Below are 119,510 nucleotides of genomic sequence, written 5' to 3'. Positions count from 1 at the left end.
TCAAAAGCTGACAAAATGTTGTTTTGATACACCCGCATTAGTAGCTGAGACTCGTGACACATACGGCTTGTACATACAGATAATCTCAGAGGTGCTTACACTGTCAGCACTGGTGGTAACAGGAAGTGCTTTCTCTAGAGATTTCCTGTGTACCGTGATGGCAGAAAGCAGCACAGAACGCTGAAGCAGCTGTTTTACGAGTCAAAGGACAGGCACTTTATTCAATTACTCCTCTTCAAAGACACCATCGTATTTGTGTCAAAGAGTTGTTTAAATTATTCTGCACTGTAAAAGACACAATGTGAATTTCAGGCATAAGTAAAAATCTATTTATCTTTGTGGAATAATATAAGTGAGTGTAACGGTTGTGCAGTAAGTAAATATACTGTATATTTATAGAGGGGCTCAAACTTGCAAAACGATAGATAAGCATTTTTTTAAACCAAGTGGATAATTTTGAGCTGATAATATAGAATTTGAGATTGTCTCACTTTTATGTGTCTGTAGTTTAATGTAAACAACATATCGATGATGTCCTTCCGAAACCTTGTATCTCCATATTTTGTGTTTTTTTGTTTTTGCCATAAATCATTATTACTCACCCTTTATGTTTGTCGCTGTTTTTTTAAGTACACAACACAGTATTTAATATTTTTTTAAAGTACAGCTTATTTAGACATACAGGGTTTCAGAAGGACAGCAACAATATTCAGGTTTATAACAGAGACGCACCAATACTAAAGTTCTCCACCAACACCGATTGTTCAGAGTGCTATCTGCCAATACGTATAGTATATTTATTAACAGGCATAAAATAGATTCTGAAGATTAAATTAATATTTCTTAACTTTCGGAATGTTATGTATATACTGTTTATGTTTCCTAACATTTTTTTGTACACAGAGCACAAATTCATTGCATTTTCCTGTCCTATTTTGATTAACAGGATATTAATGCCATAATCATAGGTTGTTTTTAAACTAATCAGCAGATAGTTTTATCTGCTGAAATACAGATAATTGGCTGATATATCGGTGCATCTCTAGTTTAAAATTTAAGGGATAGTTCACCCCAAAATAGTCACCCTCAGGTTGTTTCAAATCTGTGTAAATTTCTTTGTTTTGTTGAACACAAAAGATAATTGGAAGAACATTTGCAATTTTCAGTTGGGGGACACCATTCACTACTATAGTAAAAAATATATATTGTTTATGTTTTTGTTCTGTCAAACATTTTCAACATATTGTCAAGACTTTGGGAAAACAACCCATTCTGGGGCACCTTTGACATCCATTTTATTTTTCCTACTATGGTAGTCAATGATGTCCCAGAAGTGAAAATTGCTAACATTCCAAATTTCCTTCTCTGTGTTCATCACAACAAAGTCATTTATACAGGTATGAAATGACATCAGGGTGAGTAAATGATGACAGAACTATCCCTTTAATAGACTGAGTAAGGTATATACCCAAAGTCACTATAAAACAAAAATGTTTTTGGGTTAGGTTTATAACCAACAAGACAAAAACTAAAAACAGTGTGAATAAAATAAATAAAACATGGCGATGGGTTAGACATATCGCTCCAGCTCAATCTCTTTGATAAAGCACATCTCACCAGTTTAATTTCCAATGAGACATATTTTTAGCCTGACTCAAAATGGAACAAATGTCCTGAAAATAAAACAAAACGGGCGCCACGTCAGGGGGATTCTAAAGTGATCTCACATCAATAGCTCAGGAGCTGTCACGGAGGGACATTTGTTCCGGAACCAGGAGGATAAAACGATGACATTTTCAGGGGCCCGTTTCATGAGATGATGTCTGGAGCCACCCGCCCGACACCTCCATAAATCAGAATGACTTTGCGGAGTCACACTAATGGAGACAAAACAGAAGATTAATACGTCTCAAGGTTTTGATAAAGGTTAATTTGGCAAAAGTATGCATCCGTTTGAAGCAATTACCAGCCGCGAATGGTCGGTACCTGCAGAATTAGGGTTGCCATGGATACCTGGGGAGCAAGTAATAGGAATGTTTCCCTGCATGACAACATCTTGAATTTATTCATCCTTCTTTTATTTACCAGTTGAAAAAAATAACAAAAACGGAGGTCTTTAAAATGAGATGGCGGACCTAGAAAGTGTGTTATGAATGCAGCATCAGTTACCGCTTTAATATTTGACTACTGGGGGCCATGCAATCTTTGATATTTCTGCTATACATCTAAAGTCACAAAGGCTGTCTTGCTATCAGGATGCGAGTGTTTAGTATTGGAATTGATATAGAAACAGTTTTATTTCGGTAAAGGAAACAGTAATGCAAACAATTACCGATAAAACATGCCTTCAAATACAATAAAGCAATAAGAAATCCATATCACGTTGGTCGGGTCGAGGCAATTATTATACCACTAACTACGTTTTAGGAATAATTTTGTCTTAGATCAATCAAAATCATCATCTAAAATCCTACAACAATGCTTATACTGGAAACCATGAATAACTTGGTTTTTAACTGGTCATTTACTATTGTCACCACCATCTCAGCTATAAATAACCATACTGAAGCCATAGATAAAAAGATAAACAAATAATACAATTTATCACATGATGAGATATTCCTCTAGATGTATGTGTAAATTTGATTTGCTGTTAGTTACAAACACCCATCTCTGCTAATGTCAGAGTTGTTAGGTTTACAACCCTGTCCTGAATATAAAGTGTTAATGAATGCCGTTTGAATATTTCCTAATACGCTGCTTGAACATCTTAGCACGTAAAAGGAAAAAATCGTGTGCCAAAGAGACCTGCCAGATGTACTGCAGCATGACAATAAATAATCTAGAGACCAATTACTTGTCTGTAAAGCCATGGGTCAGACAAAACAAATGTATCCCCACAGGACAAGAACACGAGACATGTCTACATCAACATGGTCTGACTCATCTCAGCCTCCTGGGTAAAACATGCCAAAACTACACTATAAGAGGACTGAAAATAAGAAGTTTATTTGTTTCAAAAATAGCTTTTTAAGTTTGGGGATGTTATATTAGTAATACAAATTCTACTGTACGATATTTGATATTTCAGTTTGTAAGAGATGAAAGGTTTATTTGAACAATCTCAAAGCAATTCCAAACTTTTTTACGAGGTGGCTAATTCATATGATTTCGTACAATCTCATTTGTACATTTTAGCACGATTTGCTGTCGTGTTTTCATGCCAGTGGCGTTAGGTTTAGGGGTTAGGGGAGGGGCTTCTGTATAGCTTTTTAAAAAAAATCGAACGTTTTTGTACAATTCACATTGGATGAATTTCTACATGTTAGCCACCTTATAAAATAGTTATGAATTCCCATGAGATCAGGCTGTTTTATTTACTATGTTAAAATTTCACACGTATGTAACCAACTTTTTTCGTATTTCAGACTTTAAATAGGTATGATAACAAAATTTCCAAACACCCCTAAACTCATAATCGATCACATTTCTAGACAGAGCTGAAAATTCCCTTTACGACGACACCTGAATTGTGAAAATCAGTTGAGGATTGCGAAAGTTATGATATTTATAATAACGGGGAATATATTAAAATAGTAAACATTAACTACAATAGAAGTCATGTGATCGAAAAGGCTTATTATTAAATACAGAGGATGTTTTTTTTTTTTAGAACGACGCCTGCAGTACAATCGCTAATCTACCCGCCACAAATGTGACTACCCAATTTCTGCGATTTAGTAAAATACTTTCTCCTCTATGGATTTCGATGAAATTTCGTCAGTACCAAGATAAAAGCAATGTATTTATGTCCACATATCTTTCAGCAGTGTCCAAAGCTTAGATGAATCCCGCCGATCGGTTCAGGTGTCGTCGTAAAGGGAATTTTCAGCTCTGTCTAGAAATGTGATCCATTATGAGTTTAGAGGTGTTTGGAAATTGTGTTATCATACCTACAATACAGTCTACCAACTGTATACCAACTAACAATTAAAATAGCTTTCACATTCTACGCTGGGTTTCATTTATTGCCTAACCTGCAATTCAATATTGTAGATTTTAAGATGGTGACAAGCAACAAATAATCAAACGTCACTGAGCAAAAATTGAGCAGCGTGTACTCGTCTTTGGCTCCGCCCATTGAAACGCCCCCGGGAGGTCACTTTCTTCAGAAATAATCGTACAGATGTACCTGTCTTCTGTAAATGTGAGAAAACTAAACACTTTTCAGCGATATGAAGAACGCAATAATACTCTACAAGTAGGCCTACTCAAGATTAACATAAGACTGGCAGAACCGGCTTCTTTAACCCATTGTTTAATAAGAGCATTCGCCTGTAGTTCGTTCTTGCTGTCTTTAGTTTTAAACGTCTTATATATCAAATCGTTCTTCCTGGGGCTCAAGAATTCCAGAACAGCAAACATCGACTCATAATGCTCTCAAGTTGTGCTTCTCAATGACAAACTGAATTGCGCGTGTCCGCGGCAGCGGGAAACAGTGATTGCCGGTTCGTAAACAAATATTTATTTTGAACCGGTTCTCTACCAAATTCGACTGAATCGATGTTTTCAATTATGATTATACTGACTTTCTTTGAATGTGTGCTGCTTGTATTTAGTTTCCCCTCGACAAAAGTCGTACGTAACAAATGACGTCATTACGTTTGTGCATAAATGAACCGATGAACCGTTTGTTGAACCGGTTCATTGAAACGAACTGTCCGAAAGAACCGATTCACTGAAAAGAACCGGACTTCCCATCTCTAGTGGGAAATATCAATGTCACATGGGTGACCCGTGCACTGGCGCGCAGTTGACTAACACTCAGCCTGCACTGGTTGTGAGCTTGTGTTCTACTCGTCTTTCCACATCAAATAGCTAGAAGAAATTCCAAATTTGCAGGTCGCACATAAGCGAGTAGGCCTACTTGTAATAGATGCTTGCGCTGGCTCGAAAACCATGTATGCGCAGTCTAGAGCCCAGCCTCACTGGTATGGACTTTGCTTTAAAATGGAAAAAAATACTATTCATACTGTAAAACCCTATTAGTCTAGACAGCAAGTAAAAGTGATGTAGAGGGCTGATTTAAGGGCACTAAATCCCTTTCTCGCTCATTCTCCTTCACAACTCCTTCCTGGTGGAACATTCTTCCTAATGCGGTCCGGTCAACCGCATCTCTCACAACCTTCAAAAAACTACTTAAAACACACCTCTTCGGCGAATACTTGACAGACAAATGAAAAAAAAATGAAAAAAAAACACTAACCCTCTTCTCTCAACAGGTAGTGGTCTAGCTCTTGTTGAAACTGTATTAGCACCTAATGTACTATTGCTCTTTTATGACATATTGCTAATTGCTCCCCGAACTCTGTGTATGTCGCTTTGGATAAAAGCGTCTGCTAAATGACTAAATGTAAATGATTAACATCTTTAATGTTAATTAAATTAATTAATTAAGACTTTGCCTACTTTCTGTTAGTCAAACTTCGTGGAACATGTCTATACTAATGTGAGGAACTACACCAGTGTGGGGACCCTGCTACCACAACTGACTTCATACATCCTCTTAAGAAATACATTATTATTTCTTTGCATTTGTCATTTTGTTTGACATTTTGCTATCGCAGTAAAAGTAAAACAAATGCATTCAAGAAAATGTACAGCAGAAAACAAGTTATATGTTCTCATGAAAGCTAAAAAAGCAGATTTCAACATGTCAAGTATTACTAGTATGTATTCAACAAGGAACATAGGCCTACTTGTTCATACAAGCGCTATAGCTTATACAAATTTGCTTATACAAATTAAATCTGTATAAGTATCAACACATTCTCAAGGGAATTCGTGACATTGTCACAAACTGTAATCTATTTAACCTTTTTCTGTGTCAGTCAGCACAAATCTTTTTCGTGTCAGTGAGCACGACTTTCAATTTAAAGTATTTTAATATGCAATACCTTTCATATGTATAAATATATATCAACACAATCTTGTGGGAATTCATACTTATTTTACAAGGTGGATCATTCGTGTGAATTCCTATTTCCTACGATCTCATTTGTATGTTTTGTTATGATTTGATTTTGCCCTTGTGACGTTAGGTTTAGGGGCGAGGTTAGGGTAGCCATTAATCATTGCTTTGCCACCTCGTGAAACATGTGTTTTTAGCAACATTTGCCTTATGTAGTTGTGATTTTAGGGTTTGGGGTGAGGTAAGGTGTTGGTAAGCCAACTCTTAAAATATTTACGACTTCTTTCGTTATCAGGTTATAAATATAGACTGTTTCATCAGACACGCACGCCTGACCCCCAGTTAACTTCTGTGTTTGGCGAGTGTCTAATAATATAAAATGTATATATTATTTAATTTTTATTATTATTTTACCATACAATAGTTGCTACAATCAAATAATTTGTTGAATGGGTTCTGTAGTTTGGTCCCATTTAAAAAATAAGTATGGTACATTGACATCTAGCGGTTGAGCTTGGTATCAGAGTCTAAATTCAAAATATTGGAGAGGCAAGTTTAGCCGATTCACGGTTCTTCTCAGTTTCTTTTGATTGTTATCAGAAGTAATTTACAGGCACTTTGTTGTTTGTGAATGTGTACCGGGAGTTAAGTTGGGGTCACAAAACTGCGCATGAACGTTTATACGTACATAAAAAAAATTCCCAATAACATTTGTTTTTGTTGTTAAGAGGAAACCGTCTATAAATGTTCATGCAAACATGCTCTGTGTATTGAAAGTCGTGCTGGTGACATTGTGTCGTTTACACAAATTAAAAGATTCTAAATGTCTTGCCTAAGCCCCAAACTACATTGGGAGTGGGTCGGAAGTAGCCATTGGTATTTATGTTCTTTAACTGACACAAAACCATTCTAGAATAACTGCATTACAGCCCACCCAGCAGGACTTTGGAGTTAAGTGCCTTGTTCAAAGATGAAGTCATGATGGGTGATCTCTGTACTCTTTTAGTTAATGGGTCACTGCACCACTAGACATGTTGGAACTGATGAACTTAGACTTCAGGTATTTCAACACTACAGTAACACCTGATTTGATTTAAACATTTAAAATTTCAACGCATTACTAGCAAACGCTTCAATCACTGACTTGCATATCACCACCTGTTCTATAAGCATAAAATGTCCTCATGTACTGCTCGTATGGTTCTGTATATCATAACTTGTCAAGGTCAAATTTAATTTGCTGTATAATTATTAGTAATTTGTCATCTAAACAGCAGGTCGTGCTACAGGTACTAAAACTGCTCATCACTGAAAATAAAACGTTTTTTGCAGTATAATTATAAACAAAGGGCATATTCACACAGATTCAAAAGTTTTGCATTTCTTATCAGTTTTTCTACATAAACAAGCACCAGATGGATGTTGTCTTTGCCAAATTGTTAAATACACGCCACGTGCGTAAGGCACGGGTGCAATGTCAGTTTCAAAATACAGGCCCATTTAAAAGATGAGGGCGGGGCACATGTACATTATGCAATATACTGTATCTTAAAAGCCCTACATTCTGTCCATTTTAGATTAGATTAGATTAGATTCAACTTTATTGTCATTATACATATACAAGTACAGTGTAACGAAATGTAGTTTAGGTCTAACCAAAAGTGCAGTTAGCAAGTGCAGGATATACAGTTAGAATAAATACAGAATACAATATGGGAGAATATAATACAGTGGGCATGGACTATAAAAATATTTTGCAGTAAGAATGTTCTATGAAAATATGACAGTAGGTATATACTATGAACAATATATACAGATGGCTATATACTATGAACATTAATGTACAGGTGGATATGAACAGATAATAATTTAGACTAAAATAGTGCAAGTGACTTAGGTATGCATAAATTATTGACATTGTCTATTAAAGTTGCAGTGCAATAGGTGAGTTAATGCAGTAGTTGAAGTTAATGCAGTTATTAAAGTTACGGTGCAGTATACGATTTAATGCAGTTAATAGTTTGCAGTCCAGAAGATGAGTTAACTGCATCTACTCATCTATTGCTCTGTAACCTATAAACTGCATTAATAGAATTACAGTGCAGTAGATTAGTTAATGCAGTTATTGAAGTTACAGTGCAATAGATGAGTAGATGCAGTTAATCGTTACCGTGCAGTAGATTAGTTAATGCAGTTATTGAAGTTACCGTGCAATAGATGAGTAGATGCAGTTAATAGAATTACAGTGCAGTAGATGGGTTAGTGCAGTTATGGAAGTGGTCCATTAGTGAAAATGAGCATTCAGTTAAATATTCCTGGTGTGCAAGTGAGCAGTATAGAGTGCAAATGATGCTGTGTGTGTAAACAGTCCAGTAGAGCAGATAACATGAAGTGCTGGTGTGTACAGTTCAGTCATGCATGCAGCCCTGTAGTGCAATGTAAACAATGTTATAGCAGCATTGGAGTTAAAGGTATGAGAGGTAGTGGAATCAGTGGGGGGCAGAGTTCAATAATGAAACAGCTCTGAGAAAAAAGCTGTTTCTTAGTCTGCTGGTTCTTGTCCGGAGGCACCGGAAGCGCCTACCGGAAGGCAGGAGAGTAAACAGTTTATGAGCAGGGTGAGAGAAGTCTTTGAGAATGCTGCGAGCTCGACGCAAACAGCGTTTCTTCTGGATGTCCTCAATGGCAGAAAGTGTAGTCCCTGTGATGCGCTGGGCTGTTTTCACCACCCGCTGCAGTGCCTTGCGCTCAGCAACAGAACAGTTCCCGTACCAGACTGTGACACAGTTGGTCAGGATGCTCTCTATCGTGCAGCGATAGAAGTTCACCAGGATAGTTGAAGACAGTTGGTTCTTCTTCAGTGTCCTCAGAAAGAAGAGACGCTGGTAAGCAGAGCCGGACAGTAACGGAGTACATTTACTCGAGTACAGCACTTAAGTACAATTTTGAGGGATCTGTACTTTACTTGAGTATAATTTTTGGGGAGTACTCATGACTTTACTCAAGTACATTTGAGAGGCAAATATTGTACTCTTTACTCCGCTACATTTCTATCCATAACCGTAAGTACACGTTACTTCTAAAAAGGAAAAAGAAAAATCTCGGAAACCACCAATTTGTTTTTTCCCTCTCAAACGTGATTGGATTGTGCAGGCGCCACTTATTGGGCGAGCCTATCAGCAACAATCACTCAGACCTCAGAGCTCTATCATTTGCTGTACACAGCTGTCAATCATCTCACGTCTGCATGACACGTCCTGTGTACACTTCCTCATTCAGGACATCCGCGATGAAGCTAAAGTAACATTTCTTCACCAAAACAAGAAGCTAATAAATGCACGATTGAAGAATATGTGTTTTGTGTGTATTTTCATGCGATTTGGGGGTATTTTTATATGAATAAAGAATAAAGGTAAGGGAAGAGTAGCCAATAGCGTCATATAAAATGCTAAATATAACATGAAATGAACTTGAAAACATCGCGACCGGTCAGCTGATTTTCTTTAATCATTATTATTTTCTCTTCTTTGCTCTATGCTGCGTGTATAACACGGTCAGGTTCAGAGGTGTGTCAGAACATTGCTATATCGCCTTCTTTGCTGTTTTAGGTTTATTGATTTCAGGGGCGGCGTTTGTGTATGGCCCTAGCGTTCAGAAAACATTGTTGAAACAAAGTACGTGTGCATAATGAGACTCATTACAGATAATTAAACTACTTTACACTGATGTGTACATGTAGCATAGGCGTCGGAAGCATGTGTATTTGAGAATGTATAAACACCGTTAATTCACATAGCGTCATTGACGTATAGTCGGTAAGACCGAAGATATGTAGTTTTGACGTGACATCATCGTAATGTTGGTTCGAAGCTCTTTTTGGCTAAACTCGTTTGTCTGCATTTTCCACATTTAAGATCATATACAGGCATTTATTTTCAATAAAACAAAGAAACTGTCTACAAAATGCCTAACAGTGGTTTTGGAATCAAGTGTGAGGTTATGGGTAGTGGGGATGGTCTTTATTTTCCCATTTCATAATTTTAATAAATCGAATAATTTACACTATTGTTATTGTATTTCATTCATAATGTACAACGCTATCTGTGAAAAATTAAAAAAATATATTGTACGGAAAGACTTTGTAGTGCAGTCGCAGTTTAGGCTATTATGTATTTTGCGATTTGCCACTATGCCAGGATTAGCTTAAAAATGAAAAGAATCAAGGCTTAACAACCCTGCGACAAGGTAAGACATGTTTTATATTTAATCTTGTTTGCTGAATCTGATCAATGGTTGGTTTATATTTTAGTCTCATAGTCGATTAACGTAGTCGTTGGTGGTGGTTATGACAACATCTGGCTGGGTTATTTTTTTCTACTTTAAGTTTTGTGGTTACATATATGTGGTATCATTTGGTTTTATTGTGGTTCGTTTTTGTATGGTCTGAGGAAATTTCGCCATACCCTAGGTTTTGATGAAACGCCACTACTGATTGATGAAAAACAGAGAAACTAACATGTACACACAATTGTTAGCTGAATTGTATTTTCTAATATTACTCATTAATGTAAGCAGAGTATTTGCTTTGATGTTCTTGAGTATGCGGTGTGTTGTTTAAAACTGTTCGGTTCAAATGTGGGTGCAAAAAATCCATTAAAACTCTAGCAGAGGTGAAAAGAATAAAGCATGGTAAAAAGATTAAAATTACTTTATTTTACTTTAAATTCCTTTAACATTCTCCGAGGTATTAACATTAACATTTTTCATAACTCCATGTAGGACGTTTCTGTACATAAATGTAAGCACTGTGGCAGTAGTAATGCAATATTTAGAAAATGTACTCTTGTACTCTTGATACTCAAGTACTTTTAAAAACATGTACTTCAGTACTTTTACTTAAGTACACATCTGACTGTAGTACTTTTACTTGTACTTGAGTAAAATTTAGCAAGGGGTATCTGTACTTTTACTCAAGTAATGAACCTGTGTACTCTGTCCGCCTCTGCTGGTAAGCCTTCTTGACCAGGCATGAGGTGTTGGTGGTCCAGGACAGGTCCTCCGAAATGTGAGTCCCCAGGAACTTAAAACTGGAAACACGTTCAACAGCCATCCCATTAATGTGGATGGGGTCGTGTGTGCCTCCTTTCGCCTTCCTGAAGTCCACGATGATCTCCTTTGTCTTGGAGGTGTTAAGGACCAGGTTGTTGTCGGTGCACCATGTGGCCAGGTGCCGGACCTCCTCCCTGTATGCAGTCTCATCGTTGTTGCTGATGAGACCAATCACTGTTGTATCATCTGCAAACTTGATGAAGGAGTTAGATCCGTTCACAGGCCTGCAGTCGAGTGTGAAAAGGGAGTAGAGAAAGGGGATCAGTACGCAGCCCTGTGGTACACCAGTGTTGAGGGTGGTGGTGGTGGAGCAGATGGGGCCTAACCTAACAAGCTGAGGCCTGTTCGTCAGGAAGTCCATAATCCAGTTGCAGGTAGGGTTGTTGATGCCTAGGTTTCCAAGTTTGACTATTAGCTTGGAAGGGATGACGGTATTGAAAGCAGAACTGAAGTCTACGAACAGCATACGTGCAGAAGTGTCCTTATTCTCCAGATGTGTGAGCACGGAGTGCAGCGCCATGGACACTGCATCATCTGTGCTCCTATTGTTGCGATAGGCAAATTGGTATGGGTCCAGTGTGGGTGGTAGAGAGTCCTTTAGGTGTGCCAGGACCAGCCGCTCAAAGCAGTTCATGACAATGGGTGTGAGTGCTACAGGGCGGTAGTCGTTCAGGCACGTCGGGTTAGAATTTTTTGGAATGGGCACAATGTAGGGGGATTTAAAACATGCTGGAACCAGTGCTTGGGCGAGGGACAGGTCGAAGATGTCCGTGAACACCCCAGCGAGCTGCTTTGAACATGCCCGGAGTACGCGACCAGGGATGCCATCTGGGCCAGCAGCCTTGCGCGTGTTGATCCGACTTAGTGCATTGTGAACATCAGTGGCGTTAAGTGTGATGATTGGGTGGTCAGCAGAGGGTGTGAGCTTGGTAGCTGTTTCCTTGTTGTCTCTCTCAAAGCGAGCATAAAAGTCATTAAGCTCGTTCAGGAAGACAGCATCTGTGGCTATGGGGCTGGAGTGGTTGGGTTTGTAATCACTGATGGCCTGGATGCCCTGCCACATGCGTCGAGGGTCAGAATTGGAAAAATTCTCCTCTAGCTTCAGCTTGTAGCAGTGCTTGGCCTTTTTGGTGCCCCTCTTCAGATTTGCCCTAGAAGTATCATCCGATCGGAAGGCAGTGTTACGTGCTTTCAACAGGAGGCGCACTTCCTTGTTCATCCATGGCTTCTGATTAGGGTACGTGGTGATCTGCTTCTGGGTTGTGACACTATCAATGGTGGAATTTATGTAGTCCACTACAGAGGAGGTGTAACTGTCGATGTCCGTGTGAGAGCCACTGGTGGCCTGAGAAGCAAACAGACTCCAGTCTGTGTGTAAAAACCTTTCCTGGAGTGAAAGGTCTGCCCCCGCAGGCCACACCTTGATGGTCTTCACTGATGGCTTCACACGATTAATGAGATTAATGTACTTGGGGGTGAGGAACAAAGAAAGGTGACCCAGGTGGGGGAGGGGGGTCGCGGTGTAAACTTTAGCCATGTTTGTGTAGACATGATCCAAAGTTTTGTTTCCTCTTGTGTGGCAGGAAACATGCTGAGGAAATTTAGGGAGCACTGTCTTTAAGTTTGAGTGATTTAACATTCCATTAATGCTTTTTTGCTTCAGTGTCTTATCGCCAGATAAGTCCTTATCCTGACCTTCTCATGGAAAGATGTTTGTGACAATCCTGATGATTTCCTGTGACAATCCTTATGATTTCCTGTGACAATCCTGATGTTTGTGATATTTTAATAACAAGACTATTTATAACATGTGTTTGCATGGATTGCTCCCAATACTTATTTTGTCACAAACCCACATGACTTTCTTCCCCCCAAGCAATATCTAATACAGAAAATGTGGTATTGCTTTGTTTTGAAACGACAGGGTACACTGTAAAAAATTATTCTGGGGGGTGTTAAAAACAACCCATTAAAATCAGTTAGATCTGACTTAACTATAGCAGTTAGCAGGTTTAATATGAGTGCAAAAACGACGCTACTTTACCAGCAGCTTCTCCGCCATTCTCTCTATATTGAAAGAGCAGAAGTGAGTGCTCTAATGACATATGATGTCTGCATGAACTTGGTGCACAGTGATGCAAATTACGTTGTATGAATATGTAAACAGGACCAGTCTCAACCAATGGCTATCGTCAAAACGTTCGGCCAGTATGCTTTTATTGGTCGAACGTTTTTTTGTCTTACGCCCTTCACAGACGACATAGAAATACAAACAAATTTGACCACTATACTTGATTGCTATCAGGATGTGAAAACATTTCCAACCAGCATGACAAAAAATGTTTCTGAACAGAATCATGCATTCTGCCTTTAAATAATAAATGTGGATTTTAATAATTTGTCATTTGACAATCTGGTATCAAAGTTTAATTGACCCCGGAAACATTTTTTTAAATATCTACAGCATAGAAGTTTAATTTTTTCGAAATTTAAAGAATTCTGTGCAACTCTTCATTGTCTGTACTGGAAACCCTTTTCACACAAAATTTTTCAGTAAAGGGCTAATTATCCAATTATATAATAACCTGGTACAGAATTATAAAGAAAATTCTGAAAATAAAAGACGAGAATGGATGCAAGATTTAAATAAAGACATTTCATTAGATGAGTGGGGTACAATATGTTTAAAAGCACAAACTCAAACTTAAAATACTCGTTTAATACTATTACAATATAACTGGAAAATGAGAACTTATATCACCTGTAAGATTAAATAAATTTAACCCTAGTATCCCTGACTTGTGTTTGAAAAACAATATTTACCAAGGCACATTTTTTCATTGTGTATGGGAATGCGTTGAGGTGCAAAAGTTTTGGAGGAAAGTTACTCATTATATATCTCAATTTAAGACTACCCTATATCTTTAAGCCTGGTAATATGTATATTGGGTATTTATGTAGACAATTATTCCCTGCCCAACAAAGAAAAAAAACTGGTGGATTTGAGCCTACTACAAGCCAGGCGTTCAATTGCCCCTGCTGGAAGGATACAAGTTGTCCTTCCCTTGGACTTTGGCTAAAAAACCTGGTATCCAGTTTGGTCCTTTAGAAGCTATCATACGTTATTAAGGGAAAGTCTTCTGAATTCTACGAAATTTGGGATATGTTCTTGAGATTTGTCGAAGAATGTGATATTGAAGAGGCTATAGATGTGTGAAGTTGTAGTAAATGCTTAATTAGTAACAGAAGTGTATAATTTAAACCACCATATAGGGAATACATTTTTTTATTATTTATCTATTTATTTTTTAACTATAAAATAACCACAATGCATCAGTTGCGTACAGAAACATACTGTAAAACTGTTCTACAGTCAAATACAGTTCATATTACAGTTAAATACTGTGTAATTTACAAATCGCTAACAGTGTAACTACCAGGGTTATTGGGGAGGGGAGCGCTGTGAGTAAGTTAAGTTTGTATTTAAGAGGACTATTTTTATTCAATAAAAATATGTTTGCAAATAATAGATGTGGGAGGAATCGACAAAAAAGGTCCACTTTTTGAGAAAAAGAACCACCCCTTTCGACAAGGCTCGCTACGGCCCTGGTTCGACTTCATACTGCGCTACAGAAACTTACCGGTGCATGACATAATTACAGCAAGAGCGCTTTGAAAGCATATTTTTCTGTGCTGTGTTGCATATATTTATCAAGCGGTTAAAATGCTAGTTCGTGTGGAAAACAAGGCTTCTGTGGATGAGCACCTGAAACAAGGACTGGAGGGGAAACTTTGTGCAGCACCACTTCATATACAATGAGAGAAATAAGAATGACAGGACCACAGATACGGACCCAATAGTAATTTCCTTCAACAGCACTTACTGTGTGTCATTACGTGCTTATGTCATTTCGACGTCATTGCACATGCGCAGAACTCCTGGTTTCAGGTTTAAAACCGATCAAGTGTTAACATGTCCTGTCAAGCGGATTAGAAAAGGTATAAATCGATTACAATGCTCCATGTAAACGCACCTACTGTAAGTGTGTGAAAGTTTGTGTAGCTTATTTCTCAGTCAGAGTCAGAGTGGTGACAAATGAATGTTATTAATCCTGGAGTGCAGGCTTTGCGGGCCCAGAGACTGCATATAGCACATTTACCCACACTGTCTTTGAGCTGGAAAAGGGCTCAATACAGACAATGCAGAAGTTTTCATCATCTGAGCTCTCTGAATTCTCAACCTTGGTTCCTCAACCAATTTCTTGGTAGGCTTTGTTACGTCCAACTGGACGTGTGTGTATATATGTGTGTTTATGTTATATAAAAAAAGTGTGGAGGTGTTTAAAAAGGTTCTCTTTTGTGATGCATGTGGGTAATGGTTTGTTTCCCAGTTGTGCTTGCACAGTCTCCGTAACAGGTTCAGCAGTGCCACCTGACATTGATAACAGCTCGTTAAGGAGGTTACTTAACCTGTGGTTACCAGCCTGCTGAGAGAGAGAGAGAGAGACAAAGACGGCAGGTTTTCTACCTGTTGCCCAAAAGCTGTTGGTTTCCAGGTATCAACGACTACCACAAAAGTGGGTTGTATGTAAATGATCTCTACTAGTGTGTAGGGGCTCATTCTTTAAAGTTGTGCCTAGCAGAGGTAATTGTACCCAGTTGTATTTCTGTTTTTTTTTTTTCTCTTCCCTTTCATTGTTAATAATTAATTTACCGAAGGGCTAAGTTGTGTTCTATTTGTTGCCCACCTTATATTTTCAACCTGTTATGGAATGCAATACGGGAATGCCATAGTTTTGTTGTTTTGCTACGGATTTGTTTGTTTTTTTTGTTCTTTTGTTTTTCTCCTGTGTTTTGGAGGTTTTATTGTTATTCTATGGACAGGTCCCTTCACAAGTCAATGCATATGGCTTGACAAAATAATAAACTTGTGTTACATTTAAAACGTTTTATGTGTGTTGTGATTGGAACCTTGGAACCTGGAGACCTCAGTCAGCCATTCTCTCTCTCCACACGAATTTGTTACCTTTCTTAACCCTAGACTAAGAAAATCGTAACAATTGGGGGCTCGTCCATTACACGCTGAAACGTTTATTTGAGGCGGTGAGTAAAAAATTTTTTTCCCCCTCCGTCTTAAATGTCTGCTAAATGCTTTCACACTTGTGCATAGGAGGTGGAGTGTGAGAACTTGTTGGCGTTAGAGATGGAGTTTGACTTGGTAAAGTTCTCTATATCCCCAAATGTTGAAGCTCTACATAAGTGTAGGACGAAGGACTTGCTATTAATTGCAGATTTCTATAATCTAAAGGTACCTAGGGAAGCGAAAAAGCAAGTCATTAAGGATTCACTTTGTGAACAGTTAATCCAAGCTGGGATTGTATTAGGGGAAACTGTTGGAGAGCAAACCGCAGAGGCAGCTGAAGCTGTCTCTGAAGAGAGCGGTGGCTCTTCAGTTGAAAGTGAAAATGGGGATGCTCAATCTGGCACCATGCTAGTTATCCGTTTGAGGGAGTTGGAGCTCCAGCTCAAACAGAAGGAGAATGAGAATCTGCATTTGCAACTTAGAGTTATTCAGGCGGAGGTGGATCGGGATGTAGGGCTACGAACTCCTGTCCCAGCCCCGCGAATAAAACCTTCACCGATTTTTCCTATGTCTCCTTCTGTACCTTTAACCCCAACAGAGGGTCATAATATTGCATTTGATGTAGGTAGGCATATCAAACTTGTGCCACCCTTCCGTGAGTCGGAGGTGGATGCGTATTTTGTGACATTTGAGCGTATTGCTAACAAACTTAATTGGCCAGTGGATATGTGGGCGTTATTGTTACAATGCAGTTTTTCGGGTAAAGCTCAAGAGATTTGTGCAGCATTGCCAATAGAGCAGAGTCTTGACTACGAGGTAGTAAAGATTGCGGTTCTCCGAGCTTATGAACTAGTCCCTGAGGCATATCGCCAAAAGTTTCGGAAGCATGTGAAAACATTGAAGCAGACATACGTAGAATTTGCCAGGGAGAAGAGGGTGTTATTTGAAAAGTGGTGTTTATCAAGTAAAGCTACTACCTTTGAGCAACTTCAGGAGTTAATCTTGTTAGAGGACTTCAAAAGTTGTTTGGCAGACGCAGTAGTCACCTATTTAAACGAACAGAAGGTAACTTCTCTTCTTGATGCTGCAGTTTTGGCAGACGAGTTTGTCTTGACACATCGGGGTGTATTTCCCGCTGTGCGTTCTTTAAATGACACCCATAAACATCCAGTAACACGGAATGTAGCACGTGTATTTTCCCGTACGAACGTTCATAGGGACGGAACAAACATTACGTCCGGTGGAAAAGAGAGACGTGTATGTTTCTATTGTTTAAGCCCTGAACATTTGATTGTTGACTGCCCGGCGTGGAAAAGTAAAAATGCAGTGACTAAGATCAAGAAGGTTGCTCTTGTACAGTCCTTGTCAGGGGTGAAAGATGAATCCCTGTTACCTTTCCTTTTTTGTGGCACCGTTTCTTTAACAGATACTGATCATCATCCGGTGGTAATCTTGCGAGATACTGGGTCAGCTCAGTCCTTTGTTCTTCAGAAGGTGTTACCGTTCTCACCTGAAACGTATGTCGGTGCAGATGTTCTAATACGCGGCATTGAAATGGGATGTGAGAGTGTTCCCCTTCATAAAGTTCGGATAAAATCTGATCTTGTTAATGGGAGTGTCAGCCTTGGGGTGCGTGCAGAACTGCCTATTGAAGGGGTAGATGTTATATTAGGAAATGACTTAGCAGGGGGCAAAGTTTTCCCACGACCTATCGTAACCGCTGACGGTAACGTTTGTGATGCTACTGACCAATCACAGCAGTTTTCGTCTGTGTTTCCTGCTTGTGCTGTGACGCGCGCGCAGGCGAGAAATTATGACGATGTAGTTAATCTCACGGATTCGTTTATGGAGAGTTCTATTGAACCCCTCACATACGAACTTATGATTAACCCTGAGAGTTGTAAGCCTGCTGATAGTAGAGAGAAACCTGACAAAGAGTGTTATGTTGGAAGAAGCAGGCTAAGTGAGGCACAAAGAGAGGACCCTACTCTTGTTCCCTGTTTCGAGGCTGCGGTCGATTGTAAGCAAATAGGTGGCAAGAGAATTGCGTATTTTTCTGAGGAGAGCGTGTTAAAACGAAAGTGGAAACCTACCGGTGATGACATTGGTTGTCACGAGGTATATCAGATTGTCTTGCCCACGAAGTATCGTAAACAGGTATTGCAGCTTGCACATGAAAACCTGCTTGCTGGTCATTTGGGTGTTAACAAAACCTTTCATCGGATAACTAAATACTTCTTTTGGCCAGGGTGTAAGTCTTCTGTTGCTGAATACTGCAAAATCTGTGTTGTATGTCAAAAAGCTGGGAAGCCAAATCAGAAGGTACCGGTTGCTCCCTTACATCCTGTACCTGTAATGGATGAGCCTTTTGAGAAGCTGATTTTGGATTGTGTGGGGCCGCTCCCTAAAACGAAAACCGGGTTTCAGTATGTGCTAACAATTATGTGTACCGCTACAAGATTTCCCGAGGCAGTTCCCCTCCGTACAATCCAGTCTTCCCATGTCATTAAAGCTCTCTTAAAGTTCTGTACTATGTTTGGGTTGCCAAAGCAGGTCCAGACAGATCAAGGAAGTAATTTTACGTCTAAGAAGTTTGCGCATACTTTGTTAGCTCTGGGGGTGTCACATCGTATGTCAAGCGCATATCACCCAGAGTCGCAGGGTGCCCTCGAACGGTATCACCAGACTTTGAAAAGCATGATTCGTGCATACTGTGTTGATACGGGGAACGAGTGGGATGAAGGTCTCCCCTTTCTTATGTTTGCAGCAAGGGAGGCGGTGCAAGAGTCGACTGGATTTAGCCCAGCTGACTTAGTATTTGGACATACGGTGCGTGGTCCCTTAAAACTTTTGAGTGAACAGTTACTGTCCACGCCCTCTACACCTATGTTGGTAACGGAATATGTAAGTTCTTTTCGAGAACGACTTCATCATGCCTGGGAAGTGGCGAGGAAGCACTTAGATATTGCCCAGGAGAAGATGAAGTCACGTTTTGACAAAAAGAGTGTTGTTCGCATTTTTAACCCTGGAGATCGTGTTCTCATTTTGTTGCCAGTTCCGAAATCTGTGTTTGATGCCAAGTTTTCGGGACCTTACACGGTTGAGCGGAAGTTAAGTGACACTGATTACGTGGTGGCTACGCCAGACCGTCAGAAACGTAAACGTGTGTGTCACATAAATATGATGAAACGATACTTAAGCCGTGAAACAAACGATACTGCTCTGGTTAAACCTACTTTATCGACGGCATCTCCTGTCCTTTTAACAACTTACTCTCCTGTCGAGGATGGCTTGAAGGATAAAGGTCCAGCCAGTGCAGTAGGAAAGTTTAGTAACTCTGCTATTTTGCGCGAGTTGCCTAAAACACTCTTGCATTTATCAAACCGCCAGCGAGAAGAGTTGATGCAGTGTATAAGTGAACACTCTTCAAATTTCTCTGATCTTCCGGGTAGAACTTCTGTGTTAGCCCATGATATTGATGTAGGTGATTGCACACCAATTAAGCAGCATGCATACAGGGTTAACCCCCAAAAACGTCAAATTATGCAGGGAGAGGTTGAGTATATGGTACGTCATGACCTTGCCATGCCTAGTCATAGTCCATGGAGCTCCCCTTGTCTCCTTGTTCCTAAACCAGATTCCACTTTCAGATTCTGTACTGACTATCGAAAAGTGAACAAAGTCACTAAAGCTGATTCTTTTCCACTACCCCGTATGGAAGACTGTGTGGATCGGGTGGGTTCCGCCAACTTCGTGACTAAATTAGATCTGCTAAAGGGGTATTGGCAGGTGCCTCTCACCCCTCGTGCCTCTGAAATTTCTGCATTTGTGACCCCTGATCATTTCATGCAATACCAAGTTTTGGCATTTGGGATGCGTAACGCACCCGCTACATTTCAACGGCTAATGCAACATGTCCTGGTCGGTGTTGCAAACTGCGAAATATATATAGACGATGTTGTTGTCCATTCAGACACTTGGGAAGAACACGTACAAGCGCTTGGCACAGTATTCAGTCGATTGGTTGCCGCTTCCCTAACCTTAAACGTTGCAAAGTGTGAGTTCGGTAAGGCAGTGGTTACATATTTGGGAAAGCAAGTGGGGCAGGGTTCTATTAAACCTGTTGCTGCAAAGGTGGAAGCAATCTTAAAATTTCCACTGCCCACTTCTAAACGTGAGTTACGCCGATTCCTCGGTATGGCGGGTTACTATCGTGCTTTTTGCAAAAACTTCTCTGTGATAGTGTCTCCCCTCACTGACCTCTTAAGCACAAGTAGGAAATTCAAGTGGAGCGATGAATGTTCATTAGCTTTTGAAGCTACGAAAGACCTTCTGAGTAATGCTCCCGTTCTTTCAGCTCCTAACTTTGAAAAAGCTTTCAAATTACAAGTTGATGCCAGCGCTACGGGAGTAGGCGCAGTGTTGTTGCAAGAGAATGAATATCGAATTGATCATCCGGTTGCATATTTCTCTAAAAAGTTTACAAGTTGTCAAAGACGGTATAGCACGATCGAAAAAGAGGCTCTCGCGCTCTTGCTGGCTTTACAGCATTTCGAAGTTTATGTGGGAGGAGGAATGGTTCCACTCCTCGTATATACCGATCACAATCCTTTGACTTTCTTGACACAGATGTCCAATTCAAACCAGCGCTTAATGCGTTGGGCGTTGTTTATTCAAGAGTACAACCTTGATATTCGCCACATAAAGGGCTCAGAAAATGTAATCGCTGATGCGCTATCCCGAGTCGAAAGTGTTGATATATAGATGAAAAAAATCGTGGTGCTGAATTTTTTTTTTTAGGAAAAAATAAAAAACCTTAGTGGTGGGGGTGTTACGTCCAACTGGACGTGTGTGTATATATGTGTGTTTATGTTATATAAAAAAAGTGTGGAGGTGTTTAAAAAGGTTCTCTTTTGTGATGCATGTGGGTAATGGTTTGTTTCCCAGTTGTGCTTGCACAGTCTCCGTAACAGGTTCAGCAGTGCCACCTGACATTGATAACAGCTCGTTAAGGAGGTTACTTAACCTGTGGTTACCAGCCTGCTGAGAGAGAGAGAGAGAGACAAAGACGGCAGGTTTTCTACCTGTTGCCCAAAAGCTGTTGGTTTCCAGGTATCAACGACTACCACAAAAGTGGGTTGTATGTAAATGATCTCTACTAGTGTGTAGGGGCTCATTCTTTAAAGTTGTGCCTAGCAGAGGTAATTGTACCCAGTTGTATTTCTGTTTTTTTTTTTCTCTTCCCTTTCATTGTTAATAATTAATTTACCGAAGGGCTAAGTTGTGTTCTATTTGTTGCCCACCTTATATTTTCAACCTGTTATGGAATGCAATACGGGAATGCCATAGTTTTGTTGTTTTGCTACGGATTTGTTTGTTTTTTTTGTTCTTTTGTTTTTCTCCTGTGTTTTGGAGGTTTTATTGTTATTCTATGGACAGGTCCCTTCACAAGTCAATGCATATGGCTTGACAAAATAATAAACTTGTGTTACATTTAAAACGTTTTATGTGTGTTGTGATTGGAACCTTGGAACCTGGAGACCTCAGTCAGCCATTCTCTCTCTCCACACGAATTTGTTACCTTTCTTAACCCTAGACTAAGAAAATCGTAACAGCTTTCTCTGCTTTTTTTGCCTTGCCTTTACTCTTTCTTAAGATGCTATTTATTACATTGTAACACTTTTTAAAGATGTGTTACAACCCACCCCACCCCTGTCATCCATGGTTAAGCTAGCTCTATTAGCATAATGGTTTGAAAATAGCAAGTGAAAAATATATTACATTTTGTTGGCAGGATCTGTTACTAAAGCGTAATGGGATCACCCATATATGGCTATGAAAAACACAAGAGGAAGAGTACCCCTGGAGTCTGGTGAAGCAGGGGCCTCGTTTGTTGTTCTGTTATTCTCTGTGTGACGTTGTGTCGTGTCAGTATTTAGTTTGTTTTGCCCCCACGTAGGAAGTGTTTATTTTCCAGTTTACATTCTTAGTCCTGTCTGTGTTTTTTCCACATCATGGGTGTTTGTTTGGTCTGTTATTTTATTAAAGTCTTGTTAACCTTCATCTCTGCCTGCAATTGGGTTCATCCTACCACAACCACGACAATAAGCTCCGGGGGATCATTAGTTGGGCACAAATGGATGTCAAAACCCAGCAGCATTTCTATTGTCAAGAGTCGGCTTACCAGCGACAGGTTCTGTATAAAGGGTGAGCCTAGCCCATACCGACGGTCACAGAAAAGCTTATCAAAAGCCTTAGACGGTGGCACACTGCAGACCTTAAAGACCCGAACAGGTGAAACAACTTAGGCAAGAGACAGCCAGTGGATTCAAGAAAATCAATAATACAGCTCTTCCTGGGAAGCTGAAACCTGATGTGCCAAATTTTAATGTATGAGCTCCCGTTGTCTCACGCTAAGAACCTGGAGAGATTGGTGAGTCCACAAGTGAAGAAATGGCTTGGGCTACCAAGATGCCTAAGCTAAAAAGGGCTGTACCAATTTCAAGCATTGTGGATGATTATAAATGCACCAAATCAAGGTTAGAAATTATGCTCAAAGAATCCTGTGATCCCTGTGCAAGAGATGCTTCTCCGATAGTAGCAACAGGGAGGAAATGTAACCCAACAACAGCAGTAGGAGATGCAAAGGCAGCTCTCAGACATATGGACATCGTGGGACAAGTTCAACATGGTAGATGGGGACTTGGTTTGGTATCAACCAGACCAACATGGCAAAAAGCGACACCAAAGGAAGCAAGTAGATGTGTCTCTCAAGCCCAGCAAGGCCACTGGATGAGGTGGGAAGGCATTGAACGGAGGAAAAGCACTCGGAGTGAGCTGTGGAGTATGGAAACAAACAGGCTAAATTGTTTCATAAGAGCATAAGAACAAATGATGTGCTGCCCTCACCAACAAATCTCCAGACTGACACTTATGTGCAGCTCCAGCAAACGTTCAACATATTATTTTAGGTTGTAAGAAGAGCTTCACACAGGGGAGATACACAAGGTGCCACAGTCAACTAAAGTGCCTGGCTGCAGCAGTGGCGACACAGAGAGTGGCAGCAAATGTCATCCCCCAAAATGCCCAGGTTAACTCACTAAAAAGGCAACCCTTTATTCGGGAGGGGCAGAAAAGGAGGGCTAAGCCCTTATCCCCAGATTCAAGTCTGCTGAGTATGGCCAGGGATTTTGAAATGCGAGTTGATTAAACCACAGACTTACTCTCCCCTTGAAAATCTCAGTGAGCAATCTGCCGCCGGACATGATTCTGTGGTCCAGCTCCAGAAGGACAGCCCTCATTGTTGAGTTGACTGTACCATGGGAAGAGGCCATTGATGAAGCATTTGAAAGAAAGAATCTCAGGTATGCCAACTTGGCAGCAGAGGCTGAAGATCGGGGATGGACAGCGAAAGTGTTCGGTGGAACTGGGCTGCAGGGGCGTTGTTACCAATTGCACTACAAGGCTACTAAAGGAAGTGGGGATCCCAACAGACGGTGGTCAAATAATTGCTACTGTTGCTGAAAGAAGCAGCCACCGGCTGTGGTTGAAACAGAAGGACAAAATATGGGCTGCCAAATTACCAAATAATAAAATGGTGTGTTGGAATGTTACACCATACGGAACCGTGGGCACTGAGCATGAATTAACAGCGCCAGTGGGGCTAGAACAGCCTTAGCCAAAGGGGTGGCGCTCATGATTGCGACAAGGTTATGGTAATGTGTTGGAATGTTATGCCATATGGGACCGCGGGCGCAGAGCATGAATTAACGGTGCCAATGGGGCTATAACAGCCTTAGCAAGCGGGTTGGCATGTATGGTTGTGTTGATTTTGGTATTGTGTTGAAATGTTATCCCATATGGGACAGGGGGCACTGAGCATGCATTAACTGTGCCAGTAGGGCTATAACAGCTGTAGCCGTGGTTGCATTGCACTGTAACCTCAATAACTGCATTAACTAATCTACTGGACTGTAACCTAATTGTGATGAGGAAGGCGGGACGAGAGCCCTGACGCGGGGCCGGTGGCGTGAGTGATAAATTCAAGCAGCTGTGCGCGCACCGGTCCCGCATCTTATCACGGAGGAGATTGGGAGCTTAAAAGGATGTTCGGCAGGACTGTTGACGAGAGAGGACCGGGCCCGGACATATGTTTAGTTTGTGTATGTTTTATGGCCGGCAGTCTACCGTGAGGTGGCTGCCGGTCCGTTACTTCCGTGTTTATTGTTTATTTAATTAAAGTTTTATTGTTGGAATGTTCGCCGGTTCCGGCCTCCTTCCTTCCCTTCTAACGAACTTTATTACACTATTATTATTAACTGCATTAACTCATCTTCTGGACTGCAACCTATTATTAACTCTTATACAGCACCGTAACTTTAATAACCGCATTAACTCATCCACTGCACTGTTACTTCAACAACTGCATTAACTCACCTATTGCCTTGCAACTTTAACAGCTAATGTCAATAATCTATGCACACTTAAATCACTTGCACTATTGTTTAGTCTAAATTATTATCTGCTCATATCCACCTTTACATTAATGTTCATAGTATATAGTCATCTGTATATATTGTTCATAGTACATACCTACTGTCATATTTTCATAGAACATACCTACTGTAAAATATTTTCATAACTGTATAATATTTTATCAATATTGTATTCTGTATTTATTCTAACTGTATATCCTGCACTTGCTAATTGCACTTCTGGTTAGACCTAAACTACATTTCGTTACACTGTACTTGTATATGTGTAATGACAATAAAGTTGAATCTAATCTAAAAAAATCTAAATTGATTTTGATAATGAGAGCAGTGCGTGAGTTCACTACTCACTGGACAGGTTAAAAGCAGAGGTCACCATAGCTGACAAATAGGTCACTCTCAGAGGACAAGTCCAGTGGAGGATAATCAAGAACTGGAAAGAAGAAGCCAATAGCTGTGGTTTGGGCGGATGGACACAGCATGGGCTGCCAGATGACCATGTAACAATGCGAGACACACCCAGATCTGATCAACCTACGGTGGGCCTTCCTTGGCTGTGGGTGTCTTGTGATAAAAGGCAGAAACACCAGATGTCGCATTGATAGTATTTACAGCCTTGACAATTATAATGTGGATCTGGGAGCAGATGGGTACACACTGAAATTATCACAGGACTCCTATCTTATCTCCGAGTGGTGAAACTGGTGGGGTAACAACTCTCCCAATGTTACAACCATACCCGGTCTCCCCTACATAGTTGACAACAATAAGGGCGATTTCACACTAGCACCCAGGTTCCTTAAACGTCAGAGTTCCGTTCTTTTAGGTGATGTGAACGCTGTCTTCCAAACACAGGTGCGCACCCGTAAACTGTACCGAGTCCCCTTAAAAAGGGATGGGGTGTGGCTCATGTGAACTCCAGAACGCTTCGCTGCTGATATGAACGCAATCATACCAAATCGTGGAAGTGAACCAGTATTTTTGATGTATTCTTTGGTAAAAATGTGTGCTTGAGTTAATGTCTCATCGTGAATTTGTGTGACCATTATTAATAATGTTTATGTAGATGAACTTATGTCAATGGGTAAAATTTACTACATTTTATTAAATAATTAGTCGTTTAATGTATCAGGTAGACTTTACCCAATTTATTTTTGTGTGTTATAGCTCAAAAAATTATATACTCTTTACTCAAAAATATAGGATAGAATGTACTGTAACAAAGTGAGTGGAAATTGTCGCCTCAATTTTATTGAGTAGATTCTTCAGGTTGTTTTTTACAGTGTAGTAAGTGACAATGTTCGAGCGAGATTTCGTTTTTCTCACAGATCTCATTACTGTGCTGTAAATTAGATATTAAAGATCTCTGTGATGAATATACTCATCACTCCCAAAATGTATATTAACTGTAGAATTGAACTTCTTTCATCTAAAGTATTAATCACGGTTCTCTCTGTAAAATACATTGACCTTTAAAGCAAACAACAGAGCATAATGAACTCCATCAAACAGACCACTCAGATGTCAATTACTGAACTCATCTTTATGATGTGCTGTTGTGTCTCTGTTATAGTTTCACAATTATGAAATATAAAACAAATCTTGTGATACATTTTCAAATCTTGCTTTCACAAACAAAATGTTCATATAAGTATCTGTGTTAACTTTACCAATAAAACCAGGTGTACTAGTTTACTGCACATTCCTGAAAATGGATTTAAACAAATGAAAATTAGTATAATCTTCACAGATCTACCATTTCATGTCTAGATTGTGAAATTCTGTCTTTAATTGGACAGGTTGGTCTAAACCAGACAGGTGGTCTAAAACCTTTCGAAAGCGACTTCAAACAGAATCTGGTTCATGAATTGAAGCCTAGTTAGTTTCCTCATGGTTAAAGGAAGACGGAAAAAAGACAATGTGTTCACGAAGTGGTTTTATTCTAATTTCACTGTACTTGTGCAAAGGCCTCAGAAGATGTACTGTAAAATGAACCATCTACAAGAAAAAACTAATCTTATGTCGTTCACATCATAACCTATTTTTGTAAGTTTGATTCTTTAGTTGAGTGAATTTTATATGCATATAAGGAGGTTCCTAGACACCTCTTGCAGACAACACTGGCCTGCGGCAAGAGGGTGCTGAATGGATTATAGTTCAAAGTCAAGAACCAGGGATTACTCACAGATTCAAAGTCTTTGGCTGTGCAGTCCTGTCTCTGAAAATGACAAGATTTCACTGTGTCCCAGAGGCAGCGAGCATCTTGATTATACTGTCCTCCTGGCACACAAACCTGTTAAGGTTGTGCTTCAACTTGTGGTTGGTTTGCCGCAGGGGTGGTGCTAGGGGTGAGCTAAGGGGGCTATAGCCCCGGAGGTTTTCAGTAAAGCCCCAAATGTTTTATTACCGTGCCTTGTACGAATCACTTAGGGACCTTTTACATTTTGCATCTTTTGCGCTTCTACCATTGGCAAATGTGAGTGGGTCCTTCTCCGTAAAAAAATGCAGAGTGTAAGAACAGCCCCATTTTTCTAGCAGCTTCTGTGGCGTAGTGAGGAAGATGCGTATACTGACGCTACATATATGCGCACAATCGAATCCACCTTTTGCCAAACTACATTCACATCACATATGAGATCATTCTGGCATTTCTTTTCAACAAAATGAAGAAAATCTTTGAAAATGTCTAACAGGTGTTAAATAAAAAAGTGTATGGGGATGTTAAGGGTAGTAGAGAGGTCCCAATTAATTGAACTATTTCAATACATATAATCATTTACACTCATTATTATTTTATAATGTACTGTACAACATTACTTGTCCACCTTGCTGTGTCGGAAGGAAATTAATGGTATTGTTCACTTTCAACATACATTTTCATGATAATTTACCCAACCCTGTTGTCATCCAAAATGTTTTTGAATTTTTTTTTTGTCGAAAAGAAATTAAGGTTTTTTGATGAAAACATTCCAGGATTATTCTCCATATAGTGGACTTCAATGACTCCAAACGGTTGAAGGTCAAAATTACAGTTTCAGAGCAGCTTCAAAGGGCTTTAAACTATACCAGACAATGAATGAGGGTCTAGCGAAACGATCTGTCATTTTTCTAAAAGAAAAAACATTGATATGCTTTATAAACACAAATGCTTGCCTTGCACTGTTCTGCAAAGCGTGTTCACGACTTCACGTTACACGTAATTACGTTGAAAAGGTCACACTTGGCGTAGGCGGAAGTACAGAGTCAGTGTTTACAAGTTGAACGTGCAAATACTAAGTCAAACGCCATTTGTAGTGCCCTACCAACGTCAAGCAAGTTATGCAAGTAAAAACAAAAAAGGTGTAAACACAGAAGACACACACACGTTGGTTCAAACACACTCACATACAAAACACGGACTCACACCCACACACACACAAAATACTCACGTACTAACACACACACGGACGCGAATACACACACATGCACAGACACACGCACAGTGGTTATCACAGAGAAACACACATTTTACACACATTTAAGATAAAAGAGAGAAACATACCTCAAATATTAAACAGACTATAGATTCCTATATGTAATCTTAAATATGTTAAGTAAAACTTAAAAATACTAGTTCTAAAGCAGCCCCCCCGGCCAGGCAACCAGTGCAAAACAGTATGCAAATGTATGTTGTTTTCAAACAGTATTCCGTCAATTAACACGTTTCTAAAATGCTTCAATTATCTTTTCATACAAGTAACACCAAAATCACAGATATTTCTTATCTTTTTTACAAATGCTTAAACACAGCATGACAAAAATGAACCCTAGTATAAAGCCTTGTCTTCTGCAACAACAGCAGCTTACAGTAAAAGAGCTGATAAGACATGTATAATTAGTGATAGATGAAAAAGAACTGATTCCAATCTCAATCTGAGACATAGCCAGATGTTTCGAGATTAAGTTTTACCATCATCCAAACGCTGAAGATCATATAGATTTGAAATGTACTTTTTTCTGTGCATTTTGTTTCATTTTTGCTATCTTTGAACCAAAGGGAATGCATTTTTATTACTGACATCTATTACAAATAGCTAATACTGTAAACCCTTTACAGTAATGCAGCAGTGGTGTAAATCACCAAAAACGAACATTACATAATCTTAAACATAGCACCATATTGAAATACGGCATAACTGATATTACAATATCAGCAAGAGTAATACAATCCTCTCAATAATTACTTTTTTTGTCATAATTGTTCAGCATTTTCTCATACATCTATTCAAATGCATAGATCTATACTATTAGGGTGGTTAGATGAGGGAAGGCTGCATGACATTTCTATCGATTTTAGACAAATGTACAAACAATATCCACCTCTGGTTTATATACAGAAAATTAAGTTTGAACACAGATAACTCAATATTATTCTGTTACAATGAACCCCATCCATGAGTAAAGTTGTAACGTTAGCACTTCTGTTACTATTGTAATGGTATGTTCTAGAAAAAACTTAATATAACTTAATATAATTAATCGAACTCAAATATTTTTTAAACAAAAAAGCGTTACATTGTGCCCCGCTCTCCCCTATCTAAAATGACTCCACACGGAGGAATTATGATACAGGAAAAAAAACAAGACTATTTCACTGCACAATTGAAAAAATATGTGTTTATAGCTGACTGAATTACAGTATTTAAAAAAATGTCTTTCGTAATATATAATCTATACGCATCGAACTGAAACATGACAAGTAATGCAGTTTTAGTAATGTCATTATTTGTTAGCATTTTGACAGTTTATGCACTGTGATTGACTATGTGTCACTGTTGGATAAAAAAATAGTGCTAATATTTTGACAGAATGACTCGATTTTGAAACGGGTCTGCTGTGATTTGATAGAGTAAGTATATGTAGAAAAATGCCTTCAGCATTTTGCAATGTAGAGTTTGTATTTATTTGACAAAATGTGGTTTTTGGCAAAGAAATTGCTATTTTGCAAATTGTACGATGTAGGTGTGTTACCGTGTTTAGAAAAATTACTTTAAGAATTGGTAAACGCCTGTTAGAAATTGAAAAAAAACTGTAAAGTAGCAAAAGTAAATTAGGAGACACACTAAATGGTTCTCTGCCATGTGCTTCAGACCATGCCCTTACATCATTAAAATAGGGCCCCATGAACTAATTTAGCTAAATCATCAACAACTTTCTCATTTTCAACTAGCAGAATGAGTGAAGCTTTCCCAAAGGTTCACTATGAATCTACAGGGTCTCTTCACAAACACTCAGAACTCCAAAGTTTCCCATCTCCAGTAATAAACCGCACACAGTCTGGTCTAATGGGTCTTCACTCGCACAGATGTAGAAAACTGGCACGCAGGCCTGCCGATTGATGGTGTGATTGACAGGCTTCTTGGAAACACACTAAGCACTTTTAAGGATAAAAATACATCGTTTGCTTGCGAGGCGTGTAGGAACGACACCAGTGCCACAATCAAGAATGCGTAGGCAAGATGATGAGCGCGGGCATATGAATCATTTTGTTTCATACCCGTAGATGCAGCAATAAACGTCTTGAGACCATTTCCCCCTGGCAGCATCCAGCTTAGGCGACAATAATTCTTCTTGATGTCTAAAACCGGCTGCCCTCCGGCCGACTCTCACACAGAAAGATGATGGCTGTGATGTTGTCACACCCAATGGCAAAGAGTTCAGGACAGGAACAACTGAACGTCTTCGTCTACCTGACGGTTCTTCAATGGATTCAATGGACGGTTCTTCTTTTTTCAATGGATTCAAATCTGTCATTTAAAACAGTGAGCCAGAGGCGCTTGCTCAGACTCCCTTTACCTTCCATCAGTTTGAAATCCAGTATAAACACAAAAAGTGTCTTTCAAATGTGACTCCAGAGATTTTATTTACATTTGCATGTTCTTGATAGCCATTTTCTTGATAGCAGTTTGCAGAAAAATGAGAATTTGATATGCCTGATGTCCAGATGAATTTGAATTTAACCAAAAATGTTGAATTAGACTGTTATCTTCATGTTCACAATGTTTCTGGTCAAAGTTACATCAAGCAGTATAAGCGAGGAATGTCTTCCGAGTCTGTGGTAGATCTGTGTCTGTGGTAGTGTCATCTTTTAAACTCTTTACAAAATTGAACTTTTGTTTTACACTCATCCAAGAAAGTCAACCTGTCCGCAGCAGGCCCAATCTGCTTCCACTCTTACTGCTGTGATTGTTTCAGAATGCCGCAGCTTTCCTACTCTCGGCTGCTAAATCCTTTGACAGTTGTGGGCGCACTTCCCTCTACTATGATTTGAGGTGAAGTAAACATCTAATGGGAGGCGTGCTGAAGTTGGAATAGCACACATACTGGAATTGATCTCAATCTTCTCCAGAAGATTGACAACACTGACTCGACCCAGTGGACAAGCAGAGGCGGCAATATTTTCCCTGTCTGTCTTTTTGGAACATTTTGCTTCTGTCGAATGTGGCAAACGGACAAGGGGATTAATCAAATTTGATTTGTTTTGCCTTGTTATTTGTCATAATCAGTCAATGAAATTGAAAGCACTACAGCAAATTGTTTAAAAGCAAACCTTCCGCGCCATAAAAAAAACATGATATTAAACCTAAAATCTATTTTCAATATTACATGACAGTACTCAGCAATAAGTTTAAAGATACAAAAAAAAGAAATATTTAGAAGCTAAGACTGTCTTTCACTTCACTTCGCATAACATTCTAAATGCGTTTCAGGGTCAAAGTGACACAAAATAAGGCAAGTCACGTCTACCAATAATAATACTCCCAGCAGGAGGAACAGGGAGATAAGACTAAACATAAAAAGCTGTTATATGAAAACATAATGTTTACTGTAAAACTGCATCCGTGACATCAACAGCAGGTCGCCGGCTCTGTGCATTAGTGAAGCGTTCATTAAAAATGGCTTTGAGATATGATTGTGTAAAAATACCAGCTTTCATCATGCGGCACAGAGGAAAAATCAAAGCAGATTCTAATTGCCGCTCAGCCCAAACCGCTTTCATTCTTCGACAAACTCCAGTTTCATTGCGGTGTGGCCAATCTGCAGAGATGAATTTTCCCGTACGATCACATCCAAAAATATACATATAATGGAAAGGAGGAGTCCAGCCTGCTAGTTGTACTTCAAAGATCAGCGCATAAACCATGAATAACTGGAAAGAAAGGAATGAATAATGTAGTACACATGTTTGAATCAGTGGAGGAATTCAATGACGTTACATTACCCGCCATGGTAACGAACCAGGGAGTCGTTTATACCTGTGTCAGATTTATAAGATGCTCTTGTCATGGTGGTGACAGCCCGTGACATTATGTCAGTTATGAATACAAACTGACGTGACGGAATGCATCTTAATTGCTAGCTATAATCTACTTTCTCGGTTTACGGCAAATTGCTACATTGTTTTTGTAATAAACTCGAAGAGCGGCCTGCGCGTTCGTTGGAGAATGATAATGATTTTTTAATCTGAGACAATTTGCCAATGTTCCATTTACACTATGCTGTAGTAATTACAATTACCCATAGCAGGGATGAGCAGAACTTTCATCATATTTAACTCCTTATCTCTCCAGATAAGCTTGCAAATCGTGCTCCTAGGGTAATTAACTGGCTGGATTAATGAAACTCCAGTAATTAATAAAGCTTCGTCAGTCCACCGTGTCAAAATGACGCTTTACCTTTGACAGCAGCGCTACATTACAGCAGTGGCCAACCTTTAGGTCAAAATCCAAAAAGACTGTGTAGTTTTCTAAATATAAGATGTTCTAATGCATGCTGCGCAGTTTGTAGGGCGGTTTCACACTACAGCTTTCTATGCAGATTTAATTCTCTTTGATGTTAGTTACACTTTGGCTAGTGTAAAAAGTGTTTTTCAAACTTGAGATACTGTACATGTAACACAAATACATTCCAAATATAGTCATCATTCCTATGCCCCACTCCTTCGAAGGGCCGAGCTCTTTGAGTTTAGACTTTGGAGTGAACAGAGCATTTGCGTGCCATTATGTTGACGTTTGGAATACACTTGGCAAAGGCAGAGACGTGATTTCCTCATTATCTTCAGCTGGCAAGTTCCAGTGATAATGGCATAGTTTAAGCATAAAACTGTTTGCAAATAAACAATACATTTTATATTTTTTAAAGTTTTATATTTAGAAGTGTTTATATATTATATAGCATATTTTAAAAGTATTTTAAAATGCTTTTTTATTTGCAGACTGCTTTTGCTTAAAGGCAGAGTAGATCATTTTGAATTTTTGCTACCAGTGCAATCATACCGTTCACCGTCTAAAGCCACGCCTCCTCCAAAAATCACCAGAAGCTGTTGGATCGGTTCCAGTGAAGTCATGTCACATTCACGGTGAGAAAACATTACAGTAGTGAATTACATTACTACAATAACGAACATCTTCAGGTACCTGCTCTTTGTCCGCCATTGTGCTGATGACGTATGATGTCTGCATGAACAGGATGCGCAGTGGGATGCAAAATATGCTGACTGAAAATTTACACATGAAGTATGATTGCCTTCGGACAGACAGCAGTATTGGTCCAACATTTTTTGACCCTACGCCTTTCGCAGATGATATATAATTATAAAAATACCAATGTTTCACTTTACTTATTGATTGCTATCAGGATGTTAAGACCAGCATGACAAAAGACTTTTCCGGACAGGATTGCCTACTCTGCCTTTAGGACATCTGCTGACGGACACAATGCTATATTGCCACAGGAACATGCTTGCTGAAGATAATGAGGAAATGATGTTGCTTCCTTTGCCAAGTGCACTCCAAACGTCTACATTATGGCACGTAAATTCCCTGTTCACTCCAAAATCTAAACTCCAAGGGCTCTGCCATTCGAAGGGAGTAGGGCATAGGAATGATGATGGTTCGGTGCAAATACGACTACCGTAACACCCCTACTAGCTACACATAAAAGTATCCAGTTCCAGCACTCACAAACATCAGCTTTAATAGTTAAAGTACTAAATAAATAACTATTTTAGACTTTACTACTGTAGATATAAGTCAAGGGGCAAAATGTCTTCATTCACTATAGGAGAATAACAGATGTTCTGGCATCCCATCATCACCCTGACTTCTTCCTTTATCTATATTATTTTATTTCATCCTATTCAGTAACACAGGGGGTTTTCTCAGAGCCGGGCCAAGTTTCAGGACCAAGGTTCGCCTTCCAAAGCAGCAAGCCATATTCATATATTATCATTACTACCATTTATATTTTACGATATTATACAGAAATAAATGTATTTATGATCTTTTGACCCATTTTTATATTACGATAAAGGTCCAGTGTGTAATTTTTTGGAGGATGTATTGACAACAATACTTATAACTTATAATCTTCTTTAGAGGTGTATAAAGACCTTAAATAATGAACAATCCTATCGGGAGACTAAACGAATTGCTGATAATTCAAATTTGTAAATCTAATATGCAAAAAACACTTTGTTGTATATGTCTGACATCTTTGTGTAGGTTCACTGCAAACCATCTCAGCTGAAAACAAATTCTTGGCAGAACAACGAATCAAGCATGTCTGAAAAATGTCTTAAAGGTCACATGAACACACTGTAAACTCTGTATGAACTCTTAAACAAAATTGTACGTGTGATAAGGGAAGCAGACATCATCTTCAGTCACATAATATCTATTGACATTGAGAGATCTGTCCTCTACTCAGCCAAGATTTACATTCAGCTGACGTCTACAGAAGTGTCTCTAGCTATTCACACTGTACTTTGACTGCCCGTGTTTTCATCGAATTGTTTCAAGACGGTTCCTCTCTGGAGAACCATGTCAGAGAATCAACAGGATGATACAAAAAACCTCTAATAAAATCTCAAGCGAAATATACCAGATTCATTTCAAGCTTGAACGTTATTTGACAGTCTTACTAAGCGAACAGCAGAAAAGGGCTGCTTCGAGTGGCAAATAGGAAACGTGCATTGTCAAATAACTCAAAACAGTGCTCAGCCAAAAATGCCTCCACACAACCTGGTGGCATCAAAAACAGAGTAATCTATTATATCTAAGCTTAGAGCTGTATGTCACCAATGGAGTGTCCTTCATAAATTAAGAAAATAGGGCCCCAGCTGACTTCCAAAGGGGCCTCAGGATGACTAAGAATAAAAAATTTGACAAAATGAGCATTGAAATATATTTCAAAACAACTAAAAACCAAGATATTTCTTATTATTAGTCCATTTTTATATTCTATAAAAACGTTTCCAGTAAATATCAAGCTCTGTTAAATAGTATTGGGTAGAACTTTTGAGTTTTTGTGAGTGAGAGAGTTTTTAATATTCTTGAATAAAGTAGGTGGGCCTTGGAGTCAGAAAGGTTGGAAACCCCTGCTTTAGTGATTTGGAACCTTTTATAGTAATCTACAGTCTTTACAAGGGTTTATAATTTAAAATGTACTAAAAGGGTAATACAATTTAATTTCCTTTAGTAAATACTACAGTCTTTTTTCATCTGAGTGTTCAAGTAAACAGGACTCTCATTTTTACAGGTCATCGGGAAGACAATAGATTCACTCAAACGGTAAAAAGCTGGTAAAATAAACTCTCAGAGCTACTCTGGATATGAAGTTCATATGTTTTATATCCTCATACAGTGCAGACACAGACAAATCCACGACCATCTCTCGTGCAATATGTTAAACTGTGCACCTGTACAGCCAGATTAAGTATTTGCCGGCAAATAATAGGATTCCGCATCTAGTTTTGGACTCAATGCAGTGTGCCATTGATTATTGTTACACACAAATGCATTTCATAAAAATACACAGCTCTGTCTAAAGCACCTCTTCTTAGCACAAACCAATTTTTTCGTAGCACTGTTATTTTTTTTTAAAGTTACTTTTCCGGTCGGGCACGTAAAATTCTCTCTCACTTGCCCATACAAAACGTTAGGTGCACTCCAAATCATGCATTTTTGTACTATAAATGTCATGATTCTGCCTGCTCTTGGCTTGATTTTCTGGTCTAGGGGCAGAATCATGACAGACCCACGTGTTTTATGTGGAGAGAAACATATTATTGTCAATCAGGACATAATATGCGTTCTCTCCAGTCTCGTCATTTGGCCCTGCCCCTCTCGTTCCTAGTATAGCTTTCCTCCTGTGTCTCATTACCCACACCTGCCCATCGTTATCTCATTTGTTATCTCCCTATTTAATGCCCTCTTGTCTATTGTCTTGTGCTCGTTCATTGTACATGTTTCCTGCCCTGTATGTAGAAGTGCCTTGTTCATGTGCCGGTCTGCTGTATGTATTGTTAAGATTACCCAGTGTTTAGTTATTTTTGCCCCCCCATGTGGGAAGTGGTTGTTCTCTGTTTTGGATATTTAGTTTGATTAGTGTTTTTCCCCATCGTGGGTGTTTGTTTTGTATTGATGAGGGCAATGAGGCCGTTGGACTTCGACGCCGTGTGGCTAACTTCCGCAGCTCGTTCTGAGTCCGCGACCTCATTGAACACCTTTGACTCATCTCCGCTGGTTGCGATACCCGAGAGTGGTCCTCTGCAGCTCGGTGTTGTGGGCATCGCCAGACACCACTCTCCAGCCTCTGCAGCCTCTCCACAACCGCCCAGTCTCACTGGCAAGCGGGGGAGACTGGAACCCTGGGGTCCTCTTCAGAGGCCTCCAATCCAGAGTCGGACCTGCCCTTCGTCTCCTTCCTTCTGCCGGCTACCGGACGGGTGGCGAGACTGAGAAGGAAGAGGCAAAAGGCGGTCCCAAGTCCGGCGGTCCCGTCCTGCCCTGCCGGCCTTCCAGCCGGCGCTCGCGCGCCTCCCCCCAGGGTACCCCTGCTAAGTCCCCCAGGACCCCACGCTCTCGAGCGTGTCCAGGGACTAAGACTGCCCCTCCCTGTCCCAGCCCCTTTGGACTTCCCCCCGGACTCTTGGGTTCCCCCATGAACTCTTGTATTCCCCCACCCCCCCCCATCCCCTGTTTGTTGTTTTTATTATGTCACCCCAACCCATTAATTATTCTTGCCTGTCTGCCCTTATTTTTTACTGTTTTGTTGGATGTTGTCTGTTTCCCAGTCTGTCTTGTCTCGTTAGTCTGCTCCCTTGGTGAACGCCAGGGGGCGTTCATTAAGGGGGGGTCCTGTCATGATTCTGCCCGCTCTTGTCTTGATTTTCTGGTCTGGGGCAGAATCATGACAGACCCACGTGTTTTATGTGGAGAGAAACATATTATTGTCAATCAGGACATAATATGCGTTCTCTCCAGTCTCGTCATTTGGCCCTGCCCCTCTCGTTCCTAGTTTAGCTGTCCTCCTGTGTCTCACTAGCCACACCTGCCCATCGTTATTTCCTTTGTTAGTCTCCCTATATAATGCCCTCTTGTCTATTGTCTTGTTCTCGTTCGTTGTACATGTTTCCTGCCCTGTATGTAGAAGTTCCTTGTTCATGTGCCGGTCTGCTGTATGTATTGTTAAGATTACCCAGTGTTTAGTTATTTTTGCCCCCCATGTGGGAAGTGGTTGTTTTCTGTTTTGGATATTTAGTTTAATTAGTGTTTTTCCCCATCGTGGGTGTTTGTTTTGTATTTATTAAAGTCTGTTTGTTAACCCCTTCACCCCGCTGCCTTGCAATTGTGTTCTCCCTTTAGCCAAACCCTGACGATAAATAGTGTGAGTAGTGCGTTCACATTGAAAATTCTCAAAGATGTGCAGAGTGATATCGCTTCAATCTTTATGATGACTAAAGTTATGCTGGGCAAAACAAATGAAAACTACCACATTGTAATATAATGTACAAATAGATTTTTATTCACACGTATTGTGCTGTGTGATTGATTGTCATTTCCGCTAATCTCAGAAACCGATATACTTCCCGTTTAGTATTCCATTTGGGGGTATTCCGATGTTTAGACTACTGCTTTTCACTCATTAACAAAACAGTTTGGATTAAGTAGTTATTAGAGTTTTTAACTTCACCAGCTCTGTAGCCTTTATTTGTTACTGCCACAACAATTTTTCCTGAATATTTTTAACAGGCTTCTTAGAGATATAAAATCTATAAACACGGGTCTTTATTCATAATTATGCAGGGTTTTTTAACTACTTTGACTAGTTAGAAGATGATTAAACAAAGATTTGAATACGTATAGTGTTTCAATACAGCGCACATACCACACGGCCATTTGTGCAGACTACAGAAGAAGTAAGAATCTGTATCTTCCATTTCAACCTTTCCACCACCATGGTCAAGACCAAATAGGTTTCAAAGGATGTCAGTGACAAGATTGTAGACCTGCACAAACCTTGAATAGGCTACAGTCAGAAGCTTGGTGAGGATGAGACAACTGTTAGTGCGATTATTTGGAAATACAAAATAACTATCAATTGCCCTTGGTCTGGAGCTCCCTGCAAGATTTCCCCAATGGGGTAAAGATGATCAAGAGAAATGTTAAAGATCTACACAGTTCGAACCACATTTAGCAAGCAAACCCTTGGTAAGACGCTATGCCACGATAGATTGAAATCCTGAAGCACCCGCAAGGTCCTCCAGCCCAAGAAGACCCGACTGGCTTGTCTGAACATCAAAATGATTCAGTAAAGGCTTAGGAAAGTGAGGGAGAGAAATGCTGACTATGACCCCAAGAACACCAGCCCTACAGAGAAGCACAGTGTTGGAAACATTATGCATTACGGCTTTTACAGGATGAGTTCACAGCATCGAGGGGCTGAGTGACGGGCCCATGTAATATAAAACCTGGTGACCAGCTATCAGAAATGTCTTACCTCTGTGCTTGCCAACAAGGGTTTCTCCACCAAGTACAAAGTTATGGTTTGCGCAGGGATCAAATACAATATTAAATAGTATTTCACTGACTGAAAAACAAAAACGTTTATATAAAATATTTCCCCCTGATTTTCTTATATTCTGTCTCTATCAGTTAAAATAAACCTATGATAGACCCTTTATTTCTTTGTAAGCAGGTAAACTGATTAAACAAAATCAGCAGGGGATAAAATCATTATTTCCCTCACATGTGCGACAATCAAACCTGGCTCAGAACAACATGGGCGTGGCTTGCGGTGCATAACATGAGAAAAACTCAAACACATGACAAAAAAACAGAGGAAACGACACAATCCGCTGTTGATACCAACATTTTAAAATAATGTGATGCGTCATGTTTAATCACCGCTCCTTGGAAAATCCCAATTGCGAATCTGTCACTGTGTAACATTTGTTATAGGAAATCAGGTAGAATCAAATTCGTCCAAGTTAACTTGATCCAGCTTATCCATAACACCTGACAAGCGCACAAACGTTAATGTCGAGCCCAGTATGGTGTACAAAACTTTAACAAATAGTTATAGAAATGACAGGATGACATAAGAATATGGCATCTTTAATAAATTAGTGAAAAGCTTACTAGTTATATATATGTTTTACTACAGAGGTGTTTAATACTTTTAAACATTGATTCAGACTGGAAAGCACCATGCACTGCTTATTATTGTCTTTATAAAGCGAATTCAACACAAAGCTGAAGCACCATCTGAGACCATGAGGAAACGTATGATTTCTTCACTCTTATATCATGTCAAGTCTAGTCTTGCATTGTATGTGTGTCACAGCGTATAGAGTTGTCACTGTCATCTATCCCTCCAAACCAAGTGTTTCCATCTCATTGAAGGCAACTAGCTGCTTTGGTATTATCCTATGCCGTGATGTCACTTGAAAGGTCATCCACTGACTCTTGTCATTTTTTAAACAACCAAACAAATACACAAATCTAAATGTGCAAAACAAAATTAAGTCTGCAGTGTTAAACACTGTCGCACTCCAGGAATAGCTCTTTTCTCTGAACTCTGCATAAACTAATGAGTCAGAGAGACATTAGTCATCATGTGATCACAAACGGTCAAAGTGCACTGTGAAATCCAATATTTACTTTACATGCAAGATCACACATCCGCCAACTTTCAAATCCAGACATCTGGAGATAAACAACTGTATAATTTACTCTATTGAATTAAGCACACACTGAACCCAAGTCACTGTCGACCACATGACCTTTTCTACTGTGTGAGTAGGATCCTATAACCTGCTCCCTCATCATCACCATTCCCACAAACATAGACGATGAGAGCTTTCCATTGCAAACAGGTTTAATCTAATTCCAAAGCCTAGATATCAGCTTCCGGCCAATTTCAGATGTAAACCGAATTAAGCCTTTAAACTTGCACTTGTAAAAACACAGGTTCTTCTTCCCCCTAGAGAGAAGCTACCTTGTTTGTTGCACATTTAAACGCATCTGATTAATTATTCAAGGATATTATTTTCAGCATTCAATCTATTTCCTGCATCAGCGGTGCTGATAATGGGTCCCGGTGGAGTTGGGGGGAATCATGCATGCCTATTCCTTGTTTATTCCATGCTCTCTTCATAAGAACTTCACAGACGCACTGATCCAGCCGCAGAAATCGATGCTCACGCAGTATTAGAATGCGTTCAGAGAGCTATTCCACAAACAGATGATTATAAGAATTCAGCCGGATAGCTCGGCTACGTATATTAATTTGAGGCTTTCTTTGTTTTGACAGTTTCAGTAACAGCTTTGGATGTTACGACTATGAGATTTATTTTATTTATTTATTTATTTGACTCCCCAGAGATATTTTTCTTTTCTCCCAGGTGCATAATTTCAGGCTTTGTCAGCAGCTAAGTGCATATAGCCACTATGAAAGAACATTTATTTTTAGAAATCGACTGCTTACCAGGACATAAGTGCATTCTTTGATTTCATTAATCATTTTTATTAGTTTCATATTATCACTATGCGCAGTGTGAACTTATTACCTTGTACAATATAAAGGTAAATAAATACTTCTTAAGAACACAGTGTAATGCTTTATTTATAGTGAAACAGAAGGTTTTATATAAGTTCACAGTTCACAGTCTCTCAAATAGTTATGATTCAACTGGTTGATTTAGTAATACAAATAATAAAAAATCCGGACCAAGAAGAAATCATGGATGTTGTATTGTTATGTTCTGCTCTAGTAAAGCAGAGGGCAAGAGAGTCCCACATCTATTTTCATGTTTATAATAACAGTACTTGTGATTTGACTTTACACTAGTTTACATTTACAATTAGTCATTTAGCTGGCGCTTTTATACAAAGCGACTTACAAATGAGCAGAACAGTTTAAATGACTTACAAATGAGCAGAAGAGTCATGAGTGCTCTGGTAAGATATGAGATGGTAGCAGACTTAAAATTCAGGTTTTGTGAGCTGAAGTCCACAGGTTGAAAACTCATTACTGAGAACACTTCAGCATATGTATCACTGCAACCTGACCTTCAGCACAACGTGTCAGTGCTCAAGGCATGATCTGAATACATTTAGATTGTTTCCTTTGGCTTGTGTCGTGTTTTTGAATGAAGCACGGGTCATGTTCTGTGCATTTTGCATTAAGGAAGATTATCGGGTTCAGAAAGCGGGCCAGACTCGAACCTGCGTCGTCATTGGAAGACTAGGCTAGAAAGCCTCAGAAGCACATGCGCTACAACCATACTGTGTGCATACTGACATGAATGTCTTCGTGCATTTGTTTGCTTCATTCTTTATACGCAGCTCCACACATTATGCATTCATGAAACACATTTTCATCTTTTACATTACAAAACATCAGTCTTGTTAGATTAAGGATACCAGATTAGAAAAAAGGATGAACAAATCAGGACCCATTTCCACAGTTTAGAGCAAAAACTGTTTGTTCGGAATAAACCCCTCTGTGGGTGGTTGAGTAAATAATTAATGAGAGAAATGGCTCATTTAGTAAAACCGCGTTGATTAAATAAGGACAAGCACCGTGCGCATTCATCTCAGCATCTCAGATTAGCGTCTCCGATGCTGTGCTGTGTATACACACTCAGCCAAAGGCAATAAGTCTCATAATGAGCCAATGCAGAGCAAAGAAAACATTAATATTAGCCAAGAGACAATAAATAGCTTTTGTAATGCTTGTGGACAGAACTCTAGAAACATGTTTGTTCTTGCTGTCTAAACAATATGAACATAACTTACAGCTTTCAATAAGAGAAAATGGGTTAAATATGGGTTAAAAATATATAGAAGAGCCAGGAACGTGCTTAAAACATCAGTTTGCGAGTTAGACGAATGAATCTGCAAGAAAATATCCCCACTAAACAAAGAAAACCAAATGAGTGTAACTACATGCTTGACATGCACAACGTAATGACTCCTGATAAACATATTAAATAGAAAATAATGTCTTGACAGCTATGAAACAAATTTGGTTCTTAAAAATATACGTTTGCACAGACTGAAACAAAATTAATTTGAGACCAGATATGTATTTACCATAAAAAAACGGATTGTTTAAGAGGTTTGTAAACAATGCAAATACCCCAGTGTCTCTAGACAATAACTGATTTAGCATTCTACGCGGCACACTATCAGAATGACATTTTTATCAATGTTGCCGTACGAAGGGGCTTTAAATTAGAACTCCATTTCGTAAAGCCACAACAAAAGGGAACGGGTTAGAAAGACAAAAGAGAAAAAGACTGTCAATCCTGATTGTAAAGAGAAAACATGAGGGAGGGTATAAAGCAATTATGATTTAAGAACTACTTTCAGTAGAACATTATTTGTTGTTGACGGGTATGATTAGAACCGAACATTGATCATATTTTTTACGTATTTCTAAACATATAAATTAGCTAAAGGAGAAATTAGTCATAAGAAGCAAAAAAAACAGAGCCCAGTATGGTAGTGTCACATTTCTAAAGCTGACTTTGAGGGGTGTGTGTACGCCTGTAATTCAGTTCTATTGAAAAAAGAACTTCCTGTTTCAGTTCTCGAACACGAACGTTTGAACAAAATAAAACCAGCAGAATATTTATAAATAATTTAAAATATTTAATATATTTTAAGATTTTATATTTTATATGTAAGATTTAAAATGATAATAATAGATGAATCTGAATAGGATAGGATAGGATAGGATATATAGAATAAAAGAAATGCTTACAATAACTGCAATTCAACAACAACACTAAATCTATTGCTATGCAAAGGGAAATGTCTGATACCCAACACTTTTAGAAAAATTCAATTGCAACATTCCATGAACGGTGATCAAGGCCCCACAAGCCAGTTAAACTTTCAACAATGAGAAAGACCTGGTATTGCGAGTCTTTTATTTCCTCCAAAATTGAATTTATTCAAACCAAACACCACTGCTCTTGATCTCCTATGCTCAAAGCGTTCATGTTAAAAATGACTGTAATAAGATTTTTTGGGATGCTAAATTAAAGTGACTTCAGTAGACTTCAGTAGCCCCAGAACCCATTATTTGTGTAATAGAGCATGCAGTGTAGACTCGGACCGTGATATCACAGAGAAGCTTATTTTTCTGTGAACAGCGTTGAGTCAAGCAAACACAAAAAAGCTTTTCTCAAACATCAGTCTAATCACTGGCAAACTCAGGCAGACCCGTATGGTGTTAGAGTACAGCGGGCTGAATGTCCACCACAAAATGCCTTGACTGCCCTCTAATGGTCGAAGTGGATCAAGGATGTAAGAAATACTTTTGAACTGGAGATTCTGGTTTGCTTTATATGAGTCGGGGTTGGCATTCCAGTTATGTATTCCAAATTGGACTCGGCTGCTTTCTGTTAGAATGATTTTTACCCAAATGTCCTTGGATGATTGGAGAAAACAATTATAAAATGACCTATCAAAACAAATCAGTTTTATCAATGAAATAAGTAATCTGCAGCTCGTAAAAGGCTTGTGAGTTGTGAGAGAGTAGACTCGATCCTGTCAGAAAATCCTGTCAAAATACACGCACTTGCAGTCTTCATGCCCATTAACCCACTTGGGCCAAATCAGGGACGATTCTAGGTTTTCAATATTAGGGGGGGCTCAGCCTCCAATGAGGAGATATACATACATATATATATATATATATACACACAACCACTCTCTAAGCACCACATACTGTAAACGTTACTAAAATAAATCATTAACAGAGAATATGCATATAGACAATAAAATGAATATAACATTTATCGATCAATCTGCAACATTAATAATTCAAAGTGACAACAACAGCCACAAATCCATATTATAAATGTCACTATCAACTGCTGAGTCATTATTTAGTAGAAGGAATAACTTGATATGATGTTTCCCTGCCATTCATTTTGATTAGCACCAGCGCTGTCTGTCATGTGCATGACTGCCTGTTCATCTATCACATCCACAATATGTTTTAAATGAAAAATAAAAATACTGAAGCATCTGAAAAACGACAAAGAGCTTCTAGGTACACTTTTGTTTACTCGGAAATCAGAACAATGACTAACACAGCCGCACCAGTCTGAATTAAGTCTTATCTGCCCGTCGTCAGGGCTCTCAAAATACCGTCAGCTCTCTATAACTATAGGGGCAGAAAAATAAAACAGCACACCATCATGGATGACACATTTCTGTGTGCTACAATATCATCGAGATTGTTTTCCAAGTATGACACCGTCATTGGTGTGAAGTGCTTTCATTTTGTGGGAGGTAAACAACTAACTTAGTAAACAGTGTGACGAGGGGTGAACGCAGAGTGTGCAGATAGCACTAGGGACAGGAGGACATGGCCCCCTCAGATCCCGATCCGTCCCCCTCACTTTCCCTACGAAAGGCAACAAACCTTGTTAAACCTGAGGATATATCATGATTTCCGCTATGTACATTAGCCTAAGTAGTGACGTACAGGCCCGCCACTCCTTAAGTATTTTGGCGTCACTGCTTCAGAATCGGGTCGGCCGACGTTACGTTTTCTGTGCTCTCAATGTGCCGCTGCTGGTCTGCTACGACACCTGATTCGCCCCCGGGGTCCTATGAGGAGCTGTTAGCTGCCCGAATTGTGCCTGTAGTAACCATCGTGATCAAATGCCATCGTTGTTGAATGAGCTAGTGATTTTTCTGGTTGAAATTTTTTTACTGCATAACTGCCACATAAAGGCAACGAAGAAACAAAAAACAATCACCTTGTTTTTTCCAAATATCCAAACAATGTAAATATCCTCTGCCTGTTGACTTTTCCCAGATGTGGCGGATTAGTTTTGATATTTATTTGTATAGCTAATCTTTTGCACATAGCAAACACAGTAAAACGTGGAGAGCATGACTATGCAATTAGGTGAGTGGACGGAGGCAAATAGCGAATTAATACAGAAAGAATGCTTGGATGAATCAAACAATTTATCGTCAGGAAATAATGTTTTATCTGGACATGCAAGACTAAATTAGGGTCCTGGCATAACATTGCTGTCTTGGTCTCAGGCGAGTTCAGTGACTCTAAAACCATTAATCCATAAGTCTTTTAATTGTCCAATACTGAAAAAAAAAAATTTGTTAAGTTGGGAAAAAATGATCAAGTATGCAAATGTATACAATTATTTATGGTTTATCTTCTCCCCCTCTTATTCAGTTAATTCGTATTAGAACAACTAATTATCGATCTCTACAAGAGGATACCGTGTCATACCACTTAGACAAAGTCAATTTAGTCCGTCTGCTTTTCTGTCAAAGCAGCACGGTAATGGATATACTATATAGGAGATTTAGATACATATGCTTTATGTAGGGTCAAATTGAAGAATTGGTTCATTAGTATTCAGATTTGTCAACACTAGAATCTTATATCTGCTAGCTTATATTCCTATTATTGTTTGTATTTTGTTTGCATTGTTTTAAATTGATCCTATATTGTTTTCAATAGACTTTTTATTATGTAATTATTACATTTTCTGTATTTTTAATAATATTTTCTTTAGGGTGACTTGTAACATCTTGTCCAGGGACTAGAGATGAAAAATAGCCTTTGGATAATTCTGGTACATTTACACAAATGTTTTATGAATGTACAATGTCCCTGTCAATTAAATAAATTAATAAAACATTATCTTGCCCAATTACTGTACAGGTTGACTGGGGTAAATTGTTTTATTTGTGTTGAAATGTTTAAATAAAACATATCAAAACATATTTTGCAGAATAAGTTTTGGTGGGTGATTGGCATACTAGACAAATAAAAGTATCATGCATTGCTAGTGTTGATGGGTAGACCTTTGTTCGTTGTTGTTTATCAACAATTTACGCAAATAACTACTTGAGCACTTCCAAATTACGCAAAATAACTAACTGAGTTGAAATTATTTGCTGACAGCTGGTCCCCCCAGTTTAAAAATCCCATCTGCGCCCCTGACAAAACTTTTATGGTGGATGGGAAAGATGCTTCCTCTGCTTGTGACGTTCACTCCACTCTGTGCCGCTGTGAACTAACGAATGTGCAAGTTAATGAGGTATCATTCAAATTAATACATAGAATATGTCCTGTTAAACATTACTTTATAAAGTTTAAAAGTGATATCGATGTCAATTGCACCTTTTGTGACAGTTGCCCTGAAACTGTGGTTCACTTATTCTGGCACTGCCCATTTATAAGACCATTTTGGCAAAATGTATGTGATCTTATCACAAGAAACATTGATGACCAATTTATGTTGTTTTGGAAACATATTTTATTTGGTCTTTGGGAGAATAGTAAAATCAAGCATAATCAGGTTTATATAATTAATTTTATTCTTTTAATGGCAAAATTTTATGTTCATAAATGTAAATTTTTCTGTAAAAACCCTGTTTTACCTCATTCAAGAAAAAAACTGAGATTTATATTGATTCACTCCGATTTTCTAAGAAGCAAACAGCAATTAAAACATTGAAAATTTGTAAATGCTTTTATATTTTCATGTAAATTAACAATAGCCCCCTACTGTGCAAATTTTTGTTATATTTATGTTGTATTTCATTGTATACACTAATATTTGTAAAGAACTTTCTTTGTTGTTAATAAAATAAAAAATAAAAAACCTCACAGACAAAAAAAGAACGAATGCGCAAAATAACGCAGCCTGCTTCAGGTTTCATAATAATAGTTTCAAAGAGTACTTTAAAGCGATCTCGAATTCCTGTACAAATTGCAAAATTGTTTAGGGGGGCTGAGCTATAACTTTAGGGTGGACAAAGCCCACCTAAAAAGGGCCTAGCATCGCCACAAACGTTAGTGGCAAATACACATTGAAACTTAAATAACCCCGCCCTGATATTAAATAAAGTAAACAATACATTTAGATGCTGTTGAAACCGTGATTAAACATTTTATATATGTTTATATATGTATGACATATCGCTTATTGCTCCCCGAACTCTTTGTAAATCGCTTTGGATAAAAGCGTCTGCTGACTAAATGTAAATGGCTTTCATACCATAACGATGCGGTCCCTCAGTTTAATACAATCTCACCTTTGCTCAGATGACACATGAAAATAAGGCCTTGAGGTCATGTAAAGTTGTGTTTTTATATTTTTAGAGTTGCTGTCCACAAAGACGAATGAGTCGGTGAAGCGAAGGGCTGATGATTTGAGCTGTCAGTGTGCGATATACAACGTAAAGCGTTCGATCCGCAGACTTTATCCACAGACGCGCAGACTAATCGGCGGATGACATCACAGCACCGCGAGGTCATTTTGAATATTTTCTTTCTAATCACTCTCGCGGTACCTGATGTCATATTTTGTTTGGTCTGCGCAGCGTCGCATAAATATGAACACACCTGTAGTTTATTACTGTGACGCGAACATCAGGCCGCGTGTATAACCTGTGGTAAATGCTCTGATATTCAATAATATTATTCATAAACTACTTTCGTGACTGTTGTAGTTCATTTACTAGAAGTTGCAAGGTTTACATGATTTACACTAGTCTATTTTGCAGAGGCGTAACAGAGTTGAACGCGACTCAAACCCTGTTGGGTCTGTTTTTATAACTGTACATACACGATCCATGTGACCCGTGACGCATTAAAAGCGGTTTGTTTGGGTTTGATGCGGGATTGTCAGCTGGCATGGTCATGGGGGATCAGTTTGTTAGAGAAGTCTTCAGTCTGTGTTTGCAAAGGCTTGCCATAGAAGAAGCTACAAGCTGTGAACTCGGTAAGATCATATCACTTTTGTGTACGTGTTGTCGTTTATGCAGCTCAAATGATAGTGTTCACTTGAACGCATTCTGTCTGCTTCTTTAACAATCAGTTGTTTGTTTGTGGTTAATCTAAATATGTCGCTAGTTCACAAACAAGCCTTTTGAAAGCTGCAGAAGTTTACAAATATTCCAATTGACGATGGCAACCTTCAGACATGGGTATAACCGCACTAAAATGGGCTTAAAAGCAATATTTACGTTTTAAATAAGTCGGTTTTGAATAGGTCACCCTAAAAACGTACATAAAATATTTTAGTGTCGGGTAATAAGCAGTACTCAAAAGCATTTGTATTAGGCTACCATATTGATCCACTTTTTATCTTTAGGCCTTTTAACAGCTTTGTTCTAAACTGTGAAAGTTCCACAGTTTGCTAGAAATTTTTGTCTTATTCAAATAACACTGCATAGTCTGTCAGATATTTGACCTGTGTTTTGACTTGCATAACCTTATATGTTTAAAATATATGTATAAATAAAGCTGACTTGACTTGAATAATTCCAGAATTATTAAAAACTACCCAAAAAGCAGCATTTGCCTTTTGATGCTCTATATTTTGATCTGTGTTTCATGGCTCTGTTATAAGTCATTCTATAAAGGCTTTGACATGCTGCCTCATTTAAATCTACAAGAGTTCATTGAAGTGGTGAAGAACTTTGAGGCCGTCCGGAAAAAATGGCTGCATGCAGAGCTGGAACTGAAGAAACACAAAGAGCTCCTGGTGAAGTCAGATGTGGCTCGATCCGCTCTGGAGGTCAAACTCAAACACGCTCGAAACCAGTTGGACGTGGAGATCAAGAAACGTTACAAAGCAGAAGCGGACTACCAGTGCCTGGTCAGTAAATTACCCTGTTTTGACACTAACCTATGTTAGCAAACGACAGTCCAACAAACTTTGACTTCAACAGTAGCGTGGACTTCCTAGGTGTGGACTCAAAGGAGAACTTCAAGCTAAGAGTTAAAGTTGCCGGTGTGGACAGGTCCACTGTATTTCACGTAAATGCGTTCGGTCGTGCACATGGACTTCATAAAACAGATTTGCTCCGTGGTTTATTGACCATCCAAGTGACAGCTGGGTTAATGAAGGCACTTAGCATGTCTTTTCTCTCATTAATTTATGTGACAGGAGCGGCAGATGCAGTTGATATGTGACGTGCTTGTGCATGACAGCAAATCAAGTGCCTGTCTCAATGATGAACAGAGGTCAATGCTGACCAGCTTCAGTCACAAAGGAACCAGCGTCCCACAGCCCAGAGGAAAACGGTAACCCGACGTGCTACATCCTCTTTCTGTACCACACAACCACTGATTTGTGTCTTTTTTTCCCATGATGCAATGCTTCTTCCAATAATGTTTTTATCAGGTTATCTGTGATTGACGAATCCTCTTTCCTGTCTCACTCTGACATCAGTTATGACAGAACCGATGATGATTTGGTGAAGTATCACATTCATATAATTTTTATTCATGAAATAGGATTAATGAAGGACGTTAAAGTGCACATGCATGAAAATCATTGAAGTACGTTCAGAATTTTCTTTTCTAAAAAATCAACTTTTTATTGTGATTTCAAGGATTTGGACAGCACGACATTTGTTAAGCCTCTCAAGTCAAGAGCCCGTGAGAGAAGAGTATGTAGTACTTATACCATTTTTTTTTTGCATACTTTCTAAAAGCGTTTTATGCTAAATGAAAAGATGGAGCAACACTTATTTAGCATGTGGTTTTGCTTTGTGGTTGCACCTCCTCTATTTGATTGTCGAGCATCTTTTCTTTAAAAAAAATGTGTTCTATGTTAAATACATTGTATGACCATTTCTCTTACAGATTTGTTCTAAAATATTATTATATTATATTAGGTGTTATGTTTTGGCTATTTACCATTAGCCTCGCTTTATCTCTGCCTTTAGCGATCATCATTGGGCCCATGTGTTGGTCCCCCGATGCAGAAACGGGGAAGAGTCAGCAGCCGTTCAGGCGATCTTTTGGGTTCAAGACCATTGGAGAAGGTTGGCAGAAATGTATTATTGCAGCTATTTATTAGAGCAATGTGATTTAAAGCATTTTGTTGTCAAAACCAAATAATCATAAATAGACCACTTCCGACTCTTATCCAGAATAACTTCCTGTTTTAACATTACACAAATGTTTGAACAGAATACAACCAACATATAATTTATAACCGGATCAAAATGTTACTATCGACTTACTTTAGGACTTACATATAAGATATAAAAATTAAAAAATGAACTGTAAATACAACTGTAGGAAAATGTACCATTCCAAATGTTCATTTAATCATCATTTCTAGATGTATTGTGCCCATTCCAGTCCAGTGTCCGTTGAATTTCAACAAAATCAAACCTCAGAAGGGACAAAGTCTTCAAACAGCAATGTGAAAGAGCATGACAAGACAAATGAAAACTGATAAAAATCAAGGTTATCACATCAAAATAATTTTTGAACTTTTCCAAAAATACATGTACAGATATTACTGTTGTATTGGATAAAGGTCAAATTGAACTAGTTGTCTTTGCAGTATTTCAGTTCTGACCAAATACAGAGCATATTTTCTGTTATTTTGACCTGTTTCTCCAGTTTTCATTTTCTGCAAATAAAACAATATTTTTATAAGAAATGTGGCAGATAAATTGTTAGTAGTTCACAGAATGAAACAGAAATTATCATTATACCTAAACACATACCTATAAATGGTAAATTCAGAAAACTAAAAATAATTTTATTTGCGGCTGTATATATTTATATATATATATATATATATATATATATATATATATATATATATATATATATATATATATATATATATATATATATATATATATATATATATATATATATATATATATATATATATAATATGTATATATATATATATATATATATATATATATATATATATATTGGTCAAAGATGAAAATGGGTTGAAGCATAAAAACAATAAGTGTAAGACTGATTTAAATTGTTGTTCAAGATAAAAGTTAAATTTAATTGGATTTTGTTTTTCTGTGCAAAATAAAATCATACATTTTCCCCTGATTTACAGAAGATGCCCACTAAAATGTCATTCAGTGTAACAATTTTGTCCGGCATATTTACAAAAAAAAATCTATTTATGACATATTAATAGACTAATTACTTTCACCCCATGTGCTAATTCATTTTAATATATATATTTTTTTTGCCACTTTCCTAGGTTTTCCCCATTTGTCAATAATAACTTTTTTACTCATTTAAGACACTATAAAATGTCATAAGCTCCCTCATTCTATTATATATTTTCATATTTACAGTCAGAATAAGAATGTTTGTAAATAAATATTTTGTTAAACTGAATGACAATGTAACATTATTTCAACCAAATTTTGACATTTTATTCTCCAAAAATTTATTTAAAGCCATAAAGTAGACATTTTACTTACATATAATACAATGTGCTTTCTATGGACATTAAATAAATTTTTCTTTTGATCTTTTTTTACATCTTAACTTCTTTGACCCATGCTGTATACAGTATATATATATATATATATATATATATATATATATATATATATATATATATACACACACACACACACACACACACGTATACATACAATGTTTGTTGTAAATATTCAATTTTTTTCTTTATGAATTCATTTGTATTGGGATTGTAGATTAATGTAGTGTGTTTTCCTATGTTTTTTTTTGTCCTGTCCAGACTACAAGCAAATAAATAGGTTTGAATTGAAATATTTTTCTACATTTTCCTGCCTATCTGAGCAAGCCTTTCGAGTCGTTGTTCATTTCGCAGTCTAGGTTAGGTGTTTAAAATCGTTTGCACTCTTGAAAAAAAGCAGCTTTTGTCATTTACCACTGAATAAAACATCTCCTGGTTGGTTTATATTTTAGAATTGCTCAGAATATGAACAGATTATTGATGGGAATATAGTCAACAGTAAGCGAAATTTAAGGGAATTGCTTTGTAATGTTAAACTTCTCCTTCAATGTTTGTCTTTCTGTTGTTTGGGGATCTTATTCTATCTGTTAGAGGGTGTCATTTCTCATCAATTTGTCCGTTCATCAGTCCCTAAACCGGCTGCTTGCCATCGTATTGGCCCGCCCACCATGCTGCTTAGATGAGAACAGCAGTAGACCATGTCTTGACTGTCTCCCTCCATAAGACTTGTATCACTCCCACACAGCTGGCTCTGTTTTCTAAGAGAGAAACAAATTTATTTGGCACTTTAAGAAACTACATTTGTGGACACAAGCAAGATCGTCATGCTTCTTGTGGGTCTTGCAGGATGATCGGATTCAAATGAATTTTATGTGTATTTATCTGTGCCTCTCTGTGTATGGTTAGGAAATTGAGACCACCGTCGTGAAGGCGTCTGTCACCACTCCAGAGAGCGGCGGTCAGATTCACATGGTAATAGACATAACCCAGGAGACTTTAGAACATCCGTCCAGAGCTCTCAGAAATGAACATTTTCCATCTGTTGATGGTAAAAAAATAACCTTAGAGGCCACATTTTTAAATGAGTTCTTCCCTTCCCAAACTAACCAGAATTTCCATTCAGAGCAAACGTCCGTGTGGGCACCTAGTGAAGCCACAGAAGCTGAGACGATTGTTGAAATCGAGGTGACCACCCCAGACCCAGGACTCATTCAGGAGTTCACACCCACTGTGGATAAGACTCACCAGCATGTGTTTCAACAAAAAACAGTAGGACATCATCCAAAAGTGCTTCACAATATGTTTTGAATGAAGCTGTAGATTAAAATGATGAAATTACGTGATCATTAGTGAAATGTGGATTATTCACATCCAACGATCTTTTGTATCCTGCAGATGAAAGAAACTCATACAGGTGAATGTGAGAAATTAAATCATTTCAGGGGACGGAATCTTTAAGGGGAACCCAGTGTATAGATAGATGTATGGCTTAATGTGTGTAATAGCCTTAGACTACTAGTATTTGTCGTTAGAAACACATATTTTTAATTCTTAAAAAAACCTAAATGTAATACTCATTTTAACCTAAGGAGGTCGCCATGTACTTTTCGATGATGTAAAATGGTTGCACGCACAGCTAGGCAGCCAAACTAAACACAGACATACTAATCAGTTCTTCAGTAAACATAAGATTCTGTAGGATAATATTTTCCACATTTTGTCATGTTACAGCCTTGTTCCAAAATGGATTAAATTCATTATTTTCCTCAAAATTCTACAAACAACACCCCATAATGACAACGAGAAAGAAGTTTGTTTGAAATCTTTGCAAATGTATTTAAAGAAGTTTGGAACCATCAGGACTCTTCCTAGAGCTGCCGCCCGGCCAAACTGAGCTATCAGGGAGTAGGGCCTTATTCAGGGAGGTGACCAAGAACCCGATGGTCACTCTTGACAGAGCCCCTGCATGTCTCTATATATTTATATTTATATATATAAAATGCTAAAATGAGAAAAAAATGAAGATATTGATTACCAAAATAATTTCTAAAATATAATGTACACGATGTTTCAGCCATTTTTGCCATTAGTAGACTAATTGTCTTTTCTCCCTCAGTCATTAGGTGACGGGGGCAAATACTCACGTGTGCTCAAATACAGAATAAATAACCAAACCGCAAGCATCTTTTTATTAATGTGTTTATCAGCATATTTGCAGCATATTCTCATATTGTATAAAGTATATGATTATGGCGGATGCTGATGTCTTAAATAGTCTTAAATGTCTTAAAGGTGTTAGTTTAAAGCTATGATTTAATGCAGGCTTACCTTGAACTGACGCTTGCTGATAATGAACTCGTTTTTCTTTTATGGCAGGCAGATGATTGTCAAGAGGACATACTGTCACGTGTGTGCTTTGCTGTTGCGAAAGATTTAGAAAAACATGGCGGCCTCCAAGTAAAAATATTTTTTCAAAGTTTATTAATACTGTGACAGTTACACTGTTTTTTTTATTTGACAATTATAAAGTCAATGCCATTGTTCATATATTAAGCTATACATCGCTCTATATTCAAGGGTCCTTTTAATGGATCCGGAAAGTTTGTTAATACAAAATGCCATTTGCAATCATTTACATTGCCTTGAGGGCACTGTAGCCAAAACATGATCGCGTATCACTAAATGATGTCAAATGAGAGTAAGAAATGGTCATGCATAAATCCGTTCTTTTGACACTATTGTTTTAACATTTACACAGTGATAACATTTATAATCGGGGGAATTAAAGTGAACACCTTAAGAGGAAATCTGCAAGAAATATCAGTACGTTGTGTTTTCAAGGTGATTCGTCCTGAGACATGCACACCGTGTGGGAAGAGGATTCGCTTTGGGAAGGTTGCAGTGAAATGCAGAGACTGTCGAGTGGTGAGCCACCCTGAGTGTAAACATCTGTGTGTTGAGAAGTGTAGCCCTACTGCACATGGTTCAGCTCAGCCCAATGAGGTATTCACCTTTTATACTGCACGTCCACATGTACTCTAGAGCTTACATTACTTAAATAGCTTTCTTTGGGTTTTTCAGAATACGTTAGAGCGTTTCGCTCCCTCCACACGTCCATGGATTCCCTCTCTGATAGTACAGTGTGTTCATGAAATTGAGAGAAGAGGACTTGAAGAGGTGACTTTATTAATATATTTATTATTAAAAATAATCACACAATATATATCCAAACAGGGATACCTGATCAAACCAAAATTCTCAAACCTAGTATGCGCTTATCTTATTGGCTGATTTTAATATATTGTACCTAAAGTATCTACATATTTCTGTCAGACATGTTTAAGTGGACGGTTCATGGCAGTCAAAGGTCCGGATACACATGACAACATTTTGGGGTCAATGGCTTTATTAGGTCAAGAATATTTAGATGTATAAAATTGTTTTACTAATATGTTATGGCTCATTGGTGTGTATATAGAAAGGTATTTACAGAGTTCCAGGAGGTGAACGAATTGTGAGGGAACTGAGGGAGAAATTTGTGTGTGGGAAAAGTCCGTTGATGCTCCACAAGGTAGAAGAGATTCATGCTGTCTGTGGACTCCTTAAAGACTTCCTGAGGAAACTAAAGGAGCCGCTCGTAACATTTAAGCTTCACAGGAGATTTATGGAAGCTGCAGGTATGTTTGTGTCAAATGGTATGGAATGGTTTTGTAATTGTATGCAAATTAAAGAAAAAGTTATACGTCATGTAATACAATGGTTGTGTACAAGCTGATATTAAGTCATTGTTCAGTGTAAATCTTTTCTGACGCACTAGTTCTCCAATCCAATTTTGCCTAAACATCTTCAAACTATCTATTACAAAGACACATATGCCAACCCAATGGCGTCTGGCCTCATTGGTCGGCAAAGAAATGTTCACTGCAGTTAAAACCCTGACATTTACGAGATGAAGTCAATGAGTCTGTTCTAGTGTCCTGTCTGAACTGAGATTTCAGCGTTTACCCTCTAACCCTTTCCACCATCAGGAGATACTAATCATCAGCAATGTCATTCATGGTCCATGCTTGACTTTCAAAACTTTGTTTGCTTTGAGGAGAAAAGGGGGCTGGTCTTTTATAAAGATAGATTATACCAAACGCTAACAAATTAGCAGAGCGTGCTTACTACAACCAGCATATAACGCTTGCCAGGGGCATCGGGACGTATGCTATAGCATCATTCATTAAGGGCGGATGGTTATTTCCCATTACTTGTGATATAGTTGACAAGTCCCTGATGACTCGGAAACAATCAATGTCAAACATTATCTCCCAAACCAGCAGTTGTCTCGTTCAGCATTTTAATTTCAGCCGCTGAATGAAGGGTAAGTGGTAGATTTAGGAGCCATCAGGGTGGTCCCGCTATTATTCTTGAAGTTGTTTTCCATCCCTCATAGATTCCGCATGACTCCGGGGTAAAGTACCTCCCTTTTAAATTGTAAATTGGATTGGATGTCATAGGGAGAGCCATATTGTCTCATTTTCGAGGCCATGAATGGCTGCGGCATGCAAATTAGAGAAGCTTCTTTATAACGCACCTGCGCCTACAGGTGATTGCGCACCAGCTTTGTTCCCTATGTAGTGTATCCTTAGACGAAGGTTGATAAAGTGCTTTAATTCACCTATAATATCTGTTACATACTTGCATAAAGAGCGTAATTGAATCTGATATCACTGCCGACTCTGACACACAAGTTCTCTCACAGAGATGGCAGATGAAAACAAAAGCGCAGAAATGGTATTGCAGGCTATCAAAGAGCTGCCGCAGCCCAACAAGGACACACTGGCCTTCCTCGTGCTGCATCTGCAAAGGTAGAATTTAAGCTTTCGTGGATTTCTGCAGTTCTGAATGCGTTTTCAATAATGTTGGCTTGTTTCAGAGTTGTGCTGAGTCCGCTGTGTCAGATGGATCAGAATAATTTGGCTAGAGTGTTTGGACCCACCATCATCGGACACGGGATGCTCGAACCCTCTCCCATGACCATTATGAGAGACACGAACACGCAACCCAAAGTAAGCTTAGAAAGTAAATCGGGATGTGATGATGAGTGTTTATTTTGGGAAAATAATCAAAATGTTCTCTGACTTGCAATAGGTAGTAGCTCGGTTGCTGTCCTTCCCCTCAGATTTTTGGGAAGGTGTTCTAGCTGAGGACAAAGATCCAGTCATGTTCACTCCTGTAGTGGATTCGCATATGAGCAGTGCTGGTCCCAGCACAAGCAGAGGTATATGTATCAGTTGTTATGTTGCTTAGTTGTTGTTTTTTCAACAATGTGTATCAAACTCTTTTACAAATTCAAAAACAACAACCATTTGTTAAGAAAATAAATGAAAAAAGGATTTCAATTTTGGCATTTTTGCTCAGACAATGAATATACTACATACTGATAAGTGAAATCCAAACAGCATAATGTTAAAACCCCATGGTCCTAGTATTGTATAAACGGCTCCCATAATTTATGAAAGAAGTCTTTGAGTGAATTATACATGTAAGGTATTCCAGCGTATTCCAGTTCCATTTTCCAAATTTTTCCACCATTTGACAGAGGGAGGTTTATCACTGATCCACTGCAACAGAATATTATTTCGTGCTGTGAAAGTCATAATAATGAACAGTCTTTTGTTGACCACACATCACTACACATGCCTAGTAACAGTGTCACATAAGTAATAATAGAAAAGACTCGTTGAGGCTCTCGCTAATGTTTGAGAAAGTAATTTCCCCAACTGGGGATATTTCAAAATGGCATTTTAATGTTGTACTGTTTTGAATGTAGTGCCTTGTTTAAAAAAATCTGACTTTAGAAGTTTTTTGATCTGTAATTTGTTGGAATGACATTGTTACCATCGCTCAGCCTTATCACACTTTGTTTACACCAGGACCTAAAATTAGCATCTTAACAAACCTGGTTGAAAATCTGGATTTTGTAAAACTGGGGAGAATACTGATGTGGTCCTAGATCTACCTTCCAGATATCTCACCGACACCAAGAGTTTTTTTCGAGTAATAGGATTAACACAATTTTCTTTAATTACTTTAAAACTTCTAAAGAACAATAGGTCTTGAAGTGGGTATTTGGACAAGCTTGTTTCAATGTCTAACCATACAGAAGCAACATCTTCAGTTATCCCATCGGATCAGATGGGCGCACAGCTGGTATATCCTAATATTAGGTAGGTCCAAGACCCCCTTTGATCCTTGTAACTGTTAAATCGACATCTTAATCCTTGGCCGCCTTTTGCTCCTTATGAAAGAGCTCAACAAACTATTGAAATCTTTCAGAACCTTTTTAGAAAAAACAACTGGAATAATCTGAATAGGGCATAACAACCTTGTTGCTTAGTTGTTGTTGATGGAGAAACATCTGTATACGGTTATACTGCTTACTCATTGACTTTATTGTAAAGTTGTATTTGTGAAACATTTGTTTAATGCATTCGCTAACATTTAACAATGAACAATACTTCTACAACATTTATTAATCCGAGTTCATGTTCATTTCTGCAATTACTTATGAATTTTTAAGTAAAACGTCATATTTGCTATTATTAGTTAATGCATAATGTATACAAATTATAAAATGTATAAATGCTGGAAAATATTAATTATCATTGCTTGTTCATGTTGGTAAATGCATTTACTAATGTTAACAAATACAACAGTATTGTTAAGTGTTACTTATCATGAATATTATAATATAATATTTATTCAGTTTTCTGCTCTCTCTCAGATAAGATCTTCAAACCTCTGACTTCTCCTGAATTGAGTAAATACAGTAAAACTACATCTGGTGGCTCAATCAAGGGTCGAATTAAGCATTTTGGTAACGCTTTTAATAACCCGTAAGCTGTTATATTTCTATAGTTTTCGTTTTATCGACCTCGAGTATATTATAGAACTGTTTTGAAAATCATAAACACCCTTTCCTTTACAGAAGCAAACCAAGAAATGAACCAGGAAAAAAGAAATTCTTCACATCCCCCAAATGATTTATTGTGTGTGGCGGGTCGTTGCACAGGGACATTTTGTTTTGGTGGCTTAAAAGTCTTTTCTACCATTTGTAGTAAAGCACTGTAGCACTTCCAGCCTATGAAGAACAAAAAAAGTTACTGTAAATAGTCTGTCCAGAAAGAATCATGAAGTGACTACACTTTTTGTATTTCTATTTATATGTATCCAAAGCGTCCACGGGTGAAATGATGCACTAATATACCAATAAATGATTAATTCATGTTTTGTTTATGAATTGTGCATAATATCAATTTGTAAACGGATTGTATACAGTCACTACAGTACATCTTTATAATAATGAGAATGTCAAGGATATAATTGAATTGTTGATGTGTAGAAAAAAAATAATCTTAAATAACCATAACAAATTACCATAAATACAAACGTCAAGAACCTCCACAAGGACAGCAGTAAATGTGACCAAAATATAATTTATTGCATACAAAGAGCAGTCGCAATGCATTCATTATTTATAATTACACCATTCCATTCAGATTTAACCATTTGTCTTAACATTTTTTTAACAAGAAATGTTAAATGCTGTAAGAAAATGGGAACAGCATGTACATTATTTATATTATATATAACCACATATTTTGTGCCTGTTCAGAAATCCCATTTCAACGACTGCTCAAAATAGCAAAACAAAATCAATATCAATCCCATCTGAGCGGCGATGTAACAAAAAAATGCATCGTTTTCTGTAGAGGAACTTTTTGGCATTTGTTTTTTTCCCTGCCTGAGGCTATACCATCACACAACGTCTCACTATAGCATATAGAAGTACAACTATAAATTACACTAAATTTGGCCAGCAATAATAATAATATGTATTGTATTCTACAATAAACCAGAGAGGAAAAATGAAATGAAATTTGGCTCACAGGATGATGACACTACAGTATGATCTGGTTTTTGAAGCTTCTGTTGAGGTCTTTGTGTGGCAGGACGATCGAGTTGAGTATGATGACCTCGGATGGGATATTTACATTACAGCCTGAGGAGAAAGTAAACCATCACATTTAAAAAATGTGCACTGAATCTGTAATAGTACCACATATTTATCATAATGCTGAATTAACCTAGAATTGTAATGGAGGGTGTTAATTTTCCATCTCTGAAGAGCGTCTCGCTATCGATTTTGGCATACGGGTCATTAGGATTGGGGTCACTAGGGGTTCCTTCCACTCTCGACCATTTGCCAATGGTGCTACCCCATCCCACAATACTGTTCAACACACAGCTATGATCCTACAGGAGACACAAAGTACACAACTTTGTGTCAAACTGTAATGATATGAAATAAAAGATAAACAAGCCATAGAGAGACCGACCACTGGTTTACACACATGAACTCACCTGTAAAGAAGCACCGTGGAGGATGATGGATTCCCTTGCACGAACTCCAGCGCCGATTGTTACTCCTGTTCCTATGGACACGTTAGGACCTAACTGAGAGAAAGAATAACAACGCAACAAATTATTTGTAAGCCAAATGATAGAAAACATTATTGGTCCAAACACACCGAATGTTTATGCATATCTGCATCATCAGATTTGCTAAATAAAATAAAAATATGTTTGAAACAGAGAATCTGTGCAATCTTTTTACATCACCTTTGACCATAATAATAGTGATTTTTCTTTCAACCAGGAATGCATGGGAATGTCACCTTGAAAAATGTCACTATAACACTCACCACAGCAGTAGGGTCGATGTTGGCAGTTGGATGTATATAAACATTTCCTAAAACAAAAAGACATTAAAAAGGCCTCGTAAAGCTTTTCAAACATACAGCTGCGGAAAAAATTAAAAGACCATTTCAAAATTATTGTCAGTTTTTCTGAATGTACTATTTATAGTTGTTTAGGTAAAATTATCTTTTTTTTTTTTCGCTCTGTGAACTACTAACAATATTTCAACCTAATTTCAAATTTAAAAAAAATAAATTGTATTTGCATTTATTTACAGAAAATGAAAACTGGAGAAACACGTCAAACAAAATAAAAGCTCTGTATTTTTCAGACCACAAATACTGGAAAGAAAACAGGTTCAGATGCACTTTTAAGCATAACAACAGTAATATTTATTAAGGTATTTAAAAATTACTTTTGTATGTGATAACCTTGATTATTATACGTTTTCATGTGTCTTGACATGTTGTCTGTCTTTCCTGAAGTTTGATTTTGTTGAAATTCAACAGACACTGGACTGGAATGGCCACAATACATCTAGTAATGCAGACTAAATAAACATTTGGAATGGTCTCTCTTTTTTCCATATATACATTTTATATTTCTATAGAGTGTTTACCCCTGATGTTTGGTCCTCCATCTTCATTCATAGCTAACCTCTCTGGATGAGTTTTATGGTACTGGTTAAGATACAAGCGGCTTGCATAGATCGCAGATCTGTACGAAAGGTAAAATTATTTTTTCTGTAAGATTTGCTTGCTTTCATAATAATTCATCAACATTCACTGACCTAATAACTCAACTGGAACAGTACATGCTCAGTGAATAAGGATAATAAAAACGGAACAAACCCTGCAGATTTAATTTGACTCCAGAAGCGGTCTGTTTTGTACACGTATAACTTGCTCTGGCCTGCCAGAGCAGTGAAGATGTCCTGCTCCAAGCGGATCACCTCTGCCCGATGCCAACCATTGGACTGCTCCTCTCTGAGCAGAGTACACAACAGACAATAAGGAATAGATTCATTTCACCAAACAGTGCAATAGAGACACAAGACAGACATACACATTTAGGTAAGATCCAGAAAAAATGTGCTTAGGAAGGTAGATGAGGAAGCTGGATTCTAAAGATGCTACATTCATGACAACATAAAATTCCATCGAAACTTTTGTAATTTAATGATGTAGCAAAAGTAAACACTCAGGAAATAAAACGGTTAAATCAGAAGAAAAGAAAAACCATAAGTTAAAATAAAATGAGACTATTACTTTAGAGACTTCAACTATAAAGAAGGTTTTCAAAATTGTTAAATAGAATAGAATAGGTGATTTTACCATTGTTAAAGTTTTATAAAAGTGTCTAAACATGCTTGATGTCCCACGCGTCTGTCAACACAACATGCTAACACGTGAATCTAGTTTATGAAGCTGATATCAACATCAAACAAGCAGGTTCACTTTTAGGGTCGGCTGCGAAACAGGACTTGTTTGCTAGATCGGGTACCGGACTGACGGGTTTGATCCAAATCCGATCCAGTGCGTTACCCATGGATGCTACTCACTTCAAAAAGGACTAACTACCATGAAACCACCGTAAAAGTTGAATGTTGTGCTTCGTTCATACTGTACGCAATAACCGTATGTCGCTTGTCTCTTGCTACAAGGCCATTTGAAGGAGTTCCTAGCTCCTAGGTTGTCCTAGTAACATTTATAAACAAACCCTGCAGTAACAGGCGAGACATGGCTGACGGGAGCTCTGCTGCTATAATCCTATTGGTAGTCACTCCCGAAAGTCGCTCATCATTTGCATTTTGCACAGTTGAGTTAATTTCAACATCGTTGAGACACTGAAAAACAGAGCTAGTATCAGATCGGGATCGATATCGGGCGGTTCTCAGAATTCAGGTCTCGGAATTGGTAAAGTGGTATCGGTGCATCCATCACGCTTGCTTTCTCTTGTTCAATATTAGTACCAATCCAGAGCTTCACACCATGTTCGGACTTACCCGTCAAATGGATATCTGATGATGACGGAACAGGACGTGATGGCGGACATGAAGGAAATGTAAGGGGGAAAAAACAAATGAAGAGAACCGAGGAAAGAAACTGATGAAGAATGCATGCACTGTAGTCAAGCACAGATTTTTGTCACTCACAACAGCATGTCCTGCTGGTTCTTCTGGAAAACTGTTCCGATGTGCTGAAATATCTCCGGTGTAAACAGGTATATTCCACAGTTGATTATGTCACTCACGAATGTGCTGGGCTTCTCGACATAATGCAGGACCTGGAGAATACATCACGCATATTTCTTGTACGGTAATGATCAGGCCCAGACCAAATCTGCTGACGTTTCCAGTATTTTCTGCACTGATTTTAAGGGAAACCTGCAGAATGGATTCGAATATGGTAAAATGTGCTAAACTGAGCTAAGTGCACAAGACACTTATTGTTGACTGAATGCATAATTAATAAGCCTAAGGCATTTAATAAACAAACATACGAGGGGTGATCGATGCGCAGGCCCATAAATGATGCGTGTTCCAATTCTGCAGAGCTTTCTACAGATTTCAGCGGGCACAGATTGCCTTTGAGCCAAGAAATAATCTAATTTGTTTTGCTTATATTTATTATTAAAAAAATACATACACTGAAAATGTATTTATAGCTACCTGCCTGGCACCGTAGTGTTTAAAATCCAAACATTTCATATGTATCATTTACCTCATCAGTTTGCTCATTTTCAACAATACAGCCGTAGTTCAGGGACTGCTTTCTGTTGGCCTAAAACATTAAGAATTAGGTTACTATATAAAACAAACGTTATTACTCAATTGAGAATCGTTTTTTGCGATTTAATCTGCAAAACATATTAAAAGTATAAAACACAAGCAAGTACAGTGGTGCCGAGGATGACAAAACTGTAAGTGTCTCCATGCTCCTTTTGAAAGTCCAGCATTTCTGACAGAGGAAACTCAGAGCAGACGTCTGCATTCATGACATAAAACGCTTCTGGACCCCCTGATAGGATCTGATCTCTGAAGTGATAGATTCCTCCTCCAGTGCCCAGAGCAGCGTATTCCTGGAGATATCTGGAAAATCCACTATTCATTACATCATTTAAATTATATATAAACATTTACTGACTTATTCTTAAGTAAGTATGTGTATGAATACGAAAATAATATGCACAGTACACAGACATAACACAGACGTTTATTCTGGGTGCGATTAAACCTTTTTAAAGAATATAAAAATAAACAGTAGGTACTCAAGTATTGTTTTAACTAACAGATATCAGTAGTCATGCAATGATATACAGTACAAACGCATCATAAGCAGCCGAAATATTGTATAGGTATACAGACTTACCGTATTGATATTTTGAAATCTTGCTGGGCACATGACAAAAACCTGTTTAGCTCTTCATTGGGCTGATAAAAGCCGATGAGTAAGATCTCCTTCATATTCGGGAGCTATAGGATAAACAATCAAACGTTCAAATATTTCATGTTAACCCAGTACACAACTTCCCATCAGTAAAGTGTGTCATTCATCATCTGAACATCTTCACCTTAGAACAGGCTTCAATGTGATGCTGCAGCATTGGCACTCCTGCCACAGGAAACAGAGGTTTGGGCACCTCAAAGGACAGAGGACGAAACCTGGTACCTGGATGAGAAGCAGAAATACACAGGACTCATTTATAGAATGTAATATTATACAATAGAATATATTCAACTGTTATATTATGGATTGCTATAAAATATCTAACACCATTAGATCTCCCATTATACAGACATCCATATACACAGATTGTGAGCTCTTGCATATGCACACTATATAGTGCCAGTTGAACCGTAGTCATTTGCTCACCCTTTTGAGGACCTCCGATAAGAATGACAGCCTTCTGCATTTTATTGGATCCACACGAGGTCATTTTACGTCAAAACTATAGTGTCATGTAAACAGTACAGTACACACGCTGCTTTTAGTGAATCGCTGTAACGCATAAATCATCTTACATTCTTGTATGCAACATGAGAAATATGACAAAACACTAATACATTTTAATTGGTTAAATATCAAGTGTCATAAATACTTCACATTAGCAGCAGTAAGGAATCAGCGAAACAAAAGTGTGTGTTGCGGAAGTGCCAGGCTAGATAAACGATTTCAAAATAAAGGTCTTTTAAGGTTTAAAGTCAATAAGGGGAAAACGTACAAATCCTTCTAATGACGCATTAAAATGGTATAACAATGTTAAACCGTCCAAGAATTTACGAACTGAAGTCCGTTATTAATAATAACTTTTATATTGTAGCCTGTATGATGATCCAAAAAACTCCGTCAGCTGCATAACTGTTCTTGTTCCATATTAATAGGTTTGTTCTTTCTATTTGTATATAAACATAAACAGGTTTAGTGAGTTTTTAAATGCCTGTAAATGTTTTACAGTGAGTTTTACAATGGACACAATTATGACACAAAAGCAATTTCCCCGGTGAAAACCTTATTTATTTTGAGATATTATGTAAATTAAATGATATAACATCGGGTGTTTTTTATGATTCAAATAAAACTCAGAAACAATCTCCATGTCTTTATTTTATTTTCGACTGATACTTCTACATGAGTTGTTTTGTTATGTTGCTTGTCTTGTAATTTTATCCATAACAAATCACTGAACATAGTGCCATCTAGTGGATTCTCCTGAATTACAGGCACAATTAATTTGTGTCACAATTCCTTATGACAACAATTAAGTTTAAATTCTAAATTTGGTCTCTGTAAATAGAGCCCGGAGCTTTCATATGCGTTTTTTTTTTTTGTATTTGGTCTGATTTCATTTTTTAACGTGCGGAAATGTTGTGCTTTAAATGCCCAAAAAGCTCAGCTCTCCTATTCACTTCTATTGATTAAGTGGGATTTTGCCCTCATTAATATGGTGGCGTTGTTGACGTATCGCAGCAGCGGATAAAGGCTTTGAATGCGGTGTTCATGTATTATATGTCTATGGACTTAACCATATTTTATTTTTATTCATATTCTTCCAGGCAAAGAATGATATTCTGGGTTTTTTTGAAGCTCAGAGCTACCGCAGGCAGAAAAATCTTACTAATCTTGCTAGCCTACACATGGGGATGTGATGATTATCCCTATCATAGTTTTTATTGTCCTATATGAAACCAACAATAGAATATATAAACCTCAAATAACAAAACCTACACATGCAGTGGAAAACAGCACAGTCGTGAACCAACATTCATTCCACATTTTAGGATTCTAATCGTAGGACAGATGGTTAAGCTGTTAAAACCCCAGGCACAATCTTTTACATTATCTTTACATTTTAAACTTTCAAATACAGCTTCATGTACATGCTTATTAGTTATGAGGAGATAAAAAAAACTATTTTACCATGTAGCCACAGTTTATTGCCGCTTAGTTCAACACATAAAGAAAACAACTACCACACTCAGGTAAAGGCCTATCAGAAATAGTATTGATGTTCATATAAACGTCTGTGTCCGGTATACTGTAGTCAGGGGGGATTTCACTTACACATCATAAGAGCATTCAGAGATGTGAGAATGAAGCAGTTTCTGACTCCTGCAGGACTCTGATAAGCAGGTCTTCTGCAGGGCATTACAGACTCAATGCCTTCATGCATCTGCAGAATTATATGAGGGTGGGATATGGGTCTCCTACATATTCACAATCTCTACAACCTATGACACAGATAATGTTTTCCAACATAGGTGGTTTAGGGATTACCAGATAGAAAAGTCAAAGCCATAAAATGCATTTTATTATTTTCAAGGCACCACAAGCTAGTATTAAAGTTGCTGCTATGCTTCTCGGTTAACATTTCTGGTTGTTTTCGTACTTAAACACTTTTGTGAGTTGTCCATAAAGATCAACTCAAATTAGGCTTTGCCTAAACCAAGATGGTATACTGTCATTGTGGCTCGCATGGCCATGATTTAATGCATAGTTGAGTGTGTAAGATTTAGGAAAAACAGCACTGTGCACTTGAAAGCTCAGAGGCGATAGAAGGAGCTGCATTTGATGACGTCATGCGGCAGAGCCACACTGCCCCCTAATGGCAGGAAAATCACAATGAAAGGATCTGGCAAATAATTGTTCAAAAAATCTTTTAAATAATACTGTTTTCAACTAAAGCGAACCCATCACACTTATGCATACTATCATGTATAACTATTCCGTGAATTATACTATATTTTATAGATAACATTCCTTAATGTATTTTAATGACATCACTCTATATACTATCAATATTCCGTTATATTGTTTTCAAATATAATGCCAGACTGACTATGCCACTATAAACACTATGGGGGTTTTGGGTTTAACTGGAAGTTAACTTCCAATGGATTTTTTTTACAGCTGATCTTAAAAATATTGAATCAATATTAAGTGTAGGCCCACAGTTATTTACGCGTGTGGTGATTCTAGCTGCAGGATAATGCATCGAGTTTTTATCGCAGAATAAACCATTCCAGTGTGAAACATTGCCTTACACAATGACTGTACGTTTTCTGTTATTTAATATTGATCATTATCATGAGCAAACTTGCTTCAGCTAAATTCGATTGTTAATTAGGTTGCTAATTTATACATCCCCCTTATCAGATTCAAGACCTTTCTTGTCATATATACCAGGAATTATATTTTGCAGAGGGGGTACAGAAACAATAAAATATACAATAAAGGACGAAGAACAAAGATGGAAAAAAGTGGCAGCAAGTAGTATTTTAGTAAAGGAAAATCAATTTGTTGATTTATAGTTTCACCTTAAATTAAATACTGTATTAGTCATTTCAAAACTCCTTTCATCGTGATTTTCCTGCCATTAGGGGGCGGTGTGGCTCAGTCACATGACGTCATCAAATGGCGCGCCTTTTCCCGCCTCTGAGCTTTCAAGTGCAATTGAAATCTGAATCTAGGACAACGTGTAAATATGTGCTGTGCATTTAATCCTGCCAATGTATTTTGTGCCAGTTTACACATTTGTGAAAAATGTTCTGCAACTTCAAATTCAGAAGACAGATTTGTGAGTTTTTTCCACGAGTGCAAATCTCGACATCCAACTTCAGTTTATTTTACAAGTTTTCACATTGGGGCTGTGAGTGTACAATTTAGTGTACATTTACAGATACTTTACGAGGACAAAAATAAAATGTACATGCTCTTCAAGTTTTGCTACTGATTTACCTTCATATTTGTGAACAAACAACATTTCTGTAAAACAGTAGGCCTAATCGTTTAATAAGTGTACATACTATACAAATCTTATGGAGGATCAAAAATGACTTTGGAATTAATGAGTATAGCTATATAAATAAATAAAACGTTCAATTCCGTTCGTTCACCCACTCTAACTAGAGTCATTAACCCTTAACGCAGTCTGTGTTGTGTGTTTTAGAGCCATCTGTTGGTTGACTGGTCCTACCACAAGACAATAAACCAATGATAACGGGCACTTCGCGTTACACCGTGTGAAAATAACTCATCATCTCGGTACAAGGAGGGAAAACGGCACGGTGATGGTAATGCAAGACGGTATTTTGGTCAAATAAACATAGTTGAGTGCAGAGCAGACATTAGAAACTGAAGACGCAGCTCCTCCTACTTCACTTCATTTACATTTCGCGTTGCTAAGTTCCGGCCAATCAGACTGCACGTCACTGCACCATCAGATGCGTTATTTATGGCGTCATCTACCTAGACGACATCGAGAAGTTATTCGTCAATTTAACTCCGTATTTCCAAGAGTCCCGTTGCTCAGGGTGAGTGACAGCTGAATTGGCAAGTAACTGTTTTTGTTTTCATTAATATACAATAATAATCATCATGCTTATGTAAGACAACATATTCCAAAATATATAGCTTTGATTGTGAAAATAAACAATGCGTGTATATTAATATAATCTATTATTATTGCGTTAAATGAACATATTTATGAATGTTTTTGTTTAACCTTCCCTATGCTCATAAATAATTCATATGTAAAGTTATTTAAACGTTTCTGTCAGTTGCAAGTTATCAGGTTATGATGGCAGGAGTGTATCTGATATAAGTGTATAGTCTAGGTGTAGAGAAAAAAATACATTTTTATACATGCACATGAATAAATGACTCATCTTGTTGTTATACTTGTAAAACAGTTTGTTAAAATATATGGCCTGGGCTTCCAGGACCATTACAATGTTAAAGTCAGATCTCCCTCCAAGTTATGAAGAGTCCAGGCAGCAGTCAAATGGCCAACAGCAACACGGAAACTACCCATACCCTCCCTATGGATATCCAGCCGAGCCAGGGGTGTACACGGGCCCGGGACAGCCTGGCATACACCCTCAGGCTGGGCTGTGGCAAGGTCCAGGATATTCCTCAACAGCGATGCCAACTGTCATGCCCTCGTTCATAACACCAGGAATGTTTTCATCCAACCCCAGTAAGTCACAGTGGTTGTGTGATTCGGATTCCTGTAAACTAATACCGCTCATATGATTCTTATACAGAAATCTTACAACTGTGCACTTGTATGTGTGGCAGAGATGCTTTTTGTGACCATTGTATATACAACATACTGTACCTCATTAAAGGAGCTGATGATGTTTTTTGTTTGTTTTTGCCTATATTGTTTGGTGGTAGGAAATACAGAGGACGTCTCATCAGTTGGCATATGGGACAGCATGAGAGTTCGACACGCTTTTATCAGAAAGGTCAGACTATAAATTATAGAATATAATCTCTGTGTCCTAGGGGTTTGATCTTAAATAAAAGTCATGAGACAATGAGCAGACACGGTAACACTTTACAATAACGCTGTATTTGTTAACAGTAGTAACTGCATTAGTTAAAATGAAGTAACAATAAGCAGTTTTTCAGCATTATTAATCTTTGTTAATGTTAGTTAATAGCAATACAATTGTTTGTGTGCATGGTGCATTAACTAATATTAACAGATATACATCTTGATTTACAAAAGGTATTAGTAAATGCTGAAATGAACATGAACTGAGATTAATAAATGCTATAGATGTATTGTTCATTTTTATGTTAGCCATTACAATAACTAACTAATGTTAACAAACACAACTTTATTGTGACGTTTAACCACAAACATTTTATGTAAAGGTTTTATTCTTTCTAACTAAACTGTCTGTGTATGTTTGTAACAGGTTTATCTTATTTTATCTGCTCAACTCTTTGTCACTGCTTCAATCATTGCAGTGTTTGTATTTGTGTAAGTACAATAATGATACATTTCAGTATAATACTATGTAAATTATATAGATTATGAATATCAATTGAATTAAATGTCTGTGTATTCTTCATATTCAGTGAACCCTTGCGTCTTTTTGTGATCCAAAATCCTGCCATTTATTGGGCATCATTGTGAGCTATACACTACACTACGCTACATTATACTACTTTTAAGTCTGATTTACAGTGTTTGTTCATAGTTGCTAGTTTGATTCATATTGAATTCACATTAACGTATTTTTCACAGCCCTGTGTATCTTGTTACTTATCTTGTGCTGGTTTGCTGTGAAGGACCAAGGTGAGTTCAGTAACGGTACAGTATACCATCATATATGACCCTGGACAACATAACCGGTCTTATCGGTCAATTTATAAGAAATCAAAATTACATAATAAGCTTTCTATTGATGTAAAGGTTGTTAGGATATGACAATATCTGGTGGAGATACAACCACTCACAAAAATAAAGCTTTTATATATTTAGGGTAGGAAATTTACAAAATATCTTCACAGAACATGATCTTTACTTAATACCCTGAGAAAAATTTATAATTTTGACCCATACAGTGTATTTTTTACATGTGATACTTAAGACTGGTTTTGTGATCTAGGGTCACATATACAGTCACCTTGCCATCTCCTAACCTTCTAAAAATCTGTTTTTAGGAGACGTCACCCATGGAATTTAATACTCCTCCTTGTTTTTGTGAGTAATAATTGCAGTTAATAAGCTTTCAAAAGATATTTGGATCGGAGTTTCTCTGAAGCATTGTGCTCCGTTTTTTTGCATTAAAGTAATGTAAGTTTTTGGAAATTGTCTTTGGAAAATGTTTTTGCACATTCTTTATTTAATATGCAATGAAATCAAGCATTTCTTTGCAGTATTCTACACTTCATTCTTGCATGCTGTTATTATCGTTTCAATTCTTTATGACAAACAATTATGTTCACTTCAAAGGCATCTATACATTTTTGCAAACTACACATTTGAACTGATTTAAACATTTTCTTCCCCCAAGACCCTTGCCTTATCCTTCATGACAGGAACAATATCAAGGTGAGGTTAGATACATATTATTATAATGTCAGTATTAATATTGGCACACTTGTCAATAAATTTGATATTCAATTGGTTTAAAACACCTTATGGATGGAGATCTGTACGCATTCTCTCTGTCTGGTATTATTTACAGTTTCTTTGACACCAAAGCAGTGTTCCTGGCTCTTGGGATAACAGCAATAGTGTGTGTAGTCGTAACAATCTTCAGTTTTCAGACGAAGGTAAGACCTGTTGTGTCAGAACCCGCAGGCTGTGATGGACTGACCAGCTATGAATGTGACTTTGTCCCCGCATGTAAAATAAACCCATTGTATTTGATTACAACGATCGTCTGTCTCTTTTTAAACATTCATGCCTCACCCGCTTCCTTCAGACAAACCCATTTGTTTTTTGTGCGTTGCTTTTTAAGATGGATTTTCGCTGGCATTCATAAACAAATCTATATCTGTAATATTTTTCTCTCATTTCACTTATGAAATCTAAATGTACTTTTACATTTATTAAAACAGTTTTGACTTTTTATCACCCAACAATCAATATGTAGGAGCTGTTACAGTTCTATTTGTTGTTGTTTTTTGCTGTTCTGATCAGGTTGATTTTACCTCCTGTACCGGCCTGCTTTGTGCTCTGTGTGTGGTTCTCCTGGTGTCTGGCATTATAACATCCATTGTACTTTGCTTTAAATATGTAAGTTTGCAAATAAGCAACAAATAGTAAATTACATAAAGTTCGACAGTTTGTTCAAATCAATCTTATTGGCTTGTTTGACTGTAAAAATCTATGTCTCAGGTACCTTGGCTACACATGCTGTATGGTGCTTGCGGGGCAATAGTATTCACGTTGGTGAGTTTACAAAACACTATTTCGTGTTTTTTATTCACTTTCTTACAATATTTAATACTCGATATATATTGATATATATATACCTGTGCTTTTATAGTTTTTGGCTTATCACACTCAGCTGCTCATTGGAAATCGAGCACACACCATCAGCCCCGAGGAATATGTGTTTGGAGCTCTTTCCCTCTACATTGACATCGTCCAGATCTTTATCTTCCTCCTTTCCGTCACAGGAAGTTCAGACTAAACGCTTGAGAAACGCTTAAAACCATTCTGCTTTTTTATCTTTTCCTTCAAAATCTCTGTAAAATGGTGATCATATCCAGTTACATTGTTGTCTGTTACTAGAATGTTTTGTGTTGCGTTGCTTTTATGTTGCATGTTAAAATTGATTGTCTCTTTATTCATATTTGCCTTATATTCAAAATTCACTTCATTTTTTTGTTTCACCTCAAACAAAAACATTAAATGGACCCCTGCCATCATGGTGAACTTTTACATTTCACTGACCTAACAAATGAAATCCTTTATTCTGAATTAAACTAAACTTCTAAGAGTCTGCAGTAGCTCCAAACACTACAAAGTCTGAAAGCATCAAAGGCGAAACAATAAATATTACATGTCTGAAAAATAACACTGAGCGTAGAGCACAGTAATGTTGTTGCATATGTGTAATATTCTCTGGGTTCTTCTGTTATTCAGCCTTCTGGCCCATCTTAGAGCTCCAGATCAGGAAGTGATGCATTCATGGAGAGATACATTTGCATGTTTTAGTAATTTAATGGAGCATGAATAGGAATGCTGCTCTCAGTCACATTGTGTTTGTTTATACTGTATATGAAGAGTTTGGTTAATAGATAACTCTGTTTTAAATAAATATAAAAAATCATGTTTTTTAATTGTGCATTTCAATTAATATCAATAGTGATAATGGCTCATACATAAAAAGCGTAGCTGCTTGAGGGTATAACAATGATCTCATTTACAGATTTGGCAGATGCTTTTAATAAAAGCGACATACATTGCTTTGTACTATACATTTGTTTCTGAAATCCCCTGGGCTGAACACGTGGCCTTGGCGTTGGAAAGCATTTAAAGTGACCGAATTGCGAACCGTATGCTATATATCTGTTAAAGAACTATAGTGCCGATATATTACAGGAAGTGATGTCATAGTGACAACACTGGAAAACTGTTTCACTGTTTTCTAACACTAATCACATTTACTAACATGCAATTTCATGCAAGATTTTTTTAAATACACTATCCGGTATTCTCTACTGTTCTACTTTATACTGTACATTTACATTTTTATAAATTTTCAGTGTTTTTAAAATAATAATAATGTTAAATTGCAAAAACAAGAAAAACATGTAATTTTAATTGACAAAAAAATCTACAATTACAAGTGTCACTTAAGTGTATTACAGCTGTATATGAATTGTGTATTTAGATAAATGTAATGTTTTAAAATTGTCCGATTTATAATAAGAAAAAATATAATTTGTGTCGATGAGGAAAACAAGTGAGCGTTGTATTTTTATTATGATGATGTAGTTTTTTACAATACCTTTTTTCATAAATCTTCATAAATTACTATGGGTACCTCTTCATGTTTTTGTGTGTGTTTTAAAAAATTTATCCCATTTCTTTTAAAGTAAAAGTTTTGAAGGTACAAGTTTTACATTCAGCAGAAACAATATATCATTCTATATATATATATATATCTACCCCAAAATAAGCTTAACATATAAATTGTTGTGGTTTTTCACCATGCGTGTTAAAACCATCCCATATATTTTTTCATGTTTTTTCATAGAATCACATGATCAAACTTTCAAAGGAACAAACACTCGTAGACATATATTATTTGAATTTATTGTGGATGTGCTGTAATTTGTTAAAATCTTACAGTTACTTCTCAAAATCAAAGTGTTTTCGGGAACACACATCAGTAAAAAAATCTAGACATACAGTGTGATAAATTTGCATTAATCTTCGTGTAAGTACATAATCTGCATCATTCAACACCGATTGCCTTTCCTTTCCTCCTAATTAGATTCCTTTAAAGCCTTGCTGTATCACACACTGCTGAGAAGTATAACAAAAGAAGATTAATGTCGTTCAGTTAATCATAGTGGCACTTCCACGTTCTGACACGTCCAAAAGACTGATGGCTGGTTGTCTAGGTTGTACTCTGTCAGACTGGATTGGAAACAAGAGGCTGTCTGGGTGCGTCAATCTTCAAGGGGTCAGACGTTTGGGGTCACGGGGGAACATGGAGGTCTGGCGTACGTTATGCAGGCCGAGGTAAAGCATGGTCACTCTCTCCAGACCTATGAGACGCCAGACATTGATCATGCACAAGTACTATATATATTTATAAATGAGAATTTAAATTCCTTAAAGCTTGAACTGAATTAATCTGGACTACAGAAAGGTAAATGTGTGTTACCTATGCCACCACCAGCATGAGGAGGGGCGCCATACCGGAACGAATCAATGTAAGCCTTGATCTTCTCCAGGTCTGTATTAAAAATGAAAGATTTAAAACACAGCCACAAGTCAATACAGATGTATTAAACTGTGCCGGGTGATCAGCTCTATTACAAAAACCTGCTGAGCTGAATCAGACATTCGAATTATGCAACAATATTGTGCTGTCTTTTAAGAAACCTCATATCTTTTGCATGCAAGTAAATCCCAGAATGCATGGCAATAGTCACATACGTACTTTACATTTCTGTTATGAAGCCACTTCAAAAAGTAGCTAGACTACAAGGTACCTCACTAAGTTAAAGAACACATCTATTGTGTACTGTTGCTTTGGTTACCGATGGCATGGTGCATTGCCCTTTCAGTCAGCAGCTGGGCATCGTGGACTCTTTGGGCTCCAGACAGGATCTCTTCTCCTCTCATGAACATGTCATATGAGTTGGAGTATTTCTGCAGGGAGAGTATGTGAAGTTTGATATGAACAGTGTAACCTCTGAAAAACAATGGGTTTAGTTCATTTTAGTTCAAATGGTTTTTAATCACACTTACAGGGTTGTTGGGATCAGGCATGGTGTAGAAAGGCCTTACCGCCAAGGGGTATTTATCCAGCACGTAGAAGTCAGTATCATACTTAAAATAAAACACAATTACAGACAATAACGGACAGTACAGTAACTAACAATGCACGTTTTTATTTTTCATTACAATATGAAATATTGCAAAACAATGTTATTATATACATCCATTCAATCATTGTCGTTTACCTTCTCCTTTACAAGACGCCCAAGCAGTTTTTCATTGGGTGTGCTGAGGAAGAACAAAATAACTATTTAAAGCATGTAATGCAGTCTGGTGGAGATTTTGTGAAAGGGAGTCACGAGTCTCACGACTGACCTCAAATCCTCTTCATCTCCCATTTCCACCCCAGCAGCTTTGAGCATGGCCACTCCCTCCTTATACTCCAGTCTCAGCGTGGGCTCCAGGAACTTGAAGGGCTCACTGGGGTATTGCTTATTCACTGTCTGAATCTCTGTCTGGAACCTGGGGTGTATCAGAGTCACAGATTTAGAATGAGAAGAAGCGTCTGGACAGACTAGTTAGTAATATTAGTTATATTACAATACACATTTTACAGTATCACAAAAACTTCTTCATTTTATATTTTTTTATAATTTTGCCCCCTACTTTACTGTTGTTCTAATATCTCTGGTCTTTCTCTTCAGTTGATGTTTGTCTGTAAAGTTGCTTTGCAACAATGCAAAACAGAAAATTTTGAAAAAAATTACAGTGACCATTGCTGCAAGGATATTTTAGTATATTAAATATTGGACTTTTTTGGAAAACGTAAAACTAAACGAAAATGTTTAATGTTGCCTCAGAAATAAACGGAAATACGAAACAAAAATTATGATAAACAAAGACTAAATGAAAAATAAATTAATCTTTTGTTGCAACATAAGAAATAAACAAATAAATAATAAGCCATGTAACAAAATTGCTAAATATTTTACTAAAATTAACATGTATATAATATAATTTTATATCTAAAAAAAGGCTAATTTAATACAGTAAAACTAAAAACAAAACCCAAATAAATCTGCATGGCTGTCAATATCCAAAAATGGCTGCGCCATAAAGGTATCATCATAAATGCTCTATATCCCAGTTCTCATAAAGCTTTACAATACGTTTGGTCAAGGAATCATTTTGAGGCAATTTGACTGTATTCATGACAATACGATATTTTTACTTTCTTTTTTTGCTTGACAGTTCTAAGCAACCCTGTTGGTCATTACATAAAAGCTGCGTGTTTCTTCAAAGTTCTCCTTTTGTGTCACCCAAAAAAAACAGCACTTGTGGTATTTCAGAAAATCTTGCTGTAATATTCTATCCACTAGATGGCAGTATTTACCCTTGCTATGACATTACACAACCGATTGCCCATCATTTCATAGGATTAAGTAACGTCAGTCCTTCTACTGAAATGCATGTGACTTCCCTCTAACTCTCATGTGATTTAATAACAAGAGAAAAAAATAAACAGCAATAAGAACTGAGTGACAAGCTGTTATGTTCCTCACCGGTCACGAAGTCCCTTAAAGATCTGAACCATGGTGTCAGTGATGGAGTCCACGACCTCATGGTAATGGTAATTGAAGGCCATCTCTATATCCAGACCCACAAACTCTGTCAAGTGGCGATGAGTGTTGGAATCTTCAGCACGGAACACTAGCACAAAAACATTAACCAACTATTTAAGACCAAGCTTAAAGTCGATTCAAATGTTTCTATTTTACCTAAATTTACCATCATGCAATGAGTCACATATGTCACTTTTTCCATTAACAAATAGGTTTGGTTGTATTATTACCAGCTAATTTGTCACTGAAAGTTGAACACAGCAACACTGTGTAAACAATGAGACTATGACAAATGTCTGGCCCTAAGGCAGTTGAAGTCTCTGGTTTTGCACATTCCCAGGTAAAAAGACTACCAATGTTTTTACAATGTGACTTCTCATCTGCAGAGTTCCCCAGTGAGCTGTGTTTTCCTGAAGTCTACGGCCCATGGCTGTGCTGAAAACATTTGAAGTTCTCGCACTACTAGTGTGTTGCAGGAGAGGGATTTCTGTCTGCCAAATCACCAAGAGCACAATCTGTCTTTCAGAGTTGTCATGAAGGCTGAAGACACTTGTGAAGGTGACTTTACACATGCACCAATACAGCAGCCCAAAGGAGTACAGACACTTATCCTACACCAAACCATTTGTGAATTTCATTCACTGCAAACAAATGAAGTTAGACCTTTTCAGAACAAACTACAGCATTCGCATATTGTTACGTTTATATTTAACTACACACTTAAGTGGTTCCAAGGTAATTTTAGTTGTTTTATGAAGACAAGTATGTATAAAACAAACCAAGTACACATTTCTGAATGTTTCAGGTTTAGAGCCCAACATGCCATGTCACAACAATATTTTCGTAATTGGTTTTATATCAGTTTGTTTAAAGTCCCAGTGAAATAAAATTGCCATTGCCTTTTTTTCATGAAATATAACAGTGCTTATTGTAAATAGTTTATCAATGTGTGTCATTCTCTTTTTAAAAAATATGTGGCCTCATAATATTCAGTTAAAATGCATGCAATGACTATGCATCTTATATGACTTATGTTAGGCTTGGGCGGAGCATCCCTTAACTCCTCTCCTTCAACTGTCAGTCTGCTGCCAGTTCCATATCAAAATGGCTGTTTTTATACATGCAATCAAAACGCACCAAAAAATGAAAGCCACGCCCACTATTTTTCTCTCTATTTCACTCAAAAATGCATAAAAATACGAAAGTAAAACACTCACAACTTTTGGTTCACAGGGACTTGTGGTCAAAACATGTCAAATGTACTGTAATACAGGAAATGTTATTAAACAGATTTACCTTAAACATACTTATGTACTCAAGTACATTTTCTCAAGTACTCAAGAGTGTTTTTACTTTGGGAAAATGTTACTTCACTACATTATAAATGTATCAGATCATACTTCTACTCCATTTTAATAAACATATTTTTTACATTAAGTATTTAAGTATATTAGAAAATAAGTACTCGCATACTTCCAAGGTGTGTGAGTACTAGATTACTTTTAGAAGTAAAAAGTCAAGTAATTGCCACATAAATGTTTTTGTCGTTTTTATGTTCTGCGAGAGGTGCACTAAGAATCTCGTTGTTTGCTCAGACTACAATGACAATAAAAAAGCTATTCCATTCTAAAGATACCTAAGTAAAAGAAAGTACTAGATTTGAGATTGTACTTAAGCATAAAAAGGTAAACAATTATTTATGAAATGTAGTGTAGTACAAAGTATGCTATATGCTTGATAATGCAGTGAAGTAACATTGCAACATGTGCCATTCAGGCAGACCACAATTTTGGAAATGTTGTCATGGCAACATAAAACTTGTCACATGAACTAACCCAGATCATTCGATGTCACTTGAGTCAAAAGTGATAAATCTTTAAAAGTGCCTTGTGTCACATGGGCTCTTATGAGTTAAGTCTGGTCTAAATTTTGACGTGCAATTTTGTATCTATGCCATTTAACCAACTCTAAATGTCAGACTGACTGCGGTTGTAAGATGCATTACATAAAATATATCGAACATTTATGATGTACTATTTAACCTTCCCTTTTAAAATCAAGCGTAACATCACATTCTGCTGCAAATATTAATTTCAATCTCAACACATATGGGGTCAATGTACGTGCAGATGTTTTTGGTGTTATTATTCAGTAGTCAGTTCTAGACATGACCTGCAGCTGAAAACAGCAGGTGTTGTCATCCTTTACCTGGACCGACACAGAAGACTTTGTCAAAGTCGGCACAAATGCACATCTGCTTGTAGAGTTGAGGTGACTGGGCCAGGTATGCACTGGTTTTGAAGTAGGACACTGTGAAGACGTTGGCTCCTCCTTCACTGGCAGCTATTAAAACACAAAGAAAATATAAATATATAGGCATTGGTCGTGGGCAATTGTGTAAATGTTGCGGGCAAAGATGCTGATAGAGATTTATGTTTGCAGAAGTATGGTCAAAATGAACATTTTGTTCCAGAAGGGCACGTACAGATGGGTGTGTGCACCGGATGCGGTGTGGTTTTGGTGAGAGAACATAACAAATGAAGATCTTGCGCGGGTGGCGTTACACACGAATGGCGGCAAAGTTCAAATTCGACACTTGTCACAACGGCGGGTTCTGATTGGCTGACTGAGGGCAAGGGGAAGTTAGAGTAACTGTTTTCCTTAACAGCACAAACCACATAAACACCGGCTTGTTGAGAGATTGTGTTAGAGCGAGAAACGTCACCTCGTGAGTTTAAAATGATTGGTGGACTAAAAAAGAAGGGTATTTAAGTGGCGGTTGAAGCGTTTGAGCGCAGTCATTTTCGCAACGGACCGCAGTGTCCTATTCATGACAGACAATTACTTTCAATACTAAAAAGTGCATTTAAAATGTTTACGTGTTGTTTGTTATTTCTATTTTTCTCCATAATAATGTTTTATTTGCTTCATTAGCAAATGCTGGATTTATTTAAAGGGACTTATTCCAAATATAATTTATTTGACTCCTCTACAGTGTTTTTATTTTTCTTGAAGCCTTTAAATCAGAAACAGACGTATGTTGTTCCTGACCCTTATAATATAATTGAAGTTTTTATCCAAGTACACGATGACAGTTTTCTTAGGTGATCTGTCCCTTTAAGTACCGGTAAAGCTTATCAATTTGCACAGTGCTCGAGTCCACTCAAAAGATATAGGCCTAACTCTTTTCAAAGACAGCTCTGCTCATGAATTCCACAGGATCCGAAAGCATTCAGTGTCCCCACCATCTCGAGAGCTCTAACATGGGCTGTTATCAGTGACCGAGGACATATCTTTTTCATAAACACCAGTTTTTCTTAAGCCAATGTTTTGACAGTGTCGCTGTCTCTTTTAGCTCAGAAATGAAAAAGTATCAATCCTTGAAATTGAAATTTTTAGACACTGAAGGTGCAGTGAAGGAACAATAAACTAAGTTTGACGGCGCGAGCAGGAAATCATTCAGAAGGCTCGCCCTGTGAGAACACAGATAAGACCGTTGCTGCTCTGTCCCGGCCACCGTGAATACAGATGCTGGAAATGAACACGGAGTGAAGATCATTTTCCTCATGACACCTCACTTGCACTGTGAGGTTAAATGAAAAGTTCACCCAAAAGATGAAAACAGTCTTTATTTACTCGACCTCATGTTTAAAATGACCTTGTGTTTCAAGAGCAGCTGAAAGGGATAGTTCACCCTCATGTCATTCCTGTTTGACTTTCTTTCTTCTGCAGAACACAAAGAAAAATATTTTGGTAACCAAACAACTATGCCCCCCATTGGCTTCCATTGTATGGACACCAAACCCAGAGACATTTCTCTAAATATCATCTTTTGTGTCCCACCGAAGAAAGTGTCATATACAGGTTTTAAATAACATGAAGGTGATTAAAGTATGTCAGAATTATTATTATTATAGGGTGAACAATCCCTTTAAGCCTGCTCAGAAGTTTATCTAAACGGATGCCAGAGATAAGATGGTCATACCAGAGATGATTTTGGGAGTCTGGATCTCCACAAAGCCTTTGTTGATGAGCGTGTCTCTAAAGAGCTGACATACACCTGACTGCAGCCGGAAGATCGATTGGCTGGTTGTGGTCTATAAGAGAAAAAGATGTCAGTAAACATGTTATATAACTTGTTTACTTGCATGTGATGTGTAGTGATGGCAGTATGTCCCCGGTTCTGATATAACACCTTTCGCTTACCACAGTGACAGTTTTTTCAGTGGTTTGAGAGAAAAACATATTGTTAGATCTTCAAAAACCTTTTTGTCTTATAAGTGATGGTTGCTATGCCAACTATCACTATGATGATTTCCCATTCAAACAGGTAACCCAGACTATTAGACTCATCTTGCACCATCTGTGCTGCAGATATGAATGATACCTTAAAGTTATAATCACCCTCAAGTCATTCCAAACCTTTATGACTTTCTTTCTTCCGCAGAACACAAAAGATAATATTTTTAAGAACGTTGGTAAACAAACAACATTGGGTCTCATTGAGATTCACTGCATGGACATTACAGAGACATTTCTCAAAATATCGTCTTTGTGTTCCACATACGAAAGGGTCTCATACAGGTTTTGACTGACATGAGGGTGAATAAACGTCTGCAGAATCATTTTTGCCGGGTGAACAATCCCTGTAAATCACATGGCTTGTTGAGGAGAGACCCAACATCACCCGTTCACAGAATCATGAAGCCGTCATGTACATCCACAAGCACCACTCACAGCTTCTTCAAAAAATTTAAAAATCAAGTGTTGTAATACAAATGGCCCCAGCAGCGGAATACATTTGGCCATTTCTGGGAGACAGAAATAAATGAGGTCTTCTTCAGAGTACCGAAGGGACGGCGTACTTGCAAAATCAATCTCCTGCAACAATCAAACCTCCCGAACGCTCTGGTCTCGAGCACAAAAGCTATTGAAAAGGCAGAGTCTCACAGCCAAATTTCCCATGAATCAGATGACTCCCAGATGACCCGTGTTTCCTCTTTCTTCACGACTCACGAGTGTGCTCGCATAAATCCTTGAGAAACAATCGCACTCAATATCAATATTTTACAGCTTTCGTTTATTTGATTAGCTTCTGTTTGGACAGATTCGGCTTTGAGCTAAAGAGGAAATTGTTGTGGGAAGACGACATTACGATTGCGTGGAGAGCTTCACAAAATATTTCACATCAGCCATTCTTCTTTTTCTGTTTCAACCTCATAACCACATACTTACCCGCTTAAACTACCTAAATGGGGCTTTTAGACCTAATAATGAAAGTACGCATGTATCAGTCTTTGCAACACATAGGTGAGTGATACAAAGGGCTTATGTAGGCAACAATTAACTTCCAAACTGACTGGACTTAAATCTAGTATATGCGGCATTTAGCGGTCATGTTGCGAATGATCACCAACGGCTCACTCCACCCATCCCTCGCGAAGCACTACGAAGGCTGACACAGGGGACTATGTTGTCACATTTTCGCTTCTTTGCCAAAGGAGAAAGCGTATTTACGAAACACGCTCTGTAGGGCAGTTTGTCCGTTTAGGAATACTGTAGAACCAACAAGGACTCCATGTCAGGGGACCCGCGTACGGTGTACGAAGATAGAAATAGCTCATTCTAAGGTAATAAAAACATAACGCTTCATTATGTAAGGTCTTCAAACACCTCTGAAGACAAAGTTATGTATATTATATTGCATTTCTGTCAATAGATGATCCAAAAAAATGACACACTGGACCTTTAAAGTATTTTGTTTTGCTGTCTAAATAAACTAAAAAGGAATCAACACAAAACGTAATCATAACATCCCCATTCCTACTGATCTCACAAAGTCAATGAGTATCAGTCAGTCTACATTTTCACACACATCAAGATCAGTGCTGCAGATACGTTGACAGGACAGTGTGTTCCTAGATTACGCACCTGAGCGCTCGTACAGTTAATATGCAAAGATGTTATCAGAAAAGTGCGTAAACACGCAGTTGTCAGTAGGCAAACTCACACGTCTCTCACCGGGGGCGTGGAGAAAGGAGATGCGTGCGTCACTTCTGTACTTGAAACTCTAAAACCGAGAGTACACAAGAAGCTGTTGTCCTGTGGTTTGACTCCCCCGCCTTACGATCTCAGATTTCTGCTTTTACTTTCGGGAACTTCTTAAAGCCGAGCCGTTCGCTCAGAGCGAGGTGCACTGTGAAGGCACTGCCAGATTTCAATCTTTTCGGTGTGTGAGAAACAAGGCCCCACAGAACGGTGTGTGTGTGTGGGTGCCAAAGAAGCCTTTCATTATAAGAGGTGAGACTGGAAACCGTTTATTGCTTCACTGTTTGCTGAAATGACAGTGTGGTGGCAGACCGGGTTAAGAGGTTTGTAAAAAAATCTCCTCGACCGTGTATCAATGGTTCATAAATCTATACATTATGCTCAGTTTGGATCTTTGTTATTTGAAAAATGGTTCTGGGATTTTTTTAACGTTTTGCATTGTCCCAATATGGAGAGGCGGACAAATAATACATCTAACAGAGAAAAGAGAGATGAAGGCATGCTTACTCTCAGATCAATAACTCGGTTGTCCAGTCTGGTGTCCTGGTTGACCGTGGCTCTGCCTTCCTGAATGAAAAGTAAAAACAAATGTTAATTTCTACCACTTCCCTAATCAAACTGGGAACTAAATTTAGCTGTTCAATTATAGCGGTAAAGTCAACATCAAATATGTTCAACACTGCTGTTCTTTTGTGCTACATTTTGGTTTATCCCCGACAGTAAAGCATAACTTGAGGTGGGAGGCTCATTCATGGCTGGTCAGTGTTACGAGATAAATATATTTTTTAACTAAATTCAACATAAAAACTCTGTTCCTCTCCCAGATCTGCCCCAGGGCCCCTTGAGCGTTTAGAGTTATCTTTCCTTTAAAGCCCACAGGAGCTCAGGAGGCTGAAATGAGCTGATGAACAGTCTACTTGTCCCGCCTCCATAAAATTCTATCAGGCCGGCCTGATAAGACACAATGTAATGAGATGACAGTTACTCTGTCTGACCGACGATGTGAAATCCCTGAGCGTCTTCAGAGTAGCAGCAACTACAGCTGGTTTGGTTTCCAATGGACACACTGCACCAACATCAGCTGTCTCACACCGAGAGGCTGTGTTCCTAATAGAACACTACCATCAGGGTTGCCAGATATACCAAGCAAACCCAGCTGAATAGCCAATAAAACCTAGCACAAAACCAGCCCAACGACCCCAGCCCAAATTCGAAAACACTGCATTACAGCTATAGGAGTGGAATATTCAGTCACTGTTATGCATTACACACAATTTCTTAATCACTGTATGGAAGCAATAACTTGTTTTCAATGTTTCATAAAACACTTAATAGCCTTACGATCGAACGCAGATGATGAATAAAGTCCTTCCACATTTAACCCATGGAATAAAAAACAACCCTCACCAACAGTTTAAAAAGGAGCGTAATTTACAAGCAAAGACTTGGCAACCCTTAACAGTTTGTATAATGTTCAATGGACGTTTCACATTTTTGTATGAATAAAATACTTGGTTGGCCTACTACATCTGCGAATATGATCAGTATACAGCCAAAACAGACTGCGAGAAATCGAGTTTACTAAAATTATGTTGCCTCATAAATCAACCAAAATAAATTGAAAGCACTAAAGTTATAACAATAAACAAGAACTAAGATAAAAATGAATTAATATTGTATAACAACATAAAACATTTAATAAATTATAAAATGGCAAAAGCATATATTCTAAAATTACTAGAATAAAAGCTAATTTTAAATATGAATGAAACTAAAATAAAACAACAACTCTGCGAGAAACAGTATATCCCAAAATGCAATGCGCTTCACTTCCAGGATAACTACTTTTTGTTGTTTTTTGACTATCCACTAAACTTAGTAAATATACTAAACTTCATTCTTCATTAAAAGAAGAGGAATCATTCAAGTTCTCGTTTATAAATGTTTTGAGCTACCAATAATAGTGCATTGTTATCGGCTTTATTTAACCCATTTTACCTCGGTTAAATCCATCCCACAGAACTATTTTGCAATCAGCTAATTTTGTCTTGGCCTATAAATAACCCTCTCACTCACAACAATTACATCATGAAAACTTCATGACCAGTCGGTCTCTCACCTCGTCTCCATCTCCCTCCGGCCTCACAGCGTCCTCCAGCTGCAGGGGAAGTCTGGGCTCTGACTGGCTGATGACAAAGATCTGAGAAATAATCAGAGAAAGCCAAGGTGTGTTATGATCGCCTGATTACACGTAAACCTCATGTAAACATGTGCACGGCTCTATGTGTTGAAATACACATGAAAAGCAACGTTTCCATTTGAACAGATTTGAAAAGAAAACATGGAGACCCTATCAATAGAGTTCCAGAGATGATTGTCAGATCTCTACCCTCTCCACATGGAGCTCTACATCCTGCTGAGAGCAGCTCTCGATCTTCTGGTCCACCTTCTTCACCACGGCCTCGACGTCAATGATACTCTCCTTGGTGAGGCTGTATAGAAACAGAACAAATGAAGATGAGTCAGAATGAGGCAGACTGGACTCAAATAGCACTTAAAACATTTAACATGACGTCACATGTGTGTCATTCTGGTATAATTACGAATGTTTTTCACATGAAGTATAAAGTCAGACGAACAGCAAGATTATATAAGTGAACTTCAAAATGTACAAACATAATTATAATTGTGGGTCAACGATATACATACTCCTTTGCAAGACTCTCTAAAATCTTGCCCACATTGTATCCACTGTACATTGACATTTCAAGACATGCTGAGATGTGCTGTCCCTCAATCATTTATATTTTGACCTTGACTGAAAAAGAAAACTTTTAAAACTGAGGCAAGAACTTAAAAACCCTGCAACGAAAAAGTTTCAAAGTATAATAAAGGCTACTTTTTCATAAATATTCAGAATATCACGCAAGAAATACGCAAAGGCATGAAATAAAAACAAAAGTTCATGGAAACTCATGAGCTCATTCCATTACACAATAGCGGTTTGCCATTCTATTGTTTCAGACTATTTCTACAGTTTGGCATGCAAGTTCTGCTTTTTACAAATTCACTCGAACAGATTGCCGTTGCACAGACAAACCACATGCTTGCTTAGGACAAGATAAAAATTAAGCCAATAATCATTTAAAATATAGTCTGTATAGTCTAAGAGATATAGAGAAGTGTTTACCCATACTACAAAAGCTGTCATCATTTATTCACCCTCGTGTTGATTAAAACCTGTATATGTCTACTTGTTCTGTGGAACACAAACGAAAGATATTTTGAGAAATGTTTCAGTGGTTTTGTGTCCATACAATGGTAGTTAATGGAGGCCAGTGTTATTTGGTTATCGATGTACTTCAAGATATATTTTATGTCAGAAGAAAGTAAGTCGAGTCAGATTTAGAAAAAAACGAGTGTAAGAAAATAGAAGAGTTTTCGTTATCCCTTTTCTGCCCAACATGGTCCATATAAACCCTTGCATAAAAACTGTCACGTAAAAGCCTCCCTATGTGCTCCATAAATGAAAAGACAAATGTATTTAGACCGACACGATGCCAAGAAGATACACACTAAGCATTCATTCTTGGGTGAACAATTACTTTAAAACGATGTGAAATTGAATTGCCAGACCTAGTCCCTGTCTGTCCTTTGAGGTCAAGTGTAAAGACATTCGCCAACTGTCTTCTTGAGGAACAGACGGCAGGAAAGGAGTGTGAAACCTTCAGCTCCAGTCATTAAAAGGGAGTAATGAGAGACCTAAGAGAGAGAGAGAATGAGAGAGCGAGAGAGAGACGTCCCGGTCCCTTCCAGCTGTTAAGAGAGCAGTCGCGTCACAGTGGGATCAGTTCTGCCCGCACCGCTCTTCTATCTCCATACAGACACACCTCTTAATAAAGTCCTGATTGAGTCTAGTAACTCAACACTAAGCTGGGCATGATGGCTTCTGCATTAGCGCTTGTGTAGTGAAAGGACGCGGGTCCGAAGGGAAAGATGAATATAAAGGGGGATTAGACAGACGGCGAGTGAGTTTCAAGTGTACACTCATGAGTGTGGTTTCCCATGCAAATTCATTACTAAAGCGCTGTGATGTTTTGGTCGTTGTTATGTGGCTGCTAAGGTGCTTTCTGTGGCGGTTACTACGTTTCCATGGCCTCAAGAGGAAGTGTTGGCTGGTTGCCATGGTGTTCTGTCAAGACGGATGTACTATGAGTCTGGGTCGTCTTCTCAATTTATTTGAACAATATTTAACCGTTTAATATTTCAATAATAAAATATCTATTAAAATACTTGTCTTTATTCGTCTCTTTTACAAATATAGACATGTCCACCCTCAAGAGGGAGTGTTGGGTGGTTCCTATGGTTTTCTGTCAAGACGGATGTACTATGAGTCTGGGTCGTCTTCTCAATTTATTTGAACAATATTTAACCGTTTAATATTTCAATAATAAAATATCTATTAAAATACTTGTCTTTATTCGTCTCTTTTACAAATATAGACATGTCCACCCTCAAGAGGGAGTGTTGGGTGGTTCCTATGGTTTTCTGTCAAGACGGATGTACTACGAGTCTGGGTCGTCTTCTACATTTACTTGAACCCGGGGTGTAGTTGGCACCATATTCACGTATATGCCGTATGCTTACTTTTTCCACAGCGCTGTTTGCGTATAACAAATTTAAAAAATCTATATTAGCGTTTACCCTATACCCACTTGCTTTCCTGCTTAAAATGTCTCCAAGCTGCATTTGTGGTAGCTTTCCATTTAACTCGATTGCCTTTTTTCTTGTTTTGTCTTTAAACTCGCGATTCTTTCATACAATTTCGTGCATTTCTTAAAATATACACAATATTTCCCACGGCCCGCCTCTTACAACCGCGTCAATCATCAGTGTTGGCAGCATCCTGCCAGTGACTGAAAGAGTCCCGCTGGAGCCGTAAGGTAACATTGATAAAAATGCTCACTTTTAGTCAAAGTTGGTTTATTGGTAAATTTGATTCACTCGCGCTGCTTTATCTCTTTACTGTTTTATCTTTTTACTGTATGATATTGAGTTGCATCGGCAATCTTTGACATCTGTCACATCTTAATACTGAAGCTAATATATTTAAATAACATGAGACGAAATGCACCAAAGCACTTCCATAGCCCTGTTGTTTAAAAGCTCACAAGTCAGAATGATTTCTGTATCCTCATTCTCTTTAAAGTTGTATTAGACATCCTTTTTGCATTTATTCCACATTTAAAATAAGTTACATTTGATATCATGTCTTTTTTTTAGTATTCCCAGAGAGATGGCAGTGTTGCCATTTAGGCTACTGTACCAAGTGAAATCCAGCATATGTTTTTACGTAATCTCCTGTTTGTGGTATGTTAGAAAGATATGCCTTGTAAGAATATTATATTGTGGTCAATAGTACTGATGTTGACCTGTTTTTATAAACTTTTTCCAACTACTTATTCTTTTCCAGTCCTATAACTTCATAATTAAAGCATAAGTAAGAATGATGCATAATTATGAATAAATGGCATATTTTACTGTAATAATTGTCATGTGACTAGAAAAACAAACACTCTGACTTCTGTCATTTTTTGGTCATTTGGGGTCGGCGGTAATAGCGTAGTACACCACTTTTTTGGAAGGACTAAACCACTGATTTGAACTTTACAATATTTAAATTATAAAATATTGTATATATTAAAAATACTTGTAAATATTTGTAAAAAACAAAAAGGTGTTGGCTGGTCTATCTATCTGACAGGTACACATAATGAACATTGAGTGAATCCTCAGGTCACGTTAAAGGTGTGGTAACGGAAGCAGTTTCTGCAAATCTTATGTTAATCTCGAGTACCGGTAAAGTAGTACTGTGTTCTTCATATCTCCGAAATCTCTTTATTTTTCTCAGATTTACAGAAAACAGATACAGCTGTACAGTTGTTCCTGAAAAAAGCAGAGCTCCGGTGGGTGGAGCTAAAGACGAGTACGTTCAGCATTTGCGTAATAGTCCGACAGCTGTTGCATGGCTGTTAATACTGCACAAAGAAGTTATGTTGTTGTTAAACATTTAACCATGGCTTACAGTGTGATCGAACCATACATATATGATCCTGAATCGGACCCCGAGTCTGTAGTAGAACAAGAACCACAGCAACAACGACTACAGATGGACGTCTTTATATGATACCAGTTTCAAACTATCTCCAAATCCAGCGCTATATCCACCGTTTATATAACATTCATCACCCAAGTGCAGTAAACAAACAAACAGCTGAACTTTGCAAATGTTGTGCTATCTCTCTCTCTCTCTCTCTCTCTCTCTCTCCAGCACAAAAGTGAAAGTGACTTGTGCGCATGCTCCTTCTCCCGCTCTCCAGGATTTTCCAGGAGAATTGTCCAATAAGGGACTAAGAAAAGTTGTTACGAAAAACCTTTCCGAAACCTGTACGAATACAGGGGAGTGTATCGAGCACAGAAATACTACGTCATACGTCCAACTCGTTTTTTGACTGGTTGACCATGACAAGCATTAGAAGACAACACGTTCAACATTGTAAATAAATCAGATTGCATGAAACACTATTGCACGGCCGCTTTAAACACGCAGCAACAACTCGGACCAAGAAAGATGGCGGGTTGTTTATGTGGCAAACGTGTCATTACTTTAACACCCCCGAACAGAAACACTTTGACCTAACTGATGTTACACCGCAAAGGATTACAAAACCCAAAAAGAGGAACTTTCTCATTAAAACACCAAACGATCTTCTACAAACTGCAAAGATTGACTAAATCTGTGTTTAAGGTTTCAGCAAAGGTGTGCTTCGTAATTTCAGTTACATAAAAAAACAAGCACACAAGAACCAGCCTTTAAATCAAGAACAAATCCATTCAACTGCAAGCAAGGAAAAACAAGATCAGCGGTATTGAGAAGACGCGAGCAACCCCCCAGAGACCACAGCACTTATTGTGACATGACCACACAGGGGATGTTAACAGTCAACGAATAAAACATCTGACCCTCTCAACAACATGCGAATGTGCATAGTTAAAGAGTTTTGAGGATCATCAAATTTTATTATCCCAATTTCACGCAATGCAACAGGACAAAGTTCTCTCATTCATAACTGAACCATCAACCCATTCAGTTGAAAAGCATTACCAAAACTAAACGGTGCTTCCCTAGCAGTCAGATGACATTAAAGTTTAAAGTAAGCTATATTTTGTGACTGTGACCACAGACGCAAAGTCAGACTTTAAAGTAAACGTTACTCTCTGATGTTTGTTGTTTTAAGGGAATGGCCCATTTCGGCGTTGAGGGAAACCTGTATCCGACTGCAGAATCTGAGCTTTTGTTCTGAAGAGAAACATTATGGGTTGCTACTTAATGTGTTAAAATGGAATGAGTCGCCACAACTCACTTTTCCCACCATTGTTTGACAGGAAACATGGCCAATACTCACTTAGCTGCAAACTTGACCATCTGCTTGCTGGCATGGTCTCCCACAGCGATGAGGGCCTGCACGGTAAACTGCTGGTGACGCAGGACCAAGAAGCATTGCTTCCCTAAAGGAAAAACAACCGATCAGGAGATTTCACAATCTGTAAACAACTTTAGAACGAAAATTGTGTTTTTGGACATTTTGAGCTCACAGCACCATCTATCAAAATATGGATGAGTCAGGCTGCTACTCTTTTGTCATTAGAAACACTTCTCACAGAGATGACAATTTCCGCCACACTTGGTCTTCCACGTTGAGATTTTTTTTAAGGACAAATGACTTTTATATCCCATATATTACAGTGCGTTTACCTTGTCTTTGCATCACCCACCCTTTTCTCTATTATACTGTGTAGGTTTTTTTAAACTGACATGACCTGTTGTATAGGGAGTGTAAGCAAGTGAATGCAGCACATCCGGCCTTGAGATCCTGGCACTGTTGTGTTATTGAAATGAAAACAAAACAAAAAACGCAGGGGTGAGTTTTTAGTTATCCAAATACATTCTGGTTATTTGCCAATATCAATAAATGTATATGTGTATATGCATGCAATGTAACATTTTTGAACCATCAAACATGCAATGTCATTTTTTTGAAAACAACGAATTCATATTGATTTATACTGATTCATATTGCCCGTTTACTCTTGGTAAAGGGGTTTCATTTCATCATGTTATTCTAAAGTTGTTTTCTTTATCTTTCATCAAAATAAATCCACCTCCTTCCCCCCTTCTGTAATGATTTTTCATTTCTGTTGTTTTAAGCATGGACACATAGGAGGAGAAGCTAATCTTGACCAACAATGTTTCCTAACCATCCATGCACAAGTCTACAATGCTAGGGTGTTCCCATTTCTATACAGTTGCTTGAGCATTTTTAAAGCTTTACTGGGATGCGTTTTCCAAAAACATCGTCACCCAACTATGGTCGCAAGTTCCACCGTTGTCAACGACATAGAGGTGTTGTTCGAAGCATAGTTCATTATTATTATGACATGTAGACTACACAGATCGTGAAGCAAAATAAACAGGTTAAATGCAGTGCATTCTATATCCATCATTCTAAACATATATAGACAGCTTCGGCGGCAACAACATAAACAAACGTTGTGGTCACAAACTTAACTTCCGGTAGACCTATGCAAAGAATCAATAACTGTTGAGTAGTTTTAATTGAATGTAAATACAATTAATATACAACAACAATGATTAACTTAAAAGAACACATTCTATATATAATTTGTAATATTATTAGCCACTAGCCAGACCGATAAACAAACACAGACTTGAAGTTGACCTCGGGCCAAGTACGTACGTCAGACAACAATCTATACAAATTCAATTTGACGTCGTTCCTAATGAATTGGACCATTTGTCTAGTTATAAAAGCAGTAGCACAACTCATTTGATTATTAAGATATCGTTCAACCCCAAATACAATTCTGTCATCATTTATTCACACTTAAGTCAAAGCTTGTGGAGCACAAAAGAAGAACATTTTGAAAAATTGTGGGGGGGTTTTCTTGGTGGTTTTTTGTTCATACAACGGAAATCAATGGGTGCCTATGTTGTTTGGTTACCAACATTATTTTATGAAATCTTATTTTGTGTTCTGCAGAATAAAAAGTCATACAGGTTTGTAATTGTAATTGTAAACGACAGAATTTACATTTTTGGAAAAAAAGGACATATTTAGTTTATATATCACATCTGAATACTTAACATTTCATAAATATGCATAATTTTTTGAGAATTCATTCCTTCACAGACACAAAGAAAGACACGAAGCACAATGGTCTCTATTAAAAGGGCACTTCAAAAACAGCACTAAATTTACACTAATCAGCTATCACCAGACCGGACGTCTCTTTAAAGGCACTGTGCACATACTCCTGACTGTCAACAACCTGCTAATCAGACACCTTGAGAGTGAACAAACTTAGATTTGTTTTAAACCTGACACGAATTAGCTCAAGATCAGAGACCATCCAAACTCTTTGATGTACCGTGTCTGACAGACAGACAGCTGGTGTTAAAAACAGACCCTTCATCCAAGCAAATCAGGATGTTGTTGTGCTGAAGGACATCCTCTTACCCAAAACACACTGACAGAGCGAAGGAAGCTGGGGGTGAAAGGAGCCTTGACATGGAAGTTATCCTGGAAGGAACACTTTAGTGGGATAGTCATAATACATAGTTTATTCATTACTGCAATTTTAAACCAGAAGTGTACGTGCAGACCCCTGAGATTTGGCACGCTTCCGTCCAACAAATGGAGACCAAAAGGGTTTCACTAACAGTAAGCTGGTGATACAATTGCACTCCTATTGCCGCCATTCATCGTTAACATACAAGCGACTACAGTGAGTGTTTGTTTTTCGTCTGGTGAATATAGATACCATTTTGATAAGCGTTTGGCATTTCAATTCATGCAAATAAAATTTACCACAGATACAGCACGTGATCAGGGCACCCATATCCCTCATGTACCTAACCCTCCCGCATTAACCACAGCTCCAAAATAAATATTGTATAGTATGTTTGTTTATTGGGTGACAAGAATTCCAGCCTTGTTTAAAAATGTTTTTACAATTTTACATTATTTGTCTGTATAATCATAAAATGCAGCTGACCTATTAATAAACTTGTGACAATACCCGCAGCTACTTTATTCAGCTATTTACATCAAGTCTAAAGCTTAAGTATATTTCCAAGCTAAAATGAATGTTTGAGCTGTCTTAACTGAAAATAAGTTGCCCTAAAATATCTCACAATATATCAGTGCCATTGTTTTGTCTCAAGATGCCCACTGTTTTTATACAAAAAAGCAACTTAAATATCGTAATTTAACTGAGAGTTAGTCCTGGCTTATGCCCTTTCTGTGAAACCGGGCCCATATGTTCTTTCTTAAGCTCACATTGCACTTATGTATCCCTGGTTTTAATATTTTAATATGATTGGATCACAAGTCGACGAAAGAGGCACTGTTTACACCTGCTGCCGTAATTCCATCTATTTTGTCCCCTTTGACCACTTCTGCCCTGATTTCTTCAAGAAATATCTGAAAACGAGTATTGTTTCTTTGCCCTTAATGTTTACCATGGTGTCAGTATAGTAAACTTGTAGTAACCATGGCTTTTGCGCAAAGTTTTTTTTAAAAGCTCTTGTTATTCCTAATTTAGAATATATTTTTCATTTTTACAACAGACATATATCTTGATCTGTAACAATCTGTAATGTTTGAAATGATTTGTAATAATCAATATCGACCCTGAAAAATGCGTATCGGTTGACTCCTAGCCTAACTAAAGCGGTTTTTACTTGAAGCGTGACAGTATTGAGTGCTGCACTTTTCCCCATTCAAGGTAACAAGTTAAAAGTCTGTCTAGCCAGTAATATATATTAAATTAATGACATAATATATAAATAGTTACATTATTAGCCACTAGCGGAACTGAACCCGGAAGTTAACTTCAGGCCAGGCGGGTGTATCCGAAGTCTTTCTTTAGATGGATTAAACACAGTTTCAGTTATTTTATTGAAATAAAAGGTCATAATGGCATAACTAAAACCCTTAAGCTTTGGAAACAGCTTCCGTGTGTTGAAACAAATTAAGAAATGTTTGATAACAGCAGGGTTGTTTGTGCAATTGTGAGGAGGAGTTTACCTTTAGCTCTGCTGGTGTGAATTCTGGCACGCACCCAGATCTGCTGCTCTGACTTCTCGGGTGTCAGGTCCTGGACACGCACCAACGCCCTGTCTGCCTCCGTCCAGGAGAGAGAGAGAGAGAGATTGAGGATCTCAAAGACATCAAAGACATCAACGGCCCCCTCGTACACAGATCTCCACAAAGACATTTACTCAGATTACAAAGCCACTAAAAGGAGAGCTAATAAATATGAAACATAACAAGCCTCATCTGAAAGGCGACGGTCACATGAATTCTTTGACGTTTTGACAAACGCTATGTCATCTGCAGACTATATTATGAGGCGGTGGAGACGGGGAAAGCGCTCTGGGCGTTCGCTTAAACCCGATTCCACCCACATGAAAGCTTCGTCAATCTCTGCTCGAGAGGAATGATGGTGGGAGACGACTTTGTTCCGAGCTTAAAAAAACGTAGCTGGACAGTTGGGAGAAATGTAGCCCTAATTCCTCATAGATTTATCTCATAATGTTATTCAACCCTGTTACGTGTGACAGTAGTGAGGAATGTAAGGGAGAGCTAAAGGGCACATGGGGGAGATCCCAACATTAGATTATCTCTTAAAATCACAATTTGACCTTTGCTAACTAGCATTTTTGGGCAGGAAAAGTTTATTTTCACCTAGGAGGAGAAAGATGCCGTCTCCAAGTATCCACTTGAATGTTAACAACCGGATGGGGGTTCAGATTCACACTGTTCGCTAAATAATTATGGTTTCCAACCAGGAATCAGTAACAACAGAGGACGGGTGAAGAATAATGTTAATTCCTTTTTTTAGGTTTTCAAAACAAAAGTATAACAATTGCAAACGCTCAAAAAGGCAATGCAATGCGCATTTAGTTGACGAACTTACTTAAAATCGTGTCAACTAAATGCGCATTTTCTAAAGAAAACATTAGATTGTATATAAATAAATATATATATATACACACACACATATATATATATACACATATATATATATATACACATATATATATATATATATATATATATACATAATCTAATGTTTTCTTTAGAAAATGTAAAGCTGTTAAACCAAACTACTGCAGGTTTCAAAATTCAAGACTTGTAAACAAATGGCATGATCAGACATGCTTATTTGTGCACAGGGGGTGTCCGAGAGGTTTGCTGTTCCGTCATCCGACCCCCAGCATCATTTCGGTGGAACAGGGTATTAGATACTTAGGACACTGACCCAGTTTCTGCTGGGATTGAACCATAGGACAGACTCCATAGCGATCCTTGGCAAAGTCCTGAGTAGAGACAGAAAGAAGTGTGGTGATGAATCTTAAAACATAATCCGACTGATAACTGTCAGGAAATGTGATATCAAGAGAGGGTAAGTGAACACAACTCACATCCTCATTCACTTCCTGCTGCTCTGCGGCCTGAATCAAAGAGAGGAACTGATTTCAATCAAATGTCAGTCGTTTAGAGAATTACTTTCAGAATGAGGTAATAATGAGCTGTATAGAATATTTATTTCATTAGAAACATATATTCAGATGGTTTCTGCAAACACTAAATTAAAATGTGCCAAATTAAAATGTGATCAAATATAACATTTCTTCTGCATCCCTGTGGCACAACAAACCTTACAGTAAAAAGTATATTTAATCTTACTAGTAGAAAAGAAGTACTGTTGCACATTTTTTCCACAAATGACAATAACATGATACATGAGTAACATGATGGACATGTCCACTATTTGGTAATGACAGACAGGCCATTAGCTCAAGTGGTAAGAGCAGTTGATGACAGAACAGGAGGTTGTGGGTTCGAGCCCAGGCTGAGACTGATGATGTTGGTGTGTTCAGAGCTTCTGCTCCTAAGACCATGAGCAGATGGTTTATATCACACCATACAGAATGAAGGAGTTGTGTGGAACAAAAGAGAAAAAGACATAATTCTCATCCTGATCCAATGACTCCTGACATTTATTTGTCCTGCAGCTTACTTGCAATGCAAAGGGTGTGAGTTCAAACCCAGGGAACACACATACAAAGACATTTATCGCATGTATGGGACAATTGAATATTTTGAAAAAAAAGAATGATGGCCTAATTTAATTAAACTGCATATAGGAATTTATAGTGCGTTTTATATTTGAACTGTATTTCTCTCTCCTTATCTTCGGTGTGTGGTTGTCAGTGATGGCCGCTGTGTGTGTGTCTGCGTGTCTATCTGTGTGCACGTTTGTGTTGTGTATATATATATATATAAAGTTGACTTGACTAATTTACTTGCTTAATGGTTTAACAACACTGATAAGAATGATTCTGTATAAATGCTGCTTTGTTCAGGAAGATAATATGCTTATAAAGACAGGAATTCCCAAACAATAGTACCACCCAAACGCCAGTCGTATCTCCAGCCACATACTAACCAGCTTGGCCTGCTTTTCAGCCTTCTTCGCAGTTTTCTCTGCGTCCTTCTGCTGTTTCTTCAGAGCTTTCTTCGACTGGGCCTGCGGCTCCTCCTCGCTGGCTCTGAAACAGGAAGAAAGCACATAAACAGCCCTGTCAAACTCCCATCTTGTTTTTCCCAGCTTCCTCCCGGGAAGCTCTTCTGAAGGATGAGGGGAAAGCATTCCAACCACGGTTCACACACACAGCATCCCGCTGGCTTTTAAAGTTGCAGGTTCTTTAATCTATTGTTTCAACAAGACTCCCAAGAAAAACCAAGAGAAGCTAAATTAGACTTTCAACAGTGATGTTTGGTTGTTTACGCATCTAATGCGATTCCGTTACGGAGGTACAGGAAGAATGATGCTAAGCACACATGTAACATCTCTCAGGAGATGTGAGAAATATCATTGTAACAATGATAAGCAAAAGACGGATACACCGTCAAGGCTGACTCATCGTCATGTATTTTGTCAGCAAAAACATGTCAACTGACTGTGCGTTTACACAACAAAGATGGAGCTGAAAACAGAAAAGCTTTCATTTACGTACACATGACAGCGTATCGACAAAATGACAAAATAGCTCAGTTTACACTGAGCTTACACAGTTTGCAAAGTTTAGTGATTACCAAGCAGGACAACAGTTACAGCAAAAATTACAATCACACTGAAGTCCCCACAACTGACCACAGGACAAAGGCTAAAAGAAAATACATGTTTGTTGGATCTCAATGACCAATCTCTCTGGAAATTACACGTTTCATGGGGGTGACAGGGCTGAACAAGCACTCTTTAAATATGGCCATTACCAGTCAGTCAATAGCTTACCTGGTTTCCTTTGACTAATTGTATTCTATAAAAAGATCTGGATGTTGAAAATACCTCCCATGAATGGCACCATTTAATTTGAAACCTCAAGAGTAACAGGTGGTCAACAACATGAGCAGGCAAAGCACCAATATACGCTTTGCCTCCAGACAGTTAACAGAGCTTATTATAAGACTTTCTTTACTAATTGCTCCAAAGCAGAACATACTGTGAGGCCTTTACATAGTCTTACTCTTTATCCCACACTGATCTAAAGAGAACCGCCCAACATACCAGAACCTGGGCAAACAACCATATGGCAGCCCTGAGGCAACACAAGATCAAGTGCCTGTACACAGCGCTAAGAAAATTTAAACACAAGGAATCTGTGAATGTCTTCCACGGAAGACAAGCTGCCAAGGCTACAGCGGTCCAGCCACGGGCACCGCTGAGACCTCAACCACTTCAAAGTGGGCAATAAACAACTCTACTCCCCCCACCACATTATGCATTAGCACGTAACAGGGGCTGAGGAAAAAAATGGCCACAGAGAAAGCACGGCCCAAACGGTTTTCGACCAAATTCACGGATGAGAGCATCCCCCAAAGCATCATTGCAACTTCTGCTGGCAGGAAATTGGAAGCGCTGGGGCAGACAGAAGAGAATAAGAATGCTGCCGATAATTAAAGGCCTGTGCCAGATTCTGGTTATGTATTTATAAAGAAACAAGAGGCCCGGGGTAGTGGAGGGACATAAAATAAGCGTAGAGCTTTTAGATGCCCTCCACGCCACCCCTGACGGCAGCTGCTAAACCCAAGAGTGGTCAAATGACTCATACAGCTTATATATCAATCCTTTTTGTTCACACAGCATTGCTTCAGGCACATTCAGTTAAAAGTATCTAGAATACCTGTATTAAGTCAGCGGCAATTATACAGCCGAAAAAGACCTACACATCTGTGGTTTTTCGTAGGCTGGGTTTATATATCCAACAAATCTTTTGCTTTCACCTTGTGGTATAAAGTGCTGTTAAGTAACCCAGAAAATCAGGTAGTAGAATGACTGCTAATAAATACTTGAATGATTTGACAACGAAATTCTTTAAATGGCACGTCAATTGTATTCTGTTTATATAAAGTTACATATTATTAACCATTAACACTTAAGCAGGAAAACTTTCTGTATACAGTAGTCTAGTTTGTACTACAAGTACAAATACTAAACATCATTCCTTGCTACATAAAGAAGTCACTACAGTGGACGGCTACAGAATAACTTCAAGCAAAACTAAATAATTAAAAGGTAATCATCGGTTAGTATTACTACACACATTATATAAGTTAACTGCATTGGATTTACAGAACCCTATGCATTCTAGAGGCAGCATAAGTAAATACAGTTAATTCCCATAGGTGACAGCTAAAATAAATAAAACCATTACTTACTAAATATGTATATGACAACTTTAATACATACACTACCGGAAAATGGATCTATCATATTTGATATTCTTTTAATTCAAGCTAAAGTACTTCTAGATAACACAAATTCATGATGATAGGTTGAAATGTATCAATCAACGATACATTTGCCCGTGTAAAGAATACTACAGTACACATAGAGGTTTATAATGCAGGCGTACAATCAAACCCGTAAATATAACTGAAGATTGTGCAGCTGTCTTGTATCTCTAGACTGCTGATGCAATCAGATGAAACTCAATTAGCAACAAGACATGGTAATAACTGCACTAAACACAAAAAGCAAACATCCGCAAAAAGTAATCGGATTGAATTCTCACCCTTGAACATTTTCTTTAGTCATAGTTCAGCTGTGGGTGGATGTGGTGAAATAAAACACTCGATGTTTAAGATTTCTGCTGTGCTAATGTGCAGTGACAGTCAATGGGAACGGAGGACATGTGGAAAAGAGGAGGAGGTATTTTGCTGTTACATCATTTACAACTTCCTCAGTGTTCCGTGTGGAAACACATCTCCCCATTAAAGGTTCCTATTTGCCGTTTTATCCGCACGCTTCAGTTTACACGGATAAGTAAAGACATATTGTTTGAACATTTTCCTAAATTCCGCATTTAATATTGATGTGTCTATCTTTTGTGATTATTTTTATGGAGCTGTTTCGTGTAAACCTTGACATTTTAAGGATCTTCAATAGTTCTAGATATCAGTTTGCACAAATTCCACTTTCATTGTTAAAATCGAGTTTTATATGTGGTATCTAGATCTTCATCATTTAAGTCATGTGTTTAATGAAAACATCTGTTTATTTTTCGCACTTGTTGTTTGACATTAGGCTAATTAAGATCATAAAATAATTAGTTTAAACAATCATAAACATAACACACCCTTTCTTTTGAATTGTTGACTATAATGTTTGTTGGGGCAATAAGCAATAAAGTCTTTCAAGAGCCATTTCTCGCTGGAGGTTAAGCTGCGTGTCTTACTGGTCCTAATTTTCCAGCCCAAACATTGATTTATTAGGTTATTGCAAGGGAGTAAGGGGGTGGACATATAATTTGTTTAATGAACTTTTACAGGTCCATCAGATTTCTGAATGAATTTTCTAAGTGGTAGATGTAAAACAGCAATGAATACGTATTTTTATTTCTTTTCACTGAATTGTTAAATATTCTTTTGACTTTGTTATTGCACTGTAGGGTGTAAAAAAACTCTGAAACGAATCGAACATAAATTTGATTACATAGCTGATATAAATCTACACAATGTGTTTCTTTCTCACATAATACATGTCCTCAGAAAGGGCTTGTGGATGAATTTAGCATCTGCTTGTGGCCTGTTGTGAGTAATATGGGGATAGAAAACAGTGTAGCTATTCTTTAGCCGATCTCCAGAAGCTCCTTTTGGTTGGTTTCTTTTCAAATGGCACTTTGGAGACAGGAGAGATAGTCCAGCTGAGCTTAATGGAGTGTTAATGGTGCTACATGGCTTTTGAGGAGAGCTCTCATGCTAATGACAGAACCATTCCAAAACATTTCCAAATGAACAAAATGCACCATTGCTCCATTTTTACTGGCCTCTTACTGTGAGAGCAGACAGTGAAAAATAACCATAAAACTTAAAGTCTGATGGAGGGTACTTCACACATCATTGGACTCTTTAGGAATGGTAATTCTAACCCGTTGTGTTAAACATGAGATAGATCATTGCATTAAAAAGCTTGAGAATATCTATGTCCTGTCCTGGGTTTTATGGTTGCTAACTTGGATCTGTTACGTAATTACTATTCAACAGACCACAAAATGATGCTTGATATCCGTGTTGTTTTAGAGGTTAAAAGTGCACTGGTTACAAAATCTCACGCAAAATATGTGAAGAAAATGATCTGACCATATTTCCATACAACTACACAGTGACATAATTATCTTTAGGGCAGCCAAACTCATTCTCTCAATTTTCATTATTTTAGTGCTTTAGTGCTAATGTTTTCTTTATTGCAATATGAAGCAATGACACAAAAACATTTTGTACCGGTATATTTACTAAAATTAGAATAATAGAAAATAAAAAACATAAAATTATGTCAGGCATATGAGGGTAATTAGTATTTGGAGTAAAACTTAGTAATTACCCTCATATGTCACAGTGCCATAACTATTAATCAACCTCTTTTGCACTTTTAAGATCCTCCCACTAAAATAATTTATTTTACATCTGTAAACAGGACTATATGTGGCATTATTTTATACTTTCAATTTATTACATCTTGTTAACTCCTACTGCTTGTTATCTGATACAACCACTGAACTCCCAAGGGGTGGCCAATTCTGCCCCTTTGTATGCTGATTGGTGTCTTGTATCAGATGTTTCTTAAGATGCTAAAGAAAACAGATGTTCTCAAAATTACAGACCCCTTCCTCAGCCATACTGTTCAGTGGGAGATCAGGTGGAGCTTTTGTTTTGGTAACTTGACAGACCTTCACTCCACTCCTACCCTGCCCTTCCCCCTAAAATTGAGTGGGGGTGGTGTGTGTGGAGTCACTGGAGAGTTGTAAGTTGACACTATGTCACACATCATTAAAAGTGGTGATCTCTAAATTTTTATTATGAAACACGTAAAAAAGCAATAACAACTTAAATTACAAACAAATTTTTTACATTTACAGTGTAATCTACGATTTTAATAAATATCAAAAAGCTTTTCAGAGAACAGCAAAAGCTAAGTGCACGCAGTCAAACCACAGCAAACAAGGAACTATGTACAAATAATTTACAGTACACATTTTAAAGCAAGAGACTAAGGCAAACGTTTGCTAATAAAAAACTCTGGTAGGCAAGGATACAGACACTATCAAGGCTCTGCCTTTAGGTCCGGTAATATATATTTAAAAAGTACTAAGTTAAGTACTACTAGAATTTAAAAATATTAACTTAAGTAATTGAAGAAAATGACTTAATTATCAGCAACAAAGTGTTCACAAATGTACAAAGTGTAGTAAAGTCTACTTAAAATGAAAGCTTAGTTATCCACATGAAAAAGTTTTATATACAAAGTGTCCATTAACTAGAGAGTACACTCGATGACTCGGATTCAGTTGATACTGAAGAAATCTGTCCTCTTTTCTTGGTCAACATCTTGTGACTTGATCTACTGCTGATGCTCAGAGCGTTACGTGCAGATTTACTGAACTTGACTCCCAAGAAAGCATAGAGGATGGGGTTCAGACAGCAGTGGAAGTAAGCAAGCACCTCGGTAAAAAAGATCCATTTCTCCAGACACTGCTCCAGGAAACAGCTGTGAGATATGGCGCTCAGCATCATCAGAGTATCCACCAGGATGCCGACACAGTAGGGCAACCAGCAGGTGAAGAAGCAAAGGATCAGGATGATGGTTGTCTTCAATGCTTTCTTCTTCAGAGTCTGACCCTTGGAGTTTTTGGACAGTTTGGAGATGATGATACAGTAACAGGTGAGGATGATCAGGCCCGGCAACAAAAAGCCAACAACGAGGTGCTGGAAACGGAAAGCGGCCTTCCACACCACGTTCGCCTGCTGCGGATAGGAGAGCTCGCAGATCGTATCCTTGCCGGCGGTGCGGACTGTGGCGAACACAAGATCAGGCACCGTTAGCAGGGTCGCGGGTAGCCAAACTCCAAGATAGATCACTCTCTCTGACAGAAGCTTCCTGAACGCTTGGCTGTTGGTGGCACGTACAACGGCCAGATACCTATCCAGGCTGATGAAGGCCAGGATAAGCACGCTGCTGTACAGGTTCAGAGTGTAGATCATGTTGACTGTCACGCAGAGAAATCCCCCAAAATGCCATCCGCTGGCTGCATCCACAGCCCAGAAGGGCAGAGTTAAGACAAACAACAGATCAGCGATGGAGAGGTGCAGCCTGTATTTGTCAGTCATGTTCTTAGACTTCTTCTGGTAGCCCATCACGAGCACCACGAGTCCGTTGCCAACAATTCCCAGGACAAAAATAATCCCATATACAGTGGGGAGGAAGATTCTCTGGAAGTCATTGCTCTCCGCAATATCACAAAATTCGTCGAGGACGTCAAACTCTCCAGACCCGGTGTCGGAGCTGTTATCGTCCAAATAGATGTGCTGCAAAAAAGAAAGAAAACGAACACCGTTATAATCTTTCCCACGTAAAAAGTAACTAAGTATGAAAACAGAAAAGTTTAAAAAAACGAAACTTTAAAACTGCACGCAAGCCCTAAACGCCTAACCCTCAAAGCGCAGGTTGGAAGACGTGACATAACATAAACGTCATTAGTAAAATTATTTAATCAAACATCAGCATCAGAATGTTTCAATAGTTACATTACAGTAAACATAGTCCCTCATACAATAACCGTTAACGGTGTTTCACTAAGATAAACATAGTTCAACCATATTTGTAGTAAAACGATGTTAACAAATGCTAATCACGTTTACGATAATAAAACGGTTCACTTCAATAAGCAAAATTTTAACATGTTTTGGTTAAATCCACTTACGTCAAAAAAGTCCATGTCTTCAAACAGACGTGCAAATTGATCAAGAAAAGACCTCAGTTAACCAAACTCCAGCACTGCATCCAACTAAACAGTTATAACAGCAGAATGTTAAATAGTCTCCCGAAAACCCAAACACGCCCATTTTATTTAAATAAGGGCGGTGGGGCGTGGCCTGCGCAGCACCCAGCAGTAAAGCCTCCAATCAAAACTGTTCACAAGCGAGTAACACGAACGCGCGCAGCCTCCGACGATACGGTCCTTATATCTGCAAGTTTGACTGACGCAGGTGAGAAAAGTAGAATGGGCACAGACGTCGGCTCCTATCGATGCGTACTGTTTGCAAAACAAGATTAGATAAATTCACAATTCCTTTGTATTTGGTGTCACCCCCTTCTGCTTTTATGACAGCTTGCGCTCAAGCTGGCGTTGACTAGACAACTTTGCATGCAGTACGTAATCCCAGCATGATTTGACAATGTACAGAAGAGCATTGTGTGCTCCGTTGGATACAAGGACATGTCAATTTTGGTTTACATGGCCATTGTCACCCATTATTTGATAGGTATGGAGGCTTTATGGGTCTTTAAAAGCTCTGGATGTTTTAGATGCAACAACGGTAAAGACCGTAAATTAACTCATGCAATACACTACAATTTAAAAGAAAAATCAATGATTGAAACCATTATTTAAAACGTTTTATTTATTTGGGAATACATGCATTACCATGCAAATGCAATAAATGCATGCAAGTTTAAATACAATCCGAATAGAAGAGATCAATTCCTGTAGCTTGAAAAAACAAACACAAAGGTAATGGTTTCAAATTCACACACACACACACAATGTACAGTTTGAATGCACTAATAATAATTTAAAGATGTCTCTTTAGATAAAGGCGTCTGCCAGCCGTATTTGCATCCATGTTTTCGTTTCATAAGGCACACTGAAGATTTTCCCATCCTCCAAAACATCCTCCCTAACTTCCAAGCGGTACTCTTTATGATCTCATCATGTTACTAGGGTTAAGAACAGTGTGAAGGCTGTTCCTTGTGGTCACTTTAGGCTTTGTAGTGTGATTTACTAGATGACAGGAGTCCTCTGTTCCTGGCTGCAATTTGTTTCGTGCAAACCCTGATTGTTGAAGGAACTCTGAGCGATGAAAGAAGAAGGTCACGCAGTCGCCTCCATCATATGCCTAGACTAACATTTCATGACAGATACAAACTCTCTGTGGCTCTGCTAAATGCGTGCCTCAGCACACTCCCGTTCCTTTGAAACGTGAGATTGTGTAATTTATTGTGATTTATTCTTTTAATATCCTATAAAAACATTTTAGCCATACAATCAACTTTTGCTTAGGTATCATGGATAGTATGGAGCATTGTTTTAGCCGATCCATATAAAGTATTGCTTACAGAGATGCTGCACATTGAGTTAGAGCCCTGTGGAACATATACAGATGGGATTCCTCTGCTACCATTGTGTTATTGTGATGCATCAACAGCATGGGCCTCTGGTGAGTAATGGATACGGAACAAAGGTGACTCAGGAAAAATAAAGGTAAAAGTGCTTGCTGACAGATGATGACTTGAGAGAAATTTGATGTATTTTTTTTTCTTAAGGATCATGTAACTGTGTCCAATAACAATAAACACTTGATCCACCGCAGCTTGCAGTTCAGACACTTGTATGTGTAGAGATGTCCTTTAACTGATGATATAAATCCATCAGCAAATGTATTATACATTGTAGCACAGTACAGATCTATCCTCTTAGGTTATTTCATAACAGAACAGGAGGACAATGCAAACCATTACATAATGCCCGCTAGCATTAAAGGGATGTTTCACCCAAAAATAAAATTCTGTCATCATTCATTCACCCTCAATCCTTTATGACTGGTCTTTCTCCTGCAGGACTCGAAAAGAAGATATTTTGAAGAACGTTGCTAACCAAACAACATCGGTACCCATTTACTTATATTGGATGGACACAAAACCAATGCAAGTCAATGAGTGTTCCAGAATTCTTCAAAATATCTTCCTTTGTGTTCTGTAGAAGAAAGAAAGTCACACAGGTTTGGATGTCACTTTTGGAAGGCATTCTTTAAGTGGACTCACAATAAGTCAAGGTCTAAGGCCATTAGGGCGACGCTGTCTGTTTGATGACCAATGGAAGACATGGTTATGGGTGATGAGTTTAAAAACAAGGATTATTTTATATTTCTTTCAGATGATGCAGAAATTACTTCCTGTCAAACTGTTGAATGTCAGAGTATGAAGAAGTTAAAACACTGACAGGTAATTTCAGGATCAATTATTAACTCTGTAATACCTTCAAGTTTTGTTTTATTTCAGTTATATGAGTGAGGATGGGGAGGATGCGTTTCACTAACCAGATCCCAAATCTCCCCTGTGAAACACAAAGTATTCTGTCCTGAGAGCCCTAAACACAAACTGTCTGTAGAACGCCGACTGTAGTAAGCAAACAAAGGATTCATGTGCTTTTTTGGATGCTAATAAAAAAATGCAAGGAGAGGCATGGGAGCAGTAGAGAAGAAAATGGGCATGATAATAAGGTGAAAGAATGCAACGGAGATAAAGAAAAAATATGTAAAGTCTCCAGAGAGTCGACAATGCTTGTTTTTCAGTCACAACTCATTCGTGGCCATCAGCAAGGAAGCTGAATATTGCACTCATAATAATATGGGCTCAAGTATCAGCACTGGTTCAGAAGACAGCACTTTCTGAAAAATATGCGACGATACATAATTAATCATAAAGTCAGAGCTTGGGGCTTTCCAGCAATTACAACCCAGCTGTTTGTGTGAAGCGGGTGTTTGATGCTTTTGTTTTTCTCCTTTGATCTGACATTGAAAACTCCAAGCTGGCTGATTTGCGTTTTGTCACCTTGTTTTTCGAAAAGCATGTTCAAAGCAAAGCAAGATGGGTGTTTATAGAAGCTTAAAATAAGTGAATTGTCACAGATTATTATAAAAGAGAAATGACAACATTAATTTGCATGACAGAAAACCCAGATAATGATCCTCTTTAGTCTGTATTTTGGAGAAACGGAGCAGTTGTTTTTTAAAAGCAGCTCAAAATGAATTCTTAAGTTCTCTAAAACTTCTTCTGAACTTATAAAAACACAGGGGTTTTCCATACATCTCACTCCTCTGCTCTAAGCTGTTGATTAGAGATTTGACTAAAATAGTTTATTACTATAGCTTTCGATTACTCGAATGTTTTTTCTTGATTCAGCTTGGGGGGAGTTTTTTACGCTGTCTGCAGATCTGCATGTTGGATGGCTGTTGTCTTATTTCTTTCGGCATCATTTGGGGTTGTGTTCTGCATTCTTTCCCTCCTTCCTATCCTCAACAAGAGCCAGTGAAACATAACCGGAGGAATGACACGATAAGATTCGCCCATTCATGTTCTAGTGTGGAATTTCTGAACGTGTTTTATTGCTAAATGACTCCTACTCATATCATAAAGCATAGTTTCACATTTCATTTTGTGTTTTCACATTTTTGTTGGGCTGAGTGTTTTGCATTTATGACATTGAGGCATCAATGCTCTGTCCGTTTAGAAGGCACATGTAGAGTTTGGTTTATAACATATCACAGAAAGGGTTAGGAAATGTCTGAACATAATGTTACAAGATTGTTGGAGAAAATGATTTGAACAATGGAATTTTTTAAGGACAAAGGTTTGCCTTATCTTCGAAAGGCACTTTTTTACACTTCCTATTTGGGTGTGGGTGGATGTATTGAAATGGACAAACCCAACAGTTGGGTTAAACTAACCTTGAAAATTCCATGTCAGTTTAACCCAAATGGTTAGGTTTGTCCACATTTGACCTAACCATGGGTTAAAACAATCGGTAATAAATACAAACCCACTGACTTTCACAATCCGAAACGTGGACTCTCACTTTGGCAGTTTGCTGCATGTTAAGGTTTACACGTGAGCGGTAGCAAAACCATATAAAACAGATAGTCACATGTTGTATCATGAGCTTCGTGTGTGGGTGCCTGATTCGCTCTCTCTGAAAATTTACAACAGGAAGTACTACGGTTTGCATAAATATTATTCACCGACACATTTTCTGGCCCACACGCCCTGACACGACATGAGGTTATAGCTTAGAAAAAAAGTAGCTGGTAATGAAAAAGAAAAGAATAGGCTGGGTAAAATGAAATTTAAAATGGTGACACTTCCCCTGGGCTGTTGGGTGAAATATATATTTGTGATTGGCTCACAGCCCAAACAAACCACAGCAGTTGCTCACAAGCTTTTACTTAGATGTCATGAAGTCTGAAGGGAAGGGTGTTTTCTGTTTCTCCATGATAAGTTCCTACCTTCCTTCACTAACGTCTAAACTGTGGTTTAGTGTGCAACACTGAAGTTGGGCAAAGTGACCAATGGTAACTTTCTCTGAGGGGTGGCATATGCGTAATGCCAGCCTTGAGCTGTTTTGCTAGGTACATATCCATTCAGTTTATAACTAAACTTGGTTGACACAACAATCCAAATGTCTGTTTACTATCCAGTCAGTTCATAAATAAACTTGGTTAACACAACAATCCAAATGTCTGTTTAGGTAAAATGACCACCATTACAATAAGAAAAAGTTAAAAACAGTTGATTTATTTATAGACCTGTGTCTGACCTATTCCTTAAACCCATTGTCTGCATTCAGCAGGAGTGCATCCGCATTGTCTATCTGTGACAGAAGGGCTGAGAGGCAGTCGCTCCTTTTGCCCTCTTTCAAGTGTCCCCTGCTCTAAATCCCCCCCATATGGCCAAAGTGGCTTTAAGTAGTGGCGAAAGGGCACATCAAACACATGCTCGGCTTACTTCTGCTTCACTTGACTCAGATAAGAGGGACGCTGCACCAGATGACAGCTCATAGGACCTTATGAGTAGGTGAATGAAGGAGTCATAAGCGCCCTGGTAATGTGCATTCAGGGCTCCCACAATGCAATATAGAGCTGTTCATTATTTATTAGCCTACAAATGGGGGATTAATCTCATGTCTGTTTACAATTAAGGGTAGTCACTCAAAATTTAAATTCTTAGATCGGTGGTTCTTAAGTGGTGAATCACAACCCAAAAGTAGGTCAAGGACACCACACACACAAAGCAATGCTAAATTGAAAAATCAAAATACATTTAACTGTGTGATCTCATGTGATCTAATGGAGTTAGTAATAAAGAGGCTTATTCGTTTTTAAAAGGAAGGAGAAATTGCTTGTCATATCTTTATTGGTGTGTTTGAAGCTGTCCAATTAATCAAATTTCATTTTTCACTTTATGAAACACTTAGTACATTTGCTCACAAGATGTGTTAGTGCTATAAATCACACCACTTAAGCCTTTGTGTCCGCATTTACAAAACTGACACTTTTCCTATTTACACCGGCGTCACACTACGGGTAGTAATCTTGTTGTCCTATGCACTTCATGTTCATACCTTTTGGTTTAAAGATCATTTTTTGTAGCTTTTGTACATGGACAAATGTAATTTAATGTTCAATGTGGGTCTTGAAAACAGCTGGCGTCTATGCTGGTGCTTCAAACCCTTACATTACTCATTGTATACTCTCATTTCTATAGGAAGCCATAATGAAATATGAATAATAATGAGTTGTAACATCCAACGTGTAAGATAAAATAATTATACATATCACAAATGTATTAATGTTACATTTTTTCCCATACACCACTTAAAATGTTTACTTGTGTGCTTTTCATACTTCGGTGTAAACATCATCTTCACACTAAACAGCTTTTAGGTTTTTAGGTCATTTTTAACTGGTCCATGTTTCAATAGCAGCTGGTTTGTGACAGGTTCACAAAACAATCTGTGTAAAAAAAGTACAGTACAAAATGTGAAGACCAGTCTGAAATGATCAAGGCAGATGCCACATAAAGTCAGGAGAAGGGCAAGGTTTTGATGTTCTTTTGTCCTAAAGATGTTTTATGACTTTGACTTTATTCACCTTGTAGTCCGCCTTTCCGTGATGAAAAGCAGTGGGAGTGGCTTTCCTGATTTTGCAGAGTGAGAGATGTTCTTGGGTCAACATCAGTGCTCTGGAACAACATTATAATCAACCAATCAGATTTAAGGATCAAGTTTACAGTTCATGAGAACTTTACAACTATTTAGATACTGCATTAATAATTTCCCTCTGATTTTAGTGATAAGTCATAAGAACATCTCTCACTAAATATAAATTTTAAGCAGTGGGAGCACCATGTGAAAATGCATTTTTAAAGAAGACTTTAAAATGTTTTTCAAAATTAATGAAGGTTTTGGGGTCTTCAAAAAGGCTGAGCCTCATTTTTTAACAACACCCTTGCTTGAAGCTCTTTTATCTCTGAAGATCAAATCAAATGAAGTCCTCACGATGTACTTTAAATATGAATATTTTTAGTAGGATGGTTGCCTTTCCAAACTGAGCACCATAGCTCCTATAATGTAAAGATATTTCTGAAACACTACTCTGACCCATCCATCATGATGGATGCCCACACATAGAAACACTTTGTTTTCTCCGAGATCTGGTCTCCTAAGTTCTGAATGATGAGTCCAGAGCTATGGCAAGCAGCAAGCAGAAAACAAATGATTTTATCTCTGTGCCTCATGCGCGGAGGTGAGCGAAAAACAAGCACCAGTTAACATGCCTTGTTTTTGTTCCTCAATTTCATGGGTCATGATGTATAATGATGGGCCCACAGTGAAACTCTTGGCATAATTATAGGCTTCTCAACTGTCTGAACTTCTGACTGTGATGCCTGACGGCTGTGTGTTAGCGTTGCCAAGTATTCTGAATCTTTCACAGTAACATGTACATGTATGTATAAACCAGTCTTGTTACTTGTGTACATGTTGATTTTATACATAACTTTCTAGATTGTACAAAACCCAAATTTAAATGTCTTTTGTGTGTATTAATGTCAACAAGTAATACGTTTTTTTTTGTACATCAAAGTGTGTAACTGAAAGGAGATTCCCATTAAGGCTTTGTGTTTTAAGAAGTAAACAGAGGATTCCCTCTCCGCCTCTGGCTAAAGTTTCCGCCTCCTGGCTATTTCTGCGGAAAGACTGGGATTCTTGCTCTCAGCATTATGGGCTTTGTAAGTAATGGCTTCTTAGTTTATTTTGTATTGTATTTCAGTTTCCTTGTCTTCCTGTCTTCGCTGAAAAAGGTTGCTCCCAATGTGCTTACTGTGAAACTGAGGACTGTTAAGAAAATCACGTTTTTTTGTGTGCTAACTGCTTATGTAACACACTGTCTTATGTGTTATTTGTTCAACAGACTGAAATAAGCATTCTGCCCTTTTCCACAACACAAAGAAAGCAGTCAAACCGTGAAGGCTGCAGGTTTTTCAGGCAGTTTACAACAGTGTTGGAGATTTGAGGTTATCAGAGTCATCTAAAACACACTGAACATAATCTATCAATGTGAGATTAGCAAAATATTTGGACAATGAGACTAGAATCTGCGTGTTTTTAGCAACAATACCAGGGTATGGGTTGTGTTGGGGGTGGGGGCAAACTTCTGCCCACCCAATTAAGAACCCAGAGACAGTCAAAACAAAGAGTTGGGGGTTAGAAGGGTGGGTCTTAAATTATATAGTTTTAATTGTACATTTCTGCAAAAACCAATGACTGATTTAGTTACATTACAATACTGATACATTGTAGTACACAGAACAGTCTATGTGTTGCACAGTTTTGTTGATTGTTCATTGAATTGAAGTGTCAACCAGATCTCATAGGAATTTGTAACTATTTTACGAGGTGGCTAATTCAAATAAATGTACGAATGTTTGCAAAAAGCAATACTAAGACCCCTAAACCTAACCACCACTGGCACAAAAGAAAATTGTACAATAACGTTTTAATAAGTTCATACAAAGTCATACGAATTATCTACCTTGTAAGTAGTTGTGATGGAAGTGCTTACGTTTTGTCGTATCACATCGATCGCTCTAAACATACACTACCGGTCACAAGTTTTAAAACCAGATATACCAGAAAAGCCAGATTTACAAACAGCAAACCCCCTCTTTTGACGTAACAAAACTACTGTCAGCATTTACCAAAAGTCGCAGTGAAAAGTATGGTCGAAAATGCGTGAACACGGCTGTTTTTAAAGACTGACTTTATTGCATATGCATTTGTAGAAGTTTCCTCTTCAGCTAATTAATGGGAAAAGAGTATTTAAATAAATCACACGATGCGAATTTCTAAGGTTTGCTCTCATCATTGAACTTGTATTTTGCATCTTAAACCCTGCACTAATATGCCCTGCTCTAAGCAGATTGTATTGGTAGTGTGGATATACTTTAACCACCCAGATATTGACCACCGTGTATTTTTTCAAACATCACATTCTCCTGTCATGCCTCATGCACACTAATGTGTTTTGAATTAGCGCTTGGTTTCCATACAACTGTAAGCCCCTATTGTTCACAGCCAAAGTCACTCTGTGACACAGACAGTTTGACAAGGGAAATCTTGTTCAGGCCTCTTTATTTAAAGCACAGGAAAGTGCTCTTCACTCTCACATCAAATCAATGTCTGATCAATCACAGCCCAGCCTTTAGGGTGGCAGTGGGGATCAATCTGCTATTTTCCAGGGTGTCCACTGGCTGCTTATATCTGGGTCTGAGGCATAGGCCTGTCTAATTGTATTAGCAGGGCCGCGTCCCTGGGGTGGCTTCCATCTGGTTTTATATGTAACTGACAAGAAGTGACTTGAGGATACATCAACAGATGCAGCGGGTAGTCCAGGAAGAAACTGAAAACTAGAGATGCAAAACAAGACCTGTAGTTTGCTTCATATTCTCGGCATGGTTTCGTCATGCGTTTGAAGAAATCATGGCAAACAAACAACGGTGTTAGAAACTTTTGTGATGAAAAGTCAAACAGACTTTAACAGTTTAATAGTTTTTTTTGGATTTAAAGTATTTTTGTGTCAACAGTTATTTGGCATCCATGGTTGATGTTAATTAAACGATTCAATGTTATTATCAATCCAGGTGATAACCGCACATGTGCTTCTAGGTTATTACTCAGACTGAATCACCTTTTGTTCACCCTCACAGTCAGACAGGCTTCCAAAACGTATTGCTCAACCAAGTTCTGACTTCTTTTGTCTTTGCCACCAGACACTCATATCCTATTTCTTTGCTTTCCTTTCTGCCAATGGATTATTCTTTTTTTTGTTTTCAGGTGTTCCTGGGACTATCTGGACCACTTTTTTGTGTTTATGAGGACGACCTGTCTTTAAAACCAAGCCAGTAATTTATTAAAATTAGGCCTGTCTTAATTTTGATCATGTTTTCATTGCACTATACCATTGTTGGGGCATGAACAGCTTCTGGAGCAATTGGAGCCCAATGTTATTTTTAGTATCATTATGTTTGTACAAAGCATCTGTTATTTTGTTACTCATACTCAAAGTTAGGTGTTTGTTGGGTTGTTGGGTAAAAAACATCAAATTTGGGGGAACTTGTTCAGGCCAGTAAGCCACTGTCTGCCAAACACTCAGAAGACCATGGCAACCAAATAACAATACAGCCTACCAACCACACGTTTTTATACATTGTGGGGACTTTCCATAGACGTAAACTCTTTAACACTACACAAACTGCACATTCTATTGCCCTCCCCTTACAGAACCCAAACCTAACCCACACAGAAAACCTTCTGCATGTTTACATTTCCAAATAAACATAATTTATTTTAATAATATACAATCCGCTTGGCTTTATCTGTTGTAAATTCAATGTTGCATACCATTTTTATGAAGACAATGCACAACTTTATCTTAGACTGAAAGTAGGTGATGATTATGAGTTAACTGATTTGATGACTTGCTATCATGAAATTAAGCTATCGATGGCAGTTAAATGAGGTTAAAACAGAATGCCTAATATTTGGTTCCTTTACAGCGTCTTCACACGTGTTATCTGATCTAGGTCCTATTGCCTCAAATTTGCACAAGCAAATTAGAAACCTGATTCTGAGCTTAAATTTGATAAGCAAGTAAACTCTATGGTTAAGGTGGGATATTTACATTTAATAAATATCACAAATAATAATATAATATTTAAAGTGTGTTATAGATGCTTTTATTGTGTCAAAATTGGATTATTGTAATCCTTTGTATTTGGGGATTCCTGCTGTTCTGATGAATCATCTTCAACGATTACAAAATGCAGCAACTAGACTGTTGACTGGTATCAATAAACAGGTTGGTGTTTCCCCAGTGCTAGCCTCGTTGCACTGGCTGCCTGTTCATTTTAGAGTTCAATTTAAGGTTTTACTGTATGTTTTTAAAGCTTTGCATGTTCTAGCACCTGAGTATATTTCGGAAATGATCCAGTTTTATTCCACGACACGGCCACTGGGGTCATCGTACAAACTCCTATTAAAGGTTCCAAAATCCCACTTAAGGAACAGGTATGGGTCGTTTTTAAATGTACTTCATCAATATAAATCAGACATGTCTCCATTTGAATTCAATTTTATTTATATAGCGCTTTTCATAATGTGCATTGTTCCAAAGCAGCTTTACAGGGGAAAATAGAAACCTTAAAACACAAAAAAGGTAAAACACACTACATGGTGTTTTATATAATATATTCAATTATTCTAGTAAATAATATTAGATTAGATTCAACTTTATTGTCATTACACATATACAAGTATAGTGTAACGAAATGTAGTTTAGGTCTTGAAGTGCAATTAGCAAGTGCAGGATATACAGTTTGAATAAATACAGTAAATAATATATAATGTCAGCAGTCCACCGATCGTTTATTTCGCATATTTTGCAATTAAGTAAATGCTTTGTTGAAAAGATGTGTCTTTAATCTAGATTTAAATTGGGAGAGTGTTTCTGATCCTCGAATAGTGTCCAAAAGACTATTCCAGAGTTTAGGTGCTACGTATGAGAAAGCTCGACCCCCTTTGGTGGATTTAGTTATTCTAGGTATTATCAAAAGTCTTGAGTTTTGAGATCTTAGACAGCGTGACGGGTTGTACTGTGATAGAAGCTCTGTTAGGTAGGTAGGGGCTAAACCCTTTAAGGCTTTATATGTGATTAAAAGAACTTTAAAGTCAATACGATACTTAATGGGTAGCCAGTGAAGGGTTGATAACCCTTGGGGTTATATGATCGTATTTTCTGGACCTGGTAAAAACTCTGGCAGCTGCATTCTGAACTAACTGTTTGTTTATTGATGATACAGGACAGCCACTAAGTAGTGCACTACAGTAGTCAAGTCTGAGGTCACAAATGAATGAATAAGCTTCCCTGCATCAGCCAAACACAGAAAATGTCAGAATTTGGCAACATTTCTAAGGTGGAAAAGGCTGTTTTTGTGACATTTGAGATGTGATTTCGAAATGACAGGTTGCTGTCTAATATAACACCTAGATATTTTACTGTATTTGTTGGAGTAACAGTAGATCCTTCAATTTGCAGGTTATAATCCAAAATTTTCGGTTTACGTGTCTTTGGTCCGATAAGTAATATTTCTGTTTTATTAGAATTAAAAAGAAGGAAATTGCAAGTCATACAATGTTTTATATCTTCGATGCACTCTGCCAATTTGAATATCTGGGAGGAATCATCTGGTCTTGATGAAATATATAACTGGGTACGCATCGCAGTGGAAACTAATTCCATGTTCCAAGGGGCAGCATGTATATGGAGAAAAGCAAGGGTCCTAGAACCGATCCCTGAGGTAATCCATAATTTACTTGCGTTATATTTGATGATTTCCCATTTAAATGGACAAATTGATGTCTGTCTGATAAGTAAGATCTGAACCATTGTAGTGCCTGTCCCTCAATACCGGTATAACTGTGCAAGCGATCTAGATGTATGTAATGGTCTACAGTATCGAACGCAGCACTAAGGTCAAGCAGGACCAGGAGTGAGATGCTACCTTAATCTGATGCTATAAACAGGTCGTTTGTAATTTTAACGGGCGCAGTTTCAGTACTATGATGCGGTCTAAAGCCTGACTGCAATTTTTCATGTATGTCATTATTTTGTAAGAAAGAGCATAACTGAGTGGACACTACTTTTTCTAGTATTTTTGACAGGTAAGCGAGATTTGAAATAGTTTCCTAGTTCGTTGGGGTCCAAGTTTGGTTTCTTGCTTAGAGGCTTAATGACGGCCATTTTAAAGGGTCCTGGGACATGGCCTAGATTAATTGACAATTTGATAATGTTATAAATGGGCTCAATTGCAAAGGGTAGTAACTCTTTTAATAATTTAGTTGGTATGGGGTCTAATAAGCAAGTTGTAGGTTTAGATGTTGCAATAAGTTTAATGAAATCTTCCTGTTTTATACGTTAAAAACACTGGAGCCTTTCTTTTGGGGTGATGGTTGGTACTAATTCATAGGACAGACTTGGAGGTTGAGTTTTTACTATTTTGTTTTGTATGTTTTCGATTTTCTCTGTAAAGAATTTCATGAATTCATTGCTACCAAGTTGCGGCGGAATAACCAGGTCAGGGGATGTCTGTTAATTTGTTAATTTAGCAACTGTGCTAAATACAAACCTTGGATTGTTTTTGTTTGCTTTTATCAGGTTACGGAGGTGCTCAGCCTTTGCTGCTTTTAGTGCATATATATAACAGTTTGCACTCTCTTTCCACGCAATTTTAAAGACCTCTAATTGGGTTTGTTTCCATTCTTTTAAGAGCACGAGTGGTGCTATTGTACATGTACAATGCTCATTATTCTTTTTTGACTTCATAGGTGCGACAGCCTCTAATGTATTAGAGAAAATACTGCCCAATTTGCTGGTCATGTTGTCGAGCGATTCTGTATTTATTGGTATGGTTATTAAAGGAGTCAAATCTGGCAAGCTCTTGGCGAAACTCTTTAGTAGTCGAGGTAATTGTTCTACAATTGTGTACTGAACTAACTGAATTTAGTGATCTAATATTAAGTAGGCCAAACTTTATGAATTGGTTTTGGTTGTTTATTACATTGTCTTCAGGTTTAATCACGATCAGATTTTTTTGCGGACTTTTGCCATAATAATTATTTTGTAGTATTATTCGGGGGACAGATACGGTCTCTATATATTTGGAAGCAGAAACATTAATAACAGTTGGGAGGAACATGGTGAAAGTTTTGACTTACCGTTTTCATTTCAACAAATGCACATTAGAAGTAACCTAAACAATGTCACAAATTAATATTCTATTTGAATTTCTTTTTCAAAACTGTAAAAGATACTGTCATTGTACTGTTTTATTTTACAATATTTTGACATATTTTTGAAATACAGTGATTTTTTTAAATAAGCCTTTTACAAGTTGGGTGAAAAATATCTAACTTTACTTTAGAGAAAAAAAATTTTACGTTGGTAAGGTATATCAAAAGTCAATATTACTAAAGATTTCAGTTTTAACTCAAAATGAACATTTTATAGACAAATTCAGATAATTTTGCAATAATAATAATTATAATAATAATTTTACAGCTTCAGTGTGAAACAAATAAAAAAAACCCGTAGACTTTTTGGTAATAACTGTTCCAAGGGCAATTACATTAAGAAGTGCTTAAATGGATAGTTCCCTTGACTACTATGGCAGTAAATGGGGGATGAGATCTGTTACTGAGAGGTGTATACACTAGTGCGTTTTCATTTGAAAACAGAGTATTTGTTTTTATTTGAAAACAGAGTTTTCGTTTTCATTTGAAAACAGAGTTTTCGTTTTCATTTGAAAACAGAGTTTTCGTCTTTCATTTGAAAACCGAGTTTTCGTTTTCAAAACACTCTACAACCACAAAGTGTTTCCCAAACGCTGCCCATCAACACTGAAACGTTAGACATGTCAGCGTGTGTCATTTCTGTCAGGCGTTTATTTACTTTCGGCCTTATTATGTTGTGGCAATGTGGAGCAAAGACACAGTTTTTTAAATATACGGACAATGAGGTAACTTAGATGCTGCGTGCGGGTAACACAAGACTAAGGTCGCAGGTATGGTCCGTCCGCCCAAATGTTAAGACTGCACGGACGAAATACGTTCAACAGCGCACGTGCGTAGAAAATATTAAGTGCCCACTAGGTGGAAATACACACAAAGAAAGTGTTCGAAGAAAACAAAATCAAGAACAGTAAGCTAAGAAGCATATCCTTCTTCATACTGTTTGGTTGTTGTTCTTTGTTGTCTTGCTGTTTGCTCGGATTGTTTCCAATGGCGAATTACTTCCTCTATCATTAATTTGAAGTGGGTCTGTGAATTTGCAAAAAACTCTGTTTTCATTGACAAAGATGCTGTCTCAGTGTGGATGAAAGGCCAAAACGGAGAGAAAAAGTTGCATTTTCAAACGAAAACGCATTAGTGTGGATAGGGTTTGACATTCTTTCAAAACAATCTTCACAAAGTTTGCAGAACAAATAAATTTCTACAGGTTTGGAACAATCTGAGGATGGGTAAATAATGACTTAATTTTTATTTTTGGGTAAACTATCCCTTTCATAAATGCTTCTCTTATTAGTACCATTTTGTGGAAAAATATTTTGCCTATGAATCTATGTAGAGTCATTTACTCTCTCCCCTTCACTGCCAACCAAATTTCTGCCACTCTTTCTGACACATTTCCTCAAAAACATTCGACCTGTGACTAAACTCAACCTGGTCTCTTCTTGATGTGCAGACCTCAGAAAACTTCCCCTGTCTTTCTTTGCCCCAACCAGCACAACAACTGCTGAATTATGATTACGCCATCTGAAATTAAAATAATATGAGTCACCGTCACGCTGCCACTGCGCAGTTTCCCTATTTGTGTGCTTATTGCGTGAGAGCAGCGGTTACAAACGAGAAGCAGTGACTTGTTTGTTTCTCTCTAAAGTTGCTGTGAGGTCACTGTCAAGTGTGGGTTCACACCGGGCCTCTTTCTGCTGTCAGAAAATAGAACTCGTTTTACACCATATCATGTTTTACGAGTTCACCTCGGTGTCACCTGTAATGAGAAGAAGGGCTTATTCATGATCAAGGAAGCCACTTTAAAGCGTGACCTCATGCTCGGTGACATTTCAAAAGCAACCAAACGAAAGCAAAAGGGCTGGAAGAGCCAGAGGGACTCGTCGAACTATTTATTGATTGTTTTAACCCCCCTGTTCTCTCTTAGAGACAGCAGATAAATATTTAACAATCCTTCACTATTTGGGACTCAGAAGGAGACTTCCTCGTGTCTATTAGAGGGGCAGATGGCCTCTTGTGTTGTTGTGGTGGGGGGGGGGGGGTTAGGAGGACAGGAGGTGTGAAGTGTGGCCTGGTCCGAGTGAATAGGCTTGAAGGAGCCACACACAAAGGCAAGAGACAGGGAGATTAGTGACATGACATGGCCGTCCTGAAAGCATGCAAGCGGAGCGCGGCAATTGCGCTTTGTTGCTGTAGAAAATGGCAGGAGGACACATCTGGAGCAGAAGTAGGGGCTCCCGCCGGGCTCAATGGGTGGAAAGTCAGTGTTTATGGGTACAAAGGTTTGAGCAAGAGTTAAAGACTGGGGTAGACTGCAAACGCATAAGGGCATCTCATAAAATGTATTTCAGATTGTCAGTTTCATGTTATTAAGATAATACATTTAATAGAATAAAATACAAGCATACCAAATATTGGGTAAAATAATTGTTCTTAGTACTATTCAGTATTCAATGCTGACTGGACAACTTCCAGTGAACTGTCAGGCATTTGTATGGGGGTATCTTACATGGGGTAACAGCATCAGGTTTACTATATGCCAAATATTAATTCAGTTGTTCAAACATAAAAAGAGATGAAAAAGATGTTTTCTCAGTGCATCTCTCAGTGTTTCTTCTCATAGTTTAGTTCGACCATCACTTTTTGAATCCGGAGTAGAATGACATTCTATGTTTACAAGAAATGCGAATGATTAAGTTCTATTTGCAATCTGAGCAGTTTTGCGATAACAAGCTTCAACGTTTTTGCATTCCATTAGATTTTCAAAAGATAAAACCCTTTTGTTTTCTAAAAAGTCAAAAATACACAGCAAAAAGGAAAGACATCACGTAATATAAATTAGAATAAGACTGCGAATGACTCAATTTTGACAAATATGTCACCTTTTCAAGTTCTATCTGAGTCGACGATTGTTGAGTATTGCTGATAATGTTGCGAATAAAGGCGTAAAAAATAATAATCCTAATTTGGGAAAATGTGTTAATAGAGGTTTGAGTCTAAATTTTCAATAATATTGACATCTGCAAACTTGGTAAATCTGGACTCAGTTTGTGACATTGTTGAGATCTCTTCTCAAACTCTGATGGAGACATTTGTGAGATATCTGATGCAGGAGACAAAACAAAAATTTGGACAACAAAAGCCCCACTCGATTTCACAAAAAATTGAGCTATTAAAGGAATAGTTCGCCTTCAAATGAAAACTCATAATTGACTCACCCTGTTGTCATTTTAAACCTGTGTGATTTTCTTTCTTCTGCAGACCACAAATGTAGATATTTTGAAAAATGTTGGTAACCAACTGTTGGTTTCCATTGACTTGAAAACAACGCAAGTCAATGGGGACCAACGATTTTCTGTTACCAACAGTCTTCAAAATATCTTCTTTTGTGTTCTGCAGAAGAAAGAAAGATATACAGGTTTAAAATGATAAGAAGGTGTGTAAATAATGGCAGAATTTTCATTTCGAAGGTGAACTATATCCTTTAAATGGAACTGTTATATGATTTTCATTTAATATGGGAATTTAACTCCACGACCAGAACATGAATATAATGCCTTATACTTCAACCGTAGATGCCTTACTAGGTTTTAAAACAAAGTTATTATGTTTTGTGTTTGGGCTCATTTCTGGTATTTACTGCATCTGGTGCAGCTTATCTGCAATTTATCTGACGGATGCTTGTGGTAAGCAAATGGTCCTGATTTTAAATGACTTCATTAAATACATGTTTCTTTCTGAATTAATACAAATAATGTTTTGGCCAAGCACAGCAAGTCTTCTAAAAGAACAAAGGTTACATATCATATGCTGTTGCTCCAAACACATTATCAAGAGTAAGGGGGCGATATAAGAAAAGTTCCACACATTCAGTAATCCAATTTTAAGAGATTTAAAGGTGTATTCAGAACATGTACTGTTAACTGGTTATAGCATGAC

General features: G+C 37.9%; 5 protein-coding genes across 14 annotated transcripts; 2 read left to right on the top strand and 3 right to left on the bottom strand.

Annotated features, from left to right (window-relative positions):
- Positions 1-47,330: 47,330 nt before the first annotated feature.
- On the top strand, positions 47,331-58,797 carry LOC306898582 (rac GTPase-activating protein 1). Of its 4 annotated transcripts, none has more exons than XM_079464176.1 (17): positions 47,384-47,439; positions 47,551-47,768; positions 48,445-48,647; positions 48,939-49,075; positions 49,176-49,248; positions 49,387-49,443; positions 49,723-49,821; positions 52,182-52,323; positions 52,399-52,544; positions 54,117-54,278; positions 54,357-54,452; positions 54,754-54,952; positions 56,023-56,128; positions 56,197-56,329; positions 56,412-56,541; positions 58,048-58,140; positions 58,252-58,750. In XM_079464176.1, exons 2-17 carry the CDS (start codon positions 47,681-47,683, stop codon positions 58,392-58,394), a joined length of 2,007 nt encoding a protein of 668 aa, XP_079320302.1. In that variant the 5' UTR covers positions 47,384-47,439; positions 47,551-47,680; the 3' UTR covers positions 58,395-58,750. The 4 variants fall into 4 exon arrangements, with proteins under 4 accessions (XP_079320303.1, XP_079320301.1, XP_079320302.1 ...); XM_079464178.1 differs by having other exon boundaries at positions 47,402-47,439; positions 58,048-58,159; positions 58,252-58,797; XM_079464177.1 differs by having other exon boundaries at positions 47,331-47,768; positions 58,048-58,159; positions 58,252-58,797.
- On the bottom strand, positions 57,696-64,205 carry gmppaa (GDP-mannose pyrophosphorylase Aa). 7 transcript variants are annotated; one of them, XM_079464181.1, is made up of 14 exons: positions 63,899-64,205; positions 63,597-63,694; positions 63,395-63,498; positions 62,922-63,114; positions 62,747-62,806; positions 62,179-62,309; positions 62,029-62,043; positions 60,875-61,009; positions 60,643-60,740; positions 60,029-60,075; positions 59,688-59,780; positions 59,411-59,579; positions 59,213-59,325; positions 58,271-58,404 (listed from the first exon to the last, which is right to left on the bottom strand). In XM_079464181.1, the coding sequence occupies exons 1-13, from the start codon at positions 63,960-63,962 to the stop codon at positions 59,225-59,227; spliced, it is 1,308 nt and encodes a 435-aa protein (XP_079320307.1). In that variant the 5' UTR covers positions 63,963-64,205; the 3' UTR covers positions 58,271-58,404; positions 59,213-59,224. The 7 variants fall into 7 exon arrangements, with proteins under 7 accessions (XP_079320311.1, XP_079320307.1, XP_079320306.1 ...); XM_079464180.1 differs by lacking the exon at positions 58,271-58,404 and having other exon boundaries at positions 58,536-59,325; positions 63,899-63,974; positions 64,125-64,150; XM_079464185.1 differs by lacking the exon at positions 62,029-62,043 and having other exon boundaries at positions 57,696-58,404.
- A 3,543-nt stretch (positions 64,206-67,748) lies between these two features.
- LOC306898941 (protein lifeguard 3) lies at positions 67,749-72,241 on the top strand. Its single transcript, XM_079464849.1, has 12 exons — positions 67,749-67,855; positions 68,245-68,501; positions 68,702-68,772; positions 69,232-69,296; positions 69,395-69,448; positions 69,564-69,614; positions 69,983-70,022; positions 70,336-70,373; positions 70,510-70,597; positions 70,968-71,063; positions 71,166-71,219; positions 71,317-72,241. The coding sequence occupies exons 2-12, from the start codon at positions 68,255-68,257 to the stop codon at positions 71,461-71,463; spliced, it is 951 nt and encodes a 316-aa protein (XP_079320975.1). The 5' UTR covers positions 67,749-67,855; positions 68,245-68,254; the 3' UTR covers positions 71,464-72,241.
- Positions 72,242-72,743: 502 nt separating this feature from the next.
- Positions 72,744-98,325, bottom strand: dars1 (aspartyl-tRNA synthetase 1). Its single transcript, XM_079464309.1, has 18 exons — positions 98,130-98,325; positions 95,501-95,603; positions 94,473-94,502; positions 94,310-94,367; positions 93,073-93,165; positions 89,368-89,470; positions 84,291-84,393; positions 84,021-84,101; positions 82,409-82,468; positions 79,839-79,950; positions 78,062-78,196; positions 75,794-75,941; positions 74,607-74,753; positions 74,477-74,519; positions 74,262-74,342; positions 74,051-74,162; positions 73,672-73,743; positions 72,744-73,552 (listed from the first exon to the last, which is right to left on the bottom strand). Exons 1-18 carry the CDS (start codon positions 98,150-98,152, stop codon positions 73,461-73,463), a joined length of 1,596 nt encoding a protein of 531 aa, XP_079320435.1. The 5' UTR covers positions 98,153-98,325; the 3' UTR covers positions 72,744-73,460.
- A 2,060-nt stretch (positions 98,326-100,385) lies between these two features.
- On the bottom strand, positions 100,386-102,547 carry cxcr4b (chemokine (C-X-C motif), receptor 4b). Its single transcript, XM_079463871.1, has 2 exons — positions 102,315-102,547; positions 100,386-101,919 (listed from the first exon to the last, which is right to left on the bottom strand). The coding sequence occupies exons 1-2, from the start codon at positions 102,327-102,329 to the stop codon at positions 100,867-100,869; spliced, it is 1,068 nt and encodes a 355-aa protein (XP_079319997.1). The 5' UTR covers positions 102,330-102,547; the 3' UTR covers positions 100,386-100,866.
- Positions 102,548-119,510: the final 16,963 nt, after the last annotated feature.

The sequence above is a fragment of the Barbatula barbatula genome, assembly GCF_947034865.1.
Source record: "Barbatula barbatula genome assembly, chromosome: 9".
Taxonomy (NCBI): domain Eukaryota; kingdom Metazoa; phylum Chordata; class Actinopteri; order Cypriniformes; family Nemacheilidae; genus Barbatula; species Barbatula barbatula.
Note: the sequence above shows the minus strand (reverse complement) of the source record. Positions and strands in the feature narration are given on the sequence as shown.

Bases quoted from the DNA above. Each gene is read 5' to 3' on its own strand.
- LOC306898941 (XM_079464849.1), top strand. From the start codon at position 68,255: ATGTTAAAGTCAGATCTCCCTCCAAGTTATGAAGAGTCCAGGCAGCAG. The intron at 69,615-69,982 runs GTGAGTTCAGTA...ATCTGTTTTTAG, and splicing joins GTTTGCTGTGAAGGACCAAG to GAGACGTCACCCATGGAATT. The intron at 70,598-70,967 runs GTAAGACCTGTT...TGTTCTGATCAG, and splicing joins TCTTCAGTTTTCAGACGAAG to GTTGATTTTACCTCCTGTAC.
- LOC306898582 (XM_079464175.1), top strand. From the start codon at position 47,681: ATGGTCATGGGGGATCAGTTTGTTAGAGAAGTCTTCAGTCTGTGTTTG. The intron at 48,648-48,938 runs GTCAGTAAATTA...TTTATGTGACAG, and splicing joins AAGCGGACTACCAGTGCCTG to GAGCGGCAGATGCAGTTGAT. The intron at 54,953-56,022 runs GTATGTTTGTGT...GTTCTCTCACAG, and splicing joins GAGATTTATGGAAGCTGCAG to AGATGGCAGATGAAAACAAA.
- dars1 (XM_079464309.1), bottom strand. From the start codon at position 98,152: ATGACTAAAGAAAATGTTCAAGG. The intron at 82,469-84,020 runs GTGAGAGACCGA...CTTTTCATTCAG, and splicing joins CGGAGGGAGATGGAGACGAG to GAAGGCAGAGCCACGGTCAA. The intron at 75,942-78,061 runs GTAAAGGATGAC...TTTTTGTGCTAG, and splicing joins AGTCTTCTGTGTCGGTCCAG to TGTTCCGTGCTGAAGATTCC.
- gmppaa (XM_079464181.1), bottom strand. From the start codon at position 63,962: ATGACCTCGTGTGGATCCAATAAAATGCAGAAGGCTGTCATTCTTATC. The intron at 63,499-63,596 runs GTGAAGATGTTC...TTTATCCTATAG, and splicing joins ACATTGAAGCCTGTTCTAAG to CTCCCGAATATGAAGGAGAT. The intron at 59,326-59,410 runs GTTAATTCAGCA...CTTTCTCCTCAG, and splicing joins ACCCTCCATTACAATTCTAG to GCTGTAATGTAAATATCCCA.